We start from the raw sequence: 142,984 nt of genomic DNA on the forward strand, positions 1-142,984 counted from the left end.
GAAGTGACCGGACTGCCTCGCGGCACTTGCAGGGCCAGGTCCCCGCTCCTGCGGCGACAGTTCCGCCGAGCCCCCTGGAGGGCCCGGAACCGGCGTCCGATCCACACCTGGTCTCGCCTCGCAGACCCGCGAGAGGACCCGTGAGCTCCACACCCGTCCTGGAACCAAGGTCCCAGGCCCAGCTCCCCTGCCCCGCCGGGGCGCACTTGCCCATGGGACTAGGAGCTGACTAGGGCAGGCATCTCCGCCACGCGGTGAGACACTGGGGGACACCAAGGTGCCCACCCTCAATCCTGGCCGTGTCGCAGGCTCTCAGCCTCAGGGTGTCCTGGCTCTACCACCCGCGCCCTGTCTCCTCTTTCTTTCTTCTTCTTCTTCTTTTTTATTTCTTTGCTTTTTTTGGGTCTGTCTCCTCTTTCAAAACCAGTCTTCCATGGGGTGGGGACTCAGCCCGGCCTTCCCCCTCTGCCCGTCACCTCCCCACTGTCATCCTTGTCACAGCTTCCCCTCCCCCCCCCAGACCCCCCTTTCAGCCCATCAGACGTGGTGATTTGGGTCCCTCATGGGGACTCAAGGCAGCACGTTTAGACCTCCAGCCTCTATAACTGAGCAGCAAATGTGGTGGTTTAAGTGCCCTGTCTGTGGAATTTGTTATGGCCGCCCAAGCTGACTAATACAAGCACAAAGACATTTTTGCATGGCCTTAAAATAATGTTCCAGGAGTTCAAACCATGCAAATTGACAGCAGATTATACTTTAATTTGCTCTGACCTTTACCTAGGGCTGTTCAGGCTTTCATAAAATCACATCTCCCATGGCAACGCCTGACGGGGCCTGAGCGGTCCTTTTGGTGTGTCACTGGCTTTTCTCACTGTGGCAGCCCAAGCATAGCCCCTTGCCCAGGCGTTTACATGTCAAAACTCAGTTGATGTTATTATAAATGTGTTTCTCCTTTATACTGTAGTCAGAGCATTATCTTGACTTTTTAAAAAAAATAGATTTTTATCGATTTCAGAGAGGAAGGGAGAGGGAGAGAGAGAGAGATAGAAACCTCAATGATGAGAGATAATCATCAATGGGCTTCCTCCTGCCCACACCCGGGCATGTGCCCTTGACCGGAATTGAACCCGGGACCCTTCAGTCCGAAGGCCAATGCTCTAACCACAGCCAAGGCCAAGTGTGTATACAGTTTTTGGGACATCTGTACATTCAAGGACTAAGTTTTACATCAGGCGGGGAGAATGTTCAGTTAAGGTAGGGGCGTCAAGCCCTGGAGCCAGGAGTCATGGGAGGAGTCTGAAAGCGATTACAGTGGGGCCTTGACTTACGAGTGTCCCGACTAACGAGTTTTTCAAGATACAGCCGATTTTTTGCTTTGAGTTGTGAGCTAAAATTCGAGTTACGAGCCAGCTTCAGATACCCCACCGCTAGTTGGCGCAGCGAACGTCACAGTGAACACCACAACATCAGCCCAGCATCACGTGTCTCACTCGTTCACAATTGATTTGACATACGAGTAATTTGAGTTACGAGCTCCGTCACGGAACGAATTAAACTCGTAAGTCAAGGCCCCACTGTATTTCTACAGATTTACTAGGATGTGGAAGAACAGGTGCTGCCTTCCACCTGATTGGAGATATTGGAAATACACTCGCCAGCCCTGCAGGAAGGCCTGGGTTAGGGACGGACTGTTCCTTGGTTACTGATCCAACTGGAGCAGTTTAGACGCCCTTCCCTTCCTCGGTCACATAAACGCACCCAAATCCCCATCTCAGTCCCTGTTCTTTCAGCATTTTTATCAGCAGATTTCAGCACATTATCTTTCCTTTAAGATAAACTTGCCGGCTCAACTGTGTTAAAACAAATAGCATGGCCAGAAGAATGGCTTATGGAGAAAAAGAGGTGATGTCTCTTTAACAGAAAGTCAGTTATTAGGGAAACACATGAGCGTCAGCCCACTGCCTTCGCAGTTGCTAGAGCCAGTGTGACATCTGTGGGCTGTGACAGCAATCAAAGGCTCCCGGCAGAAAGAAAGTGCCTACAAAATGGGACTCAAATCCAGGAGCTGCCAGGGGAGGATATTTTCAGCGTTTACTCTTGAAACCCTAAGCTGAGAAATAATGATAGGATTTAAAGATTGACGAACCAGAGCCTGAGTCACCAGGCAGTGACTAATGCCAGGCAGAATTGCAGCCACTTTTAGAGTGGGTTCAGCGAGGCAGCGAGTCCCGAACAAAAGGCCTGTCAGAGCCTTTGGTAAACGCGGAGGCAGGACCACGGTGAAAAGGCAGGTGCCTGGAACGCAGTTCCTTGGCTCCTGCTGGCTGCATTCAGGCACCCAGTGTGACCTGCTCCCTAAAAGGGAAATGCACTCGCCATCCACAGGGAAGGGGTACACAGCCTTCCCTGGAATAAACGAGCCTAGGCCCTCTGAGAACAGGGTCTGCCTTGGCCCCTGCCTGAAGCCCCAGGCCCTTATCCTCTTGGACCCCAGGACAGGTCAGTCCTCATGGCCCCTGGAGACACCCTTCTGCTGGCAGAGGTTCAAAAAGGGAAGGTCTAGAAGCTGGCCCTTTAAGTGGACCCCCACTGGAGCCCTCACCTGCCTCTTCTCTCCAGCTCCACCTTGAGGCTGTCTTCCTGTTCCTCAGCCAGGATGGGCAGCTGAAGGCCAAGTGGCAGGCCTGTCGGATTCCTAAGCAGAGTGGGGACAAGGCCTGTGTGCTGCCCAGCTCCCAGCTCTTCTAGGAAGGAGGGAAAAGGTAGCCTGGGAGAGGACACACACCAGAGAACTTGGCCGAGAGCAGGGGTCACTCCTTGGGAGTCACCTGCCTTGCTTTCCTGTTATCCTGGACCTCCTCAGTCAACCAGAAACCTGCCTCTACCTCCCCCCTGCCCCGCCCCACCCCACCCGTCCCCGCTCTGCCAGGCTGACCTCAGACCTCTGGCCAGGCCTCCAGCCTCTCCTGTGTCCGGCCTGTCCTTTGCCTGCTGCTGGGCCACCGGCTTCGGCTCAGCCTGCCTGAAGCTCTTCCTTCTGAGGTCCTTGAGGTGTCCCCAGGGGAGTCCAAACCCTCCTCAAGGTCCTCACAGCGCCTTCGGCTGTAAGTTGCTCCCCCTTGTCCTCTGGGCAAACTTCCTCTTATCTTTGGATGAGACACATGTGGCATCCTAGTGCTGGGACGGGGCTGGTCCCAAGTGACCTGTGCCTTTAGCATGAAATACATACTGTGTTTCCCAGACTCACTATGAAAAAAGGCTGCAAAACATCTTACTAATAATTTTTCAGGTTGATTTCGTGTTGAAATGGTAATATGTGGGGTAAATGGAATTTACTGTTAGCATTGATTTCACCCATTTTTTCCTTCACTTACACTTGTGGTTGCGGTTGATTTTCTGCTGGGGCAGCGCTGGTTACTTCCACCTCTCAGGGCCTCTCCTCCGAGACCCTGTTGCCTTTCATGTCTGTGCCTGCCCCAGTGCCTGGCACTTCCCGGACACCCGAGGTACCTTTCTCCAGAGAGTGAGTGTGGAGGTGGCAGGAGCGTGGGGTTCTCTGATTCCGGCTGCCAGTTGTACGTGGTCCAGTGCCTCAGGAGGCAGCTCGGTGTTCTCCACCCTCTGAGCCCAGCAGGTCACCATGGAACATTCGGATTTCAGGGTGTAGACCTGGCTCCCACAGGTTTGCAGGCTCTGAAAACAGATGTACGTAAGCGGAGTCATTTTTCTGCATTCATGTTGTTAAACAAAACTTTGACTTGGCTTGTGCTTCATTTATAGAAAAGTGATATCTAGTTGGGCCATTGGTAAAGTGACCAAGCTTATCCCAGGGCTCTGCCATTCACTGCTTAACCCCACTGTATGGGGGCTGCCTGACGGCTAACCCCAGAACGTACTGACCTCCAAGGTCCTTGGTAGATCCACAGTTTTGAGACAAAAGTTAGATGATAACTGTGTGTGAAAAGAGTCAGGATCTCCGGGGAGATGATGCCTGTGGGGTTCCCTGTCCCCACAGTGCCGGGTTCAGCTCCTGGCCAGGTGAGAACTGGCCTCGGGTTGTTTCCCTGGACACACACAGGGCTGGCCCTGGTGCTGGGCCTGGGCTGTCCAGGGCCCACGTCTCAAGGAAAACAAGCCTGTGCTACAGGAGGTCCAGTCCTGACACCGGGAGGGGGAAACCACCCTGCCTGGAGTTGGAAAAAGTCCCTCTCCCCTCCCAGCTTCCCGAGAAAGCTGGAAAGCTGAGGTCAGAGCTATCATGGCAACCAGCCCAGCCTATTGCTCTGAGACCTGGCCCAACTCAGCCTGGCCGGGGTCAGACGGCCAGCACTTTCTGTACTTGGGTCACTGTGATCAATGGAAAGGTCACAACCCCTGCTGGACCATTCCCAGTCAACCTGTGGGCTGCAGGTCAAGGTTAGAGTCACTCTTCAAAAACGCAATGTCATGAGAAAAAATAAGGGAGGTTCTAGAATAAGAGAAACTTTAGTCACTACAAACAAGTGCAATGTGGGATCCTCGGTTACTTTCTGGTTAAGAAAAATATTTGGGGATGACTGGGGGGAAATGGTGTGACTACGATGACGTGCATATAGAGATCACTCTTTGGCAATGTTGGCTGGAGTGTGTGCGAATAAAAGGTCACGTTGTCCATAACTGAGTCTGAGATGGTTCAGTCCAAAGAATATATAAACCAGACGCACGGCACCAGTTCACTCGAGTTGACGGTCTGTGGGTGTTTGGGTGCAGTGTGTTCTGCTCTCACGTACGTTCTGAAAGTTAAAGGCTCATAGACAGACAACAGTATGGTGATTACCAGAGGGAAAGGGGTAGGGGAGGGCGGAGAGGGTAAAGGGGGAAAAATGGTGATAGAAGGAGACTTGACTCAGGGTGGTGAACACACAGTTCAAGGTCTAGATGATACATTATAAAATTGTATACCTGAAACCCATATAGTTTAATTGACTGGTGTCACCCCAATAAATTCAATTAAAAATAATAATAAAAAAAGAAAGTTAAAGGCTGAGGCCCAGGGGATCTGGTGGGAGTTTCTCCAGCTTGGAGCTCAAGGATGTCCATCAAAGGAAAACCCCTCTGGTTTTGTGTTTCTTCAACTGGAGTAAATTCGATGCATCAAATACTCACTGAGGACCGTTCTGTGTGGAGGCCTCTGTGCAAGGCTGCAAGTCTGCGACCAGCTTGCGTGTGCAGGTGAGATGCAGGTGCCCATTCTGTGGCTCTGAGGGGCTGAGATCCTGTGTCCCTAACCCGCTCTGGAGGTGCCCTGTTGCTGGCCAGTGCCCAGACTTCGAGAAGCACATGTACAGCCCTGTGGGGCCAGGGCTTGGTGGGTGGAGGTAGGTCAGAGCCTAGGCTCTGCAGATTAGGGGAGCTGGGATCATACCCCTGCTCAGGCATGTACCAGCCGTGAGGCCTGGGCAAGGGCCTGGCTTCTCCAAGCCTTGCTGCCTCCTCTGTGGATAGGAACTCATTACATTTCCCTCCTGGGAAGCTGTGGGGACATCTGTCAATTGCAGAACCTGGCAGAAGAGAAGGCTCCCCAGGGAGAAGCTCCTGCACCTCCCAGGGTCTGGAGAGACAGGGGCTTTTGCTTCGAGTCCCACAGCCCCCTGCTCTGAGTTTTAGAAGGTGCGTCCTCCATAACACCTACACCAGCCTCTGGGCCCTCCCTGCGCTCTCTCTACATCTGTGGAAGCTTGGAGGTAAATGTCACTTTGGTTGCTGATCTAGGTGGAACAGCTCTTTCCCTCCCCCCTGCTCCCCCTCCCCAACCCTGCCCCATCCCCAGAAGGGGAGGTGGAACTGCCTGGGTGCAGAGCCCACTGAAGTACTCCTGGGAGGCAGAACCATGGGCCAGGGCTGCAGCCCAGGTTCGCGTCACAGCCTCCTGCTAGTCTTACTCAGCTTCTGTAGATTTTGTTGAATACATGCTTCTCAGTTTGTTGCAGCCCTTTGACCAATCCCTAGAGACTCTGAATGGTTGTCTTTGTCATCCTGACCAGCATGTCAGATGTCCTCTTTGGGGGACAGTTGGGGTCCCTGAGCTCCCTGCACTGCCACCTGGAGGCCCCACTTCTCCTTGCTGTTCTTCACATGCCCCTGCCTCAGGGCCTTTGCATGTATGGTTCCTGCTGCTTGCAATGCTTTCTCCAGATACACCCAAGTCACTTTTCAACCTCTTTTGGTGTCTGCTCAAATGCTGCCTTCCTGCAAACAAAAAGGCCTTGCCAGCAGCCAGGTAAATTAAGAAAAAACATAAACATTAAAGTATGGATTCAATTTATCTTTTTTTTTTAAAGCCCTCCCCCTCCCCGCCCCAGTCAATACGGATTCGATTTAATATTCTTTCCAACACTTAATAAAACCAGCAACCGTTTCCCGATTGTCTCTATACTCCTTGTGCTTGAAGTTCAGTAGAAACTCAAAAGGAGACCGTGTTTGCGAAGTCTGAGTGCCATCTGCACAAAGTTGTCCAGCTCTCCAGGGGTGGGGCGGTGTCACATATGACAGGGCGAGCGCCCACTGCATCCTTGCCTTCTTCCTGGGTTGCTTTCCCGTCTGGAGCTCCTGTCCCCTGCTGACAAGCACACGGTCACCTGGTTATTGTCCCCACCACGTCAGGGCACGGCTTGTGTCTGCTGACCCCTGCATTTGCAGTACCTCGTCCAGGACGAGGCCTGGCACAGCAGAGGTGCAGCATTTACTGAGTGGTGTAGAGCAGCGGGGGCCAAACGGTGGTCCAGGGAACACTGGTGGTCCGTGAGGTCCGAAAGACTGGTGACCGCTGGTGTAGAGGACACAGTCCGTGTACGCAGGGAGAAGTAGTCTTCTTAGGAGGGTGGCTCCTGTCATGTGCAAAGCTGTTCTCTGAGCTCACCAAGTGGGTGCATGTGGAAAGAGGGGGACAGCCATGGGGGCTCAAAGGAGCCAAAGGCAGTGCATGTGGGGCGAGAAGTGGGGCAGCGGGAGAGCGGGAGCCAGCCGATGGCCAAAAGCTCAGAGCTGCAGGCGCAGAGATGGGGAGATCCAGTGATGGTCACTCCGAAAAATGCCCTCCGAGTGTGTCTTTAGGCTTGTGGAGGGAGGGTGAAGTAACCTCTGCCCTAACCCCCAAACCTTCCGGACAGGGTTGCTCCCTGATCCCTACAGTATCTTAGGAAGGGGGCCCTGGTGAGGCCCTGTGAAGAGGGGTGAAGACAGAGAACTAGACAGAGGAGCCCTGGCCGGGTAGCTCAGTTGGTCTCGATTCACCAAGGTTGCAGGTTCGATCCTGTCAGGGCACATACATGAAGCAACCAATGAACACATAAATAAGTTGGACAACAGATGGATGTTTCTCTAAGAGCAGTATGTTGGAACTACATTTGAGACAGAAAACTCAATGCCTCTTGTTAGAGGGACGGACGAACACAAGTGCATCCGGGTGGTGCAGTGCTGTGTGGTCCCAGTGCGGACACGGGGGTCAGGACATACGAATGGGGGGTGGGCCTTCCTGTTCCACAGTGCCCTCAACACCTGGCGGCGGTCTGGGGTGAGCTGGGGAGGCACCCAGGACAGTGGCACCTCGGCATCGTCCTCACAGGCCGAGGCCTGTGCTTTATGGTAGGTCTGGCAGCGAGTGTCTGCTCCCCCTTCCCGCGAGAGTGTCCCAGCAGCCTCCCCCCCAGCTCCGTGTAGTGAACACATGAGAAGGACAGGTGCCTGAACAGTCTGTTTTCAAACCCTCACAACGGCGCCAACACCTCCCACCCCTGCTGCACTGAGCAGTTCCCCGAGAGGCGTATTTTTATGCACACTGACCGTCAATATCCAATACAAGTCTGAGGCAAAAACAACTTTTTTATTGAACTTGGCTTTGATGAGTACTGACAAACCCTGCAGACACTAACACAAAGTGGTCGTAAACAAACAGTCCTTGCCAGCAGTCAGGTGAGTTCAGAGAAAACACACAAAAATCAAAGTATGGACTCAATTTCATATTTTTTTCCAACAATAACAACTGCTTTATACTCCCCTTTGTGCTTTCAGTTCAGTAAAAGTTAGAAAGGACAATACGCTGTAAAGTGTGATACCAAATCGTACAGACGATTGTTTTACAAAATACTGTAAGATCGACAGCATTAAATTATTTCCTATTTTGGACTGCCAAGTCCCCTTGGCCATTTTACCTAGGAAAATAGCATGCATCAAGTAGAAAACCAGTATTCTAAATAGTTTATCTGACATTCTTGTATGTATACATAATGAGAATTTTAAAAAATTGTTTTTTTCTTTTTCTTTTGTAGCCAAAATTTAGGCATTAAAAATAAGCCACAGTAAACCTACTGGACTTACCCACAAAATGGAGTAAGTTAGGACAGAGTCAGAGGACAGGTGGAACCCAAGACACACTGTTCCTTCAGGACCCAGTCCGCAGGCAGGCACGTGCAGGAGCACGCACAGAGCACTCGCTGTAGCCCAGAAGAGACAGGTGACATACAGCGCTACGAAGAGAAGGTCCTGCACACATCACGACAATAAATGTGCCATTTTTTGCCCTAGAACATCTTGCGAAGACATCTTAACGTGGCTGGATTACATGGCCCATTTGACTATAAGACCTATCTTTAAAGCTGAAATAAAAGTTGTTAGAAAAATAATTTGACCAATAATGATACTTTTGTAAAAAAAATGAAGTTAAAAATATCTGACAACTCAAATCTAATCTTTTCACACATCAGTTCTGGTTTTGAATGACTTTTAAGTATGATGGCGAATGTAGCTCACTAAAACCATGCAGCCACAAGGTCATCTTGTATGAAGACGTCTCACTACAAGAACTAACAGCAGCACAATGTTCGCTGTTTCTTTCTTCCTGACCTAATTGTGACACTTCGTTATAGAGCAGGCAGAGAACAGTTCCCCTTCCTTCGCAGCAGGGCCTTCCTGGGTAAGTCTGCCCCCCTGGTCATGTGATTAAGGAAACCACTCAGCTGGACCATGTCATCCCAGAAGGCCTTTCTTCCGAAGCCACAGCCCTGACCAGGGAGGGGTGGCACCCCAGGCCCTCAGCTGGGAAGTAGCAATGTGGGCTGGCCCTGGTTTTGGTGAGAAACTGGGGCTCCTGCTTGGGGGGAGGGAGGCTTTCACTCTAGGAGGCCTGAGATCCCTGAGTGGAGAGCAGGCTGGGGAAGCCCTGGGCACCTGAGGCAAAACTGTGTGTCCCCCAGTTACGACTGCATCTTTAGGTCTGCAATTTGTTACTGTGCAAACTCGAGAATGAGCTGGGCCAGGGGCTTTTCTGACGCGACCCCTGACTCCCGAGTCTGCATCTCACCCCTCATTCAGGCTCTGAGATCAGATTAAGGATTAATCAGCGCTGCTCCAAGTTGCATTTGTTTCTCCAACTATAAGTCTGTGTGCCTCCCACCTTTTCTAATTAAAATGAGGACTTTATAAAAATCTGCTAGTGCATGATTCAGCATTTCAGATATTAGGTAACTATGAACAAGTAAATACACACAAATGGTCCTGGCAGTTGCTCGCCTGCCTCCCAGCAGGAGCTCGGTCTCCGGGTGCTGTGGCCAGGCCTTGGAACACTGTTTTCACTTAAGATAGGAGAGCTGCTCATGTGGACGCCCGGCGATAGGCCGCTGGCACAGACTTTTACGTATACAGAGCAGCCAGAGCACGATGACTGGACGGGGGTGCGCCGGGGGGCGCTGCTCTCTGATGAGGACACTTTGGGCTGTCTGAGAGGTAGCAACACAGGGAAGGCCACAGGCCACGGGCTCTGCTCTCCTGCCCCCACTAGAAGGCTCATCCCCAGCTGTATTTCGGATTCAAAGAGTCATCCGATCAAAAACTGCCCACTACCCACAGAGCCTGGGAGCAAAGCCTAGGTGCTTTTTAAATGGAGACTTACATGAAAAACCACCAGAAATCAGCCAAGCAGGCAGACACGAGTACCCAAGCTGTGCACAGGCGGACAGCCGATGGAGTCTAACCCCAGGCTGTCACCTGCCAGCATCATCTATCAGTGGTGAAGGTCACATGCTCTCGGCTCCCACGCTAGGGGAGTCACCAAGGTTCCACGAGTGTGGAAATCCCGGTGAGTGCCAGCACAAACCGTGTTTGTAGTGAAACTTCAACCAAGATGCCCACAGCAGCGTCATGGCTCACACTCTGACCCTCTATATACAATTTATAAAGCAATAAAAAACACCCCACCTTTTAAAAGTTATAATTTATAGAGTATTCTGTACAAAAGCAGTTTTTACAAAGGGACTCTGCTACTATTAGAAGAAGTCCATAGCTGTTGGCCTTCTCTTTGGGGTGGCAGTCAGCGGCTTCTTGGTCCCCGGGGGGGTGCTGGCAGGGGAGCTGGTGGGGGTCTTCAGCACTCCGTGGAGGGGCCTCTGCTCAGGGTTGAAGGCCACTCGGGAGGGGCCTGTGGGGCTGACTAAGATGCTCTTGTCTGTCTTCTTGAATTCTGCCCAATGAAAGTGAGCCACACGTTAATGGGTATGATTTCTCTGTCCTGCCAACCCACCCCGTGTCCTGCCTCCGTGCTGCCCAGGAGGCCCTGATGGAGCCAGGGCGCTCGGTGCAGGGCAGCCCCGCAGAGAACTGGCCCCCAGGGCTTTCTGAGGAAATGAAAGTCACCAGCAAGAATGAATTTACTCAAGAGAGGAAGGGGAGGAGAACCAAGATGGCGGCATAGGTAAACACCGGAGTTTGCTGCCGCAAACAACCACTTCAAAAATACAACTAAAAGACGGAACAGACATCACCCAGAACCACAGGAAAGCTGCCTGAGGAGAGACTCTTCAACTAGAAGGAAAGAGAACAGCAAACCGAGGCTCAGAGGAGGCGCAGTGTGGAAAATACAAAGGTACGAAGGTGCGTGCGCAAAGCGGGCTGGTAGCTGAGGGCGCGATTGTCGTTTTCAATCAGGAGGGAGTCTCAGACTCTGGGCTCCAGATCCGGGCGAGTCTCTAGGGACTCAGACTCAGACGGGAGAAGCAGGATTGTCCGGCATCAGTTGGAATCTGAGGGCAGCTTTCTCTCTGAGGTTTGCAGCGGCTGCCGGGGTTCTGAGAAGCAGAGCCTCTGGGAACGGGATTGAGAGCAGCCATAACTGCTCCCTCCGCCTGCCCTGTAGATCCTGTGCGACCCGCCCCGCCCAAGCCCTGCGCAGAGCCATTTGCCGGATAGCCTCAGGCAAAGGCTAGATTAGCACCTCCCCAGAGGACAGAAGTTTTCCACACAGCTGATTCTCACAGCCAGTCAGCCTGGTGGTCAAATCCCTCTAGTATTAACTACAACAATCAAGGCTTAACTAGAACAAGACTGCACACAAAGACCACAAGGGGGTGCACCAAGAAAGCATAAAAAATGCGGAGACAAAAAAACATGACAGAAATGGAGGATATAGAGCTAAAAAACGCAATTTTGAGGGCTTGCAAGAAACTTGAGGAGAGCCTCACAAAAACTAATGAGACCCTTGATGCTACGATAAAGAAACTAGAAATTAAGCATACACGGACTGAAATAAAGAATATTATACCCAATAGCAGACCAGAGGAGCGCAAGAATCAAGCCAAAGATTTGAAATTCGAAGAAGCAAAAAACACCCAACCAGGAAAGCAAAATGAAAAAAGAATCCGAAAATACGAAGATAGTGTAAGGAGCCTCTGGGACAGCTTCAAGCGCACTAATATCAGAGTCATTGGAGTGCCAGAAGATGAGAGACAGCAAGATATTGAAAACCTATTTGAAGAAATAATGGCAGAAAACTTCCCCCACCTGGTGAAAGAAATGGATTTACAGGTCCAAGAAGCGCAGAGAACCCCAAACAAAAGGAATCCAAAGAGGACCACACCAAGACACATCATAATTAAAATGCCAAGAGCAAAAGACAAAGAGAGAATCTTAAAAGCAGCAAGAGAAAGAGACTCAATTACCTACAAGGGAATACCCATACGACTGTCAGCTGATTTCTCAACAGAAACTTTGCAGGCCAGAAGGGAGTGGCAAGAAATATTCAAAGTGATGAATAGCAAGAACCTACAACCAAGAGTACTTTATCCAGCAAAGCTATCATTCAGAATTGAAGGTCAGATAAAGAGCTTCACAGATAAGGAAAAGCTAAAGGAGTTCATCACCACTAAACCAGTATTATACGAAATGCTGAAAGGTATCCTTTAAGAAGAGGAAGAAGAAAAAGGTAAAGATACAAATTGTGAACAACAAACATGCATCTATCAACAAGTGAATCTAAGAATCAAGTGAATAAATAACCTGATGTACAGAATGAACTGATGATTATAATAGAATCAGCGACATAGAAAGGGAATGGACTGACTATTCTTGGGGGGGAAAGGGGAATGGGAGATTCGGGAAGAGACTGGACAAAAATCGTGCACCTATGGATGAGGACAGTGGGTGGGGAGTGAGGGCGGAGGGTGTGGCGGGAACTGGGAGGAGGGGAGTTATGGGGGGAAAAAAAAGAGGAACAAATGTAATCTGAACAATAAAGATTTAACTAAAAAAAAAAAAAAAAGAAAAAAAAAGAATGAATTTACTCCCCAAATGAAAATGCCCTGAGGGCCCCCTTGTGATACTTGGGTTCAATAAAGAGTCCCAGGAGGAGCCCTCTTTCTGGCATTTATTCCTCCCACACTACCTCCCCATCCACAGACTCAACCTGGAGAGATGGAGGGAGACGGGGCTGCCCAGGGCTCTCCTGATAGCTGCTCCCCTGTGCACGTGTGCGTACATTTGTACGTACATACATACAGATGCGCACGCACATAGATACTTGTGCCTAAAGAGAGTCAGGTTTTACACTCATATACTTTAAAAAACATTGGTTTCCTTTGGGAAAAAACCAACACAAATGAATCACACCCATGTCAAAAGCTGAAAGAAGAGATGTCCCACTTTTCCCCGCCTCTTGGGTAGGGTGGTTCTGAATTTAGGTAGAGGCGGCTATAGCTTACAGACGATTAAATCTCAGGCCAAGACGACTAACATATTCTAGGCAGGTAGGCCATCCACCCATCCACATCACTTCCTACCAGGTCAGCTCCTTCCAGAGACCCCAGAAAACCTGACCCCCAAACCCCACCTCCCCTGGCCGCCCCGCTGGGGAGATGGGGACCAACTCTGCCTCGGGAGGGGTCAGGGCCCTCCCCCCCAGGAGCAGACGGTGACTGCAAGCAAACCCCGCACTCACCCGCAGTCATGTTTCTGTTCAACCCGAAGGTGACCTTCTTGGAGCTGGACGGTGCTTTGTTGAGCTGCAGAAAAAAAGCATAATGGGAGTGAGAGGAGCACAAGGAGCTGAGGCGCCCTGTGTGTCTGCGTCCCTGAGCACTCACAGGAGCGCTCAGCCTGGAGGCCCCAGGGCCTGTGTCCGAGTCCGTGGCCTCACCAGGACCACGCTGCACACGCCCCAGGTCTGGGTTGCATGAGCACTTTGGCAGGCACACTTCATAGACCTGGGAGGTGGGCAGTGCCAGCACCCCTCTGCAGTAAACTGCCTCACTGCCGACTCCACCTCTGCCTTCCGGGGAAGAAAGCAGAGCAAAATTACCATGTCTGAAACCTCCAAGTTATAGAAAAAGTTCAACACTGAAAAGTTATAAGGAGTTCCCACTCACTGCATCCTAGAATTTAAGCCTTTACTTGAGAGCAAAATTGCTTAGATTGTATCTACAATGGGACTGAACTCTGGTGAGCAATGTACCCACATCCCCGGCCTTTTGTGCACAGAACTCCAAACTGATTTGGAGCATTTTCTCAAATTTCTTCCTAGAACCCCGTATTTTTGTGTGAATCCCCAGTTCTACCTCAGACCGTTTTGCTTTAACATTATCATTTCATCAGAGGACCTGGCTTCTATAAGCCCAGAGTCATTTACAAATATCCTGAAAGTGTCTTAGGCATAAACACTCACATGGGCAGTGGTCCCTCTGCCGGCTGGAGGCTATTTATACAGCACCTACTGCTTTCTCAAAAAGTCCACCTACTGTGGGTCTCCCCAGCAGGGCCAGCCCAGGCCCCTGTCTCCACAGCTCCAACAAGACCTCCATCTCCTGGACGCAACCCCAGATGAGCCTCCCGCAGACACTGGTCTGCATCTTGGCAGAGGCGACCCGTCCTTCATGGCCTCCCACCTGGTTTCCCAGAACAGTGCTCATCTCACCTGACTGGGGACAGCACTCGTTCCTTCTTCTAGTCTGAGCACCTGCCAGTGTCCGTGGCAGGCCCCTCTGGTCTTCCTCCATCTGATCTGTAAATCCAGGGCCCTCAGGGGCCCCCTTCACTCCTGGTCTCTTTAGATCTCTCCTATTCCCATGAGTTCTAAGAGGAGGCACCTCTGGTCAATCCCGAGGGTCGGCCCCTGAAGTCCCAGCACAGCCCGCACAGCAGACCTGGGCTCCTAGAACAGGAACCTGTGCACCATGAACAGGAGCAGAGGACAAGTGTCTGCTGAGCACAGCCCCTCTGGTTTGGTAGCTGTGCGCTTACCTGCATAGCAGGGGTCACAGGGGTGGCGGTGCTGCTTTTAGCTTTTCTGAAGAACAGGGGCTTTGGTAAGAAGGGGGTGTCAAACTTCACAAAGTCATTCTCAGTCCTCAGCTTCTTCTTCTTCAAAGGGCTGAAAGCTCCACTGCTCCCCTGTGTGAGGGATGAGAAGAGAGGGGAGGTCACGTCCAGGGCCACCTGCGCCACACCTACACACAGGAAGTGAAAGTAGGACGGGTGCAGACACCATGGGGAGCAAGGCCACAGGTTGAAGGGGATCTCAATGAGACCTATTTACCAGTTCCGATGCCCCATCCCCCACCATTTCTGGAACCAGACTTGCAAACACCTTTTCTGGCTCAGCAGAACACACACTTCATGAACAGAATTGCCACTTCACCATAGTAGGGCCAGAAGTTTCCTACCTTTTCAAAAAAATGTTTTTTTAAATGATTTTTTAGAGAGAGAGGAAGTGAGAGGGATAGATGGAAACACCAAGAGAAACATAAATCAGTTGCCTCCCACACACCCCCTACTGGTGATCAAGCCTGCAACCTGGGCATGTTCCCTGACCGGGAATTGAACAAGTGACCTTTTGGTACATGGGTTGATGCTCAACCAACTAAGCCACACTGGCCGGGCCCGGAAGTGTAGAGCGCGCCTGGGAAGGCGCATGAGCTGATTGTTGGCTGAGTCCAGTGGTGTCGGCAGAGCCACGTCCTAGAAACATACCGTGCCAGAGGCAGGTATGCTGTTGGCCTGACCGTTAGCTCAGATGTCAGGGGGTGGGTTTCATTATCTAAGTTTAGCCAGGTGCAAGGAACAGACGCAATTATCCGGGCTCAGCCAGGAGTGACAATTACAAAGAAGCCACAAGAATGAAGAATTGCAGCTTGATCCTTAACCATGATTTCACTAATTTCCTTTGTCTTAAACTCTAGTAAAACTTCCTGGAATCATGCTGTATATAATAAACTTGCTGCACCAGCTCTGGGTCACTGTCCCTCCATCAGAGGGCAGCGTCCCACCTGGTCCCAGCTTTCCCTACTATCTCTGTCTGTCTCTTTCCTTTTCTCAATCCCCCGCCGCCCCTACTCATGACTCGTCCTCTCTCTAGCTGTGCTGGTCGAGGCCCAGGAGAGAGAAAAAATTATACAGAAATTTCCTATCTTTTCAGCCACAAGAACTATTTTTATTTTTCTTCAAACTCAAGGCTCATGTTTTGAAGATTTCTGTCTTTCTCTGGCGTAGCCTTTGCTCCTGGGCTACAAGCCTGTGCAGCATGTTACTACACTAAATACTACAGGCAACTGTAGCAGAGGTAAGCACTTGTGTATCTAAACACAGAAAAGGTACAGTGTAAACGATACAGGGCTCTGAACAGAGGCCCTGTCCATGAATGGAGCTCGCCGGCCTGGAAGGTGCTCTGGGCCAGTCAGTGAGGGAGTGGTGGTGATGTGGAGGCCAGGGCATTACTGCACACACTGGAGACTTTGTAACACAGTGCATTCAGGCAACACTAGATTTATAAAACGTATTTTTCTTCTTCCATAAAAGAACCTTAGCTTACTGTAGGTCCACGTAAGGCAGATGAAGAACATTCACTGGGTGCTTTACAGCTGACCACCACCCAGAGCAAAGACTGGGCACTAGTTCTGGGACTGCAGGGGTCTGGGAAACCCAATGTGGCCAATGTCACACGGGTGGTTTTGGCAAGTCCTTGGTCCTGGCTTGGAAGCTGTCTGCCTTCCCTGAGCACCCATGAGGGGCAGACCCAGGAATCCTCTCCCACGCGCCTTCCTACCCCTGCTGGCAGAGATGTAGAGACACACTGCCCTTTTTGGAGGAAAACCCCCCGATAACCCTGTGGTTTATTTAGCAACAGTTCTAATCCTCTCGAAGAGAGGGTGCAGGCCTGTGAAAATGATGCGAAGTAATTTTCTGATATTTTTAGTGAAGAAAGAGCATCAAATGAATAGTGAGTGCAGGGAGGAGGCTGCAGAGCCAAGGGAAGGTGACACAGCTTGTCAGGGGAAGGTCTAGGATTAGAGCGAAGTCCAGGTGAATGTTCTGCTTTCCCCAGCTAAGGCTTCTTACTGACCAGAAACTCCCCTAACATTCACACTGCTGCACAGTAGTGAGTGCAAACACAAGTACTGAACAGGGATCAGCAAGCCTGTTCGTGAAGGGCCGGGGGTAAATGTTTTTGGCTTTGAGGGCCACAAGGTGTCTGCCACAACTACTCCTCTCTGCAGCTGAGGAGTGAAAGCAGCAGGGAGTGTGCACGATCAGGCGTGGCTGTGCGCCAATGGAGTTATGTTTGCCGACCACTGAATGCACGGTATGTCCGGAGTGAGGGTGTGAATAGTGGAACCAGAGCCCAGTTTTCATTCATATATGGGCCTAGAGAGCCAAGCGGAAAGAAAGTCTTTTCATTAAAAAGAAAGCATGGGCACGCGATTGGTCCTGAGTTGAAAGAAAAATAAGGCCGGCATTTGATGGAGGAACTTGTCTGCCTGTTTACACTGAAGGGCGGCCTGTCTGCCTGGGCCACAGACGATTCTCCCAGCTTGATGTGGCCCTTCTGCAGCCCCTCAGAGTGAGCAGTGTGGTGGGGGGAGGGTGGGGGTGGAATGAGGAGTGGGGGAGGAGAAGGGTGGCGACTGTCTCAGACATGGAAACGGGTCACATTTCTTTACTGTTGGTAAAGGGAACGATGAATCATGACAGCTGCTTAGTTCGGAGGCCTGACCTGTCTCCCCCTCCTCCCTCCATCACAAACGGAAGCCTGAGGCAGGGCCCCTGATCTTTCTTTCAGCAGGAAGCCGTGGCCACCCTGCCTGGAACCCACTTGCCTTACCAGAACCTGGACGAGCTTCAGTTCGGATTCCAGTCCTCTGCTGTGTTCAACCAAGTTCAGCATCTCTCTCATTTTCTTCCTCTTTTTGAAGATGGCAGTTTTTTGAGTGGACGGGTTGTAGAGGTCAAGACGGCTGGGCTCCCCCTTCTTTTTCTTCAGTCTCCCACCTGGGGGCAGTGTGGCTGGGCAATCCCCTCCGTCTGCTGGGCTGGCTGCCGGGCCTTCCTTCTGGGGCGGGGGCCAGGCCAGCGTGGGCGGGCTGCCGTTGGCCAGGGGAGCCCTGAGTTTCCGCTTTCTCTTCAGGGCTGGGGCTCCACTGGCTGGGGAAGCCTGAGGGACAGGCACCACAGCATAACCACTGTCGGGGCCACCTTGACACAAGTCCTCCAGAGGTGACACTGTGGACTCGGCGACCAGTATCTGGCACCGCGGGCTCCTCTTCCTTGGTCGTTTCCTCCTGCTGTGCATGGGAGGATGCACGAGGGGGTGCTCCGAGCTGCTCTGCCCCTGGGGGCTGGGCGAAACGCCTGCCCCTAGCGCAATCCCACCCAGCTTCTGGGCTTTTCCTGGACCTGCCTCTGGCTCATGGTCCCCGTTCTGTTCTGGGTCCCCATTCTGTTCTGGGGGAATGGCTTTGACCCCCGACCCTAAGTGTTCAGGTTGAAGGTGGTTCTTCTTCTTTTTCCTTTTCCTCTTGTGAACACCAGCTTTACTCTCCTCTTCCTCAGCAAGAAAGAACCTGTTTCCTAGAAAGACACATAAACCAATAAGCAGGTGCCCCCACGCCAAGCAGACAGCAGGTCTCGCAGCGGGTTCTGGGGCTGAGTGAGTGGCCGACAGAACACCTGTGGGGCTGTCTTACCACCAGAAAGGCTCTGATCCTCAGCGCACGTGAGCTCCCTGAGCTCTCTGCTTTGTCCCATTTCCTCCCTTTCCCAGCTGTGATTAGAAACCTTGCTAATGCCTTTTCAATATAAATGGAGCTGAAATATATTCAGATTTCTACTAATTTTCAGGCCAAAGGTAAAGCCACAGATCCAGGTGGTAATAAGACAAACGAGTCACAGGGCAGTGTGTATCTCCTTCTCAGATGCTACCGGAAGTGGGAATGCGGGTGTCCCAGAAAAATCAAATACTCAGAAACAATCTTTACTTTTCAGCCATAAGAGCAAAAGCGTTTGCTCTGTAACAATTTATCAAGTCAGTGGCTCAGGGTTCTCAGGACCGCAGAGGGGCCCAAGGTCACTGAGGGCAGCCCTCTCCTTCTCAGGCCTTGCTGGCCCCAAGCCTTATGCCTCACCTTCACCTTTGTCCATGTCGGTTTTCTCTGAAAGCTTATTTCCTTTTTTCTTATGCCTTCCTTGACTGAGGGTTTGGTCATCTTCATCAGCAGAAATGTCCTCAGCAAAACCGAGTTGAGACATACTGCCTGCTGGACACCAAAGTCACACGTAGTCAGTTTTCTGAGGCCCTCAGAGCTGTCCCCAGGGGCCTGAGAGCATGCCTCCTCCCCACCTCATTTGCCTCCTGGTCACTGTTCCTCACTACTTCTCCATCCAAACCTCAAAGCTGCTAACACAGGGACTTTAGGCTCTCAACTTTATGGCTTTCTCACTCAAGGCAAGGGACTGTAAATCTTGGGCGACATCATCTCCAGATATGCCAACCAGGTGTTGGCACCCTAGTTCTAAGCACCTCAGGGCCCAAGGGATGGGGGCAGTGAGCTATTGATTTGCTCAGATGTCACCATGTTTATAGACAGCAGTTTCCCCAGGGGACAGCGGATCTTACAGTCACAAAAGGGACCCTGAGAAATCGACTGTTATTAAAAAAGGTCAAACTGAAAACTACATGGACCAATAAAAACTCTTCTTGTTCAAATGCCCCCCCTCTCCCCACAGATACAGCCTCGTGTCTGGCTCATCGTGGTTCCTGGGATGGGAGAGTGGGTGGTGAGATAAAAAAAGAAAAAGCCCCACAGGGTGGTTCTTCGGGCTTCTCTCAGCTGAGTAGCAAGTGGTGTAACTGACGATCTTTCAAAGATAAAGGCTACTACTCTTTCTTATGCTTTCAATCTTGCTTTTTTACTATTTGGCCTAAATGTGCTCAGTGAGGTCCACATTTAGGTAAGAACATCAGTTCTAATGCTCTGCCTTCCTCACCTTCAGAGAGATCTTGGAATCTGAAAAGGAAAACAACAAAAGTTCATAAAGCAATTTCCTCTTTCTGTCTTCTATAAACATATGCACAAACTTTAAGAAACACGTGATATTTAGAATTCACATTCTTTTTCCTCTAGAAGGGGAGGGGGAAAAGGCAGTGTGATGCAAAGGCCAAAAATAAAGGACAAGGCCACCCTCAGTTAACTTTGTTTCTTAGTCTCCAAAGGCTGACACAGCTTAGATTCTCTGCCTCTACTCAGCTCCCCTCTGTTTACCACGTGGAGAAATGAAAGTAGTGCTTAGTCTATAAGATTTGGTGCATTAGAATACAAAGGAAGTGGGCAGAGTGGGGGAGTGGCAGGAGGTCTGAATCTAGCTCTTTGTCTGGCAGCTACAACCTTGGGCCGGCGGTGACTTCCCTGTGCCCGAGTCAACCATGCGTCAGAGGAGGGAATTACAGAAGGCAGCTTATGAGGCTTTACCACATAACATGAAGTAATTTAAGTGCTCAGAACAGTGCCTGCTTACATGGAGTGTGATCAAACTCAGATATTGTATATCATCAATCATAATAGGACACAGGGCTCTGCAGTGAATACTGGTACAGTCATAACGATATCAACGACGACTACAGCATAACCACACCAGGGGTGGGGGAAGGGGTAAAAAGCTACACCCTTACCCAGCTCAGTATCGCACCAACAGGTAACACCTCAGCAGTACACTCACATTGCAATTTCTTTTTAAAATTTTTAAACATATTTTATTGATTTTTTATAGAGAGGAAGGGAGGGGGTTAGAGAGTTAGAAACATCGATGAGAGAGAAACATCGATCAGCTGCCTCCTGCACACTCCCCACTGGGGATGTGCCCGCAACCAAGGCACACACCCCCGATCGGAATCGAACCTGGGACCCTTGAGTCCACAGGCTGACACTCTATCCACTGAGCCAAACTGGTTAGGGCTCACATTGCAATTTCTCAACCTAATTTTAGATATTATCAATAGATTTATTTTTATAATTGTTTTTTAATACACACCCAGGGTATTTTCCCCATTGATTTTTTTTAGAGAGAGTGGAAGGAAGGGGGAGAGGGAGGGAGAGAGGGAGAGTAAGCTAGAGAAAGATAGATATGAGAGAGACACACATGGATTGGTTGTCTCCAGCACACAGCCCCAGTCATGCCGGGATCAAACCTGCAACCCAGGAACATGCCCTTGACAGGGAATTGAAACCTTCAGTGCATGAGCCAACGCTCTAACCAGTCAGGGCAGACTTCTTTTTACATCATTATGAAACACAGCTGAGTGTGGCTGCATTTGCAGAATGGGACATGGAGGTGGGGTGGAGTGGTAGGCAGGTGACTGTCATCATTAAACATTGCAGTTTATAAGTGCATATATATGCTAAAAATAAAAAATGTAAGCCTGGTAACAGCATGTCCTATCCCATGAGATAAATGGAAGGGCTGGACTTGAACATGATGAGAATCAAGGGACACCTTCTCAAGCAATCACTTACTTCTTGATTAGCTTGCAGAGACGTTTCCTGTTGAAGGGAGGGATGTTTTTCCTGTTGGTTATTTCCAGGAGTCTGTCTGCAACAGCCTTATAGTCAAACTACGTGAGAAGAAAAAAGAACATAAACCTGCAGTAACCTGGAAATGCACCTCCTAGGGCAGTGGTGGCGAACCTATGACACGCGTGTCAGAGGTGACACACGAACTCATTTTTTTGGTTGATTTTTCTTTGTTAAATGGCATTTAAATATATAAAATAAATATAAAAAATATAAGTCTTTGTTTTACTATGGTTGCAAATATCAAAAAATTTCTATATGTGACACGGCACCAGAGTTAAGTTAGGGTTTTTCAAAATGCTGACACACCGAGCTCAAAAGGTTCGCCATCACTGTCCTAGGGTCAGAGCACCCCCAGCTGGGACTCTGGAAGCACTCACAGGGGCCGTCAGAACAAGCACGTGCTGAGACTGGGCAACCAAAGACTTAAGCAAGATCTCTGTGGTAAAATATACCACATACAATTTACTTGGGTGTGCTTCTTTGTAATGTAATTTACAAAGATGTCCAATTTGCACTTGGTAACATAGTAACCTTTATTTTAAAAGTATTACTAAGCTCTAGCCAGTTTGGCTCAGTGGCTAGAGTGTTGACTTGCAGACTGAAGGGTCCCAGATTGGAGTCCGGTCAAGGGCATGTACCATGTACCTCTCTGTCCCCTTCCATTTCACTCTCTCTAAAAATCAATGGAAAAATATTCTTGGGTGAGGATTAACCAAAAATAAAAATAAGAAGTATCGCTGAGCTGACTTTGCTGTATGGAATATATCTTAGCAAAATTCCATATTTGGATTTGTCTGCAATAAGCTCATTATAAGGAAGGTGACATTAGTGACTGAAGGGATGGAAAGGACTTCACACATTAGGCCTTAGAGTTTAATTAGCTCTGACCCTAATTCCCAATTAGCTAGGCCACTCCACAGTAAATCTATCTTCTAAAAAAACCAACAACTGCCACCAACCTGGAGAAGTGGCCCAGTGTCTTCCATGCTTCCACCACCGTCTGTCTCACCTTCATCACTGATTCCTTCCTTTCTGGAGTGATATTTGCCCAGTGCTAAAACACAGCCAAAGACAAAATTCTTCAATTACACAGCAATGACTACTCCCGAAGGAGCCACTGTCTAATTAGGTGTCTCTTACTGAAAAAGAAAATTTCCTTAAAGAGAAAAACCCTGCAATACATTTACTAGTATAATTTCCCAAAGATGTTTTGGGTTTTCAGTCCCTGAACATAAAAAAATACCCAGGAGCAATAATTAATTCTGTCTCTTAAATCGATTACAGACAAGCCTCCCTGGCCTTCAATACTGTTCAGCACACATGGTCGCCCCTTCCAGACAGCGCAGGGGACGGGAAGCTGCTGGTTAGGTGTTCAGGCACCATGTGACTCTGGCTATGGAAGGAGTGTGGATTCAGGAGCCTGTCTGTCCCTAATTTCAGACAGGTTTGGGCTGTAGTAAAAAAAATCTGTATAGTAGTATACTAACTTCATGGGGCTGCTACAGGAGGCACAAGTTAATATATAAATGTAAATTTTAACATTTAATAAATAATTCAAAAAGCACTAAAGCCCATGAGAAAGCAGATAAAAATTACTAATGAAAACTCCACTTTTCAAACTTGAACTGTTTCTGGATTCCTAGGAGCTCATTAGTGGTGTGACCTCAGGGCACAGCCAGAGAAGACAGAGCAGGTGCTGGTGCTCCTGGCGAGAGATGTCTCTAGTTTAGATAGAAACGTGGGGAGCAGGGGGACCCAGAGGCAGCTGCCATGACTACATAGAATTTATTCAGGCTTTTTAATTAACCCACCACCTATGTGGAATTTAAAATTAAAGTGTTTCTTCTTTTCCTTGTTTTTTGTTAAAAAAATAATACATGATAAATGTAGAAAATCAGACAAAAGTATAAAACAAACAGAAGTCACTTACAATTCTGCCACATGGGGCTATTAATATTAACATTTTGATATATATCCTCCCTGATTATGTAAGGCACATGTAAATGTAAAACAAATCAGGCTCCTCCCACATAGAGTTTTATGTCCTGCTTTCAAAAACATGATTAAATTTCACCTGGTCACTGGTTTAGAAAACTCTGCATTTCAAAATGGCTTCAGGGATGCCCTCACCATGCACTACAGCCGTGCACCACCGAGTTCTGATGGGCCACAACTTCAATGCATATTCTCTACATGACTGCACAGATATAAAACAGTGGTAAGAACAGCGTTAGCCCACAGTGGGCATTTAAACTCCCAAGAAAAAGAACCCTGAAGGAACTCCGAGATCCAAAGGCTACAGAAACAAGTGTGCGCTCACAACGCACATGCACATCAGGCCTCCTGTCGAGGACCCTCTATAGATCCCAGTCCACATTAGGATGTTGAGATACAACTGAAAAGCCAAAACAACAAAAACAAACAAAACCCAATGCAACACCAACAATGATAAACCCTTGGGAAATGTCCCGCCGTCCTGGGAGATAAGAATCGGGTGGGCCCTAACTGGTTTGGCTCAGTGGATAGAGCATTGCCCTGCGGACTGAAGGGTCCCAGGTTCGATTCCAGTCAAGGGCATGTACCGTGGTTGTGGGCACATCTCCAGTAGGGGGTGTGTAGGAGGCAGCTGATCGATGTTTCTAACTCTCTATCCCTCTCCCTTCCTCTCTGTAAAAAATCAATAAAATATATTAAAAAAAAAAAAAAAAAAAAAAAAAAAAAAAGAATCGGGTGGGTGGCACAGGGTCTTCCCTAGAGGACCCCTGAACAAAACATGGGTTGGGAATATGCATCTGCTTCCTTTCTCAGGTGTTCAAGCCAAAGCCATCTTTGATAAATTCTAGACTGTAGTCATTGAGATGTCAACAAATGTATTAGAGTGCTTAAGGACACTCTCTTACCTGTCTTCTTTTTACTGAATGTTTTTCTCCATGTCACCTCATTTTCAGCTCGCTCTTCTTCAGGGAGGTTGCTGTCACCCACTGTAGTTTTCTGTTCTTCCATCGTCTCTTCAGGTACAAAAGGAGACTGATCTACAATGACTTCAAAAACACCCCTAGCTATAGTCTGCACCAGTGTATGGCTGAGGGGGAAGCACAGCAAAGAGGATGTGATTAAAACCAATGGTCTGGAACTCACTGTATGAAGACAACAGAGGGATGAGAAGTAGGGGTCACTGCACCTCCCATTCCAGCCTACGCAGGACCCGGTGTGACCACCCAGCTGCTCAGCAAGCACACGTGTTCCTAACGACACTTTTGTGCTAAGCAGTGGTGGCCGTAAGGAGCCAGTCCAGGGATCTGTGCCAGAAGCAGTGGGACCATCAACTGCTGAACTCTGGGTGGGGGTGTGTGTGATTCTTGGAATGACTGGGATCAAACAGCAAAGCCGAATTATGACTCAAAGCTTCAAACGTCTTGCCAATGGGAATTAAGCATTTGGCTATTATTAGCTTTGGACAACCATCCCAGGTACCTTGTATCATGCTAAACAACACAAAACAACCCACCTCCCCCAATTAAACACTAATTGAAGCAACAAAAACAAACATGTGAATCACTTACTCCTTAGTCTTGGCAGCAATTTTGCAGAATGGATCAATAAACTTGAGATTCTGATCTGCTAAAAGCTGTAATTTAGAAATCAAATAGGAAAAAAAAAATAAAAATAAGGGAAAAAAGAGCCTTTTCTCCTTTCTGACAAGTCCTTGAAAAAGGTATCAGTTGTTTTTTTCACACAGATTGAATCAGACTGAGCAACACTTATCTCACAGTGCCAAACGCACTGTGCATGAATCACCCAGGTGCCCAGAGCCAGGCCAAAGCCACAGCTGCCCTCCAGCCGCTCGGGCATCTTAGCACAGTGACCCTCCAGCGCCGCTCCACACTTCCTCCTCTGTGGAGCAGCTCTGTATGGACGGTCAGAGAATGAGATGAGGGAGTATTTTTTTAATACAACATTTATACTTTCTTTAATTTAAAAAAATACTTGTCCACTTCAGAACACTTGTGAAAGAAAAAGTAAAAATTGCTCACAATTTTTAATTCAGATAATCACTGACATGCTAAAGAATGTTTCCCGTCTAGTCCTTTGCCTATTCCTGGATGAATGCACACTCACACAAGTCCGACCCCTTTACACAGCTTGGTCTACTGCCTTTCTTTCCTGCTGCTTTTTAAAAACTCAGTATTCTGAGCATTTCCTCATGTTCTCAAATTCTTTATTGGACCATGTAGGTGCTTTCAAACGTTTCCTAAGTTAGATTCTATGCACATCCTTAGTGCATGAATCATGCCCACATGTCTCATTAGTTGCTTAGGACACATTCTTAGACGGGGAAGGAATGTGTCAAAAGCCAGGTTGAACTGATTCACGTTCTGTCACTGGCAGCGCAGAGGGCCACCAACAGCACTGCATTCCAGCTCACAGGAGGATCTGAAGAGCAAAGCCCTGTTCAGGTTAGCTGTGGTCTCAACACATCACTGGCAGACGTCGGATTGTTTCTTACCTCTTTCCCTCCCACTTTGGATAGTTCATCCAGATAAATATCAATGAAGTGGAATTTCACCCCATTAGGAGACTGACTCTCAGGGTGCAGGACTTCCTTCATCAAGACATCGAGGAAAAGCTTGATTCGGCTGAAGAAAACAACACATATGGGTCTATTAACTATAGTGTGCAACCGCCCCCCCCTTCCCCCGGGAATATGTAACATTTAGTCTCATGTTACACTGCACCACAAGCCATGCGAGACTGAGAAAGTTTTACAAGGAAAAAAGTAACTACAGAAATCAGTATAAAAAGCTGACTGTCTTATGTACTCAACTCTTTCATATTCCTCCGCTGGGTTTTAAGTTCTTTATGCGAAAGGGGGTTTTGCCTCTCATAGCACAGATGTGGCAATTCATACTTGGTGATTAACTGAAAGGCTTGAAAAACAAACTATTACCTTAAAAGTTTTCAGGCCACCAAATGCTAACCCAAATAGTTTACCAACCTTTCCTCCCAGCCATTCTGCTTCAGGACTTCAAAGGACTCCCTCAGGACCAGACGGATCAGCTAAAGACAGACAACTTGTGTTACAAAAGGAAGGGGGATTGATCAGCTTTGTAGAATGAGGCAATGACACGGGTGTAGCCTGGATCCCCAAATGAGAAAATATCCACAATAATCACGTTTGACTTTAGATCATAAAATGCTAACTAAAGGTCCCCAAACTGGTCCCTAACATCTGAAAGGGACAAGAGAGAGGTCTCTGAGTACAGGTTCAAAGGCTGTCTAATGTTCACATCGCCTGTCATCTCAGCAAGTCTAGAACTAACTCTGCTTCACAATCAAACCTTCCCACTGTTTTTAAGATGCTGAATGTCCCTTCCTCTCATGAGCCTTTGCAGTAACTGGGATGAAGGCCTGCTGATCTCACCATGTAGTACTTGTCCAGGCGCAGCCTGTCGATCCCTTTCCACTCTCGGTTAATGGTTTGCCAAAAGGTCTGAATGAACAGGTGCTCTGCAGTGAACAGAAGGCTCTGAATGCTTGGTTTCAGGTTAACACATTACCATAAAGCACAAAAGTAATGAAAAGAAACAAACTAGGATTATTCATGTTATACTTTTCTCAAGAATTCTTGGGCTGCTAGAAAATTTGGTCAATCATTAAATATGCTTAATAATTTCTTTTACATTTAAGCAAAAGCACATTATAGTAACAGGAAACCTGGTAATATCTTAATGCTTAACTAGAATGCTCTCTGGAGCATTTTTATTTATCTCCTGAAAGCCAAGTTTCTAAATCAGAAGATTTTCTGAGCCACGTCTACTGGTCTTTTCAACCCACCTACACCTAAGAATCCAAAGCCAGTAATTTTGATGGACACTTGAATGACTCTTATAGAAACTCAGCTTTCTGTTTCATGCTCAGTGTCAGCTGGATGAGCTATAACAAAACATTCTATTTTTCTCTTCTGAGCCACAAAACTAGCATTTCGTCAAAAAAATTTTTTTATTCACTTCTTTTTGCACAAATCTTTCTTGATATATGAAGACCTATACCATATTCCAGGTGTAGAATTTTGTTCATTACATGTCAGTTGGGGCTCTGCTCAAGTTCAGACAACCTCTGAGGGCTATGAAGGCTACTGGATGGCTTTGTTCACAGGAAGGGTGAGCAGGAAAAAATTCTGCAGTCTCATTTGTCCCCTGGAAGTAATCAGAGCCTGAGTGTCCCACAAGTAATGTCTCTCCCCTGTTTATCCTTTTTGGTAAAGGGGGGTTACTTTACAGTTTATTACCAGTGACAACCTTAATGGCTCTAGTTTTGGGGATAAACCTGGCATCCAGAGGGTACTGCACACACTGACATATGCACGGATAGCTTCTAGGAGTGTTAAAGTAACTCAGAATTTGGAGATTCTGGAGGATTATTTAAGGTATATATTTTTTGAAATCTTTGAGATATTCTACAAGGTACTCCTTCACCCTCTTCAGAGTCAGTATCTAAGTTTATCATAGTTTCTTCCCATGGGAGGAGTTTGTCGCCTGACATCAACACACTAATACCCCAGGTTCACATTAAATTAGACCACCGGGAAACGGAAGCTTGGAAGGAAGGAGAAGGAACAATATGGATTAGATATCATAGGCAAGTTACCAAATGGGAAAAGCAAGGATGTTTTGAGAGGCATGAAAACATCAGGACTTACGAGCCTCGGAGTTGTTAACAGCATGGATGAGCTGGGAAATCGTGTTCGCTAGCTCCTCCTGCAAAGGCGGGTTGGGGAGAAACACTGGGGTTATTATGTGGCAACATTGTGAGATGACAGCACCACGGCCTACATCTGCTTGGGTAGGTGGGTGAGTGAGAATCTGTACCTCTCTTTTCAATGTCACTTCCACTAAGAAGTGTGCATGTGGGTATCTATGCAAAATCTCCAATTTCATGGACTACTGTGCCAATTTCATATGCCTCTGAGATTTGTCTAAGCTGTCTGCTTAAAAAGGTATCTCTAATTATCTGTTCAAATGACCTACAGAAGAAATAAGTTAGCTGTCAATTCCTGGCTTAAAAGATACATTCAAACTTAAATTGAGATGTCTATCCTAATCCCCCAGTAATGGAAACACAGACACCCCAGGTCTCTCACTCTAGGAAACTCAGAGAGAGGAATTAGAATCCCCTCTCCCTGGCTGGCTTAGACAGGCGGCAGCGGCAGGGTGGAGGCAAGCACAGGGAACAGCACCTTAGGCTCTGACCTGCGCAAAAGTGCCTTTGGAAACACAAGTCCTACTCAGAGGCAGAAAGCTTGCTTGTAGAGAATTTGGTGGTTTGGGTCTAAGGGGACTGTCAACAAAAGAATTTTTATGAGTTACGTAAAAGATAGATTCTCATAAATATTATCTGCACTTCCCCCGGCCTCAGGTCTCCCTCACCCATTTCTAATGAATTTCCCGAAAGCGAATTTCTTATTCTATTTCCTTCCTCCACTAAAGCTGCTAGCTGTTACTTTTGAATGTAATTTAAAAATATTTTGCCTTGCTATCCTACTCAAAATATGTTCAGGTTAGTAAAAGCAATAATCAGAGTGAGTTACTACATGGCTTGGAGGAAAAGGCAGAGTTGTGCCTTAAAAACCTAGACAAGTAAAATCCACCCATGATGTTAGAGGGTTTTGAATGGCATTTCAAGGCTTACTCTTCACTTTGCTTTTACACATCACAACTGAACTCTTTAGGCAGCTGTGGTGGGGGTGCCCACTGTGCTCGGCAGGCGGGTCCCCATGCACACACACACCTGGGACAAGTCTCCGCCGACTGTAAGTGTGGGCATCAGAAGGAGCCGCGAGTGGCTCTACGAAGACCGTGACCCCAGGGAGGCGGCTGCCCCGTCCTCTGCACCACTTAGAACTGTGGCAGAGGTCGGCATGGGGCCAGGGCTGCTCACAGGTTCTTAGACTAGTGCCATGACATTTTTTACCACAAATAAGAGAAAAACAAACAAAAACTTTAAGGTAAACCCTACCATGGGACTATGAAACCGGCAGAGAAATGACAAACCTTTAATTTATGTGAATTCTTTATTATCTGAAAAGGTAATTAACCTCAACGCTTGGACACTGCATCCTTTTCCATATGACAAGAGGTGACAGGGAATCCTTGAGCAATGCTTCTCAGTTTGTTTGGCACATTAGGGGACTGATACAACAAGTCTCTCTTATCCCTCTAAGCCAGTGGTTGGCAAACTGCGGCTCGCGAGCCACATGCGGCTCTTTGGCCCCTTGAGCGTGGCTCTTCCACAAAATACCGACTTCTGCGCATGGGCCACGAAGTGTCGATCGCACCCGCATGTGGTATTTTTTGGAAGAGCCACACTCAAGGAGCCAAAGAGCCGTAGTTTGCTGACCACGGCTCTAGGCCAAAGATCCAGTAATGTGTCAAAGGGAAGTTCATGTTACCTGCAGAAGGGGTTCGTCCTGCACCCACATGCAATAGAAGAGCCCTTTCCATATTTTTAGAAGTTCTTCTTGACTGAAACCTCCTAGAGGGCAAAACAACACAAAATCGTATTTCAGAGTCCTTGCATTTCTTTTCCTCAAGTTCAGAACTGCCACATGAGCAGTGAGAATAACCACATACATTTCATCTGCAAAGGGCTTTTCTAATTGAAGCACATATTTCCTCATTGTTATAAAACAAGCACATTTAAAGTTGGCAGTTTTATCAGCTATGGGGCAGGGTGGTCGTGATCGTGTGTCCTTATTGCCTGAGTAATGTGAGGAAGCAAATGGAATCACAACAAAAAATTAACTAATGGGGTGCTTATTTATAAAATGAGCTCCCCTCAATGCCCCTCTGCTGAAACTAGCATCTCCCCTGCACTCCATCATTTTCATTCCTCTTGCAAAGTAAAAATGCAAATCCTACAAGAGATGCAAGGATTTGCTCAAGTCCCACACAACTGGCCCCAGGGACACTGGCAAAGCTTAGGGATATTTTTGCTAAGAGGATCCTTGTAAGATCACACTTGCTGTACCCCGACATAACCCCCTCCCAGTTACGGTTTTCATTTACTGGGCAATTTTAGTCTTGTTTTAAGTGGCACTGTGGTTAGCCTTGTTCTCATTATGTAAGTCCTCTACCTCCGCCTGTACCACCTATGACCAAACCACAAGACACACACAGTCTTCTATCTGCTGGGCCAGTGATGGCGAACCTTTTGAACTCGGCGTGTCAGCATTTTGAAAAACCCTAACTTAACTCTGGTGCCGTGTCACATATAGAAATTTTTTGATATTTGCAACCAGAGTAAAACAAAGATTTATATTTTTGATATTTATTTTATATATTTAAATGCCATTTAACAAAGAAAAATCAACCAAAAAAATGAGTTCGCGTGTCACCTCTGACACGCGTGTTATAGGTTCGCCATCACTGTCTGGGCCATGGAATAATTGCTGCGTGACATAAGGAATTATAAAATTAGGAAAATTAGGAGTTTCCAAGCCTGTGGAGAATAAACCAAACCCTCAAATCTTTTATGCATCTTACAAATGGTCTTTACTAATGTTCCACTAGGACAGTGGTTCTCAACCTTGGCTGCACATTAGAATCACCTGGGAATCTTTTTAAAATCTTGATTTCTGGGCCTCATCCTCCGGAAATTCTGTTTCCTTGTTATGGGGTGGGGCCACAACATTAGTAACAAAGAAACAGAATTTCCAGAGGATGAGGCCCAGAAATCAGGATTTTAAAAAGATTCCCAGGTGATTCTAATGTGCAGCCAAGGTTGAGAACCACTGCACTCGGAGGTACTAGGAAGTCTTTTGGAGGAGCAAACTAAGATCAACCAGGTAAATGTAAACAAGCATATATTTGGAATCAATGTGACCTCAATATTCCAAAAGATAATTACAAAGTGACAAACATCCTTTTGATGGACTGAAGTTTAATTAGTCCATACAAAGTGGGCTTTATACCTTTATGGATATTGATTTCCAAGTTACTAAAGACTTCTCTTATATTAATAATTTTATTATGGTCTATTTTGATTCCTATGTTCTCACTTAAATTATACCAGAAACCATAGTAAAATTAGTTTATTGAAGTGCATTTCCTTTGAGGTTGGGCAATGACCAGCCAATTGGTTTTCCTCTCCTCTTGTTACAAACAAGACACATCTGGGGATCTGCCTATAGAGAATACAACATGATTGTGTGACTGACAAATTCCACAGAACTGAGCCAACTGCAGTCCTGATTGTAGTAACTTTGTGATAGGGACCCGTGCTTATATTCATCCATGTTAAAACTAATGAATGAGTGGATGTGGGCAAAGATCACCAATGGCTGCTAAGACATTAGATTACAAATTACTGAGCAACTTTAAAATGGATAAATCAGAACAACACCACACAAACACAAACCCACTGGTCCATCTCTACTTGCACATTGCAAACATCAGCAACTATTCATTCGATGCCAGATGTGATGCAACAAGAACACAGCACCACCTGCTAAATAATCTCACAAAAACAAAAAAGCTGCTATGGTAGTTCAGAATGAGTCACTAAAGACCTGCCTCTGTGGTATGTGGATTGTCAAAGCTGAAGGCAACCGAGACCCTGCAGGCTCAAGGGCAACGCTTCTCTCTCCCTTAGGGAATTTAAATTAGGGGCCTTGCCCATAATAAGAGTTTCACCAGAGGTTGCTTTTTTTGACCTATCTCTAGGGCAGGGCAACTACTAATTACTGGACATCTGCTCTTGTCATCCTTCAATATCCCTCCTCCACTCTGTAGCCTCAGGTGCCTTACCTCATCCTTAGCTCAGATCACAAATCCTTCATTTTAACTTTGTCTCTGTCCCTCTCCTGTATGTGGGGTCTGACTCTCTGATATATGGGGTTCCCATATGTGCATATGTAATAAAATCTGGTTACTTTCTTACCTGTCTCATGTAGACTTCACTATTAGACCAGCGGGAAGAACACTGAAAGGAGTTTCTTCCTCCTGCACACTAACCTACACCTCATCAGGTCTAACTATTAATGCCGGTTTGCAAGAAATGCACAGGCAGAGAAACATGCCAAATGAGACCACGGGACGGAGACAGCAAAACCCTAAATGTGGGAAATCCTCAGGACAAATGACCCAGTTCCTCCAACAAAATAAATTGCAAAGAAAAACAAAATGGATAAAAACTGTTAGAATTTAAGTCTTAGCAGACATATCAACCAAATGCAATGGGTGGGTCTTGTTTGAAATATGATGTCATAAAAATTCTTATGAACTGATGGGAAGAACTCAACAGCTTGATTTCATATTAATTTTTTTTTTAGAAGGGTGTGATAATAGTACTGTGGTTATGTTACAAAGAGTCCCTATCGTTTAGAGATATATACTGAGTATCTGGAAATGAGATGAGAAGTCTGGGAATTGCTTAAGGATTTAGTGGGGAAGGAGGAAGTTGGCAGATCAAACTGGCCAGGTACCGATAAATGCCTGAACTATTCCTTAATAAAAAGAAAAACAAACAAACCCCAAGCTACAGGATATTACCAAAGTGTTATTGGGGGCTCTTGTTCTTTCTTCTTGTTTAGAAAACTCTTCATAATGCAATCAGAAATGCATAAACACTGAGGAACAGGACTTAAATGACACCGATTTCTGCATGAGGCTCGGTACTGGGCATTTTTGCTGAGCACTTACACCCTTTCCCCCTCCAGGGCTGTTTACTATTAAGGCAGGGCCTGCGGAAGGAGGCAGTGGTCTGGGTTGGACTTATCCATATGGAGGCAAATTAGTGAGTTGAGCTTATGCCAGCCAAATCAGCATGAATTCCCTTGGCCACAGGCTTTGTTCAAGAATGGACTCCCCCACAGATAGAGATGCCCTCGCTCAGGCTTTAGGAAAATCTCCAGTTCTCTCCCAGGAGACTTGAAAAGAAGACACAGTTTGGACCTGCGCTCTGCCAGCTTGACACATGTTGGGGAGTCTGTCTGAGAGGGAAACCAATCTGGGGGTAGGCAGAATTTGCAACAGAGAAAAACTGGGTTCTGGTGTCTTTAGTTGAGCTCTGCATGAAGCTGTGTTTCATTTTGCCCTTAAAACTAGGGTGGCTTGGATGTTTTCTCCAATTGCAATTGAGAGAGTCCTAACCAATAAGAACACATTTTCATGGCAAAAATTTCATATACTATATCAAGTTATACAATCAAAAGTGCTTTGATCACTGCGACCCAAACCCCAGTCTCCTCCCAGGGGATTATTGTTATCTGCTGATATGAATCTTTCTTATGCATTTACTTACATGTGATACAGAAATGCAGTTGTGTGTGACCTAAATAGCATCACGTGTTCTACATATTCTGTATTCTGGCCCCTTTCATTTAAAAATAGCACAGTGTATATCTCCAGACGGTTCTTCAAGTGCAACAAAATGTCTAACTCTTTAAGTGTAAATCTGTCTCAGTGGACAACCCATTCCTGTAATGGGTGAAGGTAAAAGATGATATGCCAGATGCTTCTGCAATTGAAAACAGATTCTGACCAAGTAACTGTGATTAGGAGATCCTAGACAGTGGGCAGGAAAGGGAGCTGGACAAGAAAGCGAATTTTGACTGTTTCATCCTAGATGAAGAAACAAAGCACAGTGGAAACAAACCCTTGGCTATTTACTACCAGCAGTGCAATGTTACAGAACTGTTGCTAATGCCTGTTTCCTTGCCTATAATATATGTAATGTTTATGATTCAGGCCGAAATTAAGAGCAAGTACCAGAAGCATTTTGTAAGAGCAAAGCACTGTTCAATTTGTGGGTATTATGATTGTCTCACATTCTCTACCCATAGGCTGTTGAAGCCCTTCTCCTGTTCAAAACAGAGAAATATTCATTATTTAATTTCTTTCAAAACTCTGAAGGTGAAGTGCATATTCAAAGCAGTTCCTTCCACAACTGCTTCTTGACCTGCGTTTTCTTCCCGGGGTTGCGTCTCTTAAACTTAATACAACTAAGTTTCTGACAATATAGGCTTAGTTTGTTCCAATCAACTGAGGGGAAGTGAAAATGATAGGTGGATGTAGGAAATACCAAGCTTTGAAATGAGAAAATCCAACAGCCTCTCTCACCACGAGTGAGCACAGAAGCCGTTTCAGGTGGGGGTGAAGTGTTATACTCGAACCCACACCTGTCAGAACAGGCACTGCTCCTAATCAGTACCATATTGGGTTGAGAGACCCCCATCCCCAACATTTTAAGTATGAAAAAAACACTTATTTCACCCAGTACTGCCACAAATCTAACACCCACCAACTGTAACATGTATTATTATCTTATGTGCCACAAAAATAAAAATAAAAAAGAACGCAAATTAAAACTGAAGAACTGATAGAGCACTCGGGCAACATTTAGTTGCTTTAAGCGGCACAGAGACTTCTAATTTGTTTTTAAAATCACAAAGCTATGTGCCTGGCTGGCATGGCTCAGTGGTTAAGCGTCAATCTATGAACCAGGAGGTCATGGTTCGATTCCAGGTCAGGGCATATGCCGGAGTTGTGGGCTCAATTCACAGTGTGGGGCGTGCAGGAGGCAGCCAATCAATGATTCTCTCTTATCATTGATGTTTCTACCTCTCTCTACCTCTCCCTTCCTCTTTGAAATAAAAATATATTAAATATATCTGAGAATTCAAAAAATATTTGTATTAAAAAAAAGGTAAAATATCAGATTTTTTTTACTATGCCCAAGACAAGACACAAAACAATTTCAGCCTATCAATGAGATTCAAATGTCAGGCCCAGTTATTTCCAAACTTGTGTTTCTATTTTGATGGCGCACAGCTGTGCAGAGACCTTGCTTATTCTGTCCCATCACCTCCTCTATGACATTCACTCTACAGTTAGTTTTCTGAAGGGCCACTATTCTCTTGCAACGTGGATACAGCGATGAACAAGAGGTACCCGACAAGTAACTCTAGGTCTGATGGGTGCTAACCAGACAACACCCTGGGGCACCGGTTGGTGTAAAACCACTGGCCTCATGCCCCTGCCTCAGCATCTCAGATCCTGAACCTGCTCACCAAAGGGGTTTGAGGAACAGGTTCTTTCTGGCTGTCTCAGCCCACATGCACTGCATCTGGCCTTTCTTCTGTTCTTGTATACAGCCAGGCCCCTGTACGCCTGGATGTGCTCCCACTCCAGCTAAGAAAACAGATGGACGCTTACAGTGTTTTGAGGTAGGAGCGACACATTAACAGATAATTAGGAAGCAATGTAGCCAAGTACTACAATAGAGACAAACTGGGTATTTCAGAATCCTAGAGAGGGGGTGAGATGATAAGAAGAGTGACACTGAATACCGGGAGTGGATCAAGAGTGGGAATCTTTTCGGCGTGCACAAGAGAAGCAAAGGCGGAGAGGTGAGACATAGGTCAGGTACACCAGCACCCAGGAATGGTTTGCTGTTAGCGCAGGAGGCAGCCATGTAGGGGATTAGGCGGAAAGAAAAGGGGAGGAGAGGTGATTTGCAGGCCTGGAATTCCAGGAAGGTGGTGAGGAGATCAGAGCTGTTTTAGGAAGATGACTCTGAGCTGGTTTATGGAGGATGGGTTCAAGGGGGGCACAAGAGGAGTCAAGGAAATCAGTTAGGAAATAAGCCAGTACAGAAGCCCAGATGAGATAAAGAAGTTAGGGGCCAGAAAAGACTAATTCAGGAGATGAAACAGGTATGCCTGAAGGATACTGGATGTGGGGGTGGGGGTTGGAGAGGGTGAGGAAGAGAGAAGTCCAGGACAATACCATGAATCCAGCTCAAGTCTGAGTGGATGGTGGGAACAAACTAAGAACAGGTGGCAGATGGGCAGCAGAAGAGAACAGGTTTTTTGGGGAAGAAAATGAGTCCCTTTCAGGCATTCTGAGTCCGAGGTGCCTGTGGGACATCCAGGTGGAGAGGGCCAGTTAGTGGGGCACAGCTGAGCTGAAAGTAGCGAAGGTCTTGGCTAGACATTTAGATTTTTAAAAAATATATGTATTTTATCGATTTTTTACAGAGAGCAATGGAGAGGGATAAAGAGTTAGAAACATCGATGAGAGAGAAACATCGATCTGCTGCCTCCTGCACACCCCCTACTAGGGATGTGCCCGCAACCAAGGTACATGCCCTTGAATGGAATCGAACCTGGGACCCTAGAGTCTGCAGGCCAATGCTCTATCCACTGAGCCAAACTGGTTAGGGCTAGACTTTTAGATTGAAGAGCCTTCAATATATCTGGGATATCTAAAACCAGGGGAGTAAATTAAGTCTGTCAAGGGAGATCCCAATATAATCGAAATCGAGAATTTTGGTCTTCATTCCTCTTTCTAGCAGACTTCCCATAATATCATATTTCCTTTTTCCTGGGTGTCCTTTTCTAAGTAAATAAACTGACAATGTCAGTATAGGGGGAGGTAACACTTATTGTTTCAAGTAGACTCTCAGTGGACTAGTAAATAAAGCCAACTTTATCTCAGTGCAATAGAAAGCCTCCCTTTCGTATGGCAGTTCACACCTCAGGGAGCACAAGGATCTACATGACACATATTGCATCGCGTAAACGAAATCCTTCAAGAGCACCCGCTGCGGTTACAATCCAACTCCAACCCCCAAAGTGACCCGGCCTCACCCGCCCTGACTTCCTGGTCTCCCCCAGCATTTCTTGGGCCTGCTCCGCTCTTCCTCCCGCCTCTGCTCGGCTCCGTGCAACCTCGCCCCAGAGCGGCTTCCCTGGACCACCGCCTACGATCTCCATTTCCGTTACTTACACTAGGAAAGCTCCCTCCTCCTGACCTCCCTGCCCCGGCTTTACGAGCACAAGTTCCTCTAGGGCAGGGCTGTCTTCTCCCCCGTCACCCCAGCTCCTGAAAGCACGGGTCTGAAGATGGCACGATTCCGTGAGGCGCCCAGCAGGATGGATCAGGCTGAGCCTGGTACGTAAGGCATCGGTTCGGTGTCGGACAGACGGGGTCTACTCTCAGTGTCCTCACTCGCCGGGACTTCCATCAGACTCCCTAACCCCCGGCCGCCTCTCACCTCCAAATGTAAAACGAGATTAGACCCTCGGGGCGCGCACACACACACACACACAGGAGCACGCGGCCGGAGTCGGGGCGGAGCGCGGCCCGTCCCGCCGCCATGTGGCGCGGCTGACCGCCGGGCGCCCACCTGTCTCCCGCTGCGTCTTCACGCTGATGAACTGGCGCAGCTTCTTCACCGCCCGGTCCCGGATGCCCTTCTCGTGGGACGCCAGCCGCTGGGCGAACTGGATCTCGGCCGGCTGCATGGCGGGGGCCCTCCAACCCGCCAGAGCATCCCCGGCCACAACCCGCCGCCCCTCAGCCTTCCGCCGCTGCCAAGCGACCGCCGCCGCGCCGCTTCGGCCGCAACTGCGCAGAACGCGGCAGCGACCGCGGCGGCGCGCGGAGTGATGACGTCACAAAGGCGCCGCCGGCCCTCGCAGCGCGTTCTGGGAGCGAGCGCCGCCGGCCGGGGCTTCTGGCGAAACAAGCCAGTGGTGGTTGGCGTCGCGCCTGCGCTGCTGTTTGGTCGATAGGGCTCCAGGCCGTTGACGGCGAGGTTAGCCAGGGCTGGGTCTTGGCCAGGAAGAGTCGGATGGCCAGTTGTAAAAGGCCTAGGATCTCTAAGTCCACTCACAAAAATACTCATTTGATTGGCAGCTGCCCTGCAAAATACACGGCACCGAGTTTTTAACTGTATTAGACTTCTGGTACCGCCTCGGCAGGTGGAGCCTGGGAAGAAGGGCCGTTCTTTGCTTTCTTGGCGGGATGTTGGGGACAGCCCCATGGAGAGGGCTCCATGGCCAGGCGTAGGCAACGCCCTTCCCGCGTCTCCCTGTGTCTTGGTCCTGGTGCAGGGGCAGGTCCCAGTGCGGGCGCAGGTGCCTGAATGCCAGCAGGGCAGGGTCCAGGGCAGGGCATGGCAGGTCCCGGGGGAGGACAGGTCCCCGTGCGGAGGTTGGGCCTGGGGCAGGGAAAGGGCAAGTGCAGGGGGGCCTGGGGCAGGGAAAGGGCAAGTGCAGGCAGGTTCCAGGCGGGGACAGGGATCTGCGGTGTCCTCGTGAGACCGCCCTCAGGCTTGGAGAGCACGCACTCCTGCGAGTTTCAGAGACAAACGAAGTCTTAGTGACTTAGTGACTAAAACTTAGTCGTAAAGTAACTCGGTGTATTTCAACCCATAAGCTGCACCGTATTCTGAGAAGCCAGCGGGCCTACTGGGACAAGCGAGTGGACTAGGAGACGTCTCCAAGTTTATGCTGGTCACCTCAGTTAGGGCTAGCGGGCTGCACTGACACTCCCTAACAGGGGCAGACTTCCCCAAGAACCTGTTAGACGCCGTCCACCCTCGCTAGAGGAGCTCGGACCGAGCGCGGGCGGGCAGTGCCCTTGAACGCATGGCCCCTTAGTTTAGCATCTCTTCGCAAACAGTATTTCACTCAATGCTTACACCCGGGTCTTACTGTTTTTCCACTTGGCAGTGAACAAGTTTAAAACCCCAGCTAAGCTGGAAGAGCGACTCCGGGTCCACGGGGCAGAAAAGGCTGCGCAAACTCGACGAGGTTTGAGCCTTGCCGCTCTCCATACCCGACTGCGGTGGTGCTCACGTTCTCGCGCTAGTTCCCGCGCATTCTGGTGTGAGGAGTCAGAGGGCGCCCCGCAGCGCAGCGCAGGCACAGGGAGCCAGGGCCGTGGAGGCCATGGGCGAGGCGGGCGGCGCTGAGGAGGCCTGCGGGGTCAGTGGGGAGGACTGGGCCGCCGCCCGCGTGTCTGAGCGGCCACCATTTGCTTACCCTCGCTTACTGCCGACTCTGTTGGCCTTGTCCAGGGCGCTTGGAAACGGCCCTGGGCCTCTTTGAGCCTCTGGCGTGGCCTGGGCCTGGGGTGCAGGCCGAGCGGCCCTGCCTCTGATACTGGAGGCGGGTCCAGGAGGCTGCGCGGTGAGCGCGGGATCGGGGCTTAGTGTAGATTCCCAGTCGCCCCGATGTCGCTCCCACCACACGCGATGGAGGAGAAGGATCTTGGGTCTGTCCCTTGTTAATGGCGGTGCTTTGAGTCACCCCACTTCCTGTTTCTGACCCGGGCAAACTGGAAGGGTTCCAGTGGACACTGAATGAGGGGGCCAGCCGAGGGCTTGGGCACCCGGTAGGAATCTAGGAAACTCCCTTTCCTCCCGATGAGCTGGGCGCTGAAACGTTAGGGAGAAGTTGCTGGTGTCTTTTTGGACGTTCAGGCACGGGGCCTCGTATGCACGTGAAGAAGTAGCTCCCGTTGTGTAGGCTGGGGCGTGGGCTCTAAGGTGTGATCTGTACAGCAGAGGGCGCTGTAGGCACAGATGTGCATTTGAAGCTATGAAGGTGAAAGGCATGAAAAGGGAAGCAGGCTGAGGGGCCGCTGGTTCTAGTCACCGGAAGAGAAATGTAATAATCTGAAGACCTGTTTGTTCTTCCAGCTTATGGGAACTAAAGAAGAGTTTGTTAAAGTCCGGAAGAAGGATCTGGAACGGCTGACGACTGAAGTGATGCAGATACGGGACTTCCTACCCCGGATACTAAACGGGGAAGTACTGGAAAGCTTCCAGAAATTAAAGGTTGTAGAAAAAAGTGAGTCTTGCTTCCTCCCTAGCAGTCGTTGTTGGTGACAGCAGTCTGATCCAGCATGTTTACCTTACATAGGTAACAGTAAAGTAATTCTAAATAAACCGCAAGGTACCGTTCTAGTCCTTCATTACATTTGGGAGAGTCAGATATGACAGAGTTAGAAAGGGAGGGGCTCAATGAGTGACTGGGACGTGTGTTGTTTGTGTTGGAGGAAGGGTTGCTAGCTCTCTGAAGTATCTATTACCAGCTTCTCTTTCTCTCCACCTCCTTCCTTGGCAGAAGAATTTTATATTTTTTATAATTTAAAAGCTCTGCTCCAAAAATTAAGCACTTACCGGTGGAAGTTAAGGATCTTGCTGGGCAGTTAAATGCGTCTGTAGAGATGGCTGAACGTGTGCTTGCTTGTCTCTAGGTTGATGGGTTGATCAGTTTCTAGCCCTGGTTTAAGTTCCAACTTGCTAGGTCGGACTTGTCCATTTAGACCAGCGATTCTCAACCTGTGGGTCGCAACCCCTTTGGCGGTCAAACGACCTTTTCACAGGGGTCGCCTAAGACCATCCTGCATATCAGATATTTACATGACGATTCATAACAGTAGCAACATTACAGTTATGAAGTAGCAACGAAAATAATTTTATGGTTGGGGTCACAACATGAGGAACTGTATTTAAAGGTCCAGAAGGTTGAGAACCACTGATTTAGACGATGAGAGTTGAGCTGAGCTGTCACATAAGATATCAGTCTAGGAGCCTATTGAAGTTCCTGGAGATATTCTAGGATTGATTCAACACTTGCCTAATTGAAGCTGAATTATAATTAAAATCAACTTTCAGTGGTTAAGGTTAACTCACCACAATGCATCTATTTGCCATCACCTGTAGAAAAGGTGCATCGAGGGGATGTAGGTTGTGTTTCTAGCACTCGTCCAGGCAAGAAGTTATCTTAACAGTACAAGTTTCTGGTTTGTGCAGATGTGTTTGGTCAGGGGGCAGCCACATTCAGTTAGCCGGGAGAATGCTCATGGTCGCCATAACTCCCTGCCCCGTTTATTGTCTCTCTGGAACCCTCAGATCCACTCTCCTCTGCCAGGTGCTGTAGGTTCCTGCAGAATGCTTGCCTCTGGCTCCCTTGCTGCCAGCAGGGCTCACCAGTGGAAGGCATCAGAGCCTCCACAGTCTCAGTTCTCACTGGGCTCCAGTAACACCGTTTTCCCCCCTCATTCCTTCAGCTGAGGGCAGTGCTAGTCCCTGGGTGCTTCACCGTCCCTGTCGGGTCTCTTATCTTTGCGATCCTATAAAGTCTCAACATCTGGGTTGATTTGTTTCCCATCAGGATCCTGCTGGATATGTCCATGTCACCAGTTACCATGGCTTCAGGTCATTGGCTTCTTAAACTTCCCAGTTAGGATGCCTTGCTCATCCAGCAACCTTCTGAGAACAGTCAGTCAATCCAAGTGCATTTATCTTCAAGGAAGGAAAGTGCTAACCGGTAGCAGAGAGTGACAATCTGCAAATTAGTAAAACTGGCATTCTGAAAAGTGTACCAGGGTCTCATGAGCAGATGAGCATGGGTCAGTCTTTGGAGATCAGTCCTCTGCCAAAATCAAATTGTGCTCACAAAAGCCAGGGCCACCCATGAGTCTGGTGACATGATCAACGTTAGACTTTAGGGGATCTTGCCCTTTCGCATGCCATGTAGTCACCTCTTTCCTCACTGATCTCAGGGCATTTCTTCTCACTTTCCTCTGCTGATTAACCCTTCTTTGTCAGCCAATGGAGTTTCTTGGGGCTCAGGCCTAGGCCCACTCTCCCCTCACTCCATGGCCTCTCTGTGGGCAGTCTATGCCCACAGCTTCAGTTACCATCTTGGTACCAGTGGCCCCTGCATTTATCTCTAGCTCAGACCTCCTCCAGGCTCATGCCCTAACTGTTGGGTGGTATTTTTTCTCACATGTTTGGCAATCACTTAAAATTCTAAATGTTTTTATCAGCCTAATCAGTCTATGGCCATCAGAAAGGACCTGGTAGTCTCCCAAGGTCGGGTTTATGGGCTCATTGTAGTGAGGGAGACCACACACCAGAGGGGCTGGGGCATCGTGCCAAAAAAGGAAAGGACAGAGCTGCTGTAGCATTTGGGCAGGGTGAAGTTAGGTGAACTGCAAATGAAGTCATGATTGATGGGCTCTAAGCAAAGTAGGGCTGTGTGCCAAGGGTTGGCATCAGGTCTCACTGCAGTAGACCCAGGGCCCGTTTCCTTGAAAACTACAAAACTTACATAGATGAGCACATAGTGTCTAGAAGTCCTTATTTGAATCCCTGCAGCTAGCTGGAAACCGAGGCTGCTGCTTGGTGCCAGTGATTTTGATTCTGTAGGTGAGAGTGGGCTGTTTCCTCCTTACTGGTATAAGTAAAATTTCTGGTAGTGTGGGATTTTACAGAATAAGCTTCCTCTGATAAGAAACTAGCAGTCACTGAAAGAAGAGGTCATTATGGCTTTTTTACAGTTGCAGTGTGTCCGTGAGAGAAGTATTGTTTCCTGTTAACGTGGCAGCTAGCTTACTGTGTGTCTTGTCCCAGCCTGACAATTGCAGGACAGAGTTTCACTGTCTCAGAGCAAGCTCATTTTTACTTTCTACATCGGTCTCATTATATTAACCCCCCTCATGATATCCATCCTCCCTCCTCACTTAAAACAGTGCTGCCTGAGTCTCCCCAGACCATCCACACACAGACCAATCGAGGATCCTCCTTGTTGCCCACTTTTCCTGCTCACTATTCAACCCTCACTGGTCTGCCAGTAAGTCCTACACATTTTCGCTCACGGGTGCAACCTGAGTTTGTCAGCTTACCTTCATTGTCACCGCCACTACCTGAGTCCAGGCCCCTATCATTTTTAAAAAAAAATATTTTTATTGATTTCAGAGAGAAAGGGAGAGGGAGAGAGAGATGGAAACATGAATGATGAGAGAGAATCACTGATTGGCTGCCTCCTGCAAGCTCCCTACTGGGGATCGAGCCCACAACCTACGCATGTGCCCTTGTTTGGAATTGAACCTGGGACCTTTCAGTCTGCAGGCTGATGCTCTATCCACTGAGCCAAACCAGCCAGGGCAAGGCCCCAATCATTTTGCCTGAATCTCTGCCTCATGGCAGCATTCACTCATTGCCACTCTCCAGCCTGTTCTATACACTGTAGCCTAAGTAAGTAAAAAAAAAAAAAAAAAATCCTTGCCCTAGCTGGTTTGGCTCAATGGATAGAGGGTTGGCCTGTGGATTGAGGGTCCCAGGTTCGATTCTGGCCAAGGGCACATGCCTGGGTTGCGGGCTGGATTCCCACTAGGGGGTGTGCAGGAGGCAGCCAATCAATGATTCTCTCTCATCACTGATGTTTCTCTCTCCCCCTCTCCTTTTCCTTTGTAAAATCAATAAAATATATTTGAAAAAAAAAGATTAAAAAAAAATCCTCACCCCAGCCCTGACCAGTATGCTCATTGGTTAGTGCATAGCTTGTGCACCAAAGGGTCTTGGGTTTGATTCCCAGTCTAGGGCATGTGCCTGGTTTGCAGGTTTGACCCCCAACCCTAGTCAGAGAGTATGCAGGAACTAACCAATCAGTGTGTCTCACACTGCTGTATATCCCCTCCCTCCCTTCCTCCTTCCTTCCCTCCCTCCCTCCCTCCCTTTCTCCCCTTCCTACTTTCCTCTCTATCTAAAAATCAATGGAGCCCTAACCGGTTTAACTCAATGGATAGAGCTCGGCCTGCGGACTGAAAGGTCCCAAGTTCGATTCCAGTCAAGGGCATGTACCTTGGTTGCGTGCACATCCCCAGTGGGAGGTGTGCAGGAGGCAGCTGATTGATGTTTCATTCTCATCGATGTTTCTAGCTCTCTATCCCTCTCCCTTCCTCTCTATAAAAAAAATCAATAAAATATATAAAAAAATTAAAATCAATGGAAAAAATACCCTCAGATGAGGATTAACAGCAGCAACAACAAAAATACCCGAGGATATGTTTAGAGAGAGGAAGGGGGAGAGAAAGAGAGAGAAACATCAATCGGTTGCCTCCCATATACACCATGGCTGAGGATTGAACTAAAAATCTTTGGATCTTCAGGATGAAGCTCCAACCAACTGAGTGACCTGGCCAGGGTAGCCCAAGTAATTTTAACAATTCAGACTTCTTTTTTAACCCTCACCTGAGGATATATTTTTTAAAATTTATTTTTATTGTTGAGAATATTACAGATGTCCCTCTTCCCCCCAACCCCTTTACTTTCCTCCACTTGTCTCCTGCCCCACCCCCAGGCCTTCACTTTACTATCATCTGTGTCCATGGGCTATGCAGATATGCATATAAGTTCTTTGGTTAATTTCTTCCCACCTCCTCCTCTCCCCTTCCCTCTGAGATTTGTTAGTCTGTTCCATGCTTCTATGTCTCTGGACCTATTTGTTCATTAGATTCCACACATAAGTGAGATCATGTGATATTAGTCTTTCTCTGATTGGCTTATTTTACTTAGTGTAATCTCCAGGTCCATCCATGCCATCTCAAAGGGGAAGAGATCTTTTTTTATAGCTGCATAGTATTCCATTATATAAATACTAGAGGCCTGGTGTATGGGATTCGTGCACTGGTCGGGGGAGTGGCCTGCGGGGATCGCCTGCTGTGGGAGCACCATTCATCCCGGTCAGCCGAGTGGCTGTGAACCCGCCCTCTGGTCCAACATTCGCCTCTCCAGGGGACCCATTCAGGGACAATAACACTGAGAGGCGGCGGAGTAGGCCTCAATCCCATGGTGGCCATGAACCTGTCTCCCAGCCTCTGGGGTCAGCTCTGCGAGCCCAGCGGCTGCGCTGCACAGCCTGTGGGCATCCGGAGGAGGAGTCTGGGGTGAGGAGCTGACGATCGCAGCCCGGGTTCCTGTCTGTCAGCCCGGTGTTCACAGCAGGAGCAGCCGCTCATCCTAGTCAGCCAAGCAGCGCTCCCACTGTGGTAGTGCACTGACCACCAGGGGGCAGCTCTTGCATTGAGCGTCTGCCCCCTGGTGGTCAGTGCGTGTCATAGTGACTGGTTGACCGGTTGTTCTGGTTGTTCCACCATTTGGTTGCTGGGCTTTTATGATATAGGACTAGAGGCCCGGTGCACGAAATTCATGCACAGGGGCCGAGGTCCCTCAGCCTGGCATGCGCCCTCTCGCAGTCCGGGACCCCTTGGGGGATGTCTGACTGCTGGCTTAAGCCCGCTTCCGGGCGTAAGCCGGTAGTCGGACATCCCTTTTGCAGTCTGGGACTCCTTGCTCCTTACCACTTGGCCCCCCAACTGCCGCTGCACTTGCCAGCCATGAGCCTGGCTTCTGCCTGGGCGGCACTCCCCCTGTGGGAGCACACCGACCACCAGGGGGCAGCTCCTGTATTGAGCGTCTGCCCCCTGGTGGTCAGTGAGCATCATAACAACCAGTCGTTCTGCTGTTCGGTTGATTTGCATATTTGGCTTTTATTATATAGGATACCACAGCTTTTTTTTTTTTTATCCACTCATCTACTGATGGGCACTTGGGCTGTTTCTGGATCTTAGCTATTATAAATTGCGTTGCTGTGCATATATTCTTTCTGATTGGTATTTCGGTATTCTTAGGATATATTCCCAGAAGTGGGATGGTTGGATCAAAAGACAATTCCAGTTTTACTTTTTTGAGGAAACTCCATAGTGTTTTCCACAGTGGCTGCACCAGTCTGCATTTCCACCAGCAGTGTATTAGGGTTCCCTTTTCTCCACATTCTCACCAGCACTTGTTGATTTATTGACTGTAGCTATTCTGGCAGGTGTGAGATGATACCTCATTGTGGATTTAATTTGCATCTCTTTGATGATTAGTGACATTGAGCATTTTTAACAATTGTCTTATTGTGTCATTCCCCTGCTTAAGTCTTCAATGGCTTCTCTTTGCTCTTAGGATAAAGACCAAAAACTAAGCAGAGAACCCACCAAAATCCACTCCCACCCAAAAACCTGAACCAAACTGTGCCATAGTTGGAAAGGCTGGATATTGCTTTACTCAGCCTCAGGTACAGTCTCACTTCCTTATCTGCCTGCCTAGTTAGGATGCATCACTTTTTAGATGTTGTCAGAGCATTCTGTACTTTTCCTTCAGACAAAATGGTTTTATTCCCATCTTAAGGTACAAGTTGGTGGGAGTACAGAGTTCTATGTGTTTATATGTTCTGTGCCTGGCTGACTACTTGGTCCTGAGAAACCGCCCTGCCCACCCTCCTAATTTATAGCAGTATCTCATGAAGCTAGTAGTATATGCACTACAGGAAACTGGGTGTTAAGAGAAAGAAAAGATTGCCCTGGCTGGTGTGGCTTAGTGGATAGAATATTGGCCCAGGAATGGGTTCAATTCCCAGTCAAGGACATGTACCTGGGTTGCAGGTTTGATCCTGGCCCTGGTTGAGGTTTGTGCAGGAGGCAGCCAATCAGTGTGTCTCCCTTCCACTCTCTCTGAAAATCAGCGGGGGAAAATATCCTTGGGTGAGAATTAACAGAGAGAGAGAGAGAGAGAGAGAGAGAGAGAGAGAGAGAGAGAGAGAAAGAGAGAGAAAGAAAGGGTGGATCAGAGTGGATTGGGGTGGTTGTAGGAGGCTTTACTGTGAACTTGAACTTCAGCTGACCCTTGGAGACATCTACTTCTCTGGCCTAAGCCTGACCTAAGGTGTCTTTTACCTAATTTGGGCTCTTAAATTCTTACCACTTGGGAAATGTGAAAGAAAACAAAAATACCCCTCCTCCTTTTAAAATAAGGATTAGGTTTGTTGGCCCTTTTGGGCCTTCCCAGGGGCCTGTCTTCCTAGACTAATCATGTGAGCCATGGTACAGAGAATGGATCCCACGGAGTAAAAACGGATCACTTGTTTAAAAGTCAGCAAAGGACTTACATTGATAAGTATCAAGTAGATACTGGACTTCATTGTGACTCTAGCATAGTAACTCCCTTTGGGAAACTGGGCAGGTAAGTGGTGGATTTTGGAATAACATTGACGAGGGTGCGGCCAGAGAATCTATAGGGAATGAGAGGCATGATTTATTAGAAAAGCGGAAACTTTTAGACTAGAATGATGTCATGTATGAAAGTCACAAAAAGGAGTAAGCAGCCAAAGCCGGTTTGGCTCAGTGGATAGAGCGTCGGCTTGCGGACTGAAAGGTCCCAGGTTTGATTCCGGTCAAGGGCATGTACCTGGGTTGTGGGCACATCCCCAGTGGGAGATGTGCAGGAGGCAGATGATCGATGTTTCTGTTTCTCTCTCATCGATGTTTCTAACTCTCTCTCTCCCTTCCTCTCTGTAAAAAATCAATAAAATATATTTTTTTTTAAAAAAGGAGTAAGCAGGATTGATTGTGGGTTAATGAGCTATTTTTTCTGCTTGACATATGAAGCAAGGGTTGATGTATAGTAGAGTCAGGTATAGTTGAGGTCAGTAAGTGTGAGAAGCTTATAGAAGATAAAATAATCCTGAGTTATTGTTTTTAATTTGAGATGAGAAGCAACTGGAAATAATCACATGAAAATGACATAGAATAGCCATTAAAATTATGTTTTCAGGGGAATGATTTTTGTATCTGAGTGTAGAATAGGCTTGAGGGATTGGATGGATGGAGAGTTAATGAGAGTGTGCTCACTGAGGAAGGTTTGGGACTATGGCCACATGGATGGAGTTGGAGGGAGATATGAAGAAGTGATTCGTCTTGGTAAGGAAGTAAGGGCAGAGTTCAGCAATGGAAATACAGAGTTGTGGGAGTAATCTGTATCCTGTGTGTAATTCATGTGCCTGGTATTATCCTGTCTATGAAACGAGGACAGTTAGGCTTACCTCACAGGAAGTGTAAGTCTTAAAGTGGGACCCTCTTTGGGACAGTGCACAGCTCAGGGGTGCCCACAATAAAGAGGACCTTCTCAGGTGGAGGGATTGCTAAACACTTGGTGTCCTGAAGAAAGCACTCTGTTCCTGGCCCAGCACTTCCATTCTGGCTCAAACACTGACGCCCCATGAATTTGGAAAAGGTGTAGGGAGGTTTGGAATAGGTCTGACCTGGGTGTGCATTGCAGTTCTGAGGCATGGAAGTTAGCCCACCCCCCATTTTCTCCTTCTTGGGTGTATTCATTCAGCAGTGAGGGAGTTATTCCTGCCTCAGTGGGTGTCAATAACTTATTTATTTATTTATATTTTATTGATTTTTTTACAGAGAGGAGGAGAGAGGGATAGAGAGTTAGAAAAATTGATGAGAGAGAAACATCGATCAGCTGCCTCTGCACACTCCCTACTGGGGATGTGCCCGCAACCAAGGTACATGCCCTTGACCAGAATCGAACCTGGGACCCGTTAGTCCGCTCTATCCACTAAGCAAAACTGGTTAGGGCTCGATAATTTATTTTAAACTGGAAAATCCTGTTGTTGTTTTTTAATTAAAAATTTTAAAATATTGTTGAGAGTATTACAGATGTCCCTCATTTTTTTTTCCATTGCTGGGAACCACACTCAGCATTTCAGCATCAAGCTGCCAGAACTTTCAACTGTATCTGTTAGCATCTAGGCTTTATATCCATTTATTTTGTGCATCTATTTGCAAGATGTGTCCTCAGGTAATTGTTTGTTCACTTTATGCCATTTGGGCTTATGATGGTTTCATAGCAGTAGCTCTACTTTTGGATAGCGGGGGAAGCCCATACTTGGTGCTGGAAACAAACAACACCCTCCAAATCTCAGCTCAACTAAAGATGGAATCCATCAGTAGCTAATTCTAAATTATTTTCTAAACCTATTAGAACGTGATAAGAAGGTAAAAGTTAATGGCTGTTAAAAAGCCTTTATTTTGGATTTGAGACTCTTTCCATAGTTATTTTGTTAGAAACAAATTTTCATAATATGAACAACTGGTAAATTTATAACTATGCCAGATGATAAAAAAGGGGTAGAAGAAATTGATCCTTTTTGTATAGTTTAAATTTCTTTGATTAATGTTTTCATTTATAGTTATCTATACCTTTCCTGTGAATCAGTTGAGAATTAAGAGATACAGTCATTCTCATGTTATTAAAACTATCAAAAAGAATTGTAAAATTCAGAAGATATATAGGTGTTGAAATGGCCTGTGATTTAGATTGTTTCTATATAAATATTGTTGTAGTCTGTCTAGGCCACCCTTCATTTGGTTAACAGTTAAATGGAGATTTCTCCTTCATTTTGAATGCTAAAGGTTAACTGTTGAAGTACAGTATAGGCTTAGTGGCAGCCCCTTCCCTGTTCTAATATTGAGGCTGGGTAGATAATGTCTCCACTAGTAAATCATTTACTGTTCATATTATTTCTGTGATTTTAAAGAAATAACATTCTTATAACAGAAGAATGAGACATATAATTAAAGTACTTGTGTTTTTTATTGAAGAATTAGCAGAAGGAATGCATAAGGAAGTGAAATTTATTTTTGTGACAAATATTTGTAAAGTGCCTACTATGTGGCACATACTGTTGTAGGCGTTTGGGATGTATTAGAATACAAAACATGCCAAAACCGGTTTGGCTCAGTGGATAGAGCGTCGGCCTGCGGACTGAAAGGTCCCAGGTTCGATTCCGGTCAAGGGCATGTACCTGGGTTGCGGGCACATCCCCAGTGGGAGATGTGCAGGAGGCAGCTGATCAATGTTTCTCATCGATGTTTCTAACTCTCTATCTCTCTCCCTTCCTCTCTGTGAAAAATCAATAAAATATATTAAAAAAAAAAAAAGAAAACAAAACATGAACATCTGTGCCCTTGAGGTGTTTTAGATGGCAGGCATGCTGTGGGCCAAGTTGAAAATGCAAGGTGGTCCAGATTCTTATGTTGAGTTCTAACCTCCAGTATCTCAGAATGTGACCTTATTTGGAGACAGGGTCTTTACAGAGATAATAGAGTTAAAGTGAGGTAATTAGGATCAATTCCAATTCAACATATGATGTATGTTTTTTTTTATAAAAACAGGGATTTTGGACACAGGAATATGTATAGAGGGAAGACGATGTGAATAGGCCAAAAGTAGATGAACTAAGGATAGAGGTCTTTGCAGCTCTCAGTAGGAACCAACTGTACTGACACCTTGATCTCAGAATTGTAACCTCTAGAACTGTGAGAGGAAAAATTTCTTGTTTAAGTCAAATAAATAAATAAAATAAAAAAAGAAAGTGCAAGGTGGGAGTTTTGTCAAGAGGCATGGCAGCGGCAGTGCTCCCATCTGGCCACAAGGCAGCGGCCTCACACCGCGGAAGGCACTGCTTCCCCGGGAGAGCCTGCAGTGTGGGCGGCATCCCTGACACTGAGTTCTGGGAGGGGGCCTGTGGTACAACGGGCTGTATTTAACCCTGTCCCGTGGTCACGTTAACTTACAGTGAGTGGTGTGCAGCTATACAGAGTGAGAGATTATGAAATTACCATAATGAAAGTCTTTTGGGTGGTTAAATTAATTTCTACAGATTTTTACACGTGATAATATGGCTTGTAGAGTTGTAATTTCCTATTTTCATTACCATATTTGAGTAATATACAGTTTAATAATAGAAGAAACATTTAAAAGTTAACTGCAAAGGATTTATGCTATCAATAATTTTATCTTCCTTTCATTTTGTTTCCTTGTGACCAGTTTGTATTTCATACATAATTATAAGTAATATATACACATATATTTTCATTTAGCATTGTTACAAAAGTCAACCATGCAGTTTTACAAGCATAGCAGTTGATTGATAGTTGTTTTCTTGTGTGGCCAGGATTATGGGACAAAAGAAAGAATTCCAGTGAAAGTCATATTGTGGCATACTACCGTACATCATAAAAGGGCAGAAAAGAAACTGATTTAAGTGAGAAGAAATAGTCGCATGTTACTTCATCTTAGTTTATAAGAAACGTGTTTTAAAAGAAGGTTTGCCAGCCAATTTCATAATCTCTGTCTGAATATTGAACTTTAGGTTTTACCTTCCTTCCAGGGTAAAGGGTCTCTGAAATGTAGACTCTCCAGAGCTTTTGGGATGCCCGTGTTATTCTTGGCAGGACCCCTGAGCTTCTTGATGGGCTTCCCCTTGCCTTCTCCCTGAGACCCCAAGGTCTCTTTCATCTGCTCATCATTGGAGGAAATGTCTGGATGCCACATTTCTCCTCTCTGGTGGAGTAATGTTCCATTTTTCAGGGGTCTGCTCCTGAGACTCTGTCACCACCCTCTGTTTTTCCACCCTTTAGTATTCCGACAGCTGCCTTCCCTCGATTGCTGTCGTTGGTTGTGCTGATTTTATTTAGTTAGTGATGAGAGACCAGGCTCTTGTCCCAAAGCAGTTGTCCTCAAAGTCTGTTCCCAGACCAGCAGCATCAGCCTCACCTGGTCACTTGTAAGAAATGCAGTGTCTCGGGCCCAATTCGATCCTACTGAATCAGCAAGTCTGAGAATCACTGCCCTTAGCTATCGCTACTTTAATCAGAGAAGTAATACCGTTACCTCTGAGCACAGTTGCTCTCCCAATTTTGGTACATGTCAGCATAAAAACTGATGATTTCTCAGCCCTTGAAATCTAGGCAGTTAAAAATGTAAATTATGTGTTTTTTGATTTTTGAACACCAGTATTTCTGCCCCATAATACTTTCTATTTAAAGTGATAATACTTTTGACTTCAAATTTATTAACATGGATGTCTTTTGGGACTTTTGTTGGCCGTTTGAATCATCGAATGAATATGGTGTAGAGGAAGTATTCCATAGTCGCCACCTTTCACTATGGCCTTTTCTCATCCCTATCACCATTTCTCACTCCTCCATTGACTACCACTGCAGCTGTCTCACTGAGTCACTCTGCCCGTTGGTGAGACCAGTTTTGTGAATCAGCCCCGGCTGGCACTGTCTACCACTGAGCTGCCTTCTGCTTTTTCTGGAACAGATACAAGTTTGTGCCATGAGACAGTCGGGCTTCTCAGCCCTGCCTCCAGTCCTTTAAATTTACACTTTCTTAGATCCTGAGTGCAAGTTTGGCAGTAAAGTGAGGTCTTATAAACAGAAAACAAAAAAAGTGCTTTTTACTATGGGCTAAAAACTGGCAAATGTAAAAAGCAGGTCTTTTAGAATATTGGTTATTCAAGGACTGGTGATGCAAATACTACCTAAGAAATGAGTATAGATTTTCCTAATAGATCAGGTAAAATGGATGCTTAAGAGAGATTAGTGATTTGAAATACTAGGTATTTATGTCTATTTCTTGTAGATCTAGAAAGGAAGGAGCAAGAATTAGAGCAACTGAGAATGGATTGTGAGCACTTTAAAGCACGCTTGGAGACTGTGCAAGCCGACAGCATGAAAGAGAAGAAGGTATGATGCTCACAGACGGCTGCTTAAAACACCAGCATTGTGGCTGTGTCTACTCAGTGGTGTTGGCAACTTGTCTTTCTAGCCTTTAAGCATCAGGAGATTGTATTTTTAAATGTATGTTTGTATGTATTTTGAATGGGTTGGAAAATAGTTGAACATTTGGATTTTATAACTGTTTATTGTGGAGATTATTTACTTGGTGCTTTTTAATAGTCACCATTAATTTTTATGTTTAAAAGGCCATTCCAAAACATAAAAATTCATAATAAAAGTATTGAAGAAAAATATTGTACACATAATTTATAATCAGAGGTGATGTATTAAATAAAATATTTGTAATTAATTTAGGGATCATTTACTGATATTTAAAATTAACCAATTTTATTTAATATTAGGGGAGACTAACAATATTTCTTGAAAATTACACATTAATTTTTACTTTTGGAATGGAAGAAGTTTCTTCTGTAAAATGAACTATTCTACCCCTCCTGGTAAAATTTGGAGCTTGAATGTGTATTTTTTTTAACATATATTTTTACTGATTTCATAGAGGAGAGGAGAGGGAGAGAAAGATGGAAACATCAATGAAGAGAGAGAAGCATTGCTTGGCTGCCTCCTGCACGCCCCACACTGGGGATTGAGCCTGAAACCTGGGCATGTGCCCTGACCAGGAATCAACCATGACCTCTCCTGGTTCATAGGTTGATGCTCAACCACTGAGCCATGTTGGCTGGGCTTGAATGTATTTTTATTTTTGAATAGTAAAACAATAATTGTACTAGTAATAACTAGCTAGTGTGTATTGTTTACTGCATGCTGGCAGGTGGTCAGTGGCTGTCCATGCATCTCACTTGCTTCTCCCAGCACAGCTAGGGCAGCAGGTACTACTAACTTACAGGAATGACCCCTCCCTGTGTACAAAGTTTTATTTCATACTTTCTCATGTGAAGGAATTCTGAATGTGGCTGTAAAAAGGTTTTCCAAAACAAGGGGAATTTTTATAGACTTTAATATTGAGCAAGTAGAAAAGGTTGGGAAAACGGTTTAGTCTTAAAACTGGGTTAGGTGGAACATCACATAGTGAAAGGTTAAATTTTAGCTTTGCTGTATTCTGCGGGATCATGATAAACTAAAATGGCAGTGTCTGGGCCTAAAGTATCATGGTCAGAAAGAAGTTAACCAATAGGCAAGAAGGAATTTGATCAATGTTAACAATGCAATTCATTGGTTCAGTTCCTTCTTAAATTGCTGAGACATCCTCGTTGAAGCTTACAGTGGAACAGAATCTTAGATTTCCTGTTTTTTTAAGTTGAAAGCATAGGGAAAATGCATGTTTTGCTGGCATGTTAGCTGTAATGCTTAAAAATAAACCATTCTACAAGTGCCAGTATAGAGGATGAAAGGGCCTTGGTAAAGCAGCTTCATATCACCAGCGTGTTGTTGCCTTCACATTGATCTTAGTTGAAGTGGGAATATTTTATTTTATTTTATTTTATTATTTATTTATTTGTTAATCCTTTTTTTCCATTGATTTTTTTAGAGAGAGTGGAAGGGTGGAAGAGAAGGAGAAAAGGAAAGAAAGAGAGAGAAACATTAATATGAGAGACACATCAATTGATTGCCTCCCATAGCGCCCTGCACACGCCCCAACCAGGACAGGGGATCGAATCTGCAACCCAAGTATGTGCCCTTGACTCAGATTCAAATCCAAGACTCTAAGGTGCTCATTTGGGCTGACACTCTAACCACCGAGAAACATTGGCCAGGGCAGAAGTGGGGATATTTTAGGTTAAACTGTTTCCAGTGAAGTTTGCTGTTTAGTAGTCCCCCCAGTGTAATACAAGTTTGTGTAACAAGACCATGTCTCCTTGCTGTGGAGAACTGGCAGCTGCCTTTTCTGTGGTCTCTGTCCAGGTCTACACAGATCATGTGCCAGACTCTGGAAGCTTATTTTAGAGTTGAGGAACCAGGAAAGAATCCAGAGGCTAGATCCTAAGTTAGAGTATTGCTAGTAAGTACTCCAGCGTGGATTAAAGTCGTTAGGGAAAGGTGGAAGGTACTGATTCCAGTATGAAAGAAAAGATCAGATAAAGAATGGACTCAAATTCATAAAGCAATAGCGCCCAACTGCCCTAGACTGGTGACTGAAACAAGGAAAACTTGGTTCCTGACCTCAGTTGAGATGTTTCCTTAGTGTGATGGAGTCAGATCAGTGGAGGAAGCCAGCTGGGCCTTGATGTGATCTATGAGACTGGCCCAGAGAGTCCTGGCAAAGCAGCCTTTGAACTAGAGAAAGAGCCCAGCGTTTCTGGTGTAGGTGAAACTGTCAGAGGGTAGCTGGATGACTTTTTGAAGGACTGTGCTGTCACTGTAAGGTTAGAGGAGGCTTTCCACCTGCTGGCGGCCCTTTTTTAGTGCCTGGCTGGCTTTTCTGTGTGAAGTGATCGCAGACAATGTATAGTTCCCTGTGTTCTTGAGGAGCAGGCCTTTCAGTGGTTTACCTGTGGTTTCGTCCTCTCTGTGTGTTGCTTTGTTCTGGCATGCACTTTTACAGTCAGTACACTAACAAGTATGGACTGCCACATTTTGTTATTAACATTTTTAATTTGGTAGGAAAGAGTTACTACTATTATGGTAATAAAAGGAAAGTTGTTGCAAACTTTGTACATTATTTCAGAAAACTTTTAAAAGAAAAACTGATAGTTCAGTTAAAATCAGAAATAACTTCAGAGTGTCAAGGAACCTGGAAAGTATTATACTTGATACCCTGTTATGTATCAATATTCACTTTAAGTAAGCAAATATATCAGGGTTTGATTAATGTTTATTTTAAAACAGCTTTATTGAGATATATTTTATATACCACAAAATTCATCTGTTATACAAGTATAGTTTGATGATTGTTAGTAAATTTATGCAGTTGTAAAACTATCACCCTAATCCAGTTTTTTTGGTAAAAAATTATTTTGAAATAATTACAGATTCATAGGAAGTTGCAAAAAGTCCAGGGAAGTTCCCTATACCTTCACACAGTTTCCCCCAATGGTAACATCTTGCATAACTACCGGACAAACTGAAAGCCAGGACATTGACATTGATATAATCCCCAGAGTTTATGTAGGTTTCATCAGCGTTACCTGGATTTGTTTGTATTTCACCAATTTTATATGCACTCATTTGTGTGTACGCCCATTGTTCTAGGCAGTTTTATCACATATAATTTTTTTTTTTTACAAATATCTAGTTGTTTTAGCACCATTTTTTGAAAAGGCAATAATTTTTCCATTGAATTGCCTTGACATCTTTGTTAAAGTTGATTGCCATAAATGTCAGTGTTTCACTGATCTGTGTGTTCATTCTTATGCAAATCCAACACTGGTTTTATTTTTATAGCTTTCTGATAAGTTTTTGTTTTTGAAATCAGTGCTAGTCCTGTATATTGCACTGTGTGCCCACCCCTCAAAGTCAAATCATCTCCTGTCACCATATATTAGGGTCCCTTTTACCCCCACATCCCTTCCCTCTGGAAACCACCACACTGCTGTTTGTGTCCATGAGTTTCAGTTTTATATTCCACATATGATTGAAATCATATGGTTCTTAGCTTTTTCTGATTGACTTATTTCACTTAGCATAATATTCTCTTGGTTCATTCATGTTGTTGCAAATGGCAGTATTTCATCCTTTCTTATGGCTGAATAGTATTTCATTGTATATATGTACAACATCTTCTTTATCTAGTCCTCTATTGCAGGGCACTTTGGTTGTTTCCATGTCTTGGCCACCGTAAGTAATGCTACAGTGAACATGGGGTGCATATATTTTTTTGAATACATGTTTCTGAGTTTTTTAGGTATATATTCATGAGAGGGATTGCTGGGTCGTATGGTAGCTCTATTCTTTTATTTTTCTTTTTTTAAAATATATTTTTATTGATTTCAGAGAGGAAGGGAGAGGGAGAAAGAGATAGAAACATCAATGATGAGTGAGAATCACTGACTGGCTGCCTCCTGCACACCCCCCACTGGGGATCGAGCCTGCAACCCAGGCATGTGACCTTTGCTGGGATCGAACCTGGGACCCTTCAGTCCACAGGCCGACACTCTATCCATTGAGCCAAACCAGCTGGGGCTGTATTCTTAATTTTTTTGAGGAATGGCCAGACTCTTTTCCATAGTAGTTGTATCAGCAGTGAATGAGGGTTCTCTTTTCTCCACAACCTCTCCAACACATTACTTGCCTTGTTGATAATGGCCACGCTAACAGGTGTGAGGTGGTATCTTGACCTCTCTAAAATCAATAAAAATATATTTAAAAAATGTTTTTAAAAGTGTTGCTCTATATGTGGACTGCTGTGTGAGGTTGTCACTTTCTCAGATGTCCTAGTTGGTGCTGGTCCTGGGTATAGACACTTTGGACCTGAGATGCCTAATGAGTTCATTTGATTTAAAGAAGATGAATTTGTGGCTCCACTGCTCCCTTTTCTCCCCTAGATGAAAAGCTTCTCGACTTTGATGGTATTTATAAACTCTAATGTAATAGGATGTTCTTTTCTAAGAGTGTTAATTTTGCCTCTAAATTTTATTTTTAAAATATGGATTATGGCTCTCTAAGGACTAGTTTTCATTTGCCAACTGTTTTCTATGATTCTGTATGCATTTATTTTCTTTAAAATATCTTTGAAAGAGAAAACACGAGATATTTTAAAGTTCAATGCTATTCATTTTTCTGATTTTGTTTTGATTTCAGGAGAAACTGGCTCTTCGCCAGCAGCTGAATGAAGCGAAGCAGCAACTCCTGCAGCAGGCAGAGTATTGCACAGAGATGGGGGCAGCAGCCTGCACTCTGCTCTGGGGTGTCTCCAGCAGTGAGGAGGTCGTCAAAGCCATTCTGGGAGGAGTAAGCATGGCCAACTGGACCTTGTTGATTAATGCTTATGGGCTGGGAGGGTGCAGCATGGCTTACATCCATTTCTTTCATCAAATAATTTTGGAATTGTGGTGTGGGGTCCTCTGTAACCTGGTGCTGTGGGGGTATGTGAAATTAATGTAGTAAATTTGTTTAGGGACAGTGAGTAGGTTAGTTGACACAGAGTGGAGGATTGTGTGGTAAAGTTGTGGGGAAAGAAGGCTTATAAGGTTGGGTGGAGTGTAATTTTGGAAGACCGTCAATGCAGGTTGATGATGCAGTCCAGGTGGGAGGACTGGATTCCTAAGCGTTGACTAAAAGAGGATGGGATAAGGGGAGAGTTTGGGGAAGGTTAACCTGTCAGAGAGTGAGTGTGGATTTGAGGGGGCAGATTGGGGTCTACAGACTGGACAGGAAGACGAATTAGAGTTCCAGTGGCTCAGGCTGGAGTGAGCTGGCTCTCTGTAGGGGAGATGGAAGGGAAGGAGAGCCTGTGACTAAGGCCAGCGTGGACTCCACAGCTGACAGAATGAAAGGAACCAAGGAAGACTGAGGAGACTGGGAAAATGGGATGTCATGAATGGAAATAAAAGTCACAAGGGGATGTTTGGTGAAGGCTGGTAATAAACTACTCATCATTCTAAAAATCAAAAATTGTATTTGCCTTTCAGGGGAAAGACTTCATTTATTATTATTTTTTAATATATTTTTATTGATTTCAGAGAGAAAGGGAGAGAGACAGAGAGATAGAAACATCAATGATGAGATAGAATCATCAACTGGCCGCCTCCTGCATGCGCCCTACTGGAGGGCGGATTTAGCTCACAACCCAGGCATGTGCCCCTGGCCGGAATCGAACCTGGGACCCTTCAGTCCGCAGGCTGACGCTCTATCCACTGTGCCAAACCGGCCAGGGAAGACTTTATTTTTTAAAGTTTATTGCGCTTTACTGAGATGTAATTTATATACCATAAAGTTCACCCGTCTGTAAGTGTACAACTCAGTGGTGTTTAGCTGACTTCCATAGTAGCACAACATCACCACAACCCAGTCTTAGAGCATTTGTGTCACCCTTGAAGCTCCCTTGTGCCCTGGTTTTCAAACAGGTCCTCAGAGAAGTGCTGCAAAGGCTCTGTAAACTTGGAAATACTGTTATTTTTCTTTTTAAATCTTTATTGTTGAGAGTATTACATAGGTCCTCCTTTCCCCCCATTAACCTCTTCCAGCCAGCTTCTTTATCTATCTTACATGTTGAGATTTCAGTTAAGACTTTATTTGAAAAGCAGTTTGCCGAAGGTTTGAAAACCCATACATGCTTTTCTAGTATATTGTTGGGTGAATTGATCCCGGTGCTTCCATCATTGTGTAAATTTTGAGCTGTTTCCCATATGTACTTTTATTTTACTCTTTGGGTTAGTCTTTAGGTAATTTTTCTAATACTTTTATTTGTATCTAGTAAAGTAAAACCTTTTCCTTTCATCTTTTCAATAGAAACTTTTAATGAGGAATAGATTTTAAAATATTGCCTCTGTAAGTAGCACCAGGGTCTTTTCTTATGTATCCTGCACTTTTAACATGTTTCACACTGGTATTTGTGAAGGGGCGTGATGCTCTCATTTCCAAACTTTCAGGATAAAGCTTTGAAGTTTTTCAACATCACTGGTCAGACAATGGAGAGTTTTGTGAAGTCACTGGATGGGGATGTCAAGGAGCTCGATTCTGATGAAAATCAGTTTGTTTTTGCTTTGGCTGGAATTGTGACAAGTAAGTAATTCTTTTAAGCATAGTGGCAGTTTTATTTTTTTTATTTTATTTATTTTTTTATATATTTTATTGATTTTTTACAGAGAGGAAGGGAGAGAGATAGAGAGTTAGAAACATCGATGAGAGAGAAACATCGACCAGCTGCCTCCTGCACATCTCCTACTGGGGATGTGCCCGCAACCCAGTTACATGCCCTTGACCGGAATCGAACCCGGGACCTTTCAATCCACAAGCCGACGCTCTATCCACTGAGCCAAACCGGTTTTCATAGTGGCAGTTTTAAGTGTGTCCTTGAGCAGCGATTACAGTCAGGTGTCTGAGCATAAACCTCTCTCAGGAACTTTTTCAAATGCCATGTGGTTCTCACCCTGGAGACTCTGGTTCTGTGGATCTGGGATAGGTACCAGGTTGTGTGATAGTTGCATATCATGCAGGTCATTCTGGTAAGTATGATATTGTTGAGTAAGCATGACTGGTCTTAGGAAGCATGGGACGAGTTTGCATGTTCAGTCTGTGCCTTTACTGAAGTCAGAACAAAACTATGTTGCGCTGCTTATTATTTGGAGTCATTGCCACTTTATTAATGTCTAGTCAAGTAAAAGCCTAAACTATTGCGGTTGTTGTGGTACAATAATTAAGGAATTCCAAAACCTAAACTGTCTCTTTAGTAAATTTCTCCCCAAAATTATACAGTTATGATAGAATTCTGTGGCAAAACTGCTGTACAGATAAAGCCAAACAATCACTGATCTCTTAGTATATAGTAGGAGTAGTATGTACTAGTGAGGACCAAGGTTTTTTGCTCCAAAGTCAGTGAAATAGTTAAATAGATGCTACGATTTATTTTTTTATGTTGCTCTTTCATCTCTGCTGTGTATCTTAGGGTAATTCTTTACCATTAAAGAGAGAGAGGACATTTTATTTTTCCTCAAGGCAATATCCTTCACCTACTAAATATTAATGAGGCAGGTCCTGTGTAGTCATTGTCCCTTCATAATTCCTTATGATCCTTCTTCTGGGGAGATGTTGAGACTTGTGGTCTTCAGGCCAGTCCTGGTTTATCCAGCATCTACTCTGCAGGACGGCAGGCATCACGCACTCTCATCCTCGCACCTTCTGCTGGAGGAGGCTTGCATTGCTGTACCTTTTCAAATTCTTTTAAGGTTTTTTTTTTTTTTTTTTTAACAGAAGGCATTTGTAAATTTGATGACTAGAGTTTTTGCTATTTGCAAGTGACGCCAAAGGTCTATGACATATGTGATTTGTCATTCTGCTGAGTTGTGAATTTGAGCGGCTTGAACTGCAGCTGGTGTGTAGTGGTGAGGCAGTTGGCCAGTGGGCAGAGCCAGCCTGTTGCCCAGCATACGAGTTCAATTTGGCTTTGTTTCTCCCTGCTTGGAGTGACTCACAGGAGCTGTCATAAAGAGTTGGAAAGTGGACACATATGTTTTTTTTTGCTTCCTCACTGATGAATTTTACTGGAGTATTACATACTGTGGTGGTTTTATTAAAGTGCTGTTTTGGTGGCTTATGCATCTCCAACACTGAGAACACTGTTCTTGGGGAGTAGGCAGTACAGCAGAGACCTTGGTTAGCTGTCACACAGATCCTCTGCCTTCTAAAACAAGGATTCTTTTTAAAAATTTACATGCAATAAACTTACCTTTACACTTTTCCCCTCGCCTTTTTGCAGTTCCTAAGTTTTGACAAATGCATATAGTCATGTGACCACCACAGTTGAGATGTGGAACAGTTCTATAACTTCCAACATATCTCCTCAATATCTCCCCACCTTTTCCTTTTGTAGTCAACCACTCTGTCTACATCAGCCACAGGCAACTGCTGATCTGGCACTTTGTTAAAACTTTTAGCTGGATTTTTCTTGCTGGTTTGTCCAGTGTCCAGCATCTGCCCCAGATAAGCAAGTGTCTGTCTCATATCTCTCCATGAGCCCCTGCCTTTTCTCATGTTAGTTGGTTGATCTCTGACCTTACCTCTCTGATGTGTTCAAGAAAAGTTGTGATTTTGCAAATGACTGCCCCCACCTTTTAAAGAATCAAGGTGTAGCTCTTTCCAATTTAATGTATACTAAAGCAAAAACTGGAAGTCAAGGATTCATTGAAGTTGTTAGACTTCTTACTCATCCACAGTTACTGTCCTTAGTAATAGGTTAGTATAGTGAAGGGTCTGGATTTTCAGGCACAGCTAGTCCACTTCCCAGGTTATCAGTTCTCTGGTTTTCTGTTCCTCATCTGACGTGCAATAGTAGTACCTGCTCTAATGACCTTACATGCTGTTGTAAATATTTACTGAACTACTGAGGTGATAGTACATTGTAAACCAAGCTGCTCTTCAACATAAGCATGTGATTCTTTTCAATAACTTGTGTAAGGGGACAAATGAAGAATGTAAAAGAAGATAGTAAATTGTCAGAGTCCTGAAAAGATTTACTTGCTTACCATGCAAGTGGAAAAGTTATATTTAAAAAAAATTTTTTAAATTTATTTCAGAGAGAGGAAGGGAGAGGCAGAGGGAGAGAGAGATAGAAACATCAAGGATGAGAGAGAATTTTTGATTGACTGCCTCATGCAAGCCCCCTACTGGGGATTGAGCTCGCAACGTAGGCATGTGCCCTGACCAGGAATTGAACTGTGACCTCCTTGTTCATGGGTCGACACTCAACCACTGAGTCACACCAGCTGGCAGAAAACTTATTTTTCTAATTGTTTCTTCTGCTTTTTGTTTACTTGAAAGTTATAATTACACTCTTTGCCTTTTTATTCTGGGTTTATTCATTCAAACAATATTAGATAGCGATTTCAGAATACAAATTATTTTTTATTTATTTTTTTTAAATATATTTATTGATTTTTTACAGAGAGGAAGGGAGAGGGACAGAGAGTTAGAAACATCGATGAGAGAGAAACATCGACCAGCTGCCTCCTGCACATCTCCCACTGGGGATGTGCCCGCAACCCAGGTACATGCCCTTGACCGGAATCGAACCTGGGACCTTTCAGTCCGCAGGCCGACGCTCTATCCACTGAGCCAAACCGGTTTTGGCTACAAATTATTTTTTGACTGCTGATAATTTATGGGCATGACTAAGATCCAGCTTATCTTTCATGGATATAATTGTTCCACAAAGTCAATAGAGTACCCTCATGTCAATGATCATCATTCCCGTGAGGAGCATTTGCAACTACAGTGGAAGAGCTGCTGTGCAAGAGACACCCCTGTGGAGCAAGACTTGCTTCAGTGGGGCTTTGGTGCTCACCGAGTCTGCCCCTTGAGTGTGTTGCTCATGGATGTGTAGAGTTGTAATCTGGTATGGTCTGATGCTGTCCACTGTGTGCATTGGCTCTGGGGTTTCCTGGAAAGTGCAAAGTCAGCCACTGTCTGGGCCATCCACAGGAGCTACAGAGTGATCTGCAGATTGCTGCTACTTGTATTAGGCTTGGAAGTGCCCAGGCAAGGCCCAGTTGTGAAGCAAGGTGGGCTGGTGCAGGTGCTGGGACTTGGGCTTCTTATTGATATGTTTGTGGCACACTGATGCCAGTTGCTGCTTGTTTGAGAGATTTTATAAAGGTCTGAAGCCTGAGCTGGAACAGGCCATGCATATGGAAAAGCCCCTGCAAATAGCTTGGGTTGGGCTGCAAATTGATGGGGCAGGGTGGAGTAAACAGTGTGGGCCACGTTGATGGAATCTCAGTTTTGCAATGGGGAAGGTCCCAGCACAGGAACAGTGACCCTGTTCCTGTGGATGGGGGGATGTGAGCACCCCCATCTTGGAGAAAGTCGGCCCAAGTTCCTGCCCCAATGCCAGACAATCCACTTCCTCCCTGTATGTCCCTGAATCCCCCAAAGCCACCACCAAGTGCTGGAACTCAGAGGAAGCAGGACTGTGTAAGTTCTTGTGCTGGCCCTTTAAGAGGAACTGCCTGGGACTGTAGCAATCTCCCTGTCACTCAGCCACAATCCCCTCTGGTTTTTACAGCCAAAGTTATGTGGAATTCTCTTCCCAGTTCTGGGCTGGTGGGGTCTGGTGTGGGGCTGGGACCCCTTGTTCCTCACAGAAGGCCTCTACAGCCAGATATCCCTCCAGATTGAAAAAAACACACCACACCAGCCCGTTCTGTGCCTTCGCGCCCCCCCCCCCCCCACTAGTCTCAATGTACTTTCTTCTTTACTTCTCTAGTTGTAGGACTTCTATTCAGCCAGATTTCAGGCGGTTCTGAATGATGGTTGTTCTGTATTTTAGTTGGAATTTTGATGTGGTTGTTGGAGGCAGTGAGTACCAGCATTTATCTACGCCACCAACTTGGTTCTCCATTGCCCCATCTTCTGTTTGGACCCTGACTACCCACAGCTGTCAATCAGGGTCCTGGAGCATGGCAGCCACTTGCTGTCCTGTGGTTGGCTGCAGTCATACTTAGATTCCAGTGCTCTGTTCCACTATCAAGGTGTTTGCTATTCACAAAGCGCATTACTCACTGTCTGAGTAACTGTTGTGGTTGTCAGTTCTTTCTGGGTTGTCACTCTGTGGACAACACCATTTTTTTATGCCTCACTGGCTATTTTGTTAGGAGAAAGACAGCAAGGAATACTCTGTCATGGAGAAACTTTTCTAGAGTTTGAAGTTACAGAGATTTTGAACTTGGTTTTGTCTTTCTGTTGCAGATGTTGCTGCCATAGCGTGTGGTCGTGAATTCCTGGTTAACTCCAGCCGGGTGCTCTTGGACACCATACTGCAGCTTCTGGGAGACTTGAAGCCAGGACAGTGCACCAAACTCAAAGTGTACGGTGGACAGTATTAAAGAGTAAATGTTTGTTTGCAAATTAGTCAGAATTTGCTGTTTGGCCCTCCTTTTCATATAAACACAATTAATTTGACAGTGGTTCTAGAAAAAATAGAAGGAACAGATGCCTGCAGAATTCAGGGATGCAGTCTATTCAATACTATTTTAGAAAAGTAATATAAACAAAAGGAATGTTCTCACTTTAGAGCAATCAGTGAGTCCCAAATGCAATCATGTGATACTTGAGGGTTATATTAATGACCTCAAAATGAACTTAAATAAGTGTTTGTTATGGCAGCATCTCACTTTCAACTACCAAAATCAGTCTTTATTTACTACTGTTGTGTAACAAAATACCACCAACTTAGGGGCTAAAACAATATCTCCTTCACAGTTCTGTAAATCAGAAGTCTGAGTGGGCTTGACTAGTTCTCCAGCTAGGGCCTCACAGGGCCAAAGTAAAGGCATTGTCTGGGCTGGGCTTTTTTCTAGAGGCTCAGGGCAAGATGCTTCCAGGTGCATTCAGATTGCTGGCGGAATCCAGTTCCTTGCCTTTGAAGAACTGAGGTCCTTGGGGGTCACTTTCAGCTTCCAGGGCTGGCAGATTTCCTTATCACATGACCCCACCTTACCTTCAAGTCGCAGTAGCTCACTGAATCCCTCTTAGATTTTGATGGGTTTAGATTAGGCATAACTGGGTAGAAGCCCTTTGATTAATTCAGAGTCTGCTGGATAGTAATTTAATTATATCTGCAGAGTCTCTCTGCCCTATAACTTACCAAGGTGTGATATTCTATGCATAGTCCCTGCAATTAGGGCAGGAAATTGTGGACTGCTGTAAGATTCTGTCTACCACACCATTCATTTCTAGTGTTGCTTTTCTTCTTGGAGCATTTTTTATAATAGCTTCTTTAAAGTCTTTGTCAATGATTTCCAACATCTGTGTCATCTTAGCCTTGATGTCTCTATCTTTTTTTTTAATTTAAATTATTTATTGTTTAAAGTATTACATATGTTTCCTTTTTCCCCCATTGACCTCTCCCCAGCCATTCCCACCCCCCAGCACATGCCCTCACCCCCTCCCCTACTGTCTGTGTCCATGGTTTATGCTTATATGCATGTATACAAGTCTTTTGGTTGATCTCTCACCCCCTGCCTTCCCTCTGAGGTTGGACGGTCTGTTCGATAATTCTGGATCTATTTTTGTTCATCAGTTTATGTTGTTCATTATATTCCACAAATGAGTGAGATCATGTGGTATTTTTCTTTCATTGACTGGCTTATTTCACTTAGCATAATGCTCTCCAGTTCCATCCATGCTGTTGCAAATGGTAAGAGTTCCTTCTTTTTTACAGCAGTGTAGTATTCCATTGTGTAGATGTACCACTGTTTTTTAGTCCACTCATCTGCTGATGGGCACTTAGGCTGTTTCCAGATCTTAGCTATTGTAAATTGTGCTGCTATGAACATAGGGGTGCATATGTCCTTTCTGATTGGTGTTTCTGATTTCTTGTGATATATCTAGAAGTGGGATTACTCGGTCAAATGGGAGTTCCATTTTTAATTTTTGGAGGAAACTCCATATTGTTTTCCACTGTGGCTGCACCAGTCTGCATTCCTACCAGCAGTGCAGGAGGGTTCCTTTTTCTCAGCATCCTCTCCAGCACTTGTCGTTTGTTGATTTGTTGATGACAGGTGTGAGATGGTACCTCATTGTCGTTTTGATTTGCATCTCTCGGATGATTAGTAACTTTGAGCATGTTTTCATATGTCTCTTGGCCTTTGTATGTCCTCTTTCAAAAAGTGTCTATATATAGGCCCTTTTATGATTGGATTGTTTATCTTCCTTTTGTTAAGTTGTATGAGTTCCCTATAAATATTGGAGATTAAACCCTTATCGGATATAACATTGGCAAATATGTTCTCCCATGCAGTGGCTCTCTTGTTGTTTTGTTGATGGTTTCTTTTGCTGTGCAGAGCTTTTTATTTTGATGTAGTTCCATTTGTTTATTTTCTCCTTAGTTTCCATTGTCCTAGGAGCTGTATCGGTAAAGATATTGCTATGACAAATGTCTGATATTTTGCTGCCTGTGGGTTCTTCTAAGACTTTTATGGTTTCCTGTCTTATGTTTAAGTCCTTTATCCATTTTGAATATATTTTTGTGTATGGTGTAAGTTGGTGGTCTAGTTCCATTTTTTTTTTGCATGTATCTGTACAATTTTCCCAACACCATTTACTGAAGAGTCTGTCTTGACTCCATTGTATGCTCTTGCCTCCTTTGAGCATAATGGCTTGGGTTGAATTTTGGGTTCTCTGTTCTATTCCATTGGTCTATATGTCTGTTTTTGTGCCAGTACCAGGCAGTTTTGAGAAAAGTGGCTTTGTAATATAGCTTGATATCTGGTATTGTGATCCCTCCAACTTTGTTCTTCTTTCTCAGGATTGCTGTGGCCATTTGGGGTTTTTTTTTGATTCCATATGAATTTTTGGTGAGTTTGTTCTAGGTCTGTGAAATACGATGTTGGTATCTTAATGAGGATTGCATTGAATCTGTAGATTGCTTTGGGTAGTATGGACATTTTAATGATGTTGATTCTACCAATCCATGAGCATGGTATATTATTCTATTTGTTTGGCCTTGATGTCTCTTGGTTGTTTTTTGCAGCATGAGTTGGTATTTTTCCTTTTCTTCATATGCTGAGTAATTTTGGGTTGCCTCCTGGATATTTGAATATTATGTCTTAAGAACTGGGGTTTTAAAATTTAAATCCTATGGAAAATGTTGCCCAGCCGGCATGGCTCAGTGGTTGAGCGTTGACCTATGAACCAGGAAGTCATGGTTTGATTCCCAGTCAGGGCATATGCCTGGCTTGTGAGCTTGATCCCCAGTGTGGGGGGTGCAGAAGGCAGCCAATCAGTGACTCTCTCTCATCATTGATGTTTCCGTCTCTCTCTTCCTCTTCCTTCCTCTCTGAAATTAAGTAAAATATATTAAAAATAAATAAATCCTATGGGAAATGTTGATGTTTTGTTTTACCAGGCAGTCAACCTGGTTGGGTTCAGGTTGTAAGTTCTGACTAGCCTTCTCTGTGTTGTGTTTTCAATGTCAGTTCCATTTTCAAAAGCTTTTACAATGCTATTGGGTCTGGCCCTCTTACGTACCACCTGTGGCCAGTGTGAGACCTGGATAATAGTTGATATTTTACTTCTCAGAATGTTGGATATACTGTTTATGATCAGATCAATGCATGCATAGCTTGGGGGGAGGCCGGGAATTAATAACAACCTTGTGGGGTCACTTTCCTGAGCTTTAACTCTTCACATATCCCTGGTACTTGTTGGTTCCTCAGAGCTCCCCTTTTCATCCAGCTGGAATGCTGGGGTTTTGTATGTCTTGCTGTGTCATGTCCAGGGCCAAGCAGCAGGAGTTCAGAGGATCACAGTCCTCCCAGTGGTGAGGATGATTTCCTTCCCAGGGAGTTTGAGTTGCCTGAGGGCCCCCACTGCCAGCATGGTCATTGCAAGGAGACCCCTTTTCTACTCCGTGAGTCTGAACTACAGTCTTTGGGTACTCTTCTCTGTGCGGATCGGTGCCACTCCTGGGTTTGGGGGTGCTGAGTTTGCAGACTCACTGCTGGTCGGTGGTTCTTACACTTCTGGCCTTCTTCCCAGTCTGCCTGCTGCCGTTACTTTCTGGGGCCTCTCATGGCAGCTCCATGTATTCTTTTCCGCATTTCAGGCTATGTTCAGTGGAAGCCAGAGAGTGGGTGTGTTTACTACATCTTATCTGGAACCAGACTTTCTAGTCCATTTTGGAGTTTGTACTAACAAATATGTGTCCACGAGCAATACATATAACACAGTGTAACATGAGTATATAGTTTTGTATAGACTTTACAAGTTGTTTATGGATGTAGTTAATTATTTTTAAATATCTTGGGCTAAAGAAGATGGGACGCTGGGTTACCTTTTACCCCTGACTGGTGGACATTCAGGTTGTTTTCACATTTGATTCTGTGAAAATAAGGCTGCAGTAAGCATCTTTGACAAACATCTCCTGCTAGCCTGGGTAAGATTTCCCCTAGGAGTTTTCCCAGAAGAGGAATACAGTAGGTCCTCGGGTTACGTTGGAGTTTGTTCCTATGGCGCCACGTAACGCAATTTTCGCTGTAAGTCAGAACCCACCTACATAAGCACCTACATCACTCACATGGAGCACATACACAGCAGTAATGAAGTGAAACAGTAAAAAAAATTTAAAAGAAAGATAACAATTCCTGACCTTTACTTGTGGTAAATAAATAATAAAAAACATAAAGCACATATGTTACATACATTGAAATGACGGAACTTTTTTTTTTTTTAATAAATAAATGGGAGATGGTGACATAACCACGAAACGACGTGGACTGCCTGTATTTGAGAAATGGGACATGCACATTTTCAGTTTTATGAGATACTGGCAAGTTGCTCACCGAAGCATATGGTACATGTTTAGTGTTCTGTACTTCCTACACCCTCCTATCGATATCTGTCTGCCTGTGTGTCTTTAGATTACCAGTGATGTCGAGACTCTTTTCTCATGTTCAAACATTTGATGGTTTTTTTCTGTGATTTATCTGTTCATGTCTGTTGATCATTTGCTAATGGGTTATATTTTTCTTTGTGATAATGCTGTTGTTCCTTATGTTTTCTGGATACTAAACCATTGTCTCTTTTGCTTCTGTGGTCTGTACAAGGTCAGTGTTATGGGTCCAGCTAACCCCCTTCTCCAGTTTCCAAGCGAAGCTTTGTGTGAAGGCTGGGTTTCTTCTGGCCTCTCTGTTCTACTATATGGAGCTCTGTGTCTTTGTGTCCTAATGAGCTCTTGTCCATTGCATTGGGAGATGAGGAGAATTGCTTTCAGAGAGATTTGCTTACTTCTTGGCAGTCTTCCACCTGACCACTGAGCAGAGCCCATGCACAGATGTTAGCCTCAAACCCACTTGGGATCTCAGTGTGCACCAGACTGAAGCAGGTCTTCTCACTTTACAATCTTTGGCTGCCTTCTAATAGGCATGCCATTTGTTTGCTTTCTTCTTCACTGTTCACTCCTAACCTTAAGTTCCCTGGAACCAGGACCTTTCCTGTATTATAAGTAAAATGTTCTTTTTTTTTTTTTTTTTTGGCCTCTTTATTCCTTGGCTGTAACTTGCCTCTTTCCTGGGGATTTTGCTTTCTTTGCCGCCTCCATAATCAAAGACTACTCATTTCAGTAGCTTGGGTGCTTCAGACCCAGAGATGGGCTTTAAAAAAAAAAAAAAAGACTTAGCCTGGCTGGTGTGGCTCAGTGCTTGAGTGTCGGTCAACCTATGAACCAGTAGGTCAGGACACATGCCTGGGTTGTGGGTTCGATCCCCAGTGTGGGGTGTGCAGGAGGCAGCCAGTCAATGATTTTCTCTCATCATTGGTGTTTCTATTTCTCCTTTTCCTTTCTTCTCTGAAATCAATAAAAATATATTTAAAAAATAAAATTAAAATAAGACTTAGCTGTTTTATTTTTTTTTTTCAGAGCAGTTTTAGTTTGACAACAAAATTGAGAGGAAGATAGAGATTTCCCCTGTACCCATACCCCACACAGGCCATAATTTTGCCTTTTCCAGAACATCATGTAGTTGGAATCACAGAGTCAGTAGCCTTCTCAGATTGGCTTCTTTCACTTAGTAATATGCATTTAAGGTTCCTTCATATTTTTTCATGGCTTGATATAGATCATTTCTTTTTAGCACTGAATAACATTCCATTATCTGGAAGCACCATAGTTTATTCATTCACCCACTGAAGGACATCTTGGTTGCTTCCAAGATTGGGCAATTATGAATAAAGCTGCCATAACATTGTATATAGGTTTTTATGTGGAAATAAGATTTCAATTCCTTTGGGGAAATACCAAGGAGCATGACTGCTTGATCATATGGCAAGAGTATGTTTGGTTTTGTAAGAAACTGTCAAACTGTCTTCCAAATGGCTGTATTATTTTGCATTCCCACCAGCAGTGAATGGGAGTTCCTGTTGCTTCACATCCCCACCAGCATTTGGTGGTGTCAGTGTTCTGGATTGTGGCTATTCTAATAGATGTGTAGTGGTATCTTTTTTTTTTTTTTTTTTTTAAATCCTCACTGGAGGATATGGTTTTTAAAAAAATATATTCTTATTGATTTTTTTAAGAGAGAGAGAGAGAGCCTTGACCAGTTTGGCTCAGTGGATAGAGCATTGGCCTTCAGACTGAAGGGTCCCGGGTTTGATTCCGGTCAAGGGCATGTACCTTGGTTGCGGGCACATCCTCAGTGGGGAGTGTGCAGGAGGCAGCTGATCGATGTTTCTCTCTCATCAATGTTTCTAACTCTCTGTGCCTCTCCCTTCCTCTCTGTAAAAAATCAATAAAATATATTAAAAAAAGAGAATAAACTCTGTTAAAAAGAGAGAGAGAGAGAGAGAGAGAGGGAGAGAGAAAGAAAAGAAAGAAAGGAAGGAAGGAAGGAAGGAAGGAAAGGAAAGGAAAGGAAAGGAAAGGAAAGGAAAGGAAAGGAAAGGAAAGGAAAGGAAAGGAAAGGAAAGGAAAGGAAAGGAAAGGAAAGGAAAGGAAAGGAAAGGAAAGGAAAGGAAAGGAAAGGAAAGGAAAGGAAAGGAAAGGAAAGGAAAGGAAAGGAAAGGAAAGGAAAGGAAAGGAAAGGAAAGGAAAGGAAAGGAAAGGAAAGGAAAGGAAAGGAAAGGAAAGGAGGAAGGAAGGAAGGAAGGAAGGAAGGAAGGAAGGAAGGAAGGAAGGAAGAAAGAAACATACATCTATGTTAGAGAGAAACATCGATTGTTTGCCTCCCATAGGCACCCTGACCAGGTACTGAACACACAACCCCGGTGCATGCCCATACTGGGAATTGAATCGTGACCTCCTGTTTCGTAGGTTGATACTCAACCACTGAGCTGAACCAGCCAGGCGAGGGAAGTACATTTTAAATACAAATCTTAGATATTGTTGAAATTCCTTAATTTAGAGTTGTCAGCATTTCCAGATATTAACAATGGTCAACCAACCTTCTAAAAATGTTTGTAACACTCGGCATCTGGGAACTAATACATATTATTTTCCAGGCAGTAGAGCTTTTATCCACAAAATGTTTAACATCCACTGAATTGGTCTAGCACTGAGTTATAAATTGGTAATTGGTGCTGTGAATGTAACCTCAATTCTTCTGAAAGGCATTTTTAGGGTTTCAACCAATCTAGTTTGATCATTCTATGTTCATTTAAAAAAAACCCACAAAAGTCTATATTTAACTTTTTCAACAAGAAAATGGCAAATAACCTAATATACATATGGGCAAAAGAGTTAATCAGGCAGTTCACAAAAGAAACACTGGAACTTCATAAATACAGAAAAGAATCTCGACCTCAGTTGTAATGCAGATTATAACCATAATGAGATACCTTTGTATTCCATCTCACTGACAAAAAATCAAATGTGACAGTTTCAAGCTTTGGAGAGGGTGTGAGGCTAGGTAGAGCTTATCCTGTTCACTTGCTGGTAGGAGGGAGATGGAGGCAGGTGAGCAGCGTCTGTTGCAGTTGAACACACCCATGTTTGGGACAGGTGATCCACACCCGTGTGTGCATTCTAGGGGAAGTTTTACCCACAAACACCAGGATGCTTGTGCAGGACCATGGGAGCAGCCGTGCTGGTGATAGTTCTCACTGGGAACTTATCTATACCTCTACCACCTGGAGAATAGATAGATTGTGAACAGTTAATATGTTAGGACACATCAGTGAAAACACGTTAGAACTGTACAAATCAACGTGGAAAACATCTCACTGTGGTATGGGAGATTACATTCAGTATGCTGCTGATACATGTCAGGTTCTGTACATGTTTTGTAAAAGTTTATGGAAATGCATGACTGTTTTCCATATCACATGGTGATAGTGGTACCCACATCCCTGAAGTAGGTGTTCAGAGTTCACAAAGGGGATTTGACTATGGTGATATTTTTTTCTTAACCAGGGAGGTAAGTATGTATTGTTCTTTATATCTGTGTGCCTTCAGTGTTACATAGTAGAAAAAAAAATCTATGGATATTTGTTTAGAATTACATATGGCATTTTTAGGTTCTAATTTGATTGGGACAGGGGCACAGAATCTAAAACAACATGGTAAATAGTTAATAACTGTGCTGCTCTTTCAAAATCGGTAGGCCTCCAGCTGCAGATTTCTGTCCGTCATGTGGTACGAAGTGTCTGATTGCTCTGCCAGTTGCTTCTCTGTCTCATAACATCTGCAGTTTTCTGTAAGGATTTTATTGCTTGTTGTTCCTTAGAATTACTTGATGGTGCTAATTTGGCTACTGATGTGTGGTTTTTGTTTCTGGTGGAGGGGGCAGCACAATCGTGCCCTTTTGTTTATTGCTGGTGTGTTTTGAAGTACTGGATGTGTTTATTCTTTGTTTTAATTTCTTTTAAGAAGAATTAGGCAGTTCAGTTGAGTCACTTTTACTTTTAGTGACTCAGCCTTGTAGTCACACTGTCAGCAGGGCTTTCTGGTTTCTCACTGGGAGAACCTGTTCTGTCCCAGGCCTGGTGTATCCAGGGGAAGGGAGTGTCCTTTTACTGAAGGAGACTTACTTGTGATGCTTCTGTAGCATTTTAGGTTTGCCAATTTCTTTATTTTGATTTTGGGCTCTAGCCCTGCCTGCACTTTGAAAATGCCTCGGGCACACGATGGGAGTCTGTCTCCGTGTGTTTGCCCTGCTGCAGTTCCCGGCTTTATTTTAGCCTTGTTTTCAGTTATTTTATAATCAATGTCAGGTGTCTCTAAAATTCTCAAGACTGCAGAGCCTGGGAAGTTGTTCATTTGGAACCCGTTGATCTGCTTATAGGCTTGTGGTAGGAAGGAAGCAGGGTTTGCCTGTCTTTTCTGTCACTGGAAGGGGAAATCTGACTCCTAGTACTTTGGAAATGACATTTGCCTTTAGTATCTCAGTACTAGAAGAGGGAATTGAGTGGCCAGTCTTTTTTGACTTGACAATTGGACACTTGATATTTATAAAATACTTTTGGTTGGAATAGAAATGTTGGAAGAGAAGCACATGCAAGGAAAACTCATTCTGGATTTGTTGTTTACTAAGTCTTGTGTGACCTTGGAGAAGTCTCTGGTCTTCTGTGAGATATAGCCTCGCAGTGACGTGGGGTCTCACATGGCACCATGGTCATCACAATTACATTTGCTCCATCTTGACTCCTTAAGGAGGACTGACTTTGACCAAATGCGAAATTTTAAAGATATTCAATTTGTGAGTAATTTTTATTTTATTAGTAGGGGCCCAGTGCACGAATTCGTGCACCTTGAAAGGAACTGTGGGCTGCAAGGCTGCAGTGGGCACAGGGGTGGATCTTGGCCCATCTTCTGCACCCTTGCCCAGGCCCTTCTGCCGCAGCCCCTGGTCCTCTGTCTGCCAGCAGCCCTGCTCCCTCTGCCACTGCTCCCGCTCGCTGATGGTGCAGAGCCATTGGGGCCGATGCCAGCAGCCGGTGTGTGTGGGGCCAGTGCCTCAGTGGGTGCAAGCGGTGGCTGCTGCCTCGATTGCCCCTCAGGAGCTTTGGGAGGTGGAGGAACCTTCAGGGGTGATTGGGGCCAGCGCCAGGTGCCAGAAGCGGGTGCAAGTGGCGGCTCCTGCGCCGGCAGCGGGTGCGCATGCTGGGTGGGACCATGGTGCACAGGAGCAAAGAATTTTCAGTAAGCACCAGAGACTTGCCCTTATGACAGCATCTGGCACTCTGCCTTGGTCTGGTGCCCCTGCTCACCTGCTCCACCATCCTTCCGTGGCCGATGCCTGCCATGTTCCACGTGCGCTCCCTGGTGGTCAGCGCATGTCATAGCGACCATTGTTGGGTTCCGCCATTTGGTCTATTTGCCTTTTATTATATAGGATTATTATTTTAAATCCTCACCTGAGGGTATTTTTCCACTGATTTTTAGAGGGAGTGGAAGAAAGAGGGAAAGATGGAGAGAAATACTGATGTGAGAGAAACACATCAATTGGTTGCCTCCTGCATGTGCCCCAACCAGGGCCCGGGCTGGGGAGAAGACTGCAACCAAAGTACGTGCCCTTGACCGGAATCGAATCTGGGACCCTTCGGCTGACCCTCTATCCACTGAGCCAACCGGCTAGGGTGTGAGTCATTTTTAACAACTTAAAATTAAATGGAGTCATTGGAGACTTTCAAGTGGACACATTTTCTGGAGTTTGCTCCATATTGCAGTTATCACTCAGATGTTAACTTTGCCGGTTAAGATCTAGAGGAGACTGTCTTGTGGTATTTTCATGTTCTAAAGGGGTTTGCAAACTTTTTCGGTAGAGAGCCAGATAGAGAGTATTTTAGGCTCTGTGGGCCAAAGAATGACTCATTCCTGCTCTTGTGGTGTGAAAGCAGCATAGACAATACACTTAATTTTAAAGAATTCCAGCCATGTGTTGGTGATCTAAAGTAGCAATTTTTCTCATGGGATATTGGATTAGAGACCTCAGAAAATTTTAGTGGAGGTGCTGAATTTTCCTTATGAATATGACATTTGAATAGCCCTTAATAACTCATTAAATAGACTAGTAGTGAATAGATTTTGCTTATGTGTAAAAATTGTCAGGAAAACTTGAAAGGATTGCCATTTTGGCTCATGTTGTGGCCTATGAGGAGAGTGAGGATCATAATGAGAACTGGGCGCTATTCCCTCGAGGTGCTGGTGGTGGTGTCTGCCTGGATGCCAGCCCTGCCTGCACTTTGAAAATGCCGTGGGAGCACAAGGGGAGTGATTGCTGTGTGTTTGCCTGCTGCAGCTCCAGGCCTTTGGGAATCACTCACTTTCCACGTTGACACTGAGCACTCACTGTGTCCCAAGTTGGTGCCAGCCCATATGGCTGTAAAGACGAACAAGCCATGGGGCTGGCTTTTGATAAACAAAGTTTAGGGGGAAACAGTTGTTTCAAAAGAAAACTGGAAAGCATGTTTCCTGGCACGTGTATATGCATGCCCTGTCGTTTATGACTGTCCGTCCCATTTTAATGGATTCAATCACAATTACTGATTTTCCTTTTGCTGAGGGCAGCATTATGTCTTGGCATGGCACTGTGACTGTCCCATCTTTATCTAAAATGTTGATATATTGCTAATTGTGGAGTTCCTTGCAGTAGATTTGATTTTTTAAAATTTTGCATTGCAGCACTAGCGGTTTGGCTCAGCGGATAGAGTGTTGGCCTACGGACTGAAGGATCCCAGGTTCCATTACAGGTCAAGGGCATTTACCTCGGTTGCATGCAGGAGACAGCCAATCAATGTGTCTCTCTCAAATTGATGTTTCTCTCTCTGTGTCTCTCCCCCTCCTTTTTCTCTCTGTAAATATCAGTGGAAAAATATCCTCGAATGAGGGTTAAAAAAATGTTTTTTTGCATTGCAGTATTATTTGCAATCTTGATTACTGAGCATTTTGGCACTCCTTAAATTTGCGCCCCAAACAAGTGCCTTACTCTGCTCACCTCATGTGGCCTTGCTAGTTAAATATTCGATTGTACGTTGGACATTGCGGAAGATACATTGTGGACTCTGGACTCTGGTGTCTTTTCCTGAAAAGAATTGATGTTTGTCCTTGCAGGTAGTTAGCTTTACCTGACTCCTCAACTCTGGCTCTCCTGAGGTGGTCACCAACCAAACCCCACACCTCGTTGTGGGGTGCCAGCTGTCCTCTCCCCTGGCTCCTAGTGTTAGTCTCCCCCTGGTGCAGTTCGAAGTTGGCCATGACCTGGGCTGATTTTGTGTTTTGTGCTTCCCTTGTTCTGGGATTGGCCTTGCGGGGCTTCCTCCTTCCTAGCTTTGCTATTTGCTACCATTTCTTTAGCTCTATTTTCTGTGTAGTATTTCTCTTTTCCCATGTGTCAGGTGCTCTTGAGTTTTACAGTTTGATTATTATAGTTTGCATTTTTGTAAGTTCTACTGGATTCTTTTTTGAAGTGCCTGGTCATTTCTTTTTTTTTTTTTCTCACCCAATTCTGACTTTATTTACAACTGGTCATTTCTAATACTCAGTAGATCTTTGATCATGTTTTTAATTTTTTAAAAAAATCTATTTTATTGATTTTTTTACAGAGAGGAAGGGAGAGCGATAGTTAGAAACATCGATGAGCGAGAAACATCGATCAGCCGCCTCCTGCACACCCACCACTGGGGATGTGCCCGCAGCCAAGGTACATGCCCTTGACCGGAATCGAACTTGGGACCCTTCAGTCCACAGGCCGATGCTCTATTCACTGAGCCAAACTGGTTAGGGCTTTAATTTTTAAAAAAAATTATTTACACCTATTAAACATAATCATTTTTTCTATACTGCAATTGATACCTCTAGTATATGACCTTTTACTAGAAGTAAAAATAAAAATTCTGGCTCTCATTGGTTCTTTGTGCTGTTACTTATAATATCATTTTTCATTATTTTATTTTTTAAAAATGTTTTTATTGATTTTTAGAAAAAGAGGAAGGGAGAGGAGAGAGAGAAACATTGATGTGAGAGAGAAATATCCATCAGCTGCCTCCTGCATGTTCCCTACTGGGGATCGAGACCTCAAACCGGGCACATGTCCTGACCAGGAATCTAACCAGCACCCTTTTTTTTTGTTGTTGTTGCATGGGATGATGCTCAACCAACTGAGCCAAACTGGCCAGGGGATGTTTTTATTTTTATTTCGAACTCACATTTGTTAGTATTGTTTTTTTGGGAATTATTTGAAGACCAGGTTGAGGGCCCTTTAAGAGAATGTTTGTTTACTTTGGCCAGGCAGTTGAAGGAGCTCCTATCCCTGGTCTCTTTGTGTTAAAGTTATTGGCTTGTGGATTTTCAGACCATACAAAAAGTATGGCCATAGGTCAAGCTTGAAAGTTAACTTTTTCCTGGCTTTTTGCAGGGGCCTGTGATCAGAATCTGTCTTGTGTTGGTCTGAGGCTGCCTGTCTGCATGAAGCCACTAATACTAATACTTAAGCTCTGCAATTCTGAAATCTATCATCTTTAGCACTTATCTCCCTGAATTTGTGTTTTCACTTACATAGTTCCTGATCAGAGAGGTTTTCCTTCTTCATTTCTTGAAATCTCATCCATTCTTTTAAGGGGTTGTGAAACATTTGTGTAGCCTTTTTTATGGATTTGCAGTGTGAAGTTTTGGGGATGTCTATATTTTGCAGTAGTGTCAGAAACCAGTCCTGTAGTTTTCCAATTTCCATTAGACTCTATATTACCAGTTGAAGTCAGTTCCCAAGACCGCTTATAAAATCCTATTTAACTCCGCATACTGCTTGGTTGGTTGTTTGGAATGGTTGGGGTTATGGCGTTTTTCATCCCTCAGGCTATGGATTAAATCAGGTGTGTATGGCCTGACCTAGCTGCCCAGACGTCATGCATAGCATTTACTGAATGGAAAGATAGGACTAAATTTTAAGCAGTTAAATTGAACTTTCAGATCACAGTGTATTTATGAATTGAGGGATATTTATTATATATATTATATATGTAACATATATATTATATATATATATTTTAAAATATTTATTGTTGAGAGTATTACAGATCTGCCCCCCCCACCCCCCATTACTTCCTTCCACCCGGTTCCCACCCCTCCCCAGGCCTCACCACCCTACTGTCTGTGTCCATAGGTAAGATCTTTGGTTAATCTGAAGGTTACCTGTATGTAAATGCAGTATTGGTAACGAGATCCTCTCTGCATTTGTGTCTCTTGATTCTGTGAGCCTCTAAGAGCTGATGTTATGGTGCTATTGCTAAAATTTCCCATTTTCCTGTAGCCTCATAGAGACAAATATTACCTCACATATCTTCTGCTTACTCTTGCTATCATCCAGATTTTGGAATTGGACATCTGATGTGTAAATATACTCAGGTCCTCTTAACCAGCAGCTGGATTTATGGTGAAGTGCAGTGTGCAGGGGCCAGTACTTCACCACCTTCTGTTTGCATTTCAGGCTAATGCTGATGTCCCTGTACAACGTGAGCATCAATTTGAAAGGCTTGAAGTACATCAGTGAGAGCCCAGGGTTCATCCCTTTGCTGTGGTGGCTTCTGAGTGGTAAGGAGGGGGTGACCTGCACGTCTTCCCGTACAGCTTACATACTTTTCCTCTGTAGTTGAGGGAGGTTGTCACATATTAGAAATTAGGATCGACTGTCCCAAGGTGTTACCATTTCTTCAAAAGAAGATTTCAAATGATGGAAAACTCAGTGGTGTGCCAAGCTATTTTTAGTTCTGTTTCTGAAGTATTGCTTTCAATTTAGTTATGATTCTGTGACACAAAGAAAAATTATGAAGCAGTTGGTAGATGTCATTGACCTGTTCCTTCCTCTGAGAATAGTCCAGCACTATAGGTGTCTGTGGCTCTGAATATGAAGTACAGGAGAAGTCCTAGTGTTAAAGGAATGTGGGGAAGAGGAAATCTGAGAGATACTACAACTCTGAAGGTGACACACACACACACACACACACACACACACACACACACTGAGTGGCCAGATTATTATGACCACCTGATGTTTGTAGGCAAATTAGCTATAATTTCGTGCTGAAGTTGCTAGAGGGCCAGACCATTATAAATAAGGAAGCAGGTTGTTTACCACGACAAAAGAAGTGATTTTTTTCTGAAGATATGGGTAAACAATGTGATTTAACAGCCTTTGAATGTGGGATACACACACACACACTGAGTGGCCAGATTATTATGACCACCCCATCAGTACTTCGTTGGGCCACCTTTTGCCTTCAATACTGTGGCGATTCTTCTTGGCATTGACTCCACGAGATGTTGAAAGGTGATGTGAAGAATTGACACCATGCCTGATGAATAAATAGCACTGTCCAGTTCTGTGAGATTTGATGGTTGTGGAACCAGCTGCCTGATGGCTCTTTTAACTTCGTCCCACAAATGCTCGATTGTATTGAGATCTGGTGATTGTGGGGGCCACCTAAGCAAGGTAAAGTCTCTCTCATGTTCTTGAAACCACTCCTGCACAATACTAGCACTGTGGCATGGCGCATTGTCTTGTTGGAAGAAGCCATCTCCATTGGGATACACCATCAACATGATAGGATGAACTTGATCAGCAACGATACTTAGGTATATTGTGCTATTCAGACGTTGTTCCACATGAATTAAAGGACCCAAATCATGCCAGGAAAAATGCCCCAAACCATAACACTGCCCCCACAAGCTTGAAGGGTTGCACTCATGAATGTGGGGTGCATGCTTTCATGCTGTTTCTGCCAAATTCTCACTCTGCCATCTGCATGGTGCAACTGGAAACTTGATTCATTGGACCACATGACTTTTTTCCAATGCTCGACTGTCCAATCCTTGTGTTCCTGTGCGAATTGGAGATGTTTTATCTTGGTAACTGCAGACAGCAAAGGTGTTCGAACAGGCCTTTGGCTTCCATTTCCCATACGATGCAGTGTATGGCTAATTTGCCTACAAACATCAGGTGGTCATAATAATCTGGCCACTCAGTGTATATACTATAACATATATAATTATATATAATGTATATGTGTTCTTTTTGTTTTCTTTAAAATAAAAGCTATTCCTGCTGCCTCTCTCTTCCTCTTCTCCTTTACCGCTAATTAACCTAATTTTTTGTACCAATCTGTTCATCATAATTTTTAGCACTATGTATTTAGTAGGTACATATTTCACTCAAGTGTGCAAATTAATTGGCTCATTTTTTTCTAATTAGATAAAATTTTTTAAAATGAGATTTATTCTCTTTAAAAAAAAATAATTTTAGCCTGGCCAATGTGGTTCAGTGGTTGAGCATCGACATATGAACCAGGAGGTAATGGTTTGATTCCCAGTCAGGGCATATGTCTGGGTTGCGGGCTTGATTCCCAGTGTGGGACGTGCAGGACGTAGCCGATCAATGATTCTGTCTCATCATTGATGTTTCTACCTCTCTCTCCCTCTCCCTTTCTCTCTGAAATCAATAAAAACGTATTTAAAAAAATATGTGTGTGTACACACACACACACACACACACACACACACACATCCCCCACTCTGTTTCAGCTAGCTTGCAGCCAGTAATCCTCAGCACCTTTTGCACATTGTTTACTTTCTCATAAAAGGAGGACCTTAGCCAAAAAACATATATTCATAACCCATAGACACAGACAACAGTGCGGTAATGGCTAGAGGGAAGTGGGGGCTGGGGCTGGGGCTGGGACTGGGCCTGGGCCTGGGGCTGGGTGGAGGTGGGCAAACTGAGGGAAATAGAAACATATGTAATAGTGTCAACAATAAAAATAAAGTAACAAAACAAAACAAAAAACAAAGCTTTAGGCTAAATGTTCTCTAGGGCTCCTTCTAGTTCTTGTACTCTAGAAATTTTCCTGGGCTGAGTGAAAATTCTTAGGAGTTTCCATGTAATATGTGCAGCTTCCTAAGGAGCAAGCTCACAGAGTGTTGCTCACACAGAATCTGGTGCTCTTTGACCAGCTGGATTGTTTCTGCTTAAACCTTGGTCATGTGCAGTAGCGGGTGGTACTGCTATTGCAACTGGGGCATCAGGCTTTCTTGTCCATGAAGACAATTACTGTGTGTGTGTGTGTGTGTGTGTGTGTGTGTGTGTGTGTGTTTTACATAATGGGCACAGCTCAAACCCTCATAAATCTTTTTCAATATATCTTACTTGATATCTTTAGAGTTATTTATTATCACAGTCAAACAAAACAAGGTCTATCAAGCCCAGGATGTTTGACCCCTTAATTGTGTATGGAATTACCTTAACTTAAAATTTGAAATTTGTTATAGAATTTGGTGTATGTTTTAGGAAGATGAATATGTATTTTACTATAGAAGAGTAAAATAGGAATAAGACTAGTTCCCTGAAAAATATTATGTGCTGCTTGATGCTGGTGGTGTGATTTCTTCAGATTCTAGATTATAATAATTGTTTAGGACTAGGAGAGAATTTGAAAACTGATTTTTTCTAGACAAATAAGAATCTCTTCTAATTTAAAAAGATCTAGGAAAAACTATTTTATTCTCTCAGTAATCAGCTTCTACTTTTATCAGTTTTCCTGTTTGGAAATTTGATGTATTTTAAAGAGCTCGGACTTTGGATTTATTAGACCCAGACTGAAACTGCAGCTCTTCTACTTGGAACTTACCTAACCACTTAGGGTCCCTCTTTTCTGATCTGTAAGTAAGTGGGGATTTCTACCTCAAGGGTCTTCATGTTGATTAAAGTGCAATAGTGCCTGGGCCAACACCTCATATAGTAGGTGTTAAATAGGTCTTAGCTTCCCTTTTTATTTCCAATCTGAGTCTTTTATGCCAAAACAAAAGCTCATTTCCTTTTATTTTATTTAAAGGTGGCAAGTTGCTTTCAGTGAAGCATCCGGACTTCTTTGCTATTAATAATTTTTTACTAAATGGTCTCATTTCTTTTTGCTTTTACTGGATATCATTTTCCTTCTCTTTATTCAGCTAGGTGGCTGGCTCTTTTCCAGGCGTTCTCCAAATTCTTCACATTCCTTTTAAGCCGCAGGTCTGGCAAAGAATTCTAGCAAATAACTGATGAAGACAGTGTATTGGGCTGACGACCACATGTTGTGTAACTGTTAATGCAAACCAGTGTTATGATGACTCTTGTAACAGTAGTGATGCATTTCCTACCCACATTTACAGTGTTGACTAGGCATAGAGGCATTTGCATCCCATCTTACATTTATTTGGCTTGTCTAAGTAATATGAAACACTGATCAGTTCTGCCAAATTTATCTCTCTCCTGAACTCCAGACTAATATTCAACTATCTACTTGACTCTCCACATGGGGGTCTAATAGGCCTTCAAACTCAATGTGTTTAGACTGAATTCCTAATCTTCCCCCAAACTAAACTACCTATGGCTTTCCCACCCTCAGTTGATAGTAACTCTATTTTTTCTAATTTTTCAGGCTTTTAAAAACCTTGGAGTAATTCTTTTTTTTTTTTTTTTTTTTTAATATTTTATTGATTTTTTACAGAGAGGAAGGGAGAGAGATAGAGAGTTAGAAACATCGATGAGAGAGAAACATCGATCAGCTGCCTCTTGCACACCTCCTACTGGGGATGTGCCCGCAACCCAGGTACATGCCCTTGACCGGAATCGAACCTGGGACCTTTCAGTCCGCAGGCCGACGCTCTATCCACTGAGCCAAACCGGTTTCGGCAAATTCTTATCTCCTTTTTCTCTCACTCACATCTAGTCTGTTAGGAAATCCTGACAGTTCTATTGTAAGCTGTATCCAGAACCTGACCACCCTTGACCATTGCTGCTGGCCAATACTGCAATGAGTATATCTCAAGTAAAAGTAACTTTCTTGTTACTTATGGTATCTCATTAATGGTGAGATTTAATGCTTGAATAATAACTTTTAGTTTACTTTGTAAATAGTAGTGGAAGAGATTTTTTAAATTTCTCCTTTTTAAGCTTAAATTTACTTCTAAACAGCATTCTTTTTGGCTAGTGCTTATTTGCATATATAAGCAAATTTTACTTTGGACTTTATTAGAATTAGTCGCTCATAAAATATTGGCTTCTCATATAAATGAGTTTACATGAGACCTTGACTATATTGTGAAAAACTAACTTATTAAGTAATTAAAGTATGCACCTTTATTGAAAAAGCAAAGTAAGCAAATTTATACATTTGATCCACTGAAGTACAGATACCTCCCCCGCCCGCAGCCAATCTGAAGAGCATTATGTATGCTCCTGTCTTAAAATTCTGCTGCTGCCTGCCAAGCTTAGAGGCTGAAACCTCGGGCTTTCTTGCTCAGAGTAAAACGGCTCTCCTTTTTTTCTCTCTCTTTTCTTTCCCCCTCTCCCCCTCCCTTTCTGTATTAACCATTTGCTCTGTCCTTGGCGAGGGGAGACGAGGGGGGAGATAAGGGATTTTTAGTTACAGGTAGGCTATAAATTAGCTAGTGGTCATGCCTTTGTTTAAATTTCCGTGGGACTTTTATAACTCTTTTACAACTTTTGTAAATAGTTAGTCTTAGAACTAATTTCTTTTAAGAAGAGAGAATAAATTCTTAAGTCATTCCAGGGCCCTTGAAATGTTCCAAAGCTATCTCTTGGTTAAAGTCTTGAAATTTAACTTGGAAAGACTATCAAATATACATAACCCAAAGATTGTATTACGTACTTTTTGTAATTATTCTAAAAGGCATCAATTAAATTTAAACCAGTTTTAATATTAAAAATTTGGTTCACCCTGGCCGGTTTGGCTCACTGGATAGAGCGTCGGCCTGGGGACTGAAGGGTCCCAGGTTCGATTCCGGTCGGGGGCATGTGCCTTGGTTGCGGACACATCCCCAGTGGGGGGTGTGCGGGAGGCGGCTGATCGATGCTTCTCTCTCATCAATGTTTCTAGCTCTCTATCCCTCTCCCTTCCTCTCTGTAAAAAAGCAATAAATTAAAAAAAAAAATTTGGTTCAGACCATAGAATTAATTCTCTTTTTCAGTCAGGCCAATAAAATACTATATCCTAGGTTGAAATTTTACCACACGTAGTACACAGACACACATACACATAAAGACTATATTTTGAACTACCAATTTTTCCAGAGAAAACACAAGAATTAGTTTCCTTAAAAATGAATTTCCATACTTCATGCATTCTGTTATCACAACCATATAATTTGTCCCAACTTAGTTTGAACTTTGAACTTTTAGAAGCCTCAAATTTTTGGTGGCAAGTTAAATACTTAGCATTTTCAGATTAGTAATATATTCATATTTTTAAGGATATATTTCAAATAAAATACAAAACATTCAATTAATAGAATTAAATTTATTCCCTAGATTCTTCTTATGAGGCAAACTCAGATTAATATTTCAGTATCCTGTTATTTCAAAATATTTAGATGTTTAATAATCTTTACTATTTAATTCAGCAAACTCCAAAGTTTTAAGTTACCAAAGACTTCGGAAAACTATGTTTAGGCATATATAATTACCACTGAAAAAGATTTACCACATACCCTTCATTTTAGTTATATATATTTTGCCTTAACAACTTTGAGATTTTAAAGCCAATTATTATTACCCAAGGCATTTTCCTTGGCAAGTTCTGTAACAGAGATAACTCACTGGCTTTCAGTGGCTTTAATGTTAAAGTACTATTTTATTTTATTTTTCTTTATAAAAAAACAGGAGTGCCCCTGGGACCTGGGAGTCAACCTTGGAATCTGGTCCATTATTATTCAAGAACTGCCCATTATCATGGAAATACTAACCTAGTTGCCCAAAACCAGACTGTATATTTTCCTTGTGTCATTTTCACCATCTTCCAAAATAGTCTTGGGCCTATTCTATAGCATCTGTGAAGAGATGGGGCTTAGGCCAAGAGGCCACCCAAAATCGGGTGGGGCGCACCTCCCCTTAAACTAGCCTTTCTCTCTTCGTGGGTATAGAAGTTCCGGACGCATCCCCAAATTGTGTGAAATGGCTCACCTGTACAAATTTCAAATGATAGACTAGGTAACAAAAACATGGCGAAAACAAGACTTTTAATAATACTCCTGAGAGCAGGCGCCCATTTTACAGGATCCTAATAAAGGCAATAGGCAAGAGACCTAGTAATTAATGGGCTGGGCCTTTTTTAGTTACCTCTACCTCCCTTTGTCTAGGGCAGCGGTTCTCAACCTGTGGGTCACAACCCCTTTGGGGGTCGACCGACCCTTTCACAGGGGTCACCTAAGACCATCGGAAAACACATATATAATTACATATTGTTTTTGTGATTAATCACTATGCTTTAATTGTGTTCAATTTGTAACAATGAAATTGGGGGTCACTACAACATGAGGAACTGTATTAAAGGGTCATGGCATTAGGAAGGTTGAGAACCACTGGTCTAGGGCAGTGGTCGGCAAACTCATTAGTCAACAGAGCCAAATATCAACAGTACAATGATTGAAATTTCTTTTGAGAGCCAAATTTTTTAAACTTAAACTATATAGGTAGGTACATTGTTACTAACTTAATTAGGGTACTCCTAAGCTGGCCTTTGCTAAAAAAAAGTCCTCAATCTGATTGAGGTATGTTCGCTGAGGTCGACCCCTCCAACTCTCCCATCCACACTCGTCTTGTATACGTGTTTCGTCTATCTCAGTGGTCGGCAAACTCATTAGTCAACAGAGCCAAATATCAACAGTACTCCTTCAAAATAGACTTGCCCAGGCCGAAAACCGACTTCTGCGCATGGGCCACGAAGTTTCAATCGCACTGTACGTGAGTGCCCACTCGTGGTATTTTGTGGAAGAGCCACACTCAAGGGGCCAAAGAGCCGCATGTGGCTTGTGAGCCGCAGTTTGCCAACCACTGGTCTAGGGGAATATTCCTAGGACTTGTGTTATCAGCCACGTGTACCGCGAATATTTTCTCTCCCCACCCCCATATCCTGTTTGCTCTGGGGAAATTCAGTAATGGCCTGGTCACCTACTATTTCTTTTCTATGAAGATAAATCAGATGTATGCTTCCTACAGGGGGCAGGGTGGGGTGTGTGTGTGTGTGGAATGGAGTGTAGGCATTTATTAACTTTAGAATAGTTCTGAGACAGTCTCTAAAATTTCTTAGTAATTTCCATCTTTTTTGGAATATATTTTTTTGAATAGACTAACAATAAACAAACCAAACAACAAAGACAGATCAATAATCAACAGACACTCATATATACGATATTTATAACCACGCATAACACATAGACAAGACTTACTAAATCAGAGTTCTGTTCATGGATCTTTCAGATGTTTTAAAGTGCCTGGGACTTACAGCCAGAATGCGGCCCAGAGGGTTCCCAGGTGGGGTCCCAGTGAACACCCACAAACAGCCTGTTGTTTACAGGTCTTATCATATTCTCCCCATAGCATTGACTGGAGTCTAAAGTCATTTTAGCTAAAAACTGCCAGTCCCAGGGTGTCATATGGTAATTTTCAGACAAAGCATTAAGGAGTCCTTTTGTAAACGGACTGTCAGCCCCATTTTCTGTGGAGGCGGAGGATGGGGGCCTGAGGTATTACAGGCTTTACAGGCTCTACCTCAGGAGGAGGGGGCAGTGGTAAATTCTCATGGCATTCTGTAGGCTTTTGATCCTCAATATAAAGTGGGCATAGTGCAGTGTGAACAAGAGCCCACATAGTTAAAGATGACAAAGGCACTCGTTTTCCTTGAACCTGATTTCTCCTTAAATTCCTACCTACTTGTTCCCAGAGATCAAGGTCTAATGGTCTAGCATCAGGGAACTAAGGATTATATTCTGTGATAATAAGCAAAAATAAGCAAAAACTGTAGGAGAGTACTTTTTTATCCTTGAACATGCAAGCCAAAAGTCTATAGTAATGTTTTTGCCTTTTACTCAAATTCTGCCCCATTATAACCTGCCTGATTTCAGAAAAGTCCCCGTCCACTTACCGTCACAACTCCAGAGCTGGCACGGGCTTGTTTGTTCGGCCGACTTCCACTTCCATTTCATTTTCGCTCAGGCGAACCTTCTCCTCAGGCCCCTGTTCAGGCGCCATTTGCTGCGACCTGCATGGCGGGTTCAGGATGACTGGCAGGAGGGCTCAGACACACAATGAGTACACTATACAAGAGATATGAATTTTGAAGGCATTGGGGGCCAGGTGGAAGCCTCTTGCATGAAGAGGAACACCAAGTCCAGGTCCTGCCCACTTTCTATTCACTTTGAATATGCATTTGTCCTTTAGCAGTGCATACAGGCAGATCAGAGGTAAAAGTTTGCTAAAATTTTAAGGACTATCAGGTCAGGAAATCTCCTCAAGCCATCACAGTCACAGCAGGAGCAATCTTGTGTTGATGTCAGCCCCGCTGGAATCAAGATCCATTGACCTTCCAATGTCCCTTTTGCACTTTCATGCAAATGCTTGTTATGCTTTGGCCTCCGGCATTAACCCTATTTTTTCTAATTTTTCAGGCCTTTAAAAACATTGGAGTGATTCTTGTCTCCTTTTTACCTCACACTCACATCCAACCTGTTGGAAAATCCTGACAGTTCTATTGTAAGTTATATCCAGAATCTGACAGTCATCGACCATTGCTGCCTGGTTTTGAGCCATCCATTATCTTTTTTTTTTTCCAGAGAACTTTAGAGCCTTCACAGCTCAGCCATAGTCCACCCTTGCAGGCCAGGAATTGAGAGTCAAAGGTATGATGGGATAGATCCCAGACCAGCTCTCCTTGCTGAAAACAGCCAACATGTGTTACTGGACTCTGGGTCCATTTCCCTGCACACATCAAAGCCCAATAACACAGAACAGGAGTTTGTAGCAAAGGAAATGGCACTAAACTGGAGGCACAGGTGAACTAGAATTTTAAAACCTGGCTTCCTGAGGGCCTGAACAGGGACAGATTATATACAGGAAAAATTATTAATCATGGTGATTAAGGAAGATGGAGTCATGGGCTCTATTGATTAGTTGAGGCCAGGGTAGGGAGTAGTTCAGTGATGGCGAACCTATGACACGCGTGTCAGAGGTGACAAGCGAACTCATTTTTTTGGTTGATTTTCCTTTGTTAAATGGCATTTATATATATAAAATAAATATCAAAAATATAAATCTTTGTTTTACTATGGTTGCAAATATCAAAAAATTTCTGTATGTGACACGGCACCAGAGTTAAGTTCGGGTTTTTCAAAATGCTGACACGCCGAGCTCAAAAGGTTCGCCATCACTGGAGTAGTTGATCAGTATTTCAGGTCCTAATGTCAACTGTGGCATCATTCTGTCTAATTTCATGAGAATGTGGTCTGTAGGGTTATTCTGCTTTCATAGGCCTGTGGCTGAAACACAATTAAGGTCAAGATGTTATCTTCAGTTTGACCTAAACTTTGTTTCTGTGGTCAACAGGCCTGAGGCTTAGAGAGTTTGATGCTGACCTCAATCTAATATCCTTAGGGCTAGTGATTAAGGAAGGGAGTGAAAGGATAAAAAGGATCTTGTTGAAGAAACAGAGTTTCTACTCCATTGCACATGCTGGGTGAGATCTAAAGAAATGTTCCTCTGAGTTAGGAAAAAAGTAGCCTAATGACAAAAGCTAAGTGAAAGTGGGATGCCAGAGAGGACAACAATGGATTGAGCTAATCCCTGCTTTGAGGGCATTTGTCAGACTTGACCTTCAGTTTCCATGGCCTCGCAGGGGTTGGGGACAGGAAGCAAAGCCCAGGATCCACCCCAGCTGAGTCGCCTAGTAGGGGACTTTGAAAGGTATTTACCACCCCTTGGCAACTGCAGGAAAATCACCTGTTTTGACCTGAGCAGGGTGTAGGAAAAATCTCAGAACCAATCATGTAGGCTGGTTTTCATGCAGCTTTGAAGCCTTAATTTAAACCACCTGGGTGGTCCCCACTTAGAGAACACTGCATATTCTTTTTGGCGGATTCTTTGACTTCAGCCCCCAGCCAGGTTGGAATGTCCTTTCTTTAACCAGAACAAGGCAATCATGGTTAACAGAGCATGATTAATATTTCCCTTAACCATAACTAGTCCCCAGTATTCTATTTTTGCCCCTAACAAAATCAGATATTTCGAACAGAATAATAAAAGTGTTACATATAAAATAGTGAAATACATCTAAATCAATATTTAGTGGAAAGTTTATTAGTTTGAATGTGTATATTAAAAAAAGAAGAAAGCAGAAAACAAAGATTTACTATAAGAACTTTAAAAAAAGTGAAAAAATCCAAATAAAGTTTAAGGAAGAAAATAATAAAGAAAAAAGTATAAATAAATAGATTTCACTAGACAGGTTTAAGAGCAGATTTTAGCCATCAGTAGGGAGATTCAGAAAATTTAATGCTAGATAGGATTACCCAGTCTCAAGGACAGAAGCAAAGAATGAAGAAAAATGATGAGTGCTCAGAGACCTGTGGGATATTATCTAGCATACCAATATATGCATAATAAGAGGCTATAAAGAAAATACGGACAATTGGGGAGAATAACCAAGATGGCGGCATAGGTAAACACCGGAGACTGCTGCCGCAAACAACCACTTCAAAAATACAACTAAAAGACGGAACAGACATCACCCAGAACCACAGGAAAGCTGGCTGAAGAGAGACTCTTCAACTAGAAGGAAAGAGAACAGCATACCGAAGCTCAGAAGAGGTGCAGTGTGGAAAATATAAAGGTACCGAGGTGCGCGCGCAAAGCGGGCTGGTGGCTGAGGGCACGGTTGTCGTTTTCAATCAGGAGGGAGTCTCAGACTCTGGGCTCCAGATCCAGGCGAGTCTCTAGGGACTCAGACTCAGACGGGAGAAGCGGGATTGTCCGGCATCAGTTGGAAGCTGAGGGCAGCCTTCTCTCCGAGGTTTGCAGTGGCGGCCGGGGTTCTGAGAAGCAGAGCCTCTAGGACTGGGACTGAGAGCAGCCATAACTGCTCCCTCCACCCGCCCTGTTGATCCCACCCCACCCAAGCCCTGCGCAGAGCCATTTGCTGGATCGCCTCAGGCAAAGGCTAGATTAGCACCTCCCCAGAGGACAGAAGTTTTCCACACAGCTGATTCTCACAGCCAGTCAGCCTGGTGGTCAGATCCCTCTAGTATTAACTACAACAATCAGGGCTTAACTACAACAAGACTGCGCACAAAGACTACTAGGGGGTGTACCAAGAAAGCGTAAAAAATGCGGAGACAAAGAAACAGGACAAAACTATCAAGGGAGGATATTGAGTTCAGAACCACACTTTTGAGGTCTCTCAAGAGGCTTCTAGAGTCTGTCGATAAACTTGATGAGATGTACAGGAAATCTAATGAGACCCTCGATGGTGTGATAAAGGACCATCTAGAAAGTAAGCATACACTGACTGAAATAAAGAGTAGTATACAGACTCCCAACAGCAGACCAGAGGAGGGCAAGAATCAAGTCAAAGATTTGAAATGCGAAGAAGCGAGAAACACCCAACCAGAAAAGCAAAATGAAAAAAGAACCCAAAAATACGAAGATGGTGTAAGGAGCCTCTGGGACAGCTTCAAACGTACCAACATCAGAATTATAGGGGTACCAGAAGATGAGAGAGAGCAAGATATTGAAAACCTATTTGAAGAAATAATGACAGAAAACTTCCCCCACCTGGTGAAAGAAATAGACTTACAGGTCCAGGAAGCGCAGAGAACCCCAAACAAAAGGAATCCAAAGAGGACCACATCAAGACACATCATCATTAAAATGCCAAGAGCAAAAGACAAAGAGAGAATCTTAAAAGCAGCAAGAGAAAGAAAGTCAGTTACCTACAAGGGAATACCCATACGACTGTCAGCTGATTTCTCAACAGAAACTTTGCAGGCCAGAAGGGAGTGGCAAGAAATATTCAAAGTGATGAATAGCAAGAACCTACAACCAAGATTACTTTATCCAGCAAAGCTATCATTCAGAATTGAAGGTCAGATAAAGAGCTTCACAGATAAGGAAAAGCTAGAGTTCATCACCACTAAACCAGTATTATATGAAATGCTGAAAGGTATCCTTTAAGAAGAGGAAGAAGAAAAAGGTAAAGATACAAATAATGAACAACAAACATGCATCTATCAACAAGTGAATCTGAAAATCAAGTGAATAAATAATCTGATGAACAGAATGAACTGGTGATTATAATAGAATCAGGGGCATAGAAAGGGAATGGACAGACTATTCTTGGGGGGAAAAGGGGTGTGGGAGATGTGGGAAGAGACTGGACAAAAATCGTGCACCTATGGATGAACATAGTGGGTGGGGAGTGAGGGCGGAGGGTGGGGCGGGAACTGGGAGGAGGGGAGTTATGGGGGGGAAAAAAAGAGGAACAAATGTAATCTGAACAATAAAGATTTTAAAAAAAAAAGAAAATACGATAAATGAGCAGAAAAACGTTTGATTAAAATGTCTTAAAACTCCTAATTTTAATGGGAAACAGTCTATGCATTTAAAAAATACAGTGTTCTCTTAGTAAGATAAACCCAAAGAGATCTACATTTAGACATATTATAGTTAAACTGTTAAAACTTAAGACAAAGAGAATATCTTGAAATCAGCAAGAGAAAAGTGTGTACTGGAACCACAAGATTAACAGCTCGGTGCTCATAAAGAAACCGTGGTCATAAAGCAGAGGGATGATGTTTTCAAAGTTCTGAAAGAAGAAGCTGCCTACCAAGAATTCTATGTCCAGCTACACTGTTCTTCAACAATGTAGGCAAAATATATTCCTGGATAAACAAAGACTTAGAGATGTTATTGCTAGCAGGCCTTCTTTACAGGAAAGGAAGTTCTTAAAGCTGTTGATAGAATTGAGTGGTCAGATGACCAATTATATCTTAAAAGATGTCAGGAAACATTTGGTTTACATATGTCAAACCCAACAATCTAAAATTTACTGTAGTCTGATCCAGGTATAATCCAGGTATAATTAACTCATAGTCATAAGTTTGATGTGGGACATGGTCAGTGTTTGTAAGATTAAAAAAAAAAGATACACACACACACACATATGGAACTATCCAAAAAGCCCATTGGAGATGGGAAACTTGGAGTTCACATGACAGTCCAGAGGCATGGGTTGGGGACTCATTCTTAAAGAAGTGAGTGACTAATGGAACATTGGAATATGGAACATGGAGAGTAGCAGCTCAGCTGAGGCCAGCTTGCCTGGGGCCAGAGGCAGAGGCCTGAGCAGAGGAGGAGGGGTCTCTGGAAGCTCAGAGTTCAAGAAGCAGGTCCATCTCCTGCTGTTTCCTAGTTTGTGGCTCTGAGTCCCTTAAATTCTGTGATACTTGGGCTTGTCATCCACTAAATAGAAATACAAATACTGTTTCTCAATAGAAATAGAAATACCATGAAGGCCATGAGAATTGAATAGAGCGGTAAATGGAAGTGCTTTATAAATTAAAAAAGAAAACACGAGAAAAAATAGTTCTTTGAGAAGAAGAGAGTCTAACAGCGTCAGATAGAACTTGATCAGAAAACAGGAATGGAGAAGAGGCTTTGACAGAATCATCTTTGAGAAGACTTGGGGGGAAGTACACAGAATTAACGAGGGGTTTCAGGAGGGAACGGGAGAGAAGTGGTAGTAAGGGAAGTGCTGCCTGGATAGGGTTTTAGTGAACATTTTGTGTGTTTGTATTTAAAACTAATGAGATTCTAATTTTAAGGTTTTCAATTTCAAGTAAAAATGAGATAATTAAAAATAAGACTATATCTTCAAAATACACTGGGACCTTAACATTTTTTTTGGACTAGGAGTTATTTTCTCCTCTAGTTCATCTTTAAATGGTGACTTCTTTTCTGGCATAAAAGTAAGTTACTAAAATGTGATATTTGCTTTATTTTTGGTGATTTGTTTAAATATAGGCCACTAATATTAAAATAATTGTTATAATAATTCTACAAATTCTGCATTATTTTTTTTAAAAGGATAGTATTTTTCATTAACTCACTGATGGAAGATCCAGGGTTTAAGATTATTGTTCTTTATACAGTTATTTAACCTCAGCTAATGAAATTTCCTATGTGATTTGTAAGCCTTCCAGCTGTGAACACATTCTACTGATGACATTAGTTATGCAACATCTTCGAAGCCATTTTATTCAGAAGTCAAAAGAAACTCATTAGAAGGTGAAAATTGGGAAGTTAGCATTTATTAAATATTTGTTATATTTCTTGGACACAAATATAATATTTTAAGTGCTAAAATTGTAAAGAAAAACTTTCAATGTCCCAAGGTCATATGGTTCCAGAAGAGGTCCTGGCTGGAACTGGAAGGTACACAGCCAAGCCCCTTCTGATCCTGCCTGCATCACCCTCCCAGCCAGGATGCCCCCCCGCCCCCCCCCCCCCCCCCCCCGCCACAGAGATTTACACAGAGTAGAGACGTTGCCAAAGTACCAGGTGGCCACAATGACTTCAATCCAGAAGCAGCGCAGAAGGCCAGGGAGTGCCTCCTTCCCGCCCCATTTAATCTGGGAAGGTGCGCATTAGAGTTTTGCTTAGTTATGTGCGGTGTACAGGATTTTTCAAAGTCATGTTACAGTGGTATCAGATCACAGCACTCTACGATTGCTATCTCTGTTTTACATGACACAAAACTGTGCACTAGAGACAGTGCTGAGGGTAATACAGTTCCTAAGCCTGTTGCAGCTTGAATTAGGAACCACACTGCCTTTCCTCCATGACTTACTTGGTTGTGTCTGTGTTTATTGGATACTGTGGTGCCCCTGTATCTCTTCCTTGTATCTAACTATTCAGGGCTTCACTCTCCCTTTAATGGACTATATGCCTTTGGGAAAGAGATCCTAATCCAGTGGGGACTTTTGTGAAGGAAAAAAAAAAGCAAAAAGAAAGAAAACACACACACACACACACACACACACACACACACACACACACACACACACTGTGCCCTGATAGTCCAGCGTGGGTCCCCATCTCTAGAGGTTGTAATCTAATTGATTGGGAGTGGGACCCAGGCATCAGGGTTGTCGCACTCTTCAGGTGACTCTCATGTGTAAAACAGGGTCAAGGGAGTCATGACAATCCTATCATTCTGCCAGTGGCTGGTCTTGGGGTCAAGGCTTAAGCCAGTCAGTGCATGGCATTCTTCTGCCCACAGTCATGGTCTGGAGGTGGACACCTGAGCTGAGTGGGTTCATCCAAACTCCACGGATGGTGGGAGGCTTCTCCCTTGTTGGATGTGAACGAGGAAGTGCGCAGCCCCGAATGCTGGTTGCATCTCACTGTGAGTGAGTTGAGTCAGCTTCACAGGTGATGCTGTGGAGGGCAGTGGGGAGAATGGACCCAGTTCTTTGATGACATAAACCATTGAATGAAGCCCTATTTCTGGACTTGATGTGAGTAATACATGTTATTACTGCTTAAGCCAGTTTGACTTGGAGTTTTGTACTTTTAGTTGAGGTATTCTGATTCACTGTTTCTATAGTAAATACAACAAAATCTCCGAAATTAGTTTTAGTTTCTTGATATGCAGAATGAAGGGTTATAAAGTACAGTAGTTGGAGGTAACATCTGCATTTGCTGAAAACACATCCTGCCAGCATCAACTTACCTGATTTGCTCTTCTTGACAAAATATGAAGGCACAAATGCAAATAGAGAAGCTAACAGAACCCTTTGCTGGTGGTTGAGATGTGGAGGGGCACAAAAGGAGTGCAGATATTACATGTTGTTCGTCTTGAGAAGTTTGTTGACCAGCTCCCACTCTTCATCTGTAAATGGTGTCAGTGACATATGCTGCAGAGCGGGTACAGAATCTAATTAGTCCATTGACAGACCCCCCAGCACAGTGCCTGAGCATAGGGCTAGGTTGAGCCACATGAAATTGCCACTATTTGTCCATTTTAGACCTATAAAAATGACAAGTTCACATGGTTTAGCTGTAAAATTTCTCTAATAATAGTAGCTGTTCATATCAATAAGTGAAAATTGGGTACTAGGAATGTGATCAGGATAAAAGCATTATTTTGGCTTCATATAATGTTCAGTGAAAGCTTGTTTTTTAAACAGAATTAGACATCTTTCACTTTATATGATTTAAAACTTCAGTTAAACGTAATGTACACATTTAATTTTTAAGACTATGCACAGGTGCTTAATTCTTAGGAATACAGATAATAATTGTGTTATTCTTTAAAAGGTTTTGTATCACCAAGGCAAGGCTTTCATCCATGCGATGTGATAGTAGAGGGTTGCCTTCAACATAATATTCTGTGTAATAGACATGATCGGCTTATTTTTAACCCCTGGTGACCATGTCACATTTCTGTACTGAACTACAGGAGCGAATGAGAATATAGCACATGTACCCTGCACTGTGTGTGTGATGACTGGACTAAAGCCTTTACTTACTGCATTATGTTTAGTCTTTACAGCTGGTATGTATAAAAACATGAAGATACTAGAGCTCTTCAAGGCCACACGACTAGGCAGTGTGATGCTTTAGAGGCCTGATTTAAATATGCGGTTGTAGGCTAATTTAATGCTGTGAACAATCAAGAAGGGGTTGAACAGATGGCCAACCCCAACTTCTTTTCTGCCTAGATATTGAGGCCACTGAGGTCCATGCCTAGGAGGATTGTCCCACTTCAGATGTTGATATCATTACACATCGTTGGACATGGGAATGTGAAAATGTCTTCTGAGTTATGATTTAAATATCCTTAAGACCTACCACTTTCTCCAATTTGCCTTACTTGTGGCTACTCTTTACGGATAGGAGAGGTGTCTTTAGGGATTTTCTTATTCCACAGCAGGATCCTAACAGTCCACTCCATCCTCTTGAGTCAGTGAGAGAACAGGGTCACTTGACAGCAGAGTATTTACATTTCTTTTGGCCCAAAGAAATTTTTCCCCAAAGTAGAAATGCAGTGCTGTGTGGGAAAGTACTTTTTAAGTGGCAACTTGCTAGTCAAATGTAAGGTATTTTTACCATCATTTCCTTCTGGAAAGAATCAGGCTGTCAGAGAATAGCCAGTACTGCAGTTTGTCTTTCAGTAGTTGGACATCAGCTCCCCAGTCTTGCAGCAGGAAAGATACATTTTCTTAGAGTTCCTAAAGGGAGTCTGTGTGCCGGGTGGAGGGGGGTCTGAGGACCAGGTGGAGAGGGGAGTCTGGGACCAGGTGAAGGGGAGTCTGAGGACCCAGGTGGAGGGGAGTCTGAGGACCCAGGTGAAGGGGAGTCTGAGGACCCAGGTGGAGGGGAGTCTGAGGACCCAGGTGGAGGGGAGTCTGAGGACCCAGGTGGAGGGGAGTCTGAGGACCCAGGTGAAGGGGAGTCTGGGACCAGGTGAAGGGGAGTCTGAGGACCCAGGTGGAGGGAGGAGTCTGAGGACCAGGTAGAGGGGAGTCTAGGACCCAGGTGAAGAGTGTAGCTCTCAAAGCAGGTTTGTGACTTCCCTGTGGAAATGTGAAGTCTTTGAAATAAGTTGCTTTTATTTTTAGTGTGAAGAGATTGTACTGCAGCACCTAGATTCTAGGTTCTAAAATGACTAGGTGCTCATGAGTCTGAATGAGGCTCTGACCTTTGTAGCTGACCGACCGCCTGTTACCAGGATTATTATACGAATACATTATAATCTTTGAAAAATACCAAACCCTAGAGGTCCAAAGATTTTTAGTTCCAGTTCTTAAATCAGAAAGAAAATATGAACAGGGTATTTTAAAAGCATAGTAGGAAGTCCATTAGCAGTGAGAAGGGGAGGGAAGGCCTCCCGCTGCTCCTGCCCAGGGCTCTGTCAGTCTGGGCTACAGTTGCTGGCTGGTCTTGCTGGCCCTCCTTAGCCACCATCAGCAGGAAAGCAGCTCCATTTAGCCATGTTCCAGCAGTGCCTAGAGGGCTGAGGGAGGCAAGGAAGGCATTTCCAAGGGGGGAGACCAAGATTAATCCAGCAGGTGCAGGCTTCCTCCTCGAGGCTGCATTACCCTCCCAGCCAGAATGTAACTCTGGCATCTTCGAGGGGGTTGGGTGTAGCTTTTATCAGAATTTTAATATATATGTTTTTTAGCCCAAAAAAGGTGGGTGAACCATTGCTCCCAAAGTAAACACCCAGCTCATAGATTTGCTGCTGGATATCTTCAGAGGTGCCAGCCAGTGTGTGGCAACTGACTGATAAGAGGTCAGTGGATTGTTTTTTGTCAAATTTAAGTGCCAAATAGAATCATCAGTAGTTCGAAAGGGCATGGTAAAGTGACTGATGATTTCCAGTGGAAGGCTTGATTGTGGCAGTCTGCCAAGAGACCTGAGGGCTCATGGTCTGGGCCTTCTTCCTCGTTCAGGACACCGGAATGATCTGGATAATGAAAAGCTGCCTCAGGTCACACTCACTCAGAGAAACTGAGGCTTATAGAGCAAGAGGCTAATGGAGTAGTGGACCCCGGGAAGGTCATTGCTGGTGATTGCTCTCATCCCCATCCAGAGCACCTTCTTCCTAGCTTCTGACTTCTTAGCGAGCCAAACTACCTGTCACAGAGTTGCCCCCAGAGCATGGGAAGGATGTGCAGAGCATGGAGGCAGATGAGCCCGGAAGCCTGGGAGTCACCCAGTCTCTTAGCATGGAGCTTGGCTCCAGTGACAGGCCATGTTCTGCACAGTCCTCAGCAGCCTCCCCAGCACTGCCTCTCTGCGTGCGACCTTATACCATGCTTGAGCTTGTCCAGCTTCTCTATTTTTGCATGATCTGCCCACCAGGGTGCCCACCATTACAGTCACACTGTCTGTGCCCTATAAGGGCAGACACCGAGTCCTGTTATACTCAGCTGAGCCCTGGGGTTTGAGGCTTATCTGTTCCATCAGCATTCATCTGATGAATGAAAGAACTTTGATCTGGTCTCCAGAGATTGCAACAGGGTCCACAAATCTTTGCTCATATTTTCAGTCAGGTTCCTAATTTATCATTCTAAGTATGGGGTTTTCCTCATCTCACTCAGAGAAGGGGTGATATTTACAAGTTTCCGGGGGAACCCACCCCCTGGACTGCACACTGTCCTGGGCCACCGCACGTATGTGGGGCTCACCCTTCCAGCACATGCTGAAGTTTGCTGCATTCATTCCACCCGTTATGTTGGGCAGCGACTCTCAGAAAATGGTTTTTCTGGAGTCATAGTGCTAGAAAATGGGGAAGCTGGGATCAAACCCTGCTTTGCTCAGCCATGCAAGGATGGGACAGGTGACTTCTGGTGGGCATGTTTTCTCTTCCGTTCACTCACTAATGGATTCACTCATTTATGCCCATTTCTTCTTCAAAATTTATTTATGTTTTCTCCCCCTTCCTTCTGGGACTCCATTGACATGCTTGATATTATCCTACAGGTTACTGAGGCTTTTTGCTTTTCTTTCAGTCTTTTTTCCTGTTCATGTGAGGGCAAAAGTCCAGTGAAGAAAATTGTGGGATGGGTAAATTTCATGCATTCCTTGGGGTTCTGGCCCTCCTCCTCCTCAGAAAGCATTTAGGAGCAGGCTGTATATGCTCATTACCCTCTTCACACCCTTCCCCCGCCTCTCCCTACATTGTCCCATCACAGTAAATAAAAACATGTTTGCTGGCACAAACTCTCATATTGGAAACCCAAACCAAAAGGTAATTCTTAGAAATATCTTTCAGATAAGATGCCTAAATTGTCAGGTTATAGATACGTGATAATCCTTGTGGCTGAAGGAGGCACAACAGCCAGAGTCCTAATAGCTATACTTACTGAGTATCAGCTCTACCTGGCACAAGCTTACATGTGTCACCTAGTGTGCTGTGAGGCTCTGAGATGGGTGTACTTCCCGCTTATGACGAGGAAACTAAGCCTCAGAGAACACGGACACCATACTTGTTAAGGCCAGTTCATTAGAAGCACTGCATTTGGTGTTCATATCGTGGCCCTCCACCTGAGCTTGTGTGTTTTCTCCTAGGCCGTGCTGAATTTATAAATTAAACTACATTTAATTTGAAATGTAAAAGTTCTTTGTTGCTTCCATTTAATACATGATACACCCTCCTGAGGATTCTGTGTTTGCCAGTGGTATTTCTGTTATGGTTACTGACATCTGCTTATTTTAATGTATTTTGACATGTGTTGAAGTGGGACTAATTTGGTTGTGATTCAGGCTCTGCATATATATCAGAGCTGACCCATCTGCCACACGAGTGTATTTTAGAAAAGGAGTAAATTCCTCATTGGGCTAAATAACACCTTTCCACTTCCCTCTGTGTGTGATCTGTTGTCTAAAGTATCGTGTTGAAAAGTTGAGAAGTGATTTTGGAAGGAGGCAAGTGAGGAATCTGTTGCTAGAGTGTAATTCAGAAACAGACGAGCTAACGCAAGAAGCCAAGATGAGGGAGTTTCAATTTGTAATAGTTGGAGTAATAACTTCTCTTTTGATTTTGGAAAGAAAAAATTAGAAACATAAAATAGACTACTCTGCAAAGTTTCTCTAGTCCATCTCCCAGTCATCTAATGTAAGATGCATTCTGTTCCCAGACCTTCAGAATCCAACTTGAAACCACTCTCTAGGAGCCTTTCTAGACATCCTGTCCCCAAGTCTGATCATTCCTTTTTCAGAGCCCCATGATGAATGTTCCAAACAAACTCATATTTGCACTTTCTGATCTGTTGCTTGTTAATGGCCTGGAACTTTTTTTTTAATCTCTAACTAGGTAAGAGACTAGAGACTAGATGTTGTATTTCTTTTGATGCCCACAAAGTACATTTGCAGGGCCTCAACATCCCCTGCACAGACTATTGCTGAGCTGAGGGCTCTACCTGCCCTCATTGCAATGGTGGGTTCTATCTGACCCCCCGCCCCTTGGTGGTAGGAGACTCTACCTGACTTTGTAGTTGTGGGGGCTTTACCTGTCCCTCAGGCGGCTGGTGCATTGGTTAGGGTGTGCTGTGGCTTGGAGTCCACTCGGCAACTCATTTATCACAAGTATTCATTGAGCACTAAGCCCTGTTCTAGGAACTAGAGGTTCAAAAGTGAACAAGACAGAGTCCTTCCCTTGTGGAACTTATATTCAGGTGGAGAGACTTGGCAATGAACAGGTAGAATGGCGTGTATCACATAATACAAATAAAGATCTGACCTATCTTTATGCTTATGGCTCAGTAACTGTCTCCTGGTTAGAGACTTAGAACACAGTTTTGTTTGATTTGTGAAGTAGCATGAGGACTCAAGAGAGACCATGCTTTAGGGCAGCGGTTCTCAACCTGTGGATCGCAACCTCTTTGGGAGTCGAAAGACCCTTTCACAGGGGTTGCCTAAGACCATCGGAAAACACATATATAATTACATATTATTTTTGTGATTAATCACGATGCTTTAATTATGTTCAATTTGTAACAATGAAATTGGGGGTCACCACAACATGAGGAACTGTATTAAAGGGTCGAGTTATTAGGAAGGTTGAGAACCACTGCTTTAGGGTCTGCTCTTTAGGTATTTGAGTGGAGACTTAAGTGAAGGACAAGCATGCAGAGATCTGGGAGCAGAGCATCATGGGCCAAGGACAGGCAGCTGAGGGCCCTGCAGCAGCCATGGGCAGTGAGAGTATGGGAGTGGGAAAAGCCATTGTGGCTGTAGAGGACGCTGGCAATGGCAGGAGAGGAGTCAGAGTTGGGCCTGGATCCCTTATGGTCAGTGTACAGCTGAGAAGACTTTGGACAGATCTTTGAGCAGGGCAGGCCCTGGGCTGATGGACTGTTTACTAAGCTCATTATGGTGCTGTTGGGGAGGCCAAAAGGAGTCAAAGGCAGTTGTAAGAGGTTAGCTGAGGAGATGGTGGCAGTGTGACCAGAATGGTAGCAGCGACGACGATCAAGGTGACCAGATTTAAGGTACACTTTGAAGGGCGAGGCATATGAAGGAGGGAAGTCCAGGGTGGCACTTAGGTTTTGGGGTCAGCGGTTGGTGCTGTTGGGAGTACTGGGGAGGAGCGGTAGGGGGATGGAGTTTGGTTTGGTGAATGTAAAGTTTGAGACCCCTGTTCCACATTCAAAGAGAGGCATAGAGAACATGCGCTCTGAGAGAGGACAGGGCACAGTGTTGGACTCTACAGAGTCCATCCGCTAGTGTCAGCCTGTGACAACAAGAGCACTGCAGGGAGCACTCAGAAGTATTTGCTCACTGTTCCTGTAGTAGAGTGCAAAATTAACTCAAACTGCTGCTCTTACAGGGGCTCCTGTGGCAATATAACATCGTGAATCTCATCTGTCTTCATGCTTACGGCTCAGTAACTGTCTTCTGGTTAGAGACTTAGAACAACAGTTTTGGTTGATTTGTGAAAATGGATTTTGTTCTTATTTTAATGGGATTTTTTTGATCCAATTAATTTTTCCTCCATCATAGAGAAGTAATTGCAGAGAAATCCTTTGTGTTGTTTCTGTCAGGAGTAACATGCATCTTCATTTATACATAGAGGCTGGTTAGTATGGTAATAACCTGAGAGAAATAATCAGATGTCATTATAGGGGCAAGAACAGTTGCCACCCTTTTTCACAAGAATGTGCCTTCAGACATTAAGAATTCCTGTTTATAGAGCTCAGAATTTGTGTATAAAGCCTTTAAATGACGAGAATACTGTTTATATTCACAATTGAGGCTTAATTGGTTGGCATTTTTTGAATAAAATAGTTTAAATCTTAAAAAAAAAAAGAACAGTTGCCACCTGGGAAACATCCATTGATAGCTAAGCTAAAGAGATTCATAAAGAACATGGCAAAGAGATTTTCTAAATGCTTGATTGTCACTTGGAAAAGTAGTGTACATGACATGAGTTGGATTACTTAGATTTTAATTGAGGACACTCTGTGGCTTTAGAGATATTTTTACATTACAGTTTGATATTCGAGGCACCTTTTAAAAAATATATATTTTTATTGATTTCAGAGAGGAAGGGAGAGGGATGAGAGAGAATCACTGATCACTTGCCTCCTGCACGCACCCTACTGGGGATCGAGCCCACAACCTGGGCATGTACCCTTGACTGGAATCGAACACGGGACCCTTTAGTCCACAGGCCGACACTCTATCCACTGAGCCAAACCGGCTAAGGCAAGGCACCTATTTCTTTAACCTAAAGAAAAAGACCTGCAGGCAACAAAGGAAAAACCAAATAATTCGTTTCATGGCTGGGTGAGCTGCTGCTGTGATGTGTAGCTTATTTTAAAAGCATGTTAGGTGTTATTTATTTCCAGAATTTGTCCACGGTCAGACTCAGACTTTAGTCTAATAGACAGTCAGCTGAGGCCGACCTATCCCAGGTGCAGAGGTTCCTGCTGCCGGATGTGAACAGCAGCCCTCCTGCCTGCCTGGAAACCAGATGCACATTGTGTGCAGTGGGACTCCCTGTGACGCAGGTGCAGTGTCAGCCAGTCGGCAAAGTCGTGAGCATCAGGAGTGCACGGCGCTGGATCTGGGTCTCAGAGTTACTGCCTTGTAGTCTGTGTTAAAGAACTTGAAATTTGCAGAGAAGATATATTATTCAGGATTCTCCAGACAAATAGAACCAATAGAATCTGTGTGTCTGTCTGTTTGTCTGTCCGTCCGTCCATCCATCCATACATAAGAGGAGATATAACAGGAATTGGCTCATGTGATTATGAAGGCCAAGAAGTTCCCAGGTCTGCCTTCTGCAAAGTGGAGGGGCAGGGAAGCCAGGCATGTCATTCAGTCTAATGCCTGGGACCAGGAGATCTGATGTCTGGAGGCAGGAGCTGACATCACACTCACGAAGAGAAAGTGAATTTGCCCTTCCTCTGCCTTCTTGTTCTGTTCAGGCCTCTAAGGATTGGATGATGTCATCCATACTGGTGAGAGTGATCGTTACTCAGTCTGTGGATTCACCTTCACAGACACACCCAGAAACCATGTTTTCCAGCTCTGTACTTAACCCAGTCCAGTTGACACATGAAATCAACCATCATAGAAGGCAATACTTAAATGAACTAGTTTGAGACAGTATAGAATACTTGATGAGATGATGATAACTAGCATTTCTCAGTGTTGCTCTGTGCTGGGCCTTATCCTGAGCATGTTACATGTCTTTAACTCACATAATCCCTTCACCAGCCCTGTGAGGCCACTACTCTTGCCACCAGGGATCAAGTGGTGGAGCTGGACCCTGAACCTGGCAATGGGGCCCTGATAGAGCGAGGGAGGGATCCAGGAGAAGAGATGTTAGCGTGGACCCCAGTGGGTGGGCTGGGAGAGCTGACCCCCATGCCAGTCTGTCAGGTTTGGGAGACAGCAGGAGGTCTGTTGGCCCGGAGGTGTGGGAAGGGCTTCTCTGGGAGGACTTTGGCAAATTGTTATTTTTCTTTCTGTCCCCTCCCTGCCTTCTCCCCTTTCTTCATTTTTCCCTTCCTTCTGTTATCAAAATTAGTAAGTGGACATACTTAGAGAAAAATATATAAAACATAAAAGTGAAGCTGAGAGAATTATCACAAAGGAACATTTTTTAATGCCACCCAGACTGAGAAATGATGAGTTGCCAGTACCCTGAAAACCCTTTGCACCCTCCTAGTCACTCTTTCTTCTGCCTATTTCCCATTTTTGAATGTTATCTAAGTGGAATCATGCTTTTGTGTTGGCTTTTCATTCACATTCTGTTTGCAAGGCTCCTCACGGGCTGCCAGTCCCTGGAGACACATTCATTGTTGCACTGCAGGCTGTCTCAGCACTGTGGACATACAGGCAGCATCATTCTCTGTGGTGGGGCCGTCAACGTGCATTGCAGGATGGTAAGCAGCAGCCCTGGCCTCTACTCACTATTGCCAGTAGCACTCCCCAGTTATGACAACCAAAACTGACATTCAGAATATCCCCCGGAGGGTACAGTGCCCACCCGCAGCTGAGACTCACTGCTGTGCAGGATTCCTTTATATCAGCTGGGCCACTTGTCATGCTGATCGCACATTTGGGTTGCTTCTGTCTTACATATAATGCTGCTCCAAAATTCTGGAACCTGCCTGTGGTAAACATGCATATTTTCCTGTTTGGAGGCACCAATTATAAATGGAAGTTTGGGATCATTCGAAGTGTATGTCTTCAAACTCTAGTAGCTTATGCTGGGCTGTTCCCAAAGTGGTTGTACCAGGTGTCAATTTTACCAGCAGCATGAATGCCTGCTGTTGTAGGCCTCCGTCCTCAGCCAGTCGGCTGAGGTAGATGTTACCTCATTGTGGTTTAATGTTATTTTTCTGATGAGTTCTGTGTATGCTTGGCCTTTTGGATACCCTCTTTTGTCAAGTCCTATTCTACTCCTACTACTTTTCTGTTAGGTTGTCTGACTTATTAATTTTTACATTCTGGAACAGGGGCTCAGTTGGTTTTGTAAAAGTTGCACATATATTTTACCACTCTGTGTCTTGCTTTATTTCTCTTAGTGGTGACTTTTGATAAGTCAGAAGTTCTCTGTCATCCGGGAGCCTTCTCTTTCTGCTTTTCGCATTTAGTTGCCATATCTCCCTGACACGTGGTATGCTGTGTGGTAGGATCAAGTTTAATTTTCTTTCCATATGGATATCTGCAGGCCAGCACATTTATGAGCAGGATTGTCCTTTCCCCAGGCTGCTCAGAGTGGCCTTTGTCCTTTGATAGCATTCCTCACGTGCTTGGGCTCTCCATTCCAGCCCCAGCACTTTGCATTACCACATCTTCTCTTTTAGAGACATACAGGCACTTTCTCTTATCTTAATTTTCTTCAAGGATGCCTTTGCTATTGTTGGCTCCTTTCCATGTAATTTTTAGAATCTGTATGTAAAGCTCCACAAAGGAAGCTGTTTTGATTTTGATTGAAATTGCATCTGTAGATTAGTTTCAAAAACTGAAATCTTTACAGTGTTGAGACTTTAGTACATGACATGATATATCTCCTCACTGATTAGATCTTTCTCTCAATAGTATATTGTTTTCTGCATAGAGATCTTGACTATCATTAGATTTACTCCTAGCAGCAGTGTTTTCTTCTTTTCAATTCCATAATTCCTTTGTTCTCTGTCACTGGACACTCTTAATTCACTCAAAAGATCTTTATGATTTGCCCCTACTATGTGCAGGCACGGTTCCTGGCACTGGGGATACAGCAGCGAGCCAAACAGTTTCAAGCCCTTGCCTTCATGGAGCTGGTGAGTGAAGAGAGACAGTAGAGAAAATAAATAAGAAAACATACAGTGTGTTTTATGATCTTTAATGCTACTGAGAAAAAAGGCAGGGAAGGGGAATAGGAGGCAGTGTTTGCTCTTGGTTTTATTTTAAGATGTTCACAGAAGGCTACTGAGCAGCTGACTTCCACACAAAGACCTGAAGGCAGTGGGACATTGGCTCCAGGGTTTCTAGGAAAGCATGTTGCCCAGGGGGATGGGCAGTGCGAGAGTTCCGAGGTGGGGGTATCGCTGCTCTGTTGGAAGAGCAGCAGAGGCCTGTGTTGTGAGAATGGGCTGCTTGTGGAGAGCGGGGGTGAAGGTTTGTTCTGTGTAGTTTGGAAATGCTATTTATGGAATGCAGCTATGTGCGCAGCGTCTCGATAGACACTTTGATGTGTCTCCTTATTCAGTCTCTACAGTAACCATGTAGACGATTAAACATTCAGTCTACACATGAGAAAACAAAGGCTGGCTTTGCTAAAGTGACGGTGGGGAGATGTCAGGTTACATACTCACCCCTGTAAGATACTTTGTCATGGAGATGAACTCGCAGCTCACTTCATATTTCAGTTTATGCATTTAATGCAGTAATTTAGAAAACAAGGATGGTTACCTTGATAAGTAAAGTTAGACCGTTTGTTTTAATTTTAAGAATGACTGAGAACAGAAAGGCCCTGTGAGCATGTGTGAGAGTGTGTCTGAGCTGTGCCTTAGGGAGCCAGGTCAGCTGTCAGGAAATCCTGAGCTTTGTCAAGTTTTCTTTGTGTCAGTGTGAGTGCCTTTTGAGAAATGTGGCATGTGGAGTCAGTGCCTGTGACAAGAGCTATCACGGTGCCTTCTCCTTGTCTTCTAGTCCTTAGTTAGCCACAGCTTAATTCCCAGAGTGCCTTTTTTCCTGTCCCATGTTTTCCTCCCCAGTTGGGGGTGGTGTGGGGTAGACGGAAGCACCTGTCACCATCTAGGGAACTCATGTCTAAGAGCCCCGTTTGGGACCCATAGAGCTAAGTCAGTGGTGGTAAGTGTGTGTCTGGAGAATAGGAAGGGGCGTGAGGGGTGGTGGGCGAGAGGGTCTGGGACAGACACCAGTCACTGAGAGTGCAGAGCTGAGGAGGATGTCACCCAGAGGAGTTCTTTGATCAGCTTGTTAAAATTGCATTACTGGTTTATAATTGTTGGTGCCCTGTTAGCATAGCTTCTCTTCCCCTCACATCTTCTCCCCATTCCCAAATGACTAAATCTAATACAGATATTCACAAAGAAATCTGTCTACTTACTGTTTGGGAAGAGACGTATATGACGCATTGATTCCGTGTCCATCCAAACTTTTAGTAGGACACTTTGTGAGAATACCCCCAAATGTCAAGAGGGGACTAAATTTATAAAAAATATAGGAAAACAACAAGCAGAACATTATTTTATTTGATTTGATTTGCCTGAGCTTTAATAATGAAATAGTGCTTTTTGAAAAAATGTGTGGTTCTATGTACATTTTTCAAGAACAGGCAAAACTAAGCGGTGGTGATAGAAATTAGGACATCAGTTGCTGGTAGGTAAGGACTGGCTGGAAGGGAAGGCCGTGAGGGAGCTTTGCAGTGCCAAAGTGTTCTCGATCTTGTTGGGATTGTTTTTTTCATGGATGTGTACATCTGTCAGAACTTTTTGAATTGTACATAAGATTTGTGCACATACCATAACATTCAACTACTTACAGTGCATGATTCATTAGTTTTTAGGGTAATCACAGAGTTGTGCAACCATCATCACCATCATCTAATTTAAGAATGTTTTCATCACTACCATGGAAACCCCCATACCCCTTAGCCATCACTCCCCATTATTTTTTCCACCCAGCCTTTGGAAACCATTAATCTGTTTTTTGTCTCTATGGATTTACCTATTTGGGGCAATTCATAAAATTGAAATTTTATAATATGTAGCTTTTTATGTTTGGCTTCTTTCATTTAGCATGTATTCAAGGATTATCCATTCTTTCTCATTACTGAATAGTATTCCATTGTATAGATGTACTGCATTTTGTTTATCCATTCATCACTTAGACACTTGTGTTGTTTCCACTTTTAGACTGGGTAAATTGTCAAGTTAAAACTTGGTAAATGCAGGTTGCTAGGTGGTGAGCTGTGGTTCAACAATGGATCGCAAGGGGAATTGAAAAAGAGTTTATTAGTCACAGGTCCTGGAGGAGGTACCCTACACGCCTGGAGGGGCCACACCAGGAGGTCAGGGCAGAGTGCACACAGGGAGCAGGACCTGGGGTTCATTCATGCCTTTATTAGGGTCTATGGGTGGAGTGCTTTGAGGTTCCTAGACTAAGACTAGATTCGTCAATTCCAACCAAAAGAGTGGGGTTTGGGTAAGCCCCACAAAGGTCTTACCTAAGGGGCACGTAGGGGAAGCCGCTGAGAGGCAGGGGAGACTGTTGGTCTTAGGATACTGGAGAAATTGTATCAGGACATATGTTTACTTGTGACTTTCTGGGCTATTATCTAGGACATACCTTGCATGAGGGCCAGTGTTAGTTTAGGGCCCCGCTGGGCCAAACAAAAAGGAAGGTGAGGCAGTAATACCACGGAATAGCTGAGCTACACTCTCAACAGGCTGTTACTGATAAATGCGTCTATGAACATTCCTGTATGAGTTTCTGTGTGACCCACCATTCTTTTACAGTAGGTCTGTAGCAGCTTCTCTTAATTTTTCTTCAACAGAGAATGTCTTGAATTCCCCTTCATTTCTGAAGGACATATTCCCTAAGTAAAGAATTCTGAGTTGACAATTCTTTTGCTTCAACACCTGGAAAATATTGAGTCACTTGCTTCTGACCTCCTTGGTTTCTGATGAGAAATCTAGTATCATTAAATTGTTTTTCTCCCATAAATGAGGTGTCATTTCTCTCTTGCTGCTTTCAAGACTTTGTCTTTAGTTTTCAGAAGTTTGGCTGTGATGTGTCTTGGCACATATTTCTTAAGGTCTATCCTGTTTGGCATTTGCTCAGCTTATTGGATCTGTAGGTTTGTATCTGTTGCCAAATAGAGTAAAATCTCAGCCATTATTTCTTGGAGTATTTTCCAGCCCTGCTGACTTTCCCTCTCTTTCCAGAATTGCAAAGACATGAGTGTTTGATTTTTGTCATAGTCCCACTGGACACAGAGGCTCTGTTTTTCCCTGTCATTCAGATTGGGTAATTTCTGTTGTCCCATCTTCCAGTTCACTGATTCTTTTCTCCAGCTCCTCCATTCTGTCTCCATCAAGTTTTTAATTTCAGTTATTGTATTTTTCAGTTATAATGTTTCCATTTTGTTCTTTATGTCTTCTGTTTCTTTGCTGAGACTTTCTATTTTTTCATCTGTTTCCAGCATGTTAAGAATTTTTGTGGAGGCTCTTGAAAACTCCTGTCAAGTAATCCTGACATCTGTGTCATGTCTGTGTTGGTGAATGCCTTTCTCAGTCAAGTTGCTTTACCCATTTCTAAACCCAAAATTGAGCCATCTGTGGGGATGTTCTCAGTCTCAAGTAATTAGGTTTTCCATGGTTGTTTTAAAAGAGAAATTGTGTCATTATAACTCAGCATTTGTTAATCTGTGGCCCAAATGGACCTGAGTTCCATGTTATTCTCCCCCTGTACAGTTTGGGTGCTTATATTACAAGCCATTTGCCCTTTCCCTTAGTCTGTGTTCCCTTCCAGTGCTGTCACTGAACTTTTTCCTTATGATGATGTCACCGTGAAGTTGTTCCTGTAGGGCTGCACCCTTGACTGCGTGTGTCTCATTTATGACCTCCAGTGGCTTGTTTTACTTGGCCCTTTTTAAAGGGCTACACTGCTGTCTCTGCAGCTTGCCTAATTATTTTATTTGTTCAGAAATTTCCTTCTCATTTATATTACATCAGCCTTGACCACATAAAATACAATCTTCTCATTCATTCAGCAGATATTTGTTGTATTGGAGATAGAGTGATGGGCAAGACAGACAGGTCTTTGCTTTCCTGTAGCTTTTCAGTGGGGGAGGAGAGAAGATAACTCCATAGAACAGCCGTGGGCAAACTACGGCCCGCAGGCCGGATCCGGCCCGTTTGAAATGAATAAAACTAAAAAAAAAAAAAGACGGTACCCTTTTATGTAATGATATTTACTTTGAATTTATATTAGTTCACACAAACACTCCATCCATGCTTTTGTTCCGGCCCTCCGGTCCAGTTTAAGAACCCATTGTGGCCCTCGAGTCAAAAAGTTTGCCCACCCCTGCCATAGAATAATTGGTATTCAGAGAACTAAGACAGGGTGATGGGTGACAGGGTAATTTCATTGGTGGTAAGGGAATGACTCTCTTAAGAGAGAATATTTAAGCTGAAATTGATTCTTTTTTTTGTAATTTCCATCTCTCTGTTTACATTGTTCTTCTGTTCTTGCATTAGAGCCTGTTATGGGCTGAATTGTTGAAAATTCATATGCTAAAGCCCTAACCTACCTAGTATCTCTGATTGTATTTGGAACTAGGGCCTCTAAAAAAGCAATTAAGTTAAAATGATGCCTTTACAGTGAATCCTAATCCAATCTGACAGGTGTTCTTACAAGAAGAGATTAGGACATAGGAGAGACACCAGGCATGTGTGAGGACAGAGAAAAGGCCATCTGTAGGACAAGGCCTTAGGGAAACCCACCTTGCTGACACCTTGATCTTGAACTATCAGCCTTCAGAATTATGAGAAAATATATTTCTATTGTGTAAGCCACCTTGTCTGTACTATTTTGTTTTGGCAGCTGATTAATACAGAGCCCTAAGCATCCTAATTATAGTTATTTTATTTTTAAATATATTTTTATTGATTTTAGAGAAGAAGGGAGAAGGAGAGACAGAAACATCAGTGATGAGTGAGAATCATTGATCAGCTGCCTCCTGCACGCTCCACACTGGGGATCAAGCCTGCAATCTGAGGATATGCCCTGACCAGGAATTGAACTGTGACCTCCTGGTTCATAGGTTGACTCTCAACCACTGAGCCACGCTGGCCAGGCCAGATCATCCTATATAATAAAAGGCTAATATGCAAATCAACTGAACGGCAGAACGACTGGTCACTATGATGCACACTGACCACCAGGGGGAAGACGCTCAATGCAGGAGCTGCCCCTGGTGGTCAGTGTGCTCCCACAGGGGGAGCACAGCTCAGCCAGAAGCCCTGAGCTGGGCTCACGGCTGATGAGCGCAGTGATGATGGCAGGAGCCTCTCCCGCCTCTGTGGCAGTCGGACATCCCCCAAGGGCTCCCGTACTGCAAGAGGGCACAGGCTGAGCTGAGGGAACCCCTCCTTGAGTACACGAATTTTGTGCACCAGGCCTCTAGCAGTTATTTTAAATTCCCTGTCTGATAATTCCAAAATCTCTGTCTTATCTGAGTGTGGTTCTGATGCCTGGTTTGTCTCTTTAGACTGTGCTTTTTCCTTTTAGTGTGCCTTGTAATTTTTGGTTGAAGGTTAGACATTATTTACTGAGTAAATAGGACTTCCGTGTGCGGTTTTATGTTAATCTGGCTAGGGGTTGGGCTGTGTTCTATGGAGGCTCCAGGGGCTTCATGTTCCAGTTGTTCTCACCATTTCCCCTGTTTCCTTTGGGTTTCCCTAAGAATTCCTCCTTAGACAGAGTCTGTGCCTTTCAGTCTCCCAGCTATCATCCTTTGTTTTTGTAGTTCCTGTAATTCTTGTTGTGTGAAGAGACTTTAGTCTCCTCTGGAAAAAAAAAAAAGTTTGTCATGAGAAGCAACCTAGATGTATTTCAGAACGGTTACTCCTCATTGCCCTCTGCCAGACCATCTGAGAACCTTTCGGGGTTCTTGGAGATCAAACCCACAAGAATGTGGAGGCCCCCCTAAGATTGCCACACCCCCAGAAGTTTCTTACTATCATGGTATTCCACACCCAGCTTCCAGCAGTTTGTCAAAATGATCATTTACATGTTCCTATCCATTTAGGCTCCAGTGGTTTCTGTTCTAGGAAAACTGATGTTGGCTGTCATTACCCTGCAACCTCATTTCAAGAAAAGTCTTTGATTCTCAGTTTATTCCTCTTTTCTTGTTATATGGGTGGGGTGACAGTTTCCAAGCTCTTTACCTATTGGAGTTGAAACTGGACATCCCTGCCCTGCCCAGGGTGCAGTAGGGCTCTCTTTTCTCCTGCCCTAGCCCAGCAGTCCTTACAATGCCCCAAGGGCTCTGATTCAATAGGGAAAACTCTGGGTGGGCCTTGGTATTGTGGCAGGTCCCAGTGAAGGTTTGCTCAGTCCACTCTTTCCATTCACGTACTTAAAAGGCTTTTTAAGAACAGTGCTAAGAAAGAGGTACTGATTTTGAGCCCGGTTCCAGTTACAGTATCCAATCAAGAAGTAAAGGCTCCAGGTAGGGAGAAATGATAAGGAGAGCTGGATCCACCTGGTTAAGGGCAAAACTCTGTGTTGGACTGTTGTTTCAGTCTAGCTTTTTAAATGATTGCTACAATATATGCAGGGCTACTAGGTTCTGTACTTCATGTGGGAAAAGTGGAATACAATGTGAGTGCTGTGGCCTGTGACTCTGGAACTCAGTGTCCTGCACAGATGCCACATCCGTATGTGGTTTCTGAGGGATTTGTTGCAGTGAAAGTGTGATAATACCTTTGAAAACAGTGTTGCAAGTGGATAGAATTACCGTCAACAACATGAAAAGCCCTCGTATTTTTCAGCATTTTAAAGTTATGCGGTTGTAATATTTGAAGACGGGATATTACTAAATAGATGACAATTGAGGTTTTTCATGCTGCTCTTATGAGCTAAGTGTTTACATCAAGAATTGATGCAATTTCTAGTTCAGCTCATAATTTTCAAAACTGTCAAATCTGTCATTCAGAAAATTCAAGAACCCTTGAGGGTTAGATTCTACCTCAAGATTAGGAGTTTCATTCTAACCAGAGTGTTACCTCTTGCCCCTAGATCCAGACGCAGAGGTGTGTCTTCATGTTTTGCGACTTGTCCAGTCAGTGGTTCTGGAGCCAGAAGTCTTCTCCAAGTTGGCCTCTGAGCTCCGGAGCTCCCTGCCCCTGCAGCGCATCCTGGCCATGTCCAAGAGCCGCAACCCCCGCCTGCAGGCCGTGGCCCAGGAGCTCCTGGACGACCTCCGAGCTCTGGAGTGTGATGCGTAGGCATGTCCCTCCTCCTTCCCAGGTCCCCACTTGGTGTTCTGAACCATCACCGAGGGCCATGTGTTAGAGATGTTCTTGACTAGAGATGGACGTGAATGAATATGTATCCACACACCTCCCCCCGGAAGTGAAGGTACTTGTGGGTGGTGAGTTAAGGGGAGCCCGAGAAAGAACCCATCCTGTCGCAGCAGCCATGTCAGCTGTGCTGGCTTCTTAGAGGGCTCCTGCTGCTCAGGGGACTTTCTGAGACCTGTGAGTCCCCCCAAAATGGGAGATGAAGTAACCACCAGCCCTGAGATACATTTAATTGAAAAACAATTCATTCTTTCTCTAGTAATTATAACTAATGCCCCAAATGCAAGTTTACCTTTAAACCTTTTGGTGACTTGCTAGTTCACATGCCATTGGACATTTTAGTTCTATATTTTTGTGCCTTTTTTGTTTTTGAATAAAGAAAGTCAGAAGAGTCATTGATGTGCTCCAACTATTGTTTTTTGAAATATTAAAAACTTGAATTGGGAAGCTGTATCTGACAATGATTGGTAGGAAAACTCTCCTTACATTGTTCTGGGTCCTTTATAAACTCAGAATAAAGTCCACTGTTTCATATAACAAATACCATGAAAAGGGCCTCCTGGATTGGAACGCATGCCGTGTAATGATGTACACTAGTGTGTACCAGAGTCCCCGCACCACAGGTTTCCTTCTCGTCTGCATCTAGGCCACTGGCAAGAACAAAGGAGGATGCACTTCACTTCCCATAGACACCACCACGTGTGAGAGTGGGAGTGCATCTGTATCACTCCTTAAGGTCACGTCAGGGAACGTGTTCACACCTCTCTTCTGGTGCTGCTGCCTTCAGCATGACGCTGCGGCTGTGGGCTCCGGGTGTCCTGTGCAAGCAAAAACCCATGCAGGTGCCCCTTACCGTGGCAGCCTCAGATAGGTTTATAAGCAGTTTCTACTGTGTGGCATTTTAGGATAATTTCATTTTTCTTTTAAGTAGACTTTTGTAGGCAATGTGTGGTTTATGGCTGAGGCTGAATGAAGGAGCTTAAGGAAAGGCACAGTTGCTTGAATTTCACGAGCCAGCATATTGTGAAACATTAGCTCATCAGAGCCAGAGAAAAGTTGTAAAAAGCAATTTAAAATTCATGGAGGCAGAAATTGGTCCATCTGTGCTGCATGGGCCTGATTATTGGTGAATAAAATTGAGGATGTGTTTTTGTACGTTTTCTAGCATGGTATCATTTCCTTTTTGGTTGTTTGATAAGGTAATGGGAGCTAACTAATGTAATTAGTTTGTGCTGCCTCTAGACACAGGATTTTTTCTTGCTGAAGTGGGGTCAGTGGCGTATGGAGAGAAATGACACTGGGCCCAACCTGTGAATGTTTGTAGTTTAGCTAATTAGTAGATGAGATTAAGTAGGAAGTGCTAAGGATAGCAAGAGTTCTTACTGAAAACTCCTACATGAAGGAACATGACAAATACATGTTTTGAATGTATATCTCAGGAAAAGTACTTAAGGTCAGTTTCAAGGAGTGACTAGCCTTTCTAATATTCTGTTTTCGTGTGAGGGTCAAGGAGAAAACATGGATTCTTTAAATTTTTTTGCATCCAGAAATCTAAAGAAATGCAGTTTAAAAAGTATATGCAGGTACTTGACAGTGTTTGAGGTCTCTGATGAATTTTAAAACCAGAAACAAAAGCAGTACAATGGTACATGTATTTTTAAAATTTAATTTTTTAAAAATTGCTCTTATATTTAAGTTAAGGAACTCTTCTCTCTGTGGTGCAGTCAGCTTTTGTATAAAGGTGTGAAACCTGCCAGGCCTGCAGTGAGACTACTCCTCCCATGCCCTGCCCCTCACAGGTGGTCTGAGCAGGCCTCTTGTTCCCAATTGAATCTGTTACCTGTGGAGTCTGGAAGGAGCGGACCCTCATGGATGGCTCTGGTTCTGTCTGCTCATGGCATGAATTGGGAGAAGCCTAATGTTGTAAGGAGTTCTCATCCAGATATTTATATAGCCCTGTGTTTTCACTTATTCCACTTGGCACTCTGAAATTGGAGTACCAACAAAGCACCACAAGTCTGGGACCTGAGGAAATTGGCGCCCAAGGCTGGAAGTCAGATCATGGTTAAGGAAGGGTTCAGTACAAGTTGTAGGTGTGCCCATTACACTGCTTCTGTCAGACCTCCCATTAGATGTATTACCATGACATCAGTATGAATGGAAATGGTTGATAAAGACTTTCATAGACTTAACCAGTTTCCTTAGAAGTCCTGCAGGTGAATTTCCTTTATTTTGTGTGTATGTGTGATGTATGTACTTAGACTACTTGGGAAGGACTTCTTTGACCAGTGTAGGGTCTCAGTGGGGATCCTGGTAGAGTGTAGGACACAGTGTAGTATACAGCATCCTGTAGGGGGTGTGCAAGCTCAGAAGGTGGAGTGAATAAATTCATTAAAAAGTCTGGATACTGCCCTAACTGGTTTGGCTCAGTTGATAGAGCGTTGGCCTGCGGACTCAAGGGTCCTGGGTTTGATTCTGGTTGGGGGCATGTACCTTGGTTGCGGGCACATCCCCAGTGGAAGGTGTGCAGGAGGCAGCTGATCGATGTTTCTCTCTCATCAATGTTTCTAGCTCTCTATCTCTCTCTCTTCCTCTCTGTAAAAAATCAATAAAATATATTTTTAAAAAAACATGGAATAAGGAGGCCTTTGAATGTGCTAGTGTGTGTGACAAAATGACTATTGTTAGTTTTTTGTTATTTGTAGTTTTCCGACTTTTTAAAAATGTGATAAAATTTACCACATAAACATAAATGGTAAACATAAAATTGACCTTTTTAACCATTTTTAAGTGTAGAATTCAGTGGCATTAAATACATTCACAGTATTGTGTTACTATTACCACTATCTATTTCCAGAACTTTTTATCAGACCAAACAAAAACTCTGTACCCATTAAACAATAACTCCTGTTCCTCCACTGCCTCCCTCCCAGCCCTGGTATCCTCTGTTCTACTCTGTCTCTATGAATTCGACTACTCTACATACCTCATATAAGTGCAATCATAAAATATTTGTCTATCTCAATCTGGCTTATCTCACTTAATGTAATGTCTTCAAGGTTCATTCATGTCATATAGCATGTGTCATAGTCATACTTTATTCTTTTTTAAAAAAATAAATGTTTTAAATTTATTTCTGAGAGGAAGGGAGAGGGAAAGGGAGATAGAAATATCAATGATGAGAGAGAATCATTGATCGGCTGCCTCCTACACCTCCCCTATTGGGGATCGAGTCTGCAACCTGGGCATGTGCCCTGACTGGGAATTGAACCGGGGACCTCTTGCTTCACAGGTCAACACTCAACCAACTGAGCCATGCTGGCTGGGCAGAACTTTATTCTTTCTATGAGTGAATAATATTGCATTGTACTTGTATACCACAGTGTGTTTATATCTTTCTATTCACCTGTTGATGGACACTTGGGTTGCTCCCATCTTTTGGCGGTTGTGAGTAATGCTGCAGCTTTGGGGTGTATACCTAAATGAGGAATTGCTGCATCATATGGTAGTTCTGTGTGTGTCACTGTTAGAGAAACTGCCAAATTGTTGTCTACAGCGGCTGTGCCATTTTACATTCTCAGCAGTAGCAGTGCACGGGGAGTTGAAATTCTCCACCTCCTCACCACACTTGTAGTTTTCTGTTTTTGATTATAGCCGACCTAGTAGGGTATTCTGATTTATCTAATTTGCTATTGATTCCTTCTTGTATATTCTTCATTTCAGATATTGTATTCTTTATTTCTGACTGGTTCTTTGTTATGGTTTCTATGTCCTTTTTATTTTTAAAATTTTTTTGTTAATCCTCACCCAAGGATATTTTTTCCATTGATTTTTAGAGAGAATGGAAGGGCAGGGGGGAGAAAGATCAATGTGAGAGAGACATATTGATTGGTTGCCTCCCACACATGTCTCAACCAGGCCAGGAATAGGACCTGCAACCTAGGTATGTGCCCTTGACCGGGAATCAAACCTATGACCCTTGAGTGTGTGCAGGCCAGTGCTCTAACTACTGAGCACACCAGCCAGGATTCTATGTCTTTTTAATACGTAGTATCACTAAGTTCTCACTGAGATCATCAGTTCTCTTCCTAAGGCCCTTGGGCATTCTTATAACTATTGTTTTAAACACTGCATCTGGTATCTTGGTTGCTTCCATTTCATTTAATTCTTTTTCTGGGGATTTTTCTTGTTCTCTCTTTGGGTCATACCGTCAAACCTTGTTCCTCGAATGTTTCCCATCTCAAACAATTCAGTTCTTTTCAAGTTGTTCACAGAAAAAAATGTCTCTGTTGTTGAACCAAACTTCAGTTTTGGAACTGACAACCCTTTCAAGCTGGTACCTGGGCATGACAAAAAAGCATCTCTAGGCTACAAAGGAGAGAACTGAGCTCAGCAGGGCTGGGCTACTGGGACTTCGGGGCAGATCTAATCTCCTGTTGGGAGTATTGCCAGAAAACCGCTAGGGGGTGGGGGTTGGATAATTCCCCTTCCTGGAATATCATGGTTGAGTTCACAGGGGACATAGGAGTAGCTCTCTTCCCTACAATGTAGCCACACAACCCATCACCCACCCATCTGATTCTCAAACAAAAGCCTCCTGACTTACTCCAAAGTCCCAGCTCTGTAGGGCACTCTGATCCCCCTGAGGGACTGAACTCAGCAGGGTGGGCCACAGGGAATGGAAAGGCAGGCCACTGATTCAACAGGTGGGGGCGGGGCGGGGGGGAGAGGTTACGGGGGGCAGAACACTCTGTGCTCTTAAGGAGGGGAGAATGGTCCCCTCTCCAAAGCTACACAGTTCATTCACTGTCTGAGTCTCCACCAAGAGCTTCTTCAGAAAAAGAGCAGCCCAAAGGTTCCTGCTGGGTGCAGCCAGCAGACCCCCTGCAGGAGCCAAGTATGGCAGAGTGGTGTCGCCTGTAGTTGGAGGACAGGGCAATGCACTCCCCAGGCTGGTGCTGTAACAATAGTAGTGCTCGACCCTGGGAAGGTGGCCTCTGGGTCTCTAGCAGACTCTCTTTTCTCCCAGGCAGACTGAATCCTCAGATTTTCAGCATTAAGTGCTACAGGCTTCCCTTCCTGTCTCTGTTGCCCTGCCCTGGGCATCCCTGCAGGGGGGCTGAGATCCCATGCTCTTGGGGGAGAGGAGTTTTGCAGCCAAGATATCCCTCCAGCTTTTCAGCCAGGGCCAGCCCTTTCCATGTCACTACCCTTCTTACCAGTCTTTATGTGGCTTCTTCTGTAAATCCTTGGTTATAATATACCAGTACAGCTAGCCTTCAGTTGGTTATTCAGGCTGATCGCTCTATATGTTAGCTGTGATTTCGGTGTGGCACTGGGAGCAGGTGAGTGCAGCTTCCACCTACTCTTGAAATCCCCTTGCTTTTTGCTTGACTCAGACCCTGAGAACAGTGGTTCCTAGCTGTCGTGCAGTCATGGAGCATTTGGACAACCTGATAAACTTCTTTTCACTAAATGCACTTAAGCACATGGGCCATTTCCTGTACGGTTTCTGGGGTAAGGATTCAATGCTTATTGAATTTGTATGGCCTAGTGCAGTGCCAGGCACGTAGCCAGGCACTCAGGCAGGAAAAGCATTTAGTAGTGTCGTGATTCCTGTGACATTGGAAGGTCTCCCACACTGACATCAGCCCTGTAGCTGGACAGGAAGCGTTTAGTGTCCTGGTGGGGGTCAGGGCCTGTGTCTGATTTGCACCAGCTCAGTCCTCACGACCACTTTCTGCAGGTGAGGGGATGAGCCTAGAGATGTTAAGCTGCCCACCTGAGTGGCAGAGCTGCAATTTGAACCTGTGTCCCTATTTAGTAGCTCTTAATCACAATGTGACATCACTGGGTATGTGTCTATCTTCACCTTGGGCACTTGTTCTCCAGACTAGGGTCTGGTCCTGTTCTTGGGCCTTCACAGTTCTGGTGACTAGTGGTTTAAATTTCCCTGGCACCCTCTTTGGCCAGCATGCCCTGGGTTCCACCAGCAGGTCTATGGGATCATAGAGGGAGGGAGAGGAGGCAGAGGACGGTGGCCAGACATCCACCATTTAACCCTCTGTCCACCCCAAGTGATATTTAGACAGCATGTGTTGGTCATGACAGGCTCCTGTGGCTGCCTGATCACATGGTAACTTAGGAAGGTAGGGGAAATGTAGATTAGTCATTAATATTAAAAACGTTGATGTTTAAAAGGTATGTTCAGTATCTGCAGGTAAATTTGCAAAATTAACATTACTCTTGTCTCAGACAGCTAATTGTTGACAGGGTCACTACGACCTGTCTTACCTTTGCCTAGAATAATTATTTCTTTAAGATCCCGAAGAGTTTAGACAAATGTTGCCAGGAGCAGACAAATTCTCTTACCTGCTGTAGGCCAGAAAACCAGCTCCGCGCCAGCCAGGACTGGAGATAGCTGGCTTAGCCCTGGCTCTAGGGCAGGGCAGAGGGAGAGGTGCTGCTCAGGCGACCCCCTGCAGGAATGGCCAGAGCTTTTACTTTTCTTTTTGTTCTTTAAATGTAGTAGAGGAGAAATGTAGGGCAACTGAAGTTGGAGGCTATCACATAAGGGCAGAGTGGAGCAAATCCCTGAGTTGTCATGAAATTCACAAAGAGACCCCCCCCCCCCCCCCCCCGCCCACACACACACACACACACACACACACACACACCTGAAGCTGGCCTCAAGCATCACAGCTGCTTCTGAGGCAGTCTATAAAACAGGGCACACTAGCTGCCTCTATACGTTGTACTTGGCACACTGATCTCTTCTCGATGAATCAGTGTTCTCTCCCACCCTCCAGGGAAGTGAGTTTTCCAGAATCTTGGTGCTACACTTTGGCATTTGAACACACTTCCTCAGCGAGGAAGGAGGAGGCTGTTCCTATGTGGGGATGAGTGTCTTGCCTCCTTGTGTTTCCTGGCTATGGGGAAAGGAGTAGGTGTTGGCCTAGATCCGTGGTTGGCAAACCGTGGCTGGCGAGCCACATGCGGCTCTTTGGCCCCTTCAGTGTGGCTCTTCCACAAAATACCGGCTCTTCCACAAGATGCCATGTGCGGGCGTGCACGTACAGTGTGATTGATACTTCGTGGCCCATGCGCAGAAGTCGGTATTTTGTGGAAGAGCCAGTATTTTGTGGAAGAGCCACACTGAAGGGGCCAAAGGGCCGCATGTGGCTCGCGAGCCGCAGTTTGCCCAGCCGCAGTTTGCCAACCACTGGCCTAGATCGTTGGTCAGAGTTGGTTCGGGTTTGGTTCTGACCGAGCACTGGGAGTGCTGAGGCCTTTCTGGCCCAGCTGAGCTGTGATCCTGCCTGCTGAAGCCTGGGTGGTATGCTGTGTCTGTGGGTGTGGCCCCACGGGACTGTTCACTGCTGAGATCCTCCTGGTCTTCAGGAACGTGCCCTTGAGAGTCCTGGGGAGCAGGCAGAGCCCCTGCGTGCACTACCTGCTTCTGGGGGAGCCCTGCCCTGGTGCTCCCTTGGATGGAGGGGACACGAGCACCCAGCCAGCTCCTGGAGCCCCCTCACCCCTTGGCTGGCCCAGCACTGCCTGATTCTCTCCCCCCTATCTCACTTCTCACCCATGTTGACTCCCCCAGGGCCCTGGCTCCTGGGAGTGAAGGGAAAGGCCTCTCCCAGGTGCTGACCTGCCTGGTGGTGAGGCCTGGGCTCTTGGTGTCCTTACGCTCTGGGTTTTGTCCTCTGGACCAGGACCTGTGTCCCTGATGGCCAGAGCACCTTCACTGAAGCCACAGCTGCCACTGGCCTGTGGCATCTCCTGTTGCTGCTGAGCTGTTCCCCTCTTTCCCTCCCTCCCCACATATACACACCACAGGGTCCCCACAACCCTACCCCACCCCGAAACACGTTCTGCTTGAATCAGGTGTGGACATAGTGCAGGCCTTTGTATGATGTCCCTGGCAGGTCAGTTAGTAGATCCAGCCATAGATCTTGTCTGCTCTGTGTGTATGTGAGCATGCATGCACCTGTGTGAGCATGCATGTTCCTGTGTGAGCATACGTGCACCTGTGTGCCTGCGTGTGGGCTCTGTTACACTTCCCTTTGTTCAGCCAGGTTACCCTGTTATGTCTGTTCTCCAAGCCATGAAACCTTGGTGGGAATTTGGCCACAAATAAGAAAACCCGAGCCTCCTGTGTAGATTTCTTTCGGGAATAGAAGGAAGCACATAAAAGAATAAAAGGCTTGAGGCAGCAATGTCCTGGGAGGATGTCCTCCAGGGAGAGACCTCCGTCATGTTCTCGAGCAGACGGAGCAGAGGAGAGGGCTGGTCACCGAGGCCTCATGAGGGGCTGGGCCTTCATTACCTGTGTCCTGCCTGAATGGACTGGTCACAATGGGAAGGTTATTTTCTATCTGATATCTTGGTCACGCATTTCCTGTGCAGAGCCAAGGAAGTCCATAGAGCAGACAGGGCCCTCTGCTGAGGGGGATGGACAGGGTTCAGAGTGGATGTTTCTCCTCATGTCCCCTCACTCTGTGTCCCCATGGTGGACAGCCTGGGGTTTGTCTGCTCATGGGAGGGCCTGTGGGACACCCAGTGGGCCCAGGTGGTGTGTTCTGCCCTTCAGTTGACACTGAAAGCCTTCATGCCGTTACTGGGATGCATATCTGGTCAACTGTTTCTGGCTGTACCAAGCGTACTGTGCTCAGGCCTGAGGAGGCTGTGGCAGGGGACGGGAGGCCATCTCTGAGCCCTGCAGGACACACCAGGAACTCCCTTTCCTTAATCTTGTTTTTGCTGCTGTGCTGGAAGAGTCTCATTCCTGGAAGTAGCCAAGAGAAAAGCCCTATTTTAAGGTCAGAGGGGCAGGAGTCACAAGGGAAATGAATAGCTTTGGTCCCGGACGGAGGCCTGGCTTTGGGACGAGAGCTCCCTGCCTTAGAGTCTCAGATGCCTGCTGACCAGCTTCCTCCCCTGCTCCGTCCAGATCGGACACTACCTCAGGCCCAGTTGACGTCATCGGCATGAGAGTCTCAAAGCAAGGAACAAAACTGCTTGTACTCTCTGGGGCTGCTGCTGCTCTCCGTAGGAAACCCTGACCGAGCTCTGGGCAGGTGAACAGAACAGCCTTCCTGTTTGTCCCCCAATTAGTCACACTGATTCTGGGCCAAGAGCCGGCTGCTCCGGTATTAATCCCCAGGCTGCTGGGCCGCTGGCGCTTGCACAATGGGCACTTCAAGCAGCGGGTGGCTTCTCCTCCCTGTCATTTGCAACCCCTGCCCTACTCAGCACACGCTTCCTCTGTTCCAAGGCCTCTGGAACACTGGGCTGGGCTGCGCTGTGAGGCAGCCCAGGAGAGGCAGCCTTTGTCACAGAAGGAAGCTCTGCTCCTGTGCCCGAGGAGGGCCTGGCCCAGCGCTTGGCCGGGTGAAGGCCACCTTCATGCTTCGGGGTCCCCGGGACTGAAGAATGTGCACACCAAGAAAAGCAGACTGCCCCAGGCTCAGCTTGTTTCTGTTCTTTGCAGATCTACATGTTCTGTCTTTGGGGCCCGGGGATCAATGAAATGATCTATCACAGTCTCTGAACAAGGCCCTTCTCAAGGCTCCAGAGGGGCTGCTGGCCAGGCCGGTGCCCACAGCTCACCAGGCTGCGCCCTGTCCCAGAGCCCCATCTGGAGCAAATCCATGAAGAGCAGGGAGAGTGAGGTTCTGGGTTGGTCTCCCATCTCAGAAGAGGAGAGCCCGTTCCCACAGTCACCAGCCTCCATGGGCCCTCCTCCACCCGTGACTTGACAGTTTCCATTCTTAGACCGCCACTCAAGTGTGACAGACGGGCAGGAGGTCCATCTGAATCCGTTTTCACTCTGGCTTTGGAACGGGTCCCATGTTTTTGCCCCAGTTTAAATGTTCTCCCTGATTGCATTTAGTCTAGGTTTCCTTTAAAATCTGTCTGCTGCCCGGCTGATGTGGCTCAGTGGTTGAGAGTTGACCTATGAACCAGGAGGTCACAGTTCCATTCCCAGTTAGGGCACATGCCCGGGTTGTGGGCTCCATCCCCAATGGGGGATGTGCAGGAAGCAGCCGATTAATGATTCTCTCTCATCACTGATGTTTCTGTCTCTCTTCCTCTCTGAAATCAATAATATAATGAATAAATAATAAAAATAAAATAAAACCTGTCTGCGTTTTCTTAGCATGCCCCAAGCACACAAGAGGAGGGAAGGGGACTCCAGCCAGGGGCCCAGATGACCTGCAGACAGTGCACACTGGGGGCCTGTCCTGATGCAGGGTCCCTGAGGAGGCTGGATGGGGTGGCCTGGCCCCCTCTACCCCCTGGCCATCCTGCTGGCCTTTGGCCTGTGCCTGACGGTGTGGACTCATCTGAGATTCACTCGGTTCTCCGTGGCTGCCCAGTGTCTCACAAGTCCCTCCCTCCGATATCTCCGCCATCTGCCCCTCGGTTTTCTAGAGGGTTGTGCCAATTAGGTGAAAGGCTAGCAGGGGTTTCGCAGTCTCTAGCTTGGCATCTGAGAGCTTTATAGCCCAGAGCCTTTCTCCATGTGACCCGAGCAGCTCTCCTTTGTGAGGCAAGGGTCTGAGCCCTGGACCCTGGCTCACCCACTTCAGTTACTACGGTCCCCTGGTGTGGCCTGCAGCCCCCACCCAAGCTGTGGCCTGTTCTCCCTCTGCCAGGCTCCTCGGACAGGGCAGTGGGTTGCCAGGCCTGCCTGGCCAGCACTTGCCTGGCATGGCACATGCTCCCTACTTCCGGCCTGGGCAAAGGACGCTGGGGTGCATTCTCCTCAGATCCTCAGAGGGTCCCCAGGGCTGTGAGCCTTAGTTGCTGCTCTGGGCTGTGTGTGTGAGGAGGTGGGGTGGGGCCTGTGGGAGGTGAGAGGTCATGAGGGTGCGGCCCTGGTGATGGTAGTGGCCTTATAGGAAGAGACAAGACAGCGATGGTCTCTTTCTCTGCCATGTGGGGACACAACAAAAAGGATGTGGCCGTGTAAACTGGGACGTGGTCCCTCCCCAGACACCGGATCTGCTGCTCCCTGGCAGCGGAAGGTTCTGGCACCATGCTGCCCTTCACCAGCCTCTCCCTGAGCTATGCCCTTCCTGGAGACAAGCGTCACCAAGGCCTCCTCTTCCTAGAAAGCTGGTTTCTAGAATCTTCCTGCAGGCTAGATCCCTTCTTGGGAAACCATTAGGAAGCCTGAGTGTGTGCATAACCATGTACTTAGTCCTGGCATCTGGGTTCACATCTGGAATTACAGAGCCCTTCTGAGTTGGCACTGAAGGACTATTGCCACATTTCAGGGCTCACATCATGACCCCCGTCTCAGTTCTCTGGTACAGATCTGCCTGGCCCTGCAGAGCCTCTGAGCCAGAGGAGGCTGAGGGAGGCTGCCTGCGTGCCTGCCTTGTGGTCCTGGCCCAGGACAGTCCTGGCCTAGAACAGTGCCTGGCACACATCCACACAGTGAATAATGGGGCAGATCACTGCATCGCGGGGCTCCTGCCGTCCAGGAACGCTGCCCGTCAGCCTCTCTACTCTGGCCTATCTAGGCCATAGCGGGGACAGGGCTGGGAGCTGAGTGAGGCAGGCCCACTGCTGACGGGTCTGAGTGGCCCAGACCGAGCCACACCTGCCCCGGCTCCTCTCTGCTGTGGGACCTCACATTTGCTGCCCCTGTGTTTTGCACCCATGGGCGAGCCTTCTAGAAGGCAGAGCGTGAATGGCAGAGCATCCTCCATGGAAGGCCGACCCTGGCCCCGCCTCTCCCCAGCCATTGCAGGAGGCTGATAAGAAGGCCTGTGCTGTAAGGCCCTGGCTGGTGGCTTGGCTGGAGTGTCTTCCTGAACACCACAAGGTTACGGGGTCAATTCCCAGTCAGGGCACACACCCAGGTCTCGGGCTTGATCCCTGGTCGGGAGCATGCGGAGGGCAGCCTACGGATGTTTCTCTATGGATGTCTCTTCCCCCACTTCCCTCTCTCTCAAATCAATAAAAGTGTATATTCGGATGAGGATTAAAAAAAGAAGGTGGCCCGTGGAAGACTGAAGCTTTCCTTTCCAAGCGGCTCTTCCTGCCTCCTTCCCCAGGCCTTGATTTGTTCTCCAGTCACGTGTAAGACCCCTGAGGCCTCCCGGCGCGGCGTGGGGCTCAGCGCAGAACCACAGCCCACAGTGCGGTGGCGCTGGTGCCTCCCACCACCACGTCTCCCGAATGTGGGCTGCGAGCTGATGTGCAGACCAGTGGCCTGGGCCCTGGAGCTCAATCCGTCTCCCTCAGATCTCCGCTTGTGCCAAGGCCCAGAGAAGCCCCAGTGAGGCACCCGTGCACCTCGACATCCCAGGCCTGCCCGGCCCCGGGCCCCCAGCCCACTTCCTGTTCTACATACTGTTACTTGGGAATCATTGAGCCAGCCCAGAGCTTTAGTGTATAAAAAGGAAACTGAGGCCCAGGTGGCGCAGGAACCTGGAGAAGCTCGTGCAAAGTCCTGAGTGCCGGAGGACGAACTCGGATCCAGTGGCTGACTTGGGGCCGGAGCTCTGTGCCCAGCTCATGCCGGCCAGGACTCAGTGCCTGGGTGAGTGAGAAGGAGGGTGGGCTGTGCCTGTGGGAGGCAGGGCAGTGGCAAGCTCGTGTGCCAGGGGACAGGGTGAGACTGGGAGGGTTCATGTGACGGTGCCCTGGGCTAAGGCTCATTGGTGGAAGGAACATGTGGGGTGGAAGCTCTGCCCCCTCAGAAGTGCTTGGCTCAGAGGGGCATGGCCTTCCTCTGGCTGCTGCCTGCATCCTCGCGGTCTCTTGCAGTCACAGGGACCATTTTATTCCCTCCCATGCCAGGCAGATCTCCTTGTGTTTGAAGAGAGTTGATGTCTCTCCATGCTGCGCCCAAGAGCAATGGCGATGCCTTTCCTAGAAGACAGAGGAGGAAGGCTGGCGAGGAGGACTTTCTAAACTAGGAATGGCTCTCGGTGGACATGGGGCCAGACCGAGCAGCTCCTCTGGGGCTTACAGGAGGGCCTGCAGAGGGGGAGCTTGGCCATACTTGCTGTGTGTGTGTGCATGCACGCACGTGTGCACCAAGGGGGACGTGGGGCCTCTGTCCCCCCCCCCTCTCCTGCTAGGACTGCCTCCCAACCTTGCACATGGTTTCTGTGCAAACCCCAGGCTGGACCCTCCTCAGGGGTCTCCTCTGGGACACACAGTGGATGGTTGTCAGGCGACCAGGGGGCTTTGCTAGGAAATGAGATGGGACGCTGCCCCCAGGTGGGTGGAGGGAGGGCCCTTCCTGGGGGCACTGCTCACAGAGGAGGGTGTTGGGTGGGAAAGAAGAGAGAGTAGATGCGAATAGGCCTCCCGCACCCCTCGGGTTTCCCACCAGCTACCCACATGCTCCACCAGGGCCACGCATGTCCTAAGCCTGGGAGGCATGACAAGGCAGCCAATTCAAACACTGGATGTGCATCAGCCCCACAGCGGGAGTGGGAGTGTTTAATCACTGAGTTCCGAGAGGGGCTGCGAAAGAGGAAATGAGTCAATAATGGTTGCCATGGCAACAACTCAGTGTGGTCCTGCATTGGTGCTGGCAGGAGAGCACTGTGGGCCGTGCCCAGTGTGCAGAGGCAGCTGGGAGGCAAAGCCCCGGTGAAGTCGAGTTCCTAGTGGCTCCTCTGTTCAGGTGAGTGAAGCCAGGGAGGGGAGTGATGGGGGTTCGGAGCCCCAGCTTCTCAGTGCCATCTGCCTGGATCCGGGCCTGGCCCAGAGGCCTGGGACCGTCTGCCCTTTTGTCCTGTGAATTCATGTTTCTGTAACTCAGCAGTGACACGGTGGTGTTAGGCCTCCATGGATGGGGACTCTGCAGGGATCCTGAGCCCGAGGGTGAAGGGGACGCCTGGTGAGCACGGAGAGCTGGGGAACCCCTCGGGGGCTGGGCCCTGCTGGTCCCAGTGCTTGACAGCTTCAGCAGCCACACTAGCAGGTGGCTCAGGGCTGCTGCTGCCCCGTGTGGAGACGGATTCCTAAGACTCACTTTTAGGGCAACAGTTTTCTTTCCTTTACCACCTCGAGCACTTTGGTTTGGGGTCAGCCGTCAGTCGGCCCAGGAGGGCACCTGCACCTCTGATGGGCTGTGCCCACCTCCCGACGTCACAGCACCCTGAGAGCAGCCAGTGGGCGTCCCCCCTCCCCCGTCACTGTCACTTGGGCTCGATATATTTTTCAAAAGCATCTGATGAATCCCGTGTAACACTGTGTGACACGCATGTGTGAGTGTATGTGCACACGTGAGCTTGCACTGGAGCACATGCTGCTCTCACCTGTGGTTTCCTCGGAGAAGCCAGGTCTCCTCTGTGGATGGGCCTCCCCCCACCACCACCCCATCTGAGGACATTCAGCTCCCTCCCCCAGGAGCCCGCCTGCTGCCTGCTCCAGCTGCTTCTGAGGGAGGCGGTCCTCCGGGAACCTGAGGGTCAGCCAGTGGAGATGTCTTTGCTGAAGGAAAGGCCACTGGGGCGCTCTCCTGCGGCTCTTCCACGGACCACGTGGCTCTAACAACCGACACTTGCTGCCTCCTAGTCCTGGAGACTGGAAGCCTGAGGTCAGCTCCCTCTTTGGCCTGAAGAGGGGTCCTCTCTCTGTGTCCTCACAAGGCCGTCCCTCTGTGTGTCTGTGTCCTAATCTCCTCTCAAAGGGCACCCGTCAGATTGGATTAGGGCCCACACCAGTGACCTTATTTTAACTTAATCACCTCCGTGAAGGCCCCGTCTCCACAGATAGTCACACTCTGAGGTGCGGGGGCTAGGACTCCAACATGTGAATTTGGGGGACACAACAAAGTCCAGATTGTTAGGGGCAAATACAGAATATCGGGGACTAGCCATGGTTATGGGAAATATTAACCATGCTCTGCTAACCATGACTGCCTCGTGTTGGTTAAAGAAAGGACATTCTGACCTGCCTGGGAGTTGTGTACCTTCGGCACCTGGGAGTCAACCTTGGAATGCAGTCCATTCTCATTCAAGAACTGCCTATTATTATAGAAAGATTAACAACCTTGTTGCCCAAACAATGGAGTCCCAGCCCAGCCTGCATAGCCTACTTCCCCATTCCTGTAATCCCTACTTCCCCACGTAACTTTGTCCTTCCCTATATACCAGTGGTTCTCAACCTTCCTAATGCTGCGACCCTTTAATACAGTTCCTCATGTTGTGGTGCCCCCCAACCATAAAATTATTTTCGTTGCTACTTCATAACTGTAATTTTGCTACTGTTATGAATCGTAATGTAAATATCTGATATGCAGGATGTATTTTCATTGTTACAAATTGAACATAATTAAAACATCGTGATTAATCACAAAAACAATATGTAATTATATATGTGTTTTCCGATGGCCTTAGGCGACCCCTGTGAAAGGGTCGTTCCACCCCCAAAGGGGTCTCAACCCACAGGTTGAGAACCGCTGCTATATACCCAGCTGACTTATGGGGGCTGCAGAGCAGGGTTTTGTGGATGACCTACTGCTCTTCCATGCTGCCAGCAGTATTGGAATAAACACTCATCTATGATTCAACCCTGTCTCTGCTCATTTGGCTCAAGTAGTGACAGGCAGCATGGACCCACTGGTTGTCTGGTTACAAGATGACAGGCGTTTCCTGGGCGCCCAGGGCCAGCACTACTTTACATGTGTCTTTGTTTCGGTTTCCTGTTTATCTCGCCCCTGTGTCTTAGAGGCGCAGCTGTTATCAGCCTGGGTTCCTGGGTGGGGACACTGTGGCTCAGAGACACAAAGAGCAGGTGTGGACGGTGAGTCTCAGCACAGCATGACTGTACCAGAGAGCACCATAACCTGTGGACAGGGCTGTGGGGCGGTCTGCTGGCACCCTAGATGCTGTGCTCTGTGAGGGCAGGCGCCCTGCTGATCCCGGACCCCGAGCAGCACGTATTGGTCGAGAATGGGCACAGTCTGAGCGTTGTGTGGTCACGCCTCCTGACCACGGGAATCTGGCTCTGCGGGCCTGCCTCAGCTCCTGTTCATGTTCTGGGTGTGCCAGGGTGGGACCAGCCAGGGGCTGTTGTTAGACACCCTCTCCTGCAGTCACATTTGCTGTTCACATGTGGACAAGTCTGCACGCCTGCCACGACGTGGCCATTCCACGTTCCCATCCACGAGCCGAGCCAAGGCTGCAGCACCGAATTCCTCTGTCCAGCAGGCAGGAGTCCCCGAGCCGGTGCCCTGCCCTGCCCTGCCCTGCATGCCTTATCAGCTGTGCCTGTGCTGACTCAGGCTGTGCCAGGGGCTGGGCTCAAGGCTTTACCCGCTCTCTTGCTCCTGGGCTTCCTGCTGGCCACCTGCCTGTGAGCACAGGGTGGGGCTGTCTCTGTTCTCCTGGCAGCTCTGACCTCTGAGGTGGGTCCAGGGCTGAGGCCCGACCTGGTCCACCTTGGCCAGCTGGCCTTGAGGACACTATGCCTGGTCAGCTCTGGCCCTGACCTAGCACACCCCCTGGCCTGCAGACCCCCCGGGCTTTGTTGCACACTGGCCCTGACCTGGGTACTCCTGGCCAGCTTGGGCCACCCAGGGAACTCTGGATATTTGGAGCACAGCTCACATTCGATTGATTTGTTTTGGGGTCCCTTGAGGCTCCTTCCCCTTTGTGAGATGCCCCAAAGAAGGGTCCTTTCGAGGGTGTAGTTGTCACCAGGAGGGAAGGTCGCTGGAGCTCGTCTGTCCTGAAGCCAGCAGTGGAGCCGGGGACACTCCTCCTCATGGCCTCTGCCCTGAGGCAAGGCCACCACTCTACGGGCACAGGAGAAGGTGCCCCCCTGCTTCTCTCAGGCTCTGGAGAAAGTGTTTCAACAGGCGGGGGAGCTGGACCCCAGAGGGAAGGAGAGACACCTCTGAGAGTTTGCCAAGAACGTGTCCATCAAAACCACCTTAAGGAAATGTAAGCGACACCCTGGGGAGAGGGGTTCGCAGCACTTCGGACAATAGGACTAGCACCTGAAAAGTAAAGAACCCTACACACCAGAGGAGAAGGCCGACAGCCGATGGGAAACGGGCCCCCTCACACTCGGCATTTTGCAGTCATTTGGCCAATAAACCTAAGGAAAGATGGTCAACTCATTCCTGGGCAGAGAGCCGTTCCGTCCACCAGCCTGTGGGTATCAGGAATCCCAGCAATTAGGGGGGAGGGCTGTGGGCCTCTCGTCGGGTGCTAGATGGAGAGCAGCAGTTCCCACCAGCGAGACAGAACGGGACAGCGGACAGGATGAACCCGGCCATGCCCGGCACGCTGACGCTTCTCAGGAACAGAAGGCTGAGTGGACAGAGCAGCCCCGAGGCCACACTCGGGGATCCTTTCCAATGCGCCCGTGAAGGCTGTGCGGCATGAATGTGCATGTGACAGAACTCTTAGAGAAGAGAGGGGCTGAGCCCAGCCTGTGTGGCTTAGCGGTTGAGCATCAACCCAGGAACCAAGAGGTCGCCGGTTCAATTCCCGGTGGGGGGCGTGCAGAAGGCAGCCGATGGATGATGTTCCCCTCTCACCAATGTTCGTTCTCTCTCTGTCTCCCTTCCTCTCTCTCCAAAAACTCAATAAAAACATATTTAAAACAAAAGATTTAAAAAAAAAAAAAAAAGAGAGAGAGGCTGAGGAACGCAGGTCTGGGCAGAGGTTGCCAGGTGGGTGGCTGGGAGTGGAGGACAGTCACTGCTCTGCCCCTGCACTGCGGGGAGGGCCACCGTGCTCATTAAAAGTTAGTTCGAAAAAATAGAAAGTATAGTTACTGTCCACGTGATGGCCTTACGTGAACAAATGGCAAATGTGTGCCTTGAAGCGAGCGTCTGTGCCCCCGATTCCACGGGAAAGTGGGGGGGCGGGAGGGCGGATAGCCCTGCTTCATCCACAGCCCTGGACTCTAGCTCACAGGGGCACGCTGGGCTCGAAAGTCCTCCGTCTGCCTTCCACCCTCCACCCTGGGGGCTCCTGATGTGGACAGGGACCCAGCTCTGGCCGGAGCGTGTCCATGCACGTGGCCTCAGGTAGGTGGCCACGCCTGTGTGTCCTGAGTGGCTCCACAGAGCCAGGCAGGATGGCGGCTTTAGACCAGTTACCCTCTATCCTAACAGCTGGACGAGGCTCTCAGGTCCGGGGCCTGTGTTGCAGGTGGGAGGTAGAGGGCCTGCTGCACTTGACCCCGGGCCCAGGTTCATGCTGGGCACCAGCCTCAACCTCTGTGACAAGCAAGTGCAGACCGGGCCACACAGGTTCTGCAAACTCCTCTCTGGAAGTTCCGGGACCCGAGGAGGGAAGGGCGCTGGCGGGGGTGTAGGGATGTGGGGGGCGGAGGCTGGTTCTTGGGTCCCAAGAGGGGAGGGGAGACGCATCCCTGATGGTGGTTGGGGAAACAGGTGTGGCAGGGCTGGGGCCTGCCCAGGGTCACAGGCAGCCCGAGCCCTCCCTGAGGCCCAGGCTGCTTGGAAGGCCTGTGGCTGCGGCTGTGCTCCCTGCCAGTTCTGGGAACACAGGAAATGGGGGAGCTCTGCTTCCTGAGGAAGCTTCTTCAGGAAACACGCTGAGCCCCGGGGACCCAGACCCGATGCTGGAGGCCAGCCTGGGCGCCTGGCCTTGCAGAGCAGCGGCGGTGGGGCAGGGGCAGGGGCAGGGGCAGGGGAGCCTGCGGCCTCCACAGCCAGGAGCCCCAGCCCAGGGCAGCCTCTGTCCACACTCCAGGCCAGGACAAGACAGAGCCGCCTGGGACCAGGCTTCCTGGAATTGGCCCAGCTAGGGCCTGGGGCCGTGCCGAGCTTTTAGAAAACACCAGCTCGTGATGGTTTGCTGATCCATTGGTTTCAAAAGGAAGGATCAAATTCAGGCTCCTGCTGGCCTCCGATCGATAGATGGATGTTTCCTCTCTCAGGAAGAGCTGGGAGGGGTCAGACACCCTCCCCCTCACACCTCCTCACATGCCCCCTACCCCCCAGCCCCAGGCTGGACCCACAGTCCAGCAGGCCTGTCCCCCGTGGTGAGATGAGGCCAAGCCACATCCATCGCTGCTTGGGCCCAGGGCAGCCAGGCTGTGGTGTGGAAGGAGCTGCACCAGGCTTCCTGCACGGGCAGGGAGTGGGGGTGCTCATGGCCCAGGGCACCTCACCAGCCTGGGTGCAGCCGTGCAGGGGAAGCTTTGAGATATTCACCCTGAACCTGGTCCTCGCTGTGGCTCAGTTGTCCCCTGGCGGACGCTGTCCTTTGGCCACTGTTGGTGGGACCTCGGGGCAAGGTGAGGGGTGCCTGGCAGGTGTGGGTGTCCACCTGCCTGAGGCTTAGACAGGAGAGAACGGGACTCAGATGAGGTTGGGGCAGCCTGAGGACTCGGTGCAGGTTACAGAGAAAGGGAGGCAGGTGGAGCTGGGTCGGGGAGGGGAAGGGTGCCCCAGGAGTGTAGGGCCTGCCCCATCTGGCTTTTCTGATGCAAGTGGCAGCCCTGCCCCTGCCCCTGTCCCTGCCCCTGCCCCTGCCTCTCGGTGGTGGTGCAGCTGTGTCAGGACCAGGGGACATTGCCTCTCCGTGAAGCAGCCAGGAATCTTGGTTTCCCCAGGAGCCTCCCCGCTGCCTCAGCCCCTGTCACTCTCTCCCCTCCCATCCTGTCCCTGCCAGCGCCTGCAGAGCCCTGGTGGACACTGGGGGTGGGTGGGACATGGCGGATTCGAACAGGGATAGAGACAACAAGTGAAAGAGTCACTAAGTAAGATCCTGCCACCGGGTGAAAGCCATGAAGGACGGGACAGCCAGCAAGAGCGGGTGGAGTGCCAGCTAGCTGGGGACGCAGGGTACCGCCAGTGCAAAGGCCCCGGGGCAGGCAGAAGCCAGGTGCATGGAGACAAACTGGGGGCTAACAGGGCTGGAAGGGACCCTGGCCTGCTCCCAGGGTCGGAGCTCGCTGCCGCATCTCTCAGTTAGCAGGTGGGTAATGGGGAGGGGCGGGACCTCGCCCAGGTGATTGGCGGTGGTGACCTGGAGTGGGTCGGTGGCAGGTGAAGGTGGCTGTTCCGGACTGGGAAACGGTCCTGCAAACACAGAGCCACCTCCCTCCCTCACGGCCTCCCAGGGTGGGGCAGAGTGGCCCTCTCTGCCCTCCAGGGGCTGGGCGCTCTGGCGGGAGTTAAAAATGGACACTGTCGCCACAGTGACCAGAGCAAGTGCCCCTGAGGCAGCCCTGGTCGGCGCCGGGCAGCCCCCATGGTCCCCACCCCCCTCCTGGGATCAGGTCTGGACGGGCCTTGGCCTTTTAAGGGCATTTCTGGGCCAGCACCTCCATTACTGCCCCTGCACAGGCTGAAACGCGATCTCGCTGAGCCCGCCTCTCATCAGGCAGGAAGCTCTTCCCTCCCGGGCACCCCATCCCCACTCCACCTGGGTCTGGGGAGAGGACACACAGGACACGACCCGGAGCTGCAGCCAGGGAAGCGCCTGAGAAGCCGGTGCTCCTGGCGGGGAGTGAGGGCGGCTGTGCGGAGCCCTGAGGGCGCGTGGTCACCTTGGGACCCTCAGTGCAGTGTGCTGTCCCCCATTAGATTCGGGATGTCCCAGCTCCCCACCGCCTGGGTTTGGGCTGCTTTCAAAGCCAGCAGCGCTTGTCCCTGCAGGAGTCCCTAAGGCAGGGAGGAGAGTTTGGGGGACCCACCCAGAGCCTGTGTCACGTTTGTGTGGGTAGGGCTGGGTGGGGAGAGATGAAGTAAGGTCTCAGGAAGCCTGGAAAAGCATTCTCTCCGTGTGCCCAGCCTCCATCCCCCAGGGAGCCCCTTAGCCAGGCCCCACTGGAGTCTGGGAAGGGGCCCCTAGCTGCGACAGGGGGGTTCGTAATGGGCTCTGCATGCTGGGACACGGGACACTCTCAAAGCCGGCTGCCCAGCTACCTGGGCAGCAGAGGTTCCTCAGACACCTTTGCAGCAGGTAAGGCAGGCTCTCAACCCTGGGCAGGCAGCTCGGCTCCCCTGCCTCCCCGCCTCGCTCTTGCCCGTGGTGGCCTCCGTGCCACAGCCACGCTTTCCTCATAGGTCTGCTCCCCTGGCTGCTGCTCTTTGGACACAGGCCTGGCGTCCAGCGCACAGTAGGTCCTCAACAGTGCTCAGAGAGAATGGCTTGCTGCTGCTGACTGTGCTCCTGCTCCTCAGGGAGCCTGGGGGAGCGGACAGTGCCCAGCGCCTGTCCTGGGTTCTGCCTCATCCATGCCCAGCGAGCCTACCACCCAGGACCCCTCCCTGCAATCACAGCCTGGAGGCAGCGGTCAGAGCCCGTGGGGCAGAGCAGGCTTGTGCTCCAGGGTCCACACGGCCGGCCAGGGCGGGAGGAGCACAGTGGCTGCGAGTTGTGCGGCCAGGCGAGCAGGTGGGTGAGCAGCACCCGCAGCAGGGGCTGCAGAATGGCCGGGCCCAGGGTCCTGGGAGTGAACGGGCCTAATGAGCCAGCCGCCTGGGCCCTGGCTGGCACCGGGCTATCTTAGTGCAAGTAGAGGGATTCATCTCTGAAAACCCGCGGCTGACAGCACACTTCGCGATGGAAGACGACTTTCCCTGTGCGTTTGCCAGAGTCGCTGTAACCAAGTCCCACAAGCTGAGCAGCTTGCACAGCAGTTGTTCTCAGTCCCGGAGCTGGAAGTCCGAGATCAAGGGGTTGCAGGGCTGGTCCCTTCCGAGGCTGGAGGGGGAATCTGCCCCCATCTCCCCCCAGCTTCTGGGGGGTTGCTGGCCATCTTGGGGTTCCTCATCAAGCTTGCTTCCCAAAGCAGCCAGGACCGTTTTCCACCCGGGAGCTCCTCGTGGCCCCGGGAGCAGGTCCTGGGGGTGGAGGTGGGGGTGGGCTTCGAAGGCCCCGGAGGTCATTGGGAGCGAGGCAGGCTTCCCCTCCCCAGGCAGGTGTCCACAGAGAGAACAGAGCAGTGCCCCCCACCCCCCGGCCTTCCTTGGCCCTGTCCCCACGGCCTCCACGCTCTGCCCACAGCCCAGGCCGAGGGAGGAAGACCTGTTAGCAGAGACCTGGCTTCACCACGTGGGGCCACCTCCGCCACGGGAAGCGTGCCACTGATCGGAAACTGCTCCAGTGAGAGTACAGCCAGCTGTGGGTCATCCCCAGCATCCCCAGGGGTCAACGAGCCTAAACCGGAGGAGGCGTGCCCCCCGGGAGGAGCTGCCACCACAGGCTGCTTCTCCCCTCACCTGCCTGGCGCTCAGCGTGGGTGTGGTGAGAGATTTTGTGGCTCAGGTGACGTTGACGGGGCTCTGTCCTTCGTGTCACACGTCACCCTCCTGAGGGTCAGCCGGCCTGGTGTAAAATGGCCATTGAGGGGCAGGCCCGGCCAGGAAATGGGTTGAAACTCTGCAGGCAGCACATCGTGCTCTGGGGGAGGGGGTGCTATGGGACATGGAAAAGTCTGGAAGCTTCAGGGAGGGAGGCACTTAAGCCAGACCATCTGCCACCTGCCCAGGGCAGTGCCGACAGACGGGCGCAGGTGGAGGGGCCCTGGCGGGCATCCCGAGGGCCACTGTCAATCGTGTCGAGTTGCTCTGACCAGCAGATGTGCCCCCACAGGCTCTGGGTCAGGAGTAGCCGCTGGCTGCTCGGCCTTGAGCAGAGGCCTGGGTCTCATGCCTCGGGCTGCAATGGAAAGGAGCCAGGCGGGTGTGCTGGCCTCAGGTGCTCGGCCCCTTTGAAAATCCAAATAAGTCCTGACACTGGCCTCGCCCTCGCCTTCAGGGCTTCAAACCGGAGGAAAGCCCCACCCTGGGGCAGTTTCTCTGCTCTTTGGAAATACCTTCGTTCTGGGTCCCACCCTATGAAGATTCCAATCCTCCGGGGCTCCCCACCCCAAACCCCTCCACTCCAGAGCCCCCAGGGGGTGGTAGGCATTCCAGGGAGCAGGTTGGGTGATTTGTGTGGTGCTCCCCACCCGGCCCCCTCCACTCCAGGGCCCCCAGGGGTGCTAAGAGTTCCAGGGAGCAGGTTGGGTGGGTTGTGTGCCCGGGAGCTCTGAGGTCCAGCTGCAAGCTCTGTTTCACTCTGCACTGACCATCGCCTGTTCCGCGTGGCCTCGGGCTGTGGGAGGGCCACCCTGCTGAGCCCTGTGAACTCCCAGCAGAACAAGCCAGGTGCCACAGGGAGAGGCTGGGGCTTGCTTATATCCCACCCACCGGGGGGCAGAGCCCTGGCAGTGGGGACACTGGGTGTCCTAGCCTGGCCACCTGTGCAGAGCCATCGGCGTGCGTGGCACAGGTGCACAGCCAGCTCCAGGGTCCCCATGGCGCCCGTGTTGGGCTCCTGACGGCCCTGGCTTCAGCTGCAAGGGTCTAGGTTCCTCAGTGGCTCATGGAGGTGAAGCTAAGGCGGGTTCGTTCTGGGGGCCCCAGCACAGCGCTGCTGGGTCCAGGTGCCTTCCCTCCGTCCCGAGGCCCTGGCTGCTGCCGTGCCCACACTGGCACACATCACGTGGGGGATGCTCAGGGACCGTGTCCCGGCAGCTTTCACACACGTTGGTGCCGTTGGAGCGGCTGTTCTCCCACCACAGAGCTGCGTGTCTGCAGGTGACTCCGTGGGCAGCTGCCCCCACCCAGTCCTGTAATGACCCATCCTCCCAGGGGTCGCTCAGCTGCTCCCAGCCTCTGGGGCTTTGTAACGGTCACCGAGGTCCTCACTCTGCCGTGTGCTCTCATTTCGGAGGCCCCTTATCAGGTAAAGGCAGCTCTTGTCCCTCTCTCTCCCCTCCCTGGAGTCTGGTTCTGAGCCTGCAGGGGACCCAGGCCTGGGTGGAGGCGCCCCGGCCCGGCCACATCCTTCCCCAGGACGTGTCCCTGGCCCTGCCGAGCCCCACATGCCAGTTTAACAGAAGAGATGGGACCGCCATGCCTGGAACTTCCTAAGGTCACAGGGCCACCGGGGCAGGGGAGTAGGGCAGCCCGCCTCCCTCACCCCCCAAATCCCACCAGACCCCCACCTCACCCCCACTGTACACTCTGGCCCCAGAGCTGCAAATCTGTAGGCACTGCACATACACTGTGCACATGCACATGCATATACCGTGTGCACATGCGTGCTGTGTACACACTCAGGCTGTGCCCATGCATGTGCACCATGTACTTACCTGCTTAGACATGTGCGTGTGTGCATGAATCATGTTTGCACACATGGGGAAGGGGATTGTGGCAGAAGGTTCTGAGGTACTGAGCGGTGGCACTGGGGACCGAAGGACCTTCCACGCTGTCACAGTCAGCCCCCCTCTTGCAGCCAGAGGCACGAAGAGTCCCGCGCCTTGCTGGACACTCCCTCACTGTGGCTGTGTCCCCTGGGCCCAGCTCCCAGGGTCCGTCCTCCGGCCGCCTCCACCTGGCCCCTCGCTGAACCTCCACCGTCCTGGCTCCAGTACCTGCTATTACTCCTCCCCTGCCCTTCTCCTTATTTTTGTTTTGAGAAGTTTGAAAAGTCAGAAAAGCACAGCGAGGGTGACAGCAGCTCCCCGCACGCCCACCCCGGGGACGAGCAGCGCCCCGTTCTGCCGCGTCGCTCCCGGGCTTCCTCCGTGCTGGGCTGCTGAGCAGGAGGCGCAGGGCAGCGGCCTCTGCTCTGGGCTCAGCCTCTTGCTTGGGCCTCGAGGCTGCGGGAGGGCCGGCAGGACCCTGGCTGCAGTGCGGGGTGAGTGCCCCCCAAGATGTTGGGCGAAGGGGGTGGGACCTTCCCGGTGCAGCAGGAGCCACTTCAGTGGGAAGGCACTGCCCCGACCCCGACCCGGCCTGCCCATCACTGTTCACGAGGGTCAGGCGCTGCTGCCAGCTGAACGGCACGGCTGGCAAACCAGTGGGGGTCTTGGGCAGGGCCATGACCGACGGGCCTGGGTGTGTGCAAGTCAGTGCGAAAGTGTGTGCATATGCTATGAGATGTGTGTGTGGCGTGGGTGCTGGGTGGCATGTGGTGTGTGATGTGTGGGGTGTGTACTGTGTGATGTATATGAGTGTGTGGTGTATGTGTGTGGGTGTGTGCATGTGTGTAAAGTAAATGTAGTGTATGCGGTCTGTGGTGTGTGGTGTGTGTATGCGTGTGGTGTGTGTGGTGTGTGATGTATGTGGTATGTGGTGTGTGAGTGGTGTGCTGTGTAATGTGTGGTGTATGTGGTATGTGGTGTGGGAGTGTGTGTGTGGTATATAATGCGTGGTGTGTGTGGTATGTGGTGTGTGTGTGAGCGTGTGTGTGGTATATAATGTGTGGTGTATGTGGTGTGTGAGTGTGTGTGGTATATAATGCGTGGTGTATGTGGTATGTGGTGCGTGTGTGAGCATGTGTGGTATATGTGTGGTGTACAATGCGTGGTGTATGTGGTATGTGGTGCGTGTGTGTGGTATATGTGTGGTGTGAATTTGTAGTATGTGTGGTATGTGGTGTGTGAGTGTGTGTGGGGGTTATAATGCGTGGTGTATGTGGTATGTGGTGTGTGTGTGAGCGTATATGTGTGGTGTGAATGCGTGGTGTGTGTGGTATGTGGTGTGTGTGAGCATGTGTGTGTGGTATATGTGTGGTGTGAATTTGTAGTATGTGTGGTATGTGGTGTGTGAGTGTGTGTGGTATATAATGCATGGTGTATGTGGTATGTGGTGTGTGTGTGTGAGCATGTGTGTGGTATATATGTGGTGTGAATGCATGTTGTGTGTGGTATGTGGTGTGTGAGTGTGTGTGTGGTATATAATGCGTGGTGTAGGTGGTATGTGGTGTGTGTGTGAGCGCGTGTGTGGTATATGTGTGGTGTGAATGCGTGGTGTGTGTGGTGTGTGTGGTGTGTGTGGTGTGTGTGGTGTGTGAGTGTGAGTGTGAGTGTGAGTGTGGGTGCATGCACCGCAGGGCGGAAGCAGGAGGCTGGCTCTGTGAGTGGCGTGGTTGGGTGAGCAGGTGGTTGGTGTGGTAAAGCTGATTCCCTCATGACCGACCCCTGAAGAAGCAGCTGGCCCCAGCCCGAGAGGCACCAAGGAGAGCCAGTTTGGGGAAAAGTAATGAACTTGGGTGAGATTACACTTCTCTTCCTTGGGAAAGCCGGGAGGCCAGCTTGGGACGCTCCGTGGTGAGGCCGACCCTCCGGAGGCCTGGGTCTCCCGGGGTCCCACCCCAGACAGGCCGAGTCAGCGCCTGGGGAGGTCCTAGCCACTGGGGCAGGCGGAGGCCCCAGCTCCGCTCCGGCTCCGGAAGGAAGGCCACAGGCATCTCACACCCCCAGCACATTCCTGTGGCTCCGTGGGCAGAATGGGAGGGTCCCTGTCTGGTGAGGAGGCTGGGCCACCTGTGTCTGCGGGCTGGCCCTGCCTCAGTCCTGGCTGGTGGCATCTGTCTCACCCCCCTGACCTGGCTGTGTCCAGAGCTGCCCTCGGGGCTCTGCGGACGGCATACCTACAGGGTGAGCACACGGCCACCAAGAAGAGCGCCTGTGGTTGGGTGGCAGCCTCTGGACTGGCGGCTGGCCCTCCAGGCCCTCTGTGGGCGGCTGGCCATTTGTCCCAAGTCTCCCTTTGGGTCCTTTTTGAGGAAGGGCCTCCTGTCCTGCCCACTCCTCCAGCTGGAGCTAAAAAGACTGGGTCATCCGTGGCTCCCCCTGCCCCTCAGAGGGCTTGTCTCCCAGCCCAGGAGCCGCCCAGTGCCCCCCACTCCCCCACCCCGCCCAGTGCTTTAGATCAGGCACCTCCCTCAGTACAAAATGCTGCAACCTCAGCAATGTATGCTTTTTCTTTAAATTATGGATGTGAGGTGGGGTGTTAAAACCAGCATTTGCATTTCAGCAGGATCTTCCTGGAGACAATTCTCTAAACCAAAAAGAAAATATTCCTATTACAACAGCTCCTGCTCAGCTGCGCTGGGGACCATCGTCAGCCTGTTTTATAGAAGAGAAAACTGTGGACCGAGGTTGAGCAGCTCGCCCTCCACTGCACGGTGAGCGTGGGTCTGTGCCCCCAGTGGAGGCCACGCTGGGCGACGTGAGGCAAACTCACTGCCTGCCAGCGCTGCCTGTATGCCAATTCCTTGCGCCAACCCCCTCAAAGAAGAGGCCAGGCCACGGGGCACAGCCAGAGGGTCTTCGGAGACCCAGGGGCCTCGGGCATCCTGTCAGGTCCCCTCTGGGCAGAATCAGTGGGCACTGGGCTCCATTGCTCTCCAGCCAGGGCTGCAGGGGACAGCGTGTGCGCCTGTTGGAAGGTCGCTTAGCTCCCTCATGAAACGCCCTCTGGGCTTCAGTTCTGCTGAGCACCTCTGGGTGCCTCCAACAAAGCTGGCGGCCATGTTTCTCTGCGTGTGGTTGGAGATGGCGAGGAGCAGACCCTCCTAGGGAGGAGGCAGGCTCCCGGGCCCCGGGTGAGAGCCACCACGGGACGACTTCCATGTCATGGGCTGTCATGGGGAGGAGGGTTGATGGATGATGCCAGGCGCCCTCCATGAGATGGCCTGAGTCACACTCTGGCCAGCAGTGAGGAGCACCACTCTCAGCCTCTGTATGTGCAAAAGCCCCAACATGGGGATACAGTGTGGCCTCGAGAGTGTGGGGTGCAGGGTCCCCCCGCACAGTAGCAGCAAGCATGCACATGGTCGGACCAGGCACACAGGAGTATGTTGTGCACAGTAGGAACAAGTATACAACGCAGGAGGGGCAAATGCACAAAAGTGCACACGCACAGTGGGAGCTCGCACACAGCAGGGCCATGTACACAGTGGCAGCTGGCACACAGTAGGAGCTTGCCTGACGCCCAGCATTGTGCAGTGGCGACTCCTGAGGGAATCTCGTAACAAGCTGACTTTGTCCCCCGCGTGTCTCCAGTGGCAGCTGGTCTGTCCTGGACCCCAACCCAGAAGAGACCCTGGGGGAAGTCTATGTTCTGGAGTGGGGAGATGGGGAGGATTAAGGACCCACCCTCTTCCAGGCCCTATCTGTGTAGATTTTCTTTTAAAAAAATATATTTTTTTATTGATTTCAGGGAGGAAGGTAGAAGGAAAGAGACATAGAAACATCAGTGATGAGAGAGAATCATTGATCGACTGCCTCCTGCATGCCCCACATGGGATTGAGCCCGCAACCCTGGCATGTGCCCTGACCGGGAATCGAACTGTGACCTCCTGGTTCATATGTCCACCCTCAACCACCGAACTACGCCAGTTGGGCCCTATCTGATAGATTTTCAGTGCCCAGGTCCTGGCAGACAAATGCTTCAAGGGCTCAGATGGGCTCTTGGAATGTGAGGTGGACTGAAGGGTGCACTGGGCAGCTGGGGGACAGGGTGAGGGTGTAATGAGAGGGAGGGCGGCTGCTTCAGAGAACTCGCTGCTACAAAGGAAGCAGGGAAGGGGCTGCTGGACGGGCAGCCAGGAGGGAGCGGGGCTGGGGAGGAGCAGGAGCCCGGCCCTGTGTCTCCGCACAGCAGGGAGAGAAGGCTCCTGGGGCTCGGGCACAGGCCTCTCTGCTTCTGCAGAGGCCATTTCCTCCTGAAACCAGGCCGATGCGCTGAGCGGCCGGCTGGGAACGGAGCAGGTGTGACTGCATGTGGACAGCAGTGACAGAGGGCACCTGGAGCGTCGCTGAGCACCACAGACACGGGCTGTGTGAATCCATTCACTCCTGAGAGGGGGAACTGAGGCACAGAGAGGGTGAGGACTAGCCTGAGGCCACACAGCTAGCAGAGGTGGAGCAACGGGTTCCACCGGCTCTGGGCCTCTGGTTGCCGCTGCGTCTCGGGATTAGATCAGTTCCCTGAAGCCATTTGCACAGAACCAGATGGACCCCAGGGATCTATTCAGCGAATAACTGAGAATGTCCCCACAGGTTTCTCTTTCCGGCAGCTTTCTCGCAGCTATGCACTGGCCGAGCTTACCCGACTGTCTTTTCTCCCGTATGTGCCCTTGACCCTGGCTCAGGTATTTGGCCAGAATTTCCAGCCCCTGCCCCTGCTGGTAAACAGCGGCAGCCAACTGCCAAGACCAGGTCTGAAATATTTGTCTCAAGTTTGGGTAAGTGGATCGTTTAGAGAATCGATGTTCAGCACACGGATCCATCAACGTCATTTTGTTAAATGGCTTCCAGAGGATTGATTTCCCATAGCTTGATCCTAACTGATTCCCAGGACGCCCCAGAGTGCTTGTGTGGGTCTGTGCCGATGCCAGAGGGAAGCGAGGTCTGCAGGGGTCCCATTGTGGTCCAGGCAAGTGCCCACCGAGACCCGTGGGGGTCAGAGGTCATGGGCATGGGGCCACCTGGTGCGGAAGGGCTGCCCACACTGTGGCAGGGACCAGGCTGGCTCACCACCCCAGCCCCGGCCCCAGGCTCTCTGCCCCAGAGTGCCTCCCAGTCTCCGCCCCTGCGGCCTGGCCCACCTTGGCTTCCTGCCCTCCCTGGCACACCTGCTTTTAGCAGACACGACCGTCCTCTCCCTGTGGGACCCGAGTCTCTTCCCCCGAGATGTCTGCACAGGTGCCCTGTCTCCCTGGTCCTGTCCTGTGAGGGGAGTCAGTGGTCAGTGTGGGAGAGGTTACCCAGGGTCGCACCACGCTCTGAAGCCCCTGAAAGAGGCCCCATAAACCCTTCCTCCTTTAGGACCGCCCTGCTGGCAATGGCCAACTTAGAGAGCTGCCCTTCCACCAAAAATAACACACAGAATAAAATGAAGAAATCTGTGCCCAGCGAACAGGTCTGCCTTCGGGGCAAGACAACCTTTGACTCACCCCCCACTCCCCCGGCAGGGCACAGGTGGAGGCAGGAGGGCTCGGTGCCATGATTACGTCTCCGCAGACTGGACGCCGAGTCCTCTCCGAGGGGTACGGGCAGGTCTGGTCTGCATTTGGCCCCTCTGAGGGGACTTGGCTGCCGAGACCCAGGCCGCAACTGAGGACAAAGGGCTGGGCTGCTGCTGGCTCAGCCTCCGGGACACGGTGGAGGCAAGCAGAGAGGAGGCTGGGCAGGAGCGGCCGTGACGGTGCCAGATCTCTGCGGGGCACCAGCCTGGGGCTGGCCGGCCGCTGGGTGGAGGCTGCTGCACAACTTCCAGACAAAAAAGGAGGGAGAGACAAAAATAAAGCAAAGCAGAAACCCAGTAACTAAACAAACTACTCAAAATAAGCCTGCAGACCCAAACCCAAACACACAGGAAGATTTTGTAGGCCTTGGTTGCACAAGTGCGTAAATGTCGCTGAATCATACATTTTAAAACGGTCACTTTTTATGCTATAGAAATTTCACCTCGATTTTTAAAAAAGAGCCAGCAAGATCTATCCTGAGAATGAGAATTCGTTCCAGAGGGAGGTACATTTACGACGTGTCTAATAAAAACTCCTAGTCTGCTGTGATGCTCGAAGAAATGAAAGAAGGAAATGTGTCCACTCAGGAAACGGTGAAATCACCGTTGCAGACGCCGGGCGAGAGCCGCCAGGTGTGGAGACCTTGGAGATGAAGAACGTTCTCAGAATCTCAAAAGATGGGAGGGGATCCCGACACACCGAGAAGAGGATTGATGATGCAGAGGACAGAATGCGGGATCCGCCCAGAAGGCAAGACAGATAAAGGTTTCCGTGAGAGTGGGAGTGCACACACACACACACACACACACACACACGCACGCACAGGAGCGGCTGAAAGATGCGAAGGGGAGACAGCGTGTGTCTAAGAGGGACCCCAACAGAGGAGCAGAGACGGGCAGAGCAGCAGGGTGGGGAGGGACGGTGGTGAGGAAGCGCCTGTGGTTGGACATGACACTTGGACTAAAAATGCAGCCGGGCGGAGAGCAGGGTAGCGCGGGGCACGCACCCTGAGTTTGTGAGATTCCCAGCTGCCGCTAGAGCAGTGGTTCTCAATCTTGGCTGCACATTAGAATCACCTGGGAATCTTTTTAAAATCCTGATTTCTGGGCCTCATCCTCCGGAAATTCTGTTTCTTTGTTATGGGGTAGGGCCACAACATTTGTAACAAAGAAACAGAATTTCCAGAGGATGAGGCCCAGAAATCAGGATTTTAAAGAGATTTCCAGGTGATTCTAATGTGCAGCCAAGGTTGAGAACCACTGAGCTAGAGGAATCCATTCTCGCTGGTTTTGGCACAAAAGCACCTGGTTAAGGGGTGTGCCTGCTCCTGGTGGAGGCCCTAAGAGACAGAAGGGATGAGTTCCGGGCCCCCAGCGTGGAACGGGGCCTCCCAGACGAAGGGTCGGAGCCCAGACAGGTGCAGAGAATGCCAGTCATGGTGCCCCAGAGAAGGGCGTTATTCTCAGCGGGAGGAGGAGGGAAGCAGGAGCCCTGGCAGCGAAGGCCGCTCCTCGAGGGAGGACCGGATGGCGACCCGAGGCCGCACAGAAGCCAAGCGATGACACCGCA

The 142,984-nt window shown here is 47.0% G+C and overlaps 2 protein-coding genes across 4 annotated transcripts; one reads left to right on the forward strand and one right to left on the reverse strand.

The window, feature by feature from the left end:
- Window positions 1–7,842: 7,842 nt before the first annotated feature.
- RRP1B (ribosomal RNA processing 1B) lies at window positions 7,843–37,525 on the reverse strand. 3 transcript variants are annotated; one of them, XM_070407104.1, is made up of 16 exons: window positions 37,329–37,525; window positions 29,590–29,672; window positions 27,841–27,898; window positions 26,563–26,648; window positions 26,137–26,198; window positions 25,648–25,777; window positions 24,704–24,768; window positions 24,041–24,222; window positions 22,100–22,194; window positions 21,081–21,178; window positions 19,558–19,577; window positions 18,696–18,827; window positions 17,396–18,141; window positions 14,539–14,688; window positions 13,241–13,304; window positions 7,843–10,492 (listed from the first exon to the last, which is right to left on the reverse strand). In XM_070407104.1, the coding sequence occupies exons 1-16, from the start codon at window positions 37,444–37,446 to the stop codon at window positions 10,299–10,301; spliced, it is 2,283 nt and encodes a 760-aa protein (XP_070263205.1). In that variant the 5' UTR covers window positions 37,447–37,525; the 3' UTR covers window positions 7,843–10,298. The 3 variants fall into 3 exon arrangements, with proteins under 3 accessions (XP_070263205.1, XP_070263203.1, XP_070263204.1); XM_070407102.1 differs by having other exon boundaries at window positions 18,696–18,824; window positions 37,329–37,522; XM_070407103.1 differs by lacking the exons at window positions 27,841–27,898; window positions 29,590–29,672; window positions 37,329–37,525 and adding an exon at window positions 25,966–26,068.
- A 131-nt stretch (window positions 37,526–37,656) lies between these two features.
- On the forward strand, window positions 37,657–112,018 carry HSF2BP (heat shock transcription factor 2 binding protein). The gene is made up of 8 exons (XM_070403670.1): window positions 37,657–37,739; window positions 39,630–39,780; window positions 52,050–52,153; window positions 56,903–57,052; window positions 58,693–58,825; window positions 63,506–63,623; window positions 77,674–77,777; window positions 111,346–112,018. Exons 2-8 carry the CDS (start codon window positions 39,633–39,635, stop codon window positions 111,552–111,554), a joined length of 966 nt encoding a protein of 321 aa, XP_070259771.1. The 5' UTR covers window positions 37,657–37,739; window positions 39,630–39,632; the 3' UTR covers window positions 111,555–112,018.
- Window positions 112,019–142,984: the final 30,966 nt, after the last annotated feature.

Source organism: Myotis yumanensis, unplaced genomic scaffold (assembly GCF_028538775.1).
Source record: "Myotis yumanensis isolate MYYU_CA2020_CCGP unplaced genomic scaffold, mMyoYum1.0.hap1 SCAF_2, whole genome shotgun sequence".
NCBI lineage: Eukaryota > Metazoa > Chordata > Mammalia > Chiroptera > Vespertilionidae > Myotis > Myotis yumanensis.

Coding starts and splice junctions, on each gene's coding strand:
- HSF2BP (XM_070403670.1), top strand. CDS start 39,633: ATGGGAACTAAAGAAGAGTTTGTTAAAGTCCGGAAGAAGGATCTGGAA. Junction 52,154..56,902: donor ACAGCATGAAAGAGAAGAAG/GTATGATGCTCA, acceptor TTTTGATTTCAG/GAGAAACTGGCTCTTCGCCA. Junction 58,826..63,505: donor TTTGGCTGGAATTGTGACAA/GTAAGTAATTCT, acceptor TTTCTGTTGCAG/ATGTTGCTGCCATAGCGTGT.
- RRP1B (XM_070407104.1), bottom strand. CDS start 37,446: ATGCAGCCGGCCGAGATCCAGTTCGCCCAGCGGCTGGCGTCCCACGAG. Junction 21,179..22,099: donor ACACTGGGCCACTTCTCCAG/GTTGGTGGCAGT, acceptor CTTCTCACGTAG/TTTGACTATAAGGCTGTTGC. Junction 14,689..17,395: donor TGAAGCTCGTCCAGGTTCTG/GTAAGGCAAGTG, acceptor TCCCTCACACAG/GGGAGCAGTGGAGCTTTCAG.